At 45.4% G+C, this 144,179-nt stretch overlaps 1 long non-coding RNA gene across 3 annotated transcripts; it reads left to right on the forward strand.

Moving 5' to 3' along the window:
- Nucleotides 1–27,202: 27,202 nt before the first annotated feature.
- LOC112670446 (uncharacterized) lies at nt 27,203–92,898 on the forward strand. Of its 3 annotated transcripts, XR_004805893.2 has the most exons (5): nt 61,417–61,602; nt 75,532–75,634; nt 88,674–88,769; nt 89,177–89,248; nt 89,733–92,898. It is a non-coding gene; the product is annotated as an uncharacterized LOC112670446 (long non-coding RNA). The 3 variants fall into 3 exon arrangements; XR_007402634.1 differs by lacking the exons at nt 61,417–61,602; nt 75,532–75,634 and adding an exon at nt 27,203–27,554; XR_004805894.2 differs by lacking the exons at nt 61,417–61,602; nt 75,532–75,634 and adding an exon at nt 87,242–87,512.
- Nucleotides 92,899–144,179: the final 51,281 nt, after the last annotated feature.

Raw genomic sequence — 144,179 nt, forward strand, 5'->3', positions numbered from 1 at the left:
CGCGGAAGGCAAGGGGAGTAGTTCATATCTAGTAAGTAAGTAGATGAATGGGAGCACGACAGAGTTAGGACTCCAAGATGATTCTCGATTCTAGTTTGGGAACAGACAATTTCACGGCACTGCTCTGTTTCCATCATGGGGACAAAGGAGAGGTGACATAGGTATTCATGGTTAGGGCTTTTGTGTCTGGCTTCAAGCCCTGCCCCCCACCCTCCCCGGCTCAGCACCCAGGTTCTGAGTCCGGGGAAGCCTCCCTCCTTGTCTGTACAGCCAGCACCTTTAGGCTGGGTTCTATTTGAAGGCTGTAAGTGAGGTAATTGGGTATGACAACAGAAACACAGCTGTGATTATGAAGCGCCAGCCTGTAACGCAGAAAAATCTCCAGCCCTTAAGAGGTGCCAACATAAATGACTCAGTAGTACGTGCACACTTGTGCCGGGCCAGGCCGGGACACCCTCCTGCCACGCAGAGGTCCACTGTGCTTGGAGTAAAAGGAACATTAGGGTAATTGAGCTCGTGTGTCAATGTAAGGCCTCCACATCCAGTTGTTACCAGCTCTGCCAGCCGGAGCAATTATTTGGGGGAGTGAATGTGAGGTCACGAACTGATGGGCCAGTTGAACAAAATGGGTCAGATCTCCCATCTGGTGGAAACACCCTTAAGCTCAGGCTACATGGGCAAAGCCTCTGGAGCCGGGTGTCCACGTCCCCACAACATCTGAAATGCAGTCAGTTGGGCTGCCTGGCTTCTCTACAGCCCACGCGACTGCATGCTCTCCATTCTAGATGCAGGTGCCTTGCCCGGGGAGGCCAGAGAGAGGAGACTGTATTTTTGTTGGACTTCGTCCAGCCTGGGGTCTTTGTATTTCTCAGATTGAAAATAGCCAGTTACACCCTTTGCTTCTAGAGTATATGCATGTGAGTGTGTGTGTGTGTGTGTGTGTGTGTGTGTGTGTGTGTGTGGTTAGCTAAAACAGAGACATAGCATGTGTATAGATTTAGCTGAAACAAATTCTAGGTGTTCCCATCCATCCCTTAGGTTTTCGAACTATACTCACGATGCTACTAGTTCCTTTTAGAATTGTTCCAGTTGCCTTCACGTGACAAACACTCACTGGTGTCCACTGCTACAAGCTGCTGTGGGGGAAATATAGGTGGTCGCATGGTGTTTTGAAAGGTTATGATTTTTTTTCTTCTTCAGCAAAAGGAACTGCCAAACAGAATCCCCCCAGACAGAAGTTACCAGGGAGTTCAAGATAGGTAGATGATGATGATGATGATAGACAGATAGACAGATAGATGGATTGATATATCCATCTGACTGATGTGGGAGAGAAGGGGGTAGTGGTTCTGCTGGAGCCCATCCTGATCCAGTTCTCCTGGGGCTGTCTCACCTGAGGAAGCAGCTGAAGGAAACTTTGGTGGTGGTAGTGGTAGTGGTGGGGCGGCCTCAGACCTTCAATATAGCTTTCCTTTTTTTTTTTTTTTTCAGTTTTATTGAGAAATAATTGACACCGTAGAAGTTTAAGGTGTACAGAGTGATGGTTTGGTTTACATTTGTGAAATGCTGACCACGAGAGCTTCGGCCAATATCCACCGAAGTTCTCTTCGCAATGAGAACTCTGAGCATCTACTGTTCTGATACGTCACACAGTAGGGTTAGCTGTGGTCATCACGTCCTGCGTCATATCCATGGTACTTATGTATCTGATAGCTGGAGTTTTGTATCTTTTGACCACCTTCCTCCCACTCCCCTCCCCACTGGTATAGTTTTCTTTTTTTTTTTTTAATTTTTTTATTTATTATTTATGATAGTCACACACAGAGAGAGAGAGAGAGAGAGGCAGAGACATAGGCAGAAGGAGAAGCAGGCTCCATGCACCGGGAACCCGACGTGGGATTCGATCCCGGGTCTCCAGGATCGCGCCCTGGGCCAAAGGCAGGCGCCAAACCGCTGCGCCACCCAGGGATCCCTGGTATAGTTTTCTTGACTGGGCACAGTCCAGAGGGATTTTTGTTGTGTGGTTTCTAGGAAGGGCTGCTGATTGCGACTCCATACCCAGGCAAGTGAGAATCTTCTCCAGCCTTCGGCCCGCCGCTGCTGTTGGCACAGCTAGCGAGGACTAAAGACCATTTGATCCCTCCACAAGACTTCTCATTTCCTTCGCAATTTCTCCTCCAATGCCCTACCTACATACTAATAAGAACTCGGATATTTTTGGGTAGACGAAGGCAAAGCTGCTGGGGCTTTGGATAACATAAACTGGATCTGGAGCTACTACCAACTATGGGATGCGGTCGAGGTATGCTATTTTTACTGCAAACGATAAAGAGGGGCATCTCAGTTACATAAAAATGTATAAGTCATACTCCCTCAAGGAATTATGACCTAGAAGGCAAGAGATTTAATTAGAAAAAACTTATGATCAAGGCAATCTCTGATAAGAGCATCAGGCATTACGTGTGAGATGCAAGCCTTCAGCATGTCAATCCACTGGGATGTTGGGAATGTTTGTTACAGGAGTTAGGCCTACCCTGACCACTATACCCTGTGCGTGAGTGTGTGCGTGTGTGTGCATGTTGGGCGGAGGTGGGAGTGTCAGAGAGGTCGGAGGTGGTGATTGGGTGATTCCAGAATGCATTTCTCAGAACAGAAAGTTCTCTGGGGTGGGCATCTTGGCTGCTCTTTTGCTAGGATTCCGTAAAAGGCGAAGACACTGCTGAGACTTTAGAAAGGAGGAAGTAAGTACTGGCGTCTCTGCAGCGAAATTCCCATCTTCCATCCTGAATTCTTGCTTAGCAGGGACTTGATGAATGGATGTGAAAATATGCTAGAAAGCTGTCACTTACAGTAAATGGCTGGTGGGCTCTGCTCGGAGCCAGTGGGTGTCTGGGCTGGGAATGGGAAGAAGCGGCCAGGGAGGAGTTGGTGGTTCCTGATCCCAGCGGGCCTCGGGAAGAGAGGCTAGTTATGCAGGGAATTTCCTGCCTCTGCAAACCCCTAATGCCAATAACCACAGTCGAGCAAATTTACCTCCTGGCCACTTTTGGTAAACTTTCAAAACAATACCTCAGAAGCTCTTTCAGGTTTGTCCTTAAAATCCCAATCCAGTCCAGGGCCGGTTCATTCCTGAATCCAATTTTGGCAGATAACTGACAACGAATTTATTTTCATCAGCTATCAAAACGGGAGAAAGTCTCTTTCCTTTCTCTTTTCCTCTCTCTTTTTTACTTTTAAAGATTTTATTTATTTACTCGTGAGAGACACAAAGAGAGAGGCAGAGACACAGACAGAGGGGAGCCCGATGCAGGACTTGATCCCAGGACCCCGGGATCACGAACTGAGCTGAAGGCAGATGCTCAACCGCTGAGCCATCCAGGTGCCCCTTCTCTTTTCCTCTTAATGCAGAAATGCTGGGGAGAGAACTTGTTCCTGAAAGAAGAGGTGGGTGGAGAGGAGGGAATAAGTTAGCAAACACCTTGGTTTTTGGAAGGCATGATCAGGGCTGGTGCGCACGGGGCCTGGGATGGGGTTGTCACCCTTAAGCAAAGGGTGAGAGCAGCTTTGAGAGAGGAACAGGAAGGAGTCAAGTCACAGACAAGCACCACCCAGACCTGCCCTGCAAATGAACGAGAGGTAAGCACCCGGGACCTCCCCCTGACCAAGGCCCTGGGGAACAGTGTGGCTCCCTATCTTGGAAAAGCAAAGTGGGGGGGTGTGCACACAGGAAAGCATGTGTCTTGATTTGAAGGTATTGGGGAAACAGCAGTGTGTGAGGGCAGCTGGTGCACATGAGAAATTCCTGGGCCTAGGTGGGGGATCTGAGGGGCCGACAGTGGGGCAGGTAGTCCAGGCTGGGGGAGGTCTAGGAATCTGAATGGCTTGGGGAGAGGCCATTTTGTTGTGACACCCACACCTAGTTGTCCTTTTCTCTTTTTCTTGTGAGCCCATAGAGTGGAGATTAGGAGAGAGATGCAACTAATTAGTGGGATGAGGGAAAGGAGAGGAGGAGCTTGGAAGAAAGGAGAGATCCAGGGCTGAGCTTGGAGGGATGAGAGGAGACCAGAAGGGAATGGGTGAATTTGTGTCACCCCCCACCCCCCCACTGCTCTGCCTCTCGGATCTTCCCTGTGAGGACACTATGTGTGAGAAGGGAGGCTATCATTGGTTGAAAACCATGCATGGTGTGAGCACAACAGTAATAATTTTGACGATTTGGGCTTCAAGTCTTTGGGGTTCAATACATATCCATTGAATAAATCTTAAGACAAAGTGATTTTTTTTTAATGCACATCATCCAAATGACTGTTCCCAATTTTTCTTTGCATGTCGAGGAGTATAAAAGTCCTTTCCTGTGGTTAAATGGATGCTTGAAGTTGTGATGGAGATTGTGCACTGAAGTTAGACTCTCCAGGTAGATTACGGTTTTGTTAGACAAAATGAGAATCAGAAAGAATAATAATGAGTGGTAAGCATCCATTCAAGGGTCTGTAAACTCCATCTCATGGAAGTACTTTGGAGACAGGGTTCATGGCCCCATATAGGCCCATATTTTTCCCACATATCTCAGGGGAGAATGGTTGTTTTCCACGGAGGGCAGAGAAATTGGCTGAAGTAGATACGTTTATTTTACTGTATTTTTAAATGTATTTATTTGACAGAAAGAGAGAGAGTGAGCACAAGCAGGGGGAGGAGCAGAGGGAAAGGGAGAAGCAGACTCCTGGCTGAGGAGGGAGCCATCCAGGACCCCAAAATCATAACCTGAGCTGAAGGCAGATTCTTAACCGACTGAGCCACCCAGGCGCCCCAGATACATTTATTTATGTCTCACCGGGTCTGCTGGTCCCCCTCAGGTTGCTTCCAGTGGATAGAACAGGAGAGCACCTTTCCTCTGAGATAGCTGTCATCTGGTGAAGAAAAATGCATGCGTTTCCTATACTTCTTCTGGTCTTTGCTGGTGGATGCAGAGGTACAGAGTTGCATCCCTGTGAGGAAACAACCACTTTCTGCCCCATAGTTCAGAGAGGACATTGTTATAACCCATGTGCAAGTGGGTGCAAGCAGCTCTTAGAGAAGAAGTTGAGTTAGAGGGTCTCATGGCTGGAAGGACTTTAGATCAACTAATACCTCCTTCTTTCTCAACATACCGTGACCTGTGGAGGGTGACTTTCATTACACTTCATCTGAATAGAAAATTGAAATATGCATGTGAGACCAGTTACCACCCCCCACCCCAAAATCAAATAAACATAATAGCCCCAAACTAAAACCAGTGCAAATATCCATCAATAAAACAGTGGATAAGAAAATATGGTAAAAGGGGATCCCTGGGTGGCTCAGCGGTTTAACGCCTGCCTTTGGCGGGGCGTGATCCTAGAGTCCCAGGATCAAGTCCTACATCGGGCTCCCTTGATGGAGCCTGCTTCTCCCTCTGCCTGTGTCTCTGCGTCTCTCTCTCTCTCTTTCTCTCTCTGTGTGTGTGTCTCTCATGAATAAATAAATAAAATCTTAAAAAAAAGATTGTTTATTAAAAAAAAAGAAAATATGGTAAATTCATACAGTGGAATATTATCCAGCAATAAAAAAGAACAAATTACTGAAACATCATGGATAAACCGGAAAAGCATGTATAGAGCAAAGGAAGATGATGATACAATGTTGAAGAACAAGCAAAACTAGACTATGGCAATAGAAGTATTAAAAAAAAGAGTTACTGCCTGGAGTGAGGGAGGATATTGACTAGAGCAAAAGAGAACTTTCTGAAATGATGGAAATGTTTTATACTTTTATCCAAGTGAATGCCTTGTGGGTGTGTGTGTGTGCGCACGCGCGTGTGTGTGTGAGTGTGTGTGAGATTGAGTTGTATACTTAAGGTTTGCAAAAGGTTTACCGGATGTAAATCATACCAGAAAAACAAAACAAAACAACAACCTCAAAACCAAAACCCAAACAATGGACACACAGAGGATGGGAAATACGTGGTTAATGGACTTAGGACAGTTACTGTGACATGCTCACGAAGCGGATCTAGCGGTAAGCAGCACTAACAGAAGTCCCCTGGCCTAGCATTTTAAGTAACTTGGGCGTGTTACTTAATGTCTGAATTTTAGTATTTTTCCCTATTAAAAAAAAGGGGGGCGTTCATTTGCTCATTGCACACAGACTCCGCCACGTTAAATGGCACCAGGCTGGCAGTGGAGAGGACACTCCAATTACAGACCGTGATGCTATCCTGCCAGCACAGTGAGCCTAGTGACACAGAAATAAACGTAGCTGCCAACGCCAGCCCTGCCCTGTCTCCCGTTTCCTGCTGTTCTGTCTGCAGCCAGCACCACAGGAGCTCTGGATGGGCCTTATGTTTAGGCCCAGACTTCAGGGCCTGCTTCCCCTCTGCTCCAAAGCTCCTCTTGTCCCCCAGCCCACTGGCCCTGAAAGGGCCTTTCTTTTTGATGAAGGACTTTGAAGCCAGAGAGAGAAGAGTGAGAAAGAAGGAGACACATAGAGAGAAAGAGAGAGAGAGAGAGAGAATCTAAGGGCACTGGGCTCACACCCAGCCCCACTGCCTCAAATATGTGGCCAAAAATCTAAGTCTAACTTCCCCTCAGGGAGACCAATGACAGAGATTCTCCTTGAGGCAGTTCCAAAGACATATAAAGAGATACTAACCCTTCCCCAGCCCATCACCTGAGGCCACAGAGCTGGTCTCTTGTACCCGTTCATTGCCTCGGAGCCCTGTGGAAGGATAGAAGTAGACTGTAGCATTTGGGCTTAATCACTGGAGCAGATCCGGATAATTTTCCATCTTGCTTCATTGACTCATTCATTTCCTCCTGACACAGGGAGGAAGATGAATTAAGCGGTTCTTGTTTGCTGATGGGAAAACAGTCTCCGAAGATGGTGGTGTCCTAAGTGGAGGTTCTTGGGCAGAGGTCACACACACCCTCCATAATTTAGCCTTAGGATCAACCTAGGAGACAAGCTTATCTCCTCTACCTGGGTGGAGTAGATAGTCCTTGGCCAAGATATTCTCCTAACAGGAGCAGGGCTCCATGGAAGCACAAGTATTGGCCCAATAAAACCATAGATTCTCAGACAGGAAGGGAGTGGAGACCAGAGACTCCAACTCTATTTTATAGACAAGGAAAGTGAAGCTGAGTAGGGGAGTGACTCGCTTAGGGGCAAAAGCCAATCAATGACAGAGTCAGGGAAAGAGCCCTAGTGGCCATGTGGACTCAAGTACCTGAGCCAACGTGATAGGAATGACTCCCATCATATTCACTCAGTTACACCAGGGTTTTTCAACCTCCCCACCATCTCCATATGGGGCTGGGTAGTTTCTTGTCATGGGGGCGCTGGACAATGCATGGCAGGATGTTTAGGAATTTTCTTGGCCTCTACCCGCCAGATGCCAGTAGCACCCCTCACCCCCGTTGTTACAGCCCAGAATGCCCCCAGACGTTGCCAGATGTCCCCGGAGGGACAAACTCACCCACGGTTGAGAACCCTTGTGGCAGAGAGCCAGCTCTTACAGTTCAACACATAAAGATGTATGGTGATGCATTTATCATGTGTAGATCTGTCTCATGTACTAGTCTGAAAGTTCTCTAGGGTCGCAGACTGGGTCCCATTCACCTTGATGTTTTCTGTGGGCGGCATATCACTTGGCATATGAGAGATAGGCCAGAAATGGTTATGAATGAATGAATGAATGAATGAACTAGCTTACTGGGAGACCCTGAACTGTAAACTTTGGTTTGCTGGGTATCTAGTACTATATGAAACACCATTCCATGAGGCAGAGGAATGACCAATGCGACCTTCTTTCTATCTGGGGGAGGTGCGGGCCTCCCATTCATCTGCTTTGTCATCCATTGTCATAGCCCCACAGAGGCGTCTTTTCCTGGTGCTCCTTTTCTCATGCTCCAGGCTTAATTATGTGACTCCTTTTCATTCCTACAAAACAATAGCAATAGATACTATACCGAAGAGATTTTTCTCACTGGGATAAAACCAGCATTCTGGAATTTTAAGCCTCCAGGTTCTCATGTTTAAAGGAAAAAGCCCCCCCCCCCCCCCAATACTGCCATTAGCAGCCACGAGAGCCTCAGGAGGGTATTTGTTGTAGAGTCATACAATTTAGGCAAGGGGCAAGTCACAAGTAAAATATAAAAGGAAAAATCTACCACAAAAATCCCATCTTTTCATTTTTTTCTTAATCTCAGAAATTTTCATCAGTGTTGGCTTTAGGTAAGTGGTAACCTCTTCTGTGTCTATCTTCCAAACAATAACATGCTTGAGAGGGTAAAGTTGTTCTTTTGTTTTGTTTGGGTTTTTGTTTTGTTTTGTGGGGGGATGGGGGAGTGCTTTCAGAAGACCTTATATGCAAAGCTAGAAAATATAAGTTCCAGTGAATTTCAAGATTTATTTTGTGGTTTGCTTTGGGCAGAAAAAAATCTGGCAGAGACTGAGAGAAAAGACAAGTTGTTGGTTAGATAGGTCCCACAGGGGAGTTAATTTAACAAAAAAGATGGACTGACCTTTCCAAGGACTCTACTGGTCAATTAATTCAAATGGACAAATTGATTTCAGTGTGATTAGCAAAAGAGAACACAGTTAAAATCGAACAAAAAGACCAAAAAAGGGAACAAAGATACGGCAGCAAGACGGAAGGATGGGTGGTATTGGGCTAATATTACTTTAAAAGTGAGTTTTACCAGGCTGCTGCTGTGCATCAGAGACCACACCTTAGGACCCTCATTGTGTTAGAATTCCTGAGGCTGCTTTCAGCCTACATTTGGGGAGGTGCCTGTCTCTCCAGGATGATGACCATTGCTTTTTATTGACTGGTTGTTCTCAGGAAAGTGGGAGATACAGCAGGATCGGTGAGAGAGCCAAAAGGCTTGGGGTCCTAGCACAGATAAGGACCTCCAAACAGGACCCATGTTCAGGATGGGAGGGTGGAGAAGTGTCAGATGTGCCAGGAATAGTTGGGAGACAGTCTGTCGCTGGGACTGCCGGTGGGAGAAGGCTCTGGGTGCAGGAACTCGACCCCTGGGGAGCCTAGGACTGGAGCAAGTCTGGGCAGCACCAAAGGGAGGAAGCCTGGACCTCTCAGCCAGCCGGGGGTGGACAGACTCACGAATTTTGAGCAGGAAAGGAATTTTGGCATTTAGGCGAACCTCACAGTTTTCAGATAGGGCCGAGGGAGATTGACGTAGGCAAGCCTCCTAGACTTCACTGTCTCCTCTAGAGAAGTGGTCCCTGTATTTGCTGAGACCATTGCACATATTTATTGGTTTTTCAGGTGTTCAGCATGACCTTAGGCAAGCAAGTCAGAAGCAGCCAGACATGAAGCATTTCCCAGTGAGCTTGATTTTTGACACTGTTCAATGCTTAACACAGATCTACATCATTCTATATGCTTCTGGCGTGGACCCCCATAAATCCTCATCTGCAGCAAAGGAAGTCTGTTGCATTACCAGTGTCCAGTCTAGGACTGTGTGGTGGCCAGAGCCAGCTGGGGGAGAGGGTACAGGGGATGGGAGTGAGGAGTGAGAGATGATGTGGTTGGTCGCCATGTCTAGCACATCTGAAAAATGACTGATGTTTTTTAGTTTAAATATGTCCCAAATATTGCATGAGATACACTTAGATACTGAACATTTATTCACTGTTCATCTGAAATTCAAATCTAGCCAGGCATGCTGTGTTTCATCTGGCAATCCTTTCTGGAGACTGTTGGCAGCAAAGGAGACTGAAACCTTGCTGACGGTCGTGAGGCTGAGGGTGTGGTTTTGCCCCTGTTTCAGATGGAAGATGGCCACCCAAGTCCTCTTTTCTCATAGCTCCTCTCATTCGCCTGGGTTTCGGGAAGAGACAGGAAATCCTATTGCTTTGGAGACGTCTAGGCAGCAAGGGAAGGAGAGAGAAGCTTTCGTAGGTCACTGCGACAACAAATTTCTTTCTCCAGTTCTCTTTTGTCTTGCTCCAGAGAGAGGGACAGCACACTCTTTAAGGATTTGAGGACAGAAGGAAATGTGGCTAGATAAAGCTAGCAGGCACTGTAGCATATGTCCTGGGGAGATAATGGCTCTGAACCTGCTAAAATAAATGATCTGCTTTGTTCTTGAATAATAATCAGCTGGCAGCTTTGCGCTCTCTTCTTAGCAGCTGGATGAGGAGCTTCTGATTTCACAGGAGAAGCAGTGACCTAGGGCTGACCATAGTGGACAGATGGTGGGTGGGGTGGGTGGGAATTCACCACACCAGACAGCCCCCTATTGGCTGATACAGCCCCTTGCTGCAAAGTATTTCCCCACTGCCTGTCATAAATGCCCCAAGGTCAGCCTTTAAGTCTTCAGATAAATGACTTTCTCCTTAAAAAAATGCACATATACCTGAGAGACACAATGTATTAAGCTAATGTCCTTTAGAACGAATTAATTCTTTAGAGTCTTTCAAACTCCACATTTGGTTTGGAAGCAGGGTCTTGGGGTTGGTTATTGCATGCTAGGATAGGTAATTCTTGTAGGGACTGAGCGGCAGAGGGGTTGACCCATAGAGAATATGAAGAAAGGCCAGAAAATAAGGGCTCTGGACAGTTCAGGAGAACAGGGAACAGGTAGGGGGAAGAGGGAGAGAGAGGCTGGGTGAGGCGAAGCTATCTGCTTTAACACCATCTGTGTTCGAACGTTCCCATCTTTCCAGACCAATTGGGGTTGGGCACTGCCAAGGTCATGGCAACTGAATTCGCGTCCCACTCTTCTGCGGGAGAGGCTGGAGAGGAAGGCTTTGCTGGGTTTGCAGCAGGGAGAGAACCCACATCCAATAGCTTGAAACTCAAGGGGTCTTTTTGTTGCATGTGACAGTAGGTGCAGAGTAGTCAGGACAGGCTGACTTAGAGCTTGAGCATGCCACCTGGGATACAGACTATATCGACCGCCCCCACAGCAGAAGAGGGCAAGGGGTAAGGACTGGGAATCCTTGTTAAGTAAGTTGCAGTACCGTGGAAGAAAATCCCTAGAACATATTTGGGGTAGCCCTGGCATTCTGGGCCTTTTGGCCATTTGAAGGAAAGTTTACCATTCTGATGTTTTAGTTTCTGACACCATTCACTCTGATGGGTGGTTGAATGTTTTGTTTCCTGCCAGATACTTGACTGTGTCTAGCTTCCCCATGTGGCTTCCCCTCTATTTGAGAGGATACCAAGAATATTCAAGGATCGGGGGCAGGGGGTGCTGGCTCTCCAGGTAAGGATTTTTCCTAAGCCCTCTGACCGAAACCTTTACAGGCGAGCAGTGGTCAGAACTCTTGCTCGCCCTACACAAAGAATTCTTACCCTACAGTCAGTGCAGTTTCATTTCATTCCTGGAGACTGAAGCCTGAGAAGAGATAGAGTGTATGGCTTGAAGGTCAGAAAGCTTGCACCAGCTGGAGCAATAGACGCAATTTTCCCTCAAGAACAACTTGTTCTGGGCAGCCCGGGTGGCTCAGCGGTTTAGCGCCGCTTTCAGCCCAGGGCCTGATCCTGGAGACATGGGATCGAGTCCCACATCGGGCTCCCTGCATGGAGCCTGCTTCTCCCTCTGCCTGTGTCTCTGCCTCTCCCTCTTTCTCTCTCTCTCTTTCTCGCTCTCTCTCTCATGAATAAATAAATAAAATTAAAAAAAAATAAAAGCACAGCTCATTCTATCCTCCTCCCCCTAGAAGGCCTGTAGAGTCCCAGAGGTTTCCCTCTACTCAGGCTTAGCCAGCTGATGGAATAGTTCTAATTCAAGTAACAGCAGGATTTGGAATGTGATAAAGCCAGTTACAAAATTCCCTCATTGGGTGGATAGATCATGACATAAGTGAAGATTAGGGCCTCTAGGGCCATCATAGCCCATACCTGGACACCAGCCAGCTCTCCCAGAAGTGTGTTCTCTGGAATGCATTCCAAAGACTTTGCAGTGTGCCCCCTCCACGTGACAAAATCCATCTGATTTAGTGACGTAAGAGCTTTAGAATCAAAAGGCCAAAGGTAAATGGTGCTATACTTCAGTACGTAAGCTCCCAGGGAAATCGTTGCCTCTGAAAGACAAGAATCAAAATCCCGGATTGCCTCTGTCGCAGGGAGGCCATGGGTATGAATGTGTTATTTCCAATGCTGACCTATTATACAGCTGGGGGTAAGTAGAGTTCATGGAGCGTGAGCATGGCCGTGGACGGAGAGTAGGGATTTCAGAATCAGTGGGCCGCCCATTCAACGACTCTGCTCCTCCTGTCCCAGGTTTAGACAGTGATTTCCAGAGCAGTGCTTGAACATAGTAGCTGCTCATCAAAGTAAAAGTGACATGAAATAAATAAATAAACCAATGGCAAAGGCCTCTCACCTTGACTTCCATTCATCCCAGGATTCGGTACGCTGGCCTGCCCATGGTGAGGCATCGCAGGGCACTAACTGTGCCCCTGAGTGGAGTCTGGGCACCAATAAGGCAAAGTCCCATCAAATAAGCCCCTCTGCCTGAAAGGACATGAGAAGCCACATCCTGGCAGATAGGCTTGGGGTAGCTCCGGTCTCCCCTGGGAACTCTTCTTTGCTTCTAGAAAGTCTCTTCATTTTCTGGTTAAAACAAAAAACCCAAAAAACCCCAAAAAACCAAAAAACCAAAAAGCCCAAAAAAAACGACTAGTATAAAAAATTGTTGGCTATCTCCTAAATGATCCGATAAAGGCAGTTGTCCTGGTAATCCCTGGGGGGTTTGGGCATCCTGCGCGTTGACATGCGGGATGCAACCGGCCGCCAAAAAACAAGGGCTGATGTTTACTGAGCAGGTGCTACGTGCCAGATGCTGCAGGAAGCGCTTACGCGTATGACTGCATTTAATCTGTACAACGACCCACTGGGGTGAGTACTGACTGCTATTACACCCCGTTAGCAGATGGGGTAACAGGTTCGGGGAGATCCAGGAGCAGACCTCTACAGCTGGGATTTAGATCCAGCGCTATCTGATTCCAAAGCTCAGGCTCTTAATCATCGTGCAATTATTTTCACTCTTTGCCTTACTTTTCTCCTCAGTTTGTAGCTTCCAATCAATACAAGTGAAAAGATATCCCCTTCGCCCTCCCAACTACCCACGCCTGGAGGGGCAGCTCCCGTGAAGGTCCCGGCCGATCGGGGGCCCGCCCTCCCTGCGTTTGCACCCCTGGTGCATCTGTGCTCTTAGCATCCTTACTATGGGTTCACTTGCCATCCCCCGAGACTGGGCACCTGCGAGGGCAGCGCTGTTTCCCTGCACACAGCAGATGCTGACGCATGTTTGGGGCCCTGAGCCCTGAACCTGGACTGAAGGCAAGGCCAATACCCACCCCGAAGGTTGTTTGATTCGTTTGTTTAGGTTGTCCTGTTTGCATGTGTTTGCTTTTTAATTCCCGACCCTTCCGCCTCCCAGGCAGAGCGACTCTCTGGGATTTTTAGATCTCTTTGGAAGTTTACTTGCATCCTTCAGATCTCTGGGTCATAACTCAGCATTCCAGGGAATTCCAAGGGGGGAAAAATGACTTGCTTCTGGAAACCCTCATGTCCACTCTTCTGATAAGGGATCCCAGCTGTGACAAGGAGATTATTTACTTGAAACTAACAAGCAAAGCTAATTACCGCCATAGATTGGGACAGGAACAGAGTGTACCAGGGCAGGCTGCTGGCAAGTGTTCCCAACTCTCCAACTTGGCAGCTGGGCCAGTGAGCCCCACTAGACGTGCTGGTGCCTTTTGGTCTTTGAATCGCCTTTTCAATAGCAAACAGACTTTAGGACTGTGGTTTGGGACTCAGTTGTCTGATAGGAGCCAAGAACGAATTTCTGTGGCTTGTTCTTTTTTCTCCCTGGTTCCAATTTTTGTAGGATATATAATAAGACAATTAAAGTCTGACTTTTTTGAGGAAGTGGGATCCACCCACCACTTCCACAACTCCATTCCCCACGACTTCTGCATGGCTCCTTCCCTCTAGAACAGGAAACTTATTTCTTGTCCGTCCCCTTCTCTGCCTGCAGTCTGAGCCATGTCCCTCCTAAAGCAACTCGAGCTCACCTGCCAGGAAATCATTGCCATTGACCCCACCTGACGATGCTCATGCCTCTATTTGGCATTCTGAGCTGTGCTTGTACCAGATGCCAAATCCCATTATAATGAACCACATGGGACATTCCGATTCTTTCTGCTTTGCGGAATTTTGTTAAAATTAGACCTGAGAGAAGGTAATAGTGGGACAGGGTAAGAATTAAATATATGAATTAAATTAAATCACATAAAGTGCCTAGTCTAGTGCTTGGCACCATTTCCATACACTTCTTAGACATTTAACTTTGATATACGTCTTTAGAGCATGTGTTGGGAAGCCCAGTCCCGTTCTCTGTACCCAAAGGAAAAACACAACACACACACACACACACACACACACACACGTCAGCCAAGGTCTCTGCTCTCAAAGGGTTTGTGATTTAGTGGGGGTAATGTAAGATGGATGCGTGACGATCTAGAAGCAGTCTTCATGTGATGCATAGGCTACAGGGAGAGAGATGGCACAGAGGGCAGGCAGGGGAGCACTGGGATTTAAAATGAGGCAAGAACAGCCATGGGTGAAGCTAACTGGAAGAGGCTTAATGGGGATGGAGAGTCTGAAAGTGTAGGTACTCTTTTGCCAGCGCCTATTGGAGAAGGCCCCATGGGCATAGGGGGAGGGGATGTGGAAGCCCAGAAATGGTTACCATGGCAACCAAGGATGAGTAGACTCAGAGGGACAGGGTCTGCAGGAGCCCAGGGTATGATGGCACCTGGGGTTGGATCATTGGTGAAGCTGTCAGGGGTCCAAGCAATCATGGCTTCATGAGAGAGGAAGGTTGATGACGGGCATTTCAAAATCTGCAGAAGGAAAACCTTGGCTTTCATTGGAATTCTGGAGTGAGAAGCATTCCCCAGTTTAAGTTTGAAGCAGGCAGGGAAAGAGAGAGTCTGAGGGGACTGGGGCTGAGGTGGATTCTGGAAAGTGGCAAGTGTGGCCAAGGTGCTGGTGGAGACAAGAGGTGAAAGTGGCCCACAACAAAGGTGATAGAGCCCTAGATGTAGAAACTTCACATTATAAACCATAGGCACTGTGGCAGAAAGCTCTGGGGCAGAAAAAACTGTCGCTACTCCCTCCTCCTCCCCCCTCTTTAATTAGCAAACAATCTATGCTTGGTGCTTTGGACTCTGAAGGACAAATAAGCAATTGTGATGGATCTAAGTCCTTGAATTTTTTTAAAAAATTTACAATAGATTTTTATCTCATACAATTGGTCAAAATTAAAGAAAAAAAAAGATTGTGAAATCAATATAAAAACCGGACCCATATATCTTAAGCATTTTATTTTATTTTTATTTTTTAAAAAGGTTTTATTTATTCATGAGACACACACAGAGAGAGGCAGCGACACAGGCAGAGGGAGAAGCAGGCTCCATGCAGGGAGCCCGACGTGGGACTCGATCCTGGAACCGTGGGATCACTCCCTGAGCCAAAGGCAGATGCTCAACCACTGAGCCACCCAGGCGTCCCTTAAGCATTTTATTTTAACTTAAAATGTAAAATATACATTCATTTCCTAATATTTTAATGTTGAGTCTAGGCCTTCTCTTTGACCATGGGTATGCTGATTGGAGTTCCCTGTCGTCTTTCTTCTATGGACCACATTCATAGCAATCAGTCGCTTTGAGACTCCTTCCATTGAGAGGTGGAGTTCAATTTTCCTCTACTTCAATCTTAGCTTGTCTTAGTGATTTTCTTGACTTACAGAATGCAGCAGAAGTGACATTCTGGGATTCCCATAGCTAGACTTGGAACTCTCTGCTGGGCTCCTTGGAACATTCTTCTGAGAGCCCTGAGCTCCATGAGGCTTAAGGTTGCTGCCAGGTAAGAATTGACTTCCATGAGTTGTCCAGGCTTGAAAGGCCGCCCACAGGTGCTCCAGAGGATAGTCCCAGCTGGGCTCAGCCTTCCAGCCATCTCCATGAAGGCACAAGCATGTAAGTGAAGCCATCTTGGGTCCTCCCTCATTGATACCATGCGAAGCAGCAGAATCAAACGGCTGAGCCCTGTCTGAATTCCTAATCCATAAAATGGTGGGATATTTTAAAACGGTGGTCATTTTAAGCCACCAAGTTTTAGGATAGTTTGCTACATAATAGATAACTGGACCTTCATTGTGAAGAAGGCTGGGTTCATGTTCAAGTTGGCTTTCTGATTTGCACATTGGATTTCTAAATACTGTTAGAACCCTCCAGAAGCTGAGGCTGTGATCATACAGAAGGTGCCTGAGCCTCCTAATTTCAGCTTTACCTTGCCTGCCCTTGGAAGTGTAAGGTCTCCTGTGCTTACCTTTCCTAGATAACCTTGCTGGAAAAGTGCCAGCGAGTAGAATTAGGCATGTAAATGGTCAGCCATATCAATTCACCCACGTGAAGCTGTACAGAAGAACCTGTCCTTCAGTTGTTGGTGTCTGTCTGCCTTCCCAGGCCCTGGAGAGTCTCTGAGGTCAGAGACTTTGTTTCCTGTTTGACAGGAAACAAGGGGCCAGCAGCCCAGTCTAGGGAGAGCCTGGAGCTTTCTACCTTGATGCTAAGGCTCTTTTAGGTGACCCTATGGCCAGGTCTGGCCCCATGGTTGTGTGACTGGTGTGGTTGCCCAGAGCTACATACATAGAGGAGCTCCATGCTTGGTTTAATGCTCAGCTGTTGCCATCTTGAGATTCTTAATACTTTTGAACAAGGGGCCCTGCACTTTCATTTTATACTGGGCCCTGAAAATAACATGGTCCATGACTCATGCTACGTATGGCCAAGACCAGGAGCTGTGGCTGTTTTATCAGTATTGCCTGTAGTCTCTCCCTGGAAACCAGCGGAAGGTGGGGGTCAGTGGGAAGGATAAACGGAAACATGAATGTCATATTCTTGTTTTCCTTTCTAAAAGAGAAACTTAGGCCTCTTAAGAGCTTTGAGAGTTTACTGGAGCAAAAATCGATCTGAATCAGGCAACATCAAACCAGAAGGGCTTAGGCGCGCTCTGACCCAGAAGCCAGAAGAAAGACTCGTATGGAGACAGTGAGGAAGGAAAAAAAGAAAATTGCTTAATTAGCTGCAGTTTAAAGCCTAGTTGGCTGTTTGTGATTGGTCGTCCTTGGTGTCTTGATTTCTTAGTCTTGCATCATTACAAGCTTAGATTTTGGTTGAGTGGGCTGCATAGCAATAGAGCCTCCTCACTCGGAAGGCCTTCTCATTTAATTAATCTAACACCCTCTATACGACAGATTCCCTTCCCCAGCCACTGCAGTCCCCCCAAAATTGACAGAATGACCCACCTCTGGCAGGATGGAGTGTTTGGGAGGGATGCTTGGCTGGGGATGCAGTTAGAGGCAGTCTGTGCCCTACAGCTCGGGTCTGAAACAGTATAACCTAGAATGTGCTGACTCTCAGCCCTCCTTGCTAGAAACCAAGCTGAAGAAGCTCCTTTGTCCAGCAGCTGGGTTTTCCAACAAGGGGAGATACGGGGCAGTGGGGAGCAGGAGTGGGGTAACCACTGGGGGTCCGGACACCCACGGCTTCTAAGAGAGGGAAGAAACGCAGAACGAGACCCCGCCCAGGCTTCAGAAGACTCCAGGAAGCTGGGGCAGGGTGAAGAAGATGCACCCCCACCCCTGCAGCAAATGTGAAGCCCACTCTCTGCTAAGTACCCCTTCCTCCTCACAAACCCTCCCACACTTGAGAATCCTTTAAAAGCACCTTCTCCTTGCTCTCAGCTTGCCTTTCCACATACCTGCTCAGATCCTCAGCAGCTCTCTCTCCTTTGTCTACCAGCTATCTCTCTCTCAAAATACCCACAGGCCGGGTCGGAGGTCACCAAGCCCGTAATTCTTCACCTTTTCTCTTTCTCTTTATTGTCCTAGAACGGTAATTCTCAAAGCAAGGTCCACGAACCAGCAGCAGGGCCTTACCTGGTAAATTGTTCGAAATACTGATTCTCGGACTCTACCCCAGACCTATGGAATCAGAATCAGAAACTCCTGGGGTGAGGCTGCTAATCTGCATTGTAACAAGCCCTCCCAGGTGATTCTAATCATCTCCCAGATGTGAGAACCCCTCTCCTTGAGACACGTGGCTGAGATAAGGCTCCTTACCAGCACACCCCAAATTTCAGGGTCGACTCCTGTGTGATGGCATAGGACAGCATTTTTGCAAAGGGAAGCAATAGGAATTCTTTTATGTACAAAGAATTGCCACACACACACACACACACACACACACAGGCACACAACACACAAAACTACACATAAAGGGGGAAATGCTTTGCTTCTCATTCCTCCTCCATTTAACATCTGTTATCCGTGCTCTGAGTTATTTGAACAAGAGGATCGGCGTTAGAATAGACTTGCTTGGAGGGTGTCTGGAAGGCAGGTGCCACCTGCCACTTCTAGTGCAAGCTGAGAACAAACACAGCACCCCGAGCCCAGATCAGCCTTCCGCTGCTAGAGACAGAGGTGGAATTTCTGTTTTGCTGGGATGATACCTCCTGAAGCGCTGCCTCACCTTGGGGCCTTAATTAGAAGCAGCGGTGGCCCCTGGGCCTGCTGAGTTTCCATTTGATGTAACTGCACAAAAGAGCTGAGATGGAAAGCCAGGCCTTTTGTTATTTCACACGTTCTGAGAAGCTTTCCCATAAAAGCCCCTTTCCCCTTTCTTACTTGCTATCACACACACCAGGGTAATTTTAAAAAGGTCTATACAGGGTAAACAGTTGGTAATATCTGGCTTTCCCTTGTTTGCCACAAATTATCAGATTCAATTTCTGTTATCTCGGTCCCAGCTCGTCTCTCTCACGGGGGCCCATCCCTCCCCAGCCTTCTTCCTACCCACGCACCACTGGCCTTCCTGCTCCTACTCCCCGAATCTTGAACAGTTAAAAAAAAAAAAAAAAGAATTCAATATAGGGGAAACTACCCACCTGACATGTGGATATTCTGATTTCATGACGCACCCTCCAATCGGCCTGAGCAATCGAACTAAAGAGCTGTGGAGATTTTCTTATGTTTTTCTTTATACCAATACAGCAGCAGAGGATTTACTGCAGGTCGAGAGACACCAGCTGTAAGCCATCTGAGTGAATGATAAGAAGCTAGAAAGAAGGGAGGTGTGACTGTCTTCCCGGATCTGCCACATGTGTTGTGGGGATGAGCTCATGGGCTCAGCCCAGTGCAACTCGTGGCTCATGATAAGTCCCAACTGCCTGTCTTCCATGTGGCACTTAATTGCACAGCGGAGTACCCTTACCCTGGTTAACAGGAAATACATAAAAACTGATGTCTTCCGCTGGTTAACAGGAAATACATAAAAACTGATGTCTTCCGACATATCAAGGGGGTCTTTGAACTTGGACCTGTAGAGCTGCATTGATTGGACAGTCTCACATTGCTCTGTCTTGATTGTCTCATTCTCAATTTGTGGGCTAATCTTTTTTTTTTTTTTTTTTAAACCCACTTAACTCTGTTTAAGCACAAAAGGGAATTTGCTGGGGAATACTCAAGTATCTCAGAGCACCCAAGGCTAATAGCTATAGCTTAAGCTTCACGAAGGCCTGGAATCAGGAAGTAGATGGAAAGTCATCGGGATCTCGTTGGTTCTTTTATTCTGATTCTTCTCTCTCACTTGGGGTCACCTGAACTCTTTTGCTTCCTTCTCCATGTTTGATCTGTTCTTTATCACGTTCTTTTTCTCTGGAGACAAGCTTTAACTTCTTTGGCATGAGCATGGATAAACATGGCTGTCACAAAATGGTGAATGGTGGACTGCTCCCTAGTTCAAGGGGAAGCCCTGAGGATGCCCCAGTTCCCAATAGCTGGTAGAGAAGCTGAGCAACCTAGGTCGGGTCAGTTGTGATCAAGTCTGTGGCCAGGGACAGAGAGTTGTGTGATACCAACATTCGTGCTGTGGTTCATTTCATTAGGTAGGTAGAGATTTGTTCTGTGAAGAAAAATCAACTCAAATTTGAAAATAAGGCAAAAGGAGGACAGTAGGTCCTTCAATGTCATGTTGAAGCATTGTTTAACCAGCTAAAGTTTCTTTAATTATCTAGATGTGCCTTTGACTCACTTTCTGCTACTGATAAAAGACCCAGACTCTGAAGTCTACATGATAATTTATATTTGTCCAGTAGATATTCATTCTCTTTCTTTAATGATGATGTAACCCTTCATCCTGTGCTCCTCCTTTGAACCAGCCCCCACCAAATCCTGCTGATTTCCTCATACACACACTTACCAAACTTGACATATGTTTATTTGTATGAGAATCGTGTTAACTTTTTGAAAATTGTATTTCTGTTGTTCTTGACAAAAGGGGGAGGATTGGATTGACACCTCAGTATTATATTTTCCTTTCTGGTTCCTGTGAATCTCTTGTTCCCTGATGGCTGCCACAACGTTTTACCAATGATCTGGTCTTTTGCTTCAGTGAGAGTCTAACGTCAGTAAATGTTTTTCAGTCTTTGTTGGTCTGAAAGGTATTTATTTCATCTTTGCTCCTGAAAGAAACTATCATTGGATATCCATTCCAAGGTGACAGTCTGAGGTGACTCTTAGGCCTTTGAAAATATTATTCCCCTGTGTTCTGGCTTCATTTATTGCTGTTGGGAAGTCAGAAGTCAATGTAATAGTTATTCTATCATAGGTAATTTTTCTGTTCTCACCAGGTGCTTTTAAGATCCTCTCTTTCTCTTTAGTATTTTGTCTTTGTCAGAATGTTTTTTTTTTTAAGATTTTATTTATTTATTCATGAGAGAGACAGAGACACAGGAAGAGGGAGAAGCAGGCTCCATGCAGGGAGCCAGATATGGGACTCGATTCCAGGACCCCAGGATCACGTCCTGGGCCGAAGGCAGATGCTCTACCACTGAGCCACCCAGGTGCCCTGACTGTCAGAATCTGAATGCAGATTCTTTCTTATTTGTACTTCTTGGAATTCACTGGGCTTCCTGACTCTGAAGATCTGTACTTTTCATCAATTCTTGGAAATATTAAGTTAATATCTCCCTAAATATTATTTTCTTCCGTTATGTTATTTTATACCAGAATTCCAAGAAACAATAAATTAAATATTCTTACTCTGTCTTCCATTTCATAGAACCTCAATTTCATCATCTTTCTTTCCCTCTGTGCTATATGCTGGGTGAATTCTCTAAATCTATCTTGTAGTTTATAGTTCTTTCTTTAGCAGTGACTAATATTTTCTTCTGCTCAGTAAGCCTATGAAGCATTACAATCAGGCAAATGCAAGTAGAAAGTATTAGCCTTTCATCAGAACGGCTAGCATTGAAACCAAAGACAATTTCAAGTGTTAATGAGATTGTGGAGCAGTAGCTCCACTGCTGATGGTAATGTAATTTGGTATGACTCTCTTAGAGAATGATTGTCACATTACCAATGTTGAAGATTCTCATACCCTTGGAGCTAGCAATTCTGATAGGTGTTTAATTAACATGAGTACAGGCACATACGTGCTAAGAGACTTACAAGATTGTTCACAGCAATGTAGTGTGTAATAACTCCAAAGTGGAAACAGCTCAAGTGTTCATTAAGAGTAGAGTGTTAACTAACTCGTGATATATTCATACAATAAGAACTATAGCATTGAAGATGAACAAACTCTAGCTATAAACAAATGTGGATACATTTCACAAGTATAATGTTGAGGGAGAGGAACCAGATTCACAAGAATATACTCTAGATGAGCCCATTTATAACAAACAGAGAAACTATGAACATTGCAAAACAAAACTGTTGTATTAAGGGGTGAACACTTAAGAGGAAAAAATGACTTAAAAAGGCTAGGCTAGGGTCACTTGGGGGGCTCAGTGATTGAATGTCTGCCTTCGGCTCAGGTCGTGATCCCAGGGTCCTGGGATCGGGTCCCACATTGGGCTCCCCACAGGGAGCCTGCTTCTCCCTCTGCCTGTGTCTCTACCTCTCTCCCTCTGTCTCTCATGAATAAATAAATACAATCTTAAAAAAAGAAAAATTAAAAAATGGCTAGGATAACCAAAAATCAAGATAATGCTTAGCTTCAGGGAGGGTGGGAGAGTGTACTGGCTGAGAAGAGATGCTCAGGGGTTTTAGGGGGTACAAGTAATATTCTATTTTTCAGGTTGATTTTTGGTTAACTGTTCATTTTATAGCAAGTCATGGGGCTATGTGCTGTTTTGTGAAAAATAAAATGCTCTGATTGGAAAATAATGAAAATGTGACATCTCTAAATTTGTGAGATGCAGTTATAAGGAATTTTATAGCCTTAAACACTTATAAAATAAAAGTGGCTAAAAATCTAGGAGCTGAGTATTTAACTTAAGAAGCTAGAAAAAGAACATTAAAATAACCCAAAGACAGTGGAATAAAGAGAGCAATAAAGATTTGAGAAGAAATTGATGAAATAGTAAACACCTAGAGAATACAGTATAGAATAAAAATGATCAATACAAAGAGTTTGTTCTTTGATATTACTAACAAAGTTAACAGGCTCCTAGCAAGATTGATAGAGATAAAGAGAGAGGACGGAAATAATATTAGGAAATGAACAAGGGAACATCTAGCAGGAACAGCTTACAAATATAGTAAGAGACTATTAAGAACAAATAGATGCCAATAAAATAGAAACTTAGGTGAAATGGGCAAATTAATGGGAAAATATAACATTGATATTGACTGGAAAGTAAAAGAAAAATTGAGTACTTCCGTAATCATTGAATTGAATAAATTGAATTAGTACTGAAGAATCTTCCCATTAGGAAAATGCTAGATCTAGAAAGCTTCACAAGCAGGTTTCACAAACTTCAAGAAACAGATCCTCGAAATAGCACACAAACTCTTACAAAGAATAGAAAAAGAGACAACATTCCCCAGCTTGGTTTATGAAGCTCATAAAAAAAAAAAAAAAAAAACAAAAAAAACCCTCTTCCTTCCAAAAGCAGATGAGGGCAATATGAGAAAGGAAGATTATAGTCCGATTTCACTCAGGAACACAGAAACAAATATCCTAAACAGATTTTAGCAAACTGAATGAACAAGATATAAAAAGAGAGCCGATCACGACTAAATTGGAATGGGAGCATGTCCCAGAAATGCAAGACTGGCTCAACATTTGAAATTGACCACTATAGTTACCCTGTCATGGAACGAACGAGAAAATTCACGTGGCATTCTCTCAATAAAAGCAGAAAAATTGTTTGATAAAAACCAACATCAACTTAAAGTAGAGCCTTAGAAAACTGGCAATAGAAGAGAACTTTTTGGACCTGATAAGGGACATCTACTGATAAAAAGTAATTTACAGCAAAAGCTACATTTAATGATGAAACAGAAAAAGCCGGTCCTTTAGAAATTAGGAACAAGACAAGGATTCTTGCTTTCACCAGTTTTGAGCCAGTAAAAGAGGCCAAAAACAAAACAAAACGAAACAAAACAAAAAAAAGATTTATAAGGTTTAAGGATTAGGAAGGAAGAAACCTGTCATTCATACATAATATAATTGTTTGCAGAGTCACAGGCAATTTGTTAGAATTTATAAGAGAGTTTAACAAGATTGCCAATTATAAACTCAATATAAGCAAGTCAATTGTATTTTTATATATCAGTACCATTTGGAAAATTTAATTAGATAAAGCTGTCATTTACAATTGCAATAAAAGTATAGGGAAATTGTGTCCATTTCTTTCCAAATTTCAGCTCGGGATTCAAAACATTTCCAATAAAAATACCAACATGGTTCTCATTTAAGTTGGCAAGCTGATTCTAATATTTATATGGAAGAGTGAAAGTCCAAGAATAGCCAACATAGTCTAGAAGGAAAAAGGACAGGACAGAGGAATTTGCCCTACTAGCTATCAAGCCTCGTTATAAAGCAATAGGAACCAAGACAATGAGATGTTCGTGTAGCAAATGACAAATAGAGGACAAGCAAAATAGAGAGCCCAGAGATGGACCTCCACATATTTGGAAACTTGATAAACAACAGACGTGGCATTGCAGAAAAATAGGGAAGTGCTAGACTATTCAATAATCATCCGTACGGAAAATAAATGGAATCGAAGCCCTATATCTTTCCATGTACAAAAACCAATTCTGGATTAAGACCTCAAAGGTAAGAGGTAAAACTTGAAGCCTTTTAGAAAAAACACAGAATAGGACGCCCGGGTGGCTCAGTGGTTGAGCGTCTGCCTTTGGCCCAGAGTGTGACCCCGGGGTCCTGGGATTGAGTTCTGCTTCGGACTCCCTGCAGGGAGCCTGCTTCTCCCTCTGCCTGTGTCTCTGCCTCTCTCTCTGTCTCTCGTGAATGAATAATAAAATCTTAAAAACAACAACAACAAACACAGAACATTTTTAAGACCTTGGGGTGGAGAAGGATTTTTTAAGCATTACTCAAAAGTGTAAGCCATCAGGAAGAGACTGATAATCCTACTACCTTAATTAAGAACTATTATAAGACTGTATGAGAAGACAAGAGAATAGGGGCGTCTGGGTGGCTCAGTAGGTTAAGCATCTGCCTTTGGCTCAGGTCATGATCCCCTACTCAACAGGGTGCTTGCTCTTCCCTCTCCCCCTGCTTGTGCTCCCTCCCTCAAATAATTAAAATCTTTAAGAAAATGTTATTTTAAAAAAAAAGATGGACAATGGAAGCTCTGAGTGGGAAGACATCTTTAGCACACGGAAACAAGAAAAAGAGATTGTTATCCAGAATATATCAAAAAGTTCTAGAAATCATTAAGAAGCAGGTAAATCACACAATATGCAAGTAGGGAAGGCATGAGAGCAATACAAATAGAAAAAGATACATAGCTAAGAGCATATGAAAAAGGTTCAACTTCATTATTAATCATGGAGTGCAAATTAAACCAAGGAAGAGAGGCCATTTTATGCCACAGGACTGGCAAAAAAATCAATCATTTGGACAATACCATGGATGTGGAACAAATCACTCCTAGTGGGAGTGTAAATTAGTATTCTGGGAGCAAAAAGGCATTATCTAGAAAAGCTGAAGATGCACAATACCTCAATGGCCCAGAAAAATTCCAGTATGTAACCCCTGGAGAAATTCTCCCATAATGAGGATTGAGAGAGATGTACAAGAATTTTCATAGCAGAGCTGTTGCTAATAACAAAAAACCTGAAAATAACACAAATACCCACCCAGGGTTAAATGAATATACACATTGTACTACGTAAGTGGAAAAGAAATGAACGACTGCTCATACTTTAACCTGGGGGAAGAAATCTCAGCAGCGGTGTTGAGTGAAAGGAGCCATTCACAGATGAACACATTCCCAATGACTCCATTGACATAAGGTTTGCAAATGTGGAAAAACCAAACAAGGTTTCATTCAGGGATATGTACACTGAGTTTTTCTTTCTTTCTTTCTTTCTTTCTTTCTTTCTTTCTTTCTTTCTTTCTTTCTTTCTTTCTTTCTCTCTCTCTCTCTCTCTCTCTCTCTCTCTCTTCTTCTTCTTCTTCTTCTTCTTTTAAATTTTACTTATTTAGTAAACACACAGAGAGAGGCAGAGACACAGGCAGAGGGAGAAGTAGGCTCCTTGCAGAGAGCTCGAAGCAGGATTGGATCCCGAGACCCGGGGATCACACCCTGGGCCAAAGGCAGACACTCAACCACTGAGCCCCCCCGCGCATCCCACGTGCTGAGTTGTTTCTAAGGAGACCCTTATAACAGGCACCTTTTATAGGCTAGGCCATTGGCTGCCAACCGTTTTGGCAAGAGGACACTTCCCTGATTGTCCGAGAGATGAGGGGACTCCGAGTCAGGACCTCAGGCGTCCTCAGACCTGCCCACGTTGGTTGCTAGACTGACCCGGTTGGTTACCCCAAGTAGCCCCCTGGAGACCAGCCTGGCTGTCGGAACTGTCCCACCCCAGCAGAGGGGGCCAGTTAACTGTCTCCATTTAATTCTCACTTTACTGCTGGGCTCTGGGGAAGGGACAGGCCCAATTTTAGGCAGGGAGCTAGATGGGTTCCAGAATCTACTGCGAGGTGTGTTGACCTGAATTTAGCCTTATTCAAGTCAATCACCCTGGTTCTAGGGTTCTTTTATCTTGTGTGTAAACCCTATCAGCTGAAGTATCTTCGATTTCAAAGTTATTCATAGGGCATGAGCTAGGAAGTATACCCTGTGACATTTGGGTACAGCTGGAGGAGGCATCAGTAAACCCAGGTGGCTAAGCGGCTAAGCGTCTACCTTCAGCTCAGGTCATGATCCTGGGCTCCTGGAATCAAGTCCCGCACTAGGCTCCTGCTCCACAAGGAACCTGTTTCTCCCTCTGCCTCTCTTCCTCTCCCCCACTTCCCTGTCCCCGCTCTCTCATGAATATATAAATAAAAATCTTAAAAATAAAAAAGTACACTTGGTCTTGCCTGTCTGTAGCCATCGAAAACCCAGTTTCTGGAGTGAAATAAGTCAGTCGGAGAAGGACAAACATTATATCGTCTCATTCATTTGAGGAATATAAAAATTATTGAAAGGGAATAAAGGGAAAGGAGAGAAAATGAGTGAAAATATCAGTGCAGGTGACAAAACATGAGAGACACCTAACTCTGGGAAACAAACAAGGGGTAGAGGAAGGGGAAGTGGGCGGGGGGTGGGAGTGACTGGATGATGGGCAATGGGGGGGCACTTGGCAGGATGAGCATTGGATGTTATGCTATATGTTGGCAAATCGAACTCCAATAAAAAAATAAAAAAATTAATAATAATAAAAAAAAAGATTGTATTCATCTGGGCAGGGATCCTGGGGCCTGTGGGCTGCGGCTGCCCCTACCTCCTGTTGTGGGGCCCACGCACCCCTTCTTCGCTCCTTGCCAAGCAGCTGCCTGCTGGAATATTAAAGGGGAGGAGGGAGGTGACAAGGGAAGGCCCAGGAGGACAGGGAGGGAGGAAGGGAGGGAGAAGATGGGAGGCGACGGGAGCAGGCCTGGAAATGGAGCTCTGCGGTCGGTTGCTCAGCCAGGATTCCTTTTGAAATCCACCAATAGGTTTTCCAGCGAGGCCCCAGACAGACCCCCATTCATCTGGACAGCACATTTTTCTTTGCAGAAAATAACCATTCATCAGCCAGCAGCTCCTGGAATGTGGGCTGAGAAACACAGTCCTGGGGCCAGCCCTCCTTCCCTCCTTCGCCCACTGACACTCATGGCCCTTGGGAGGTGACATCATGGCCTAAAAATAGCTCCCCCACCCCTCCTCCCAGACCCTGTGCTTTTCAGGGACTCCCTCCCCCCTGTTGACAAGGTTTGGGACCTGGGGAGGGTGTTTCTGGAAGAATAACATTTCTGTCCTAAGCTGCTTTTTCAAACCTTTCAAGGACAGCACTTACCTCCAACAAGACGTTCAGTGAGAAAAGAGGTGATTTTTATGAAGTTTGAACGCTGGATTCAAAGCCAACCTCAGCCCGAGGCCAAGTTCCTATCCGTGGAGTGAAGGGAGACCGACCCCACAGGGTGAGGTGAGAGCCAAGAGGTAAAATCGGGCCTGTGGGGCACGAGCACAGCTGCCTGGGTCCATCCAGAGCCGTTGGACCCAGGGGTGCTCTGACTTCAGAAAGAGGGAGCCCCAGAGATGGGCCCCTCCTTAAATCTCTTTGGGCAGGGGACTTGCATAGCATACAGTATAAAAGTTGCCCTTGCGTCCACGTGCAGAGCCATGTGGGTGGCCTGGTCCAGGTCCAGGCTTGGCCCATCAGCTCAACACACTGCTCCCAGCACCTCACCAGGCTCGGAGTCCACCTCCTTAGTCATCTTCCTACCTGAGTCCCAGATCCTTCCCCACTAGGTGAGCTGCCCATCTTTCCACAAAGGCTGTAGAAGCCTTAGATTCTTCTTGAAGACCCATCCCTGCGCTTCGCACCTGATATTCAAACTGTCCTCAAGGCAGCAATTTTTTTTTTCCTTCCTTAGAAATGGACTGCTTGATTTTTCTCTCCATGTAGCTCTCATTGTCATCATAACAGCACATCGGGGCGACCCCTTGATTGGCCGGGCAGACCCCCACCCCCCAATGGTCCGGCTCTAACCACCCTGAATGTTTGTCAAATTGATGTTCTCAAAACATTGCCTTTGTCATATCCTTACTCAAGAGCTCACGATGGCTCCCTATTGCCACCTCCACCTGTTGGGTGGGGTTTTTGTTTTTTGTTTTTATTGGACGGCTCTGCTTTACCTGTTCAGCCTTTTTTTTTTTTTTTTTTTTTGTGCAGTTACTCATTGTGTGTTCTCTGTCCTCTCCACCTTTGCTCACACTATTTCTCTCTCTAGACTTGGGGTCTCATCGCTCTTCCTCTTTCTCCCTCCCTGTATCCTGACTGCCACTTTCCTACTTTGGGCTGTATGTTCCCCCACTAGCTCAGAGCCCGGCATTCTCAGGGGAGGAGGCGGGGAGGGTGGAAGGTAGGTGGTAGAGGAGGTGAGGAGCTCATCCTCACTTGTGTGGTTGGCTTGTCCTAGCCCCCCTGCCATTTGCCACTGTCTGCTTCAGCAATCCGGGTCTTGAACTTCCTTTCTTTGAGACTCTGCTCCCCACTGGGGTCTTCCCATCAGGAATCCCTTACTCTCTCCCCTCTGAGCTCCTAGAGCCCCTATGGGCTCAGTTTCTTGGACTTAGCTACTTTATGGGGACGCCTGCTGGTGCAGCTGTTGTCCCGCTGGTCATGCCCAGCTGTCCATGGAAGGCAGAATGACCCACTTAAAGATCTGCAACCGGAGATGAAATTTCGTGGACAGCTTAGGTCTCTGGGCCTTCCCCAGGGTTCCCAAATAATCCTCTTGTGTTTGTTAACTGGTGATAGAAGGAAAGACTTGACCTCTGCTGTCTCCTAACCCTTGGTAGGTGAAATTTCCTCTCTCCGAACCATTATTCATTTATCCAGTCTTTGCTGAGCACTTACAGCGTACCCGCTGATGCTCTTTAGTCTGACGGTTCAGATGAATAAGGTACACCTCTTGGCTTTAGAGAGTTCACAGTCTAGACGAAAGAAGACATATGGAGAGACTGTTGGAGTGTGATAGGATTAGGCTTTGATAAAAGATGGGCACAGGACACTGAGGAAGAAATAATGATGGGCATTCTGTGCAGCAGGAGAGTCAGAGAAGGCTTCTTGGAGGAGGCAATATCTTCTGTCTCGACGAACAAATAGGGCTTAAGCAGGCCAAGAAGGCAAGAATGCGCTGGCTGGAGCGCGGTGGACAGTGTCTCCAGGCACACAGAAACACTGCTTTCCTCATGCCCCTGCCCTCCTCTCCTCTGTCCCTGCTCCCTTGGGACATCTGGTTGAGAATACAGCAAATATTACAGTAGGAGTCTAGCCACTCAGAAGAAGAGCAAAACTCTGCTTTCCGAACATACTCTTGCTTTGCACCCAAGTCTAGGAAGGAGATGGGTTCAACGGTGGGCAACCATGCAGGGTCTCCACTTGCCCATCTCAACGCAGAGAGTGACAGCCCACATCAAGACGCTCCACTGCCTTCAACAGCCACGGTTCTCATGGAAAGAAAGAATTCATAGCTTTGCCTACGGCTGTGTTATCTAAGACATAAGAGCTAACATAAGCTCTCGTCAGGATAAAGGGTTGCTTCTGAGAGATCGGTGAACCACCACCATGTTGAAAAGCACACAGTATGGAGAGCCAGTGGGAGACATCCAGCACATCTCGGCTTTATGTTCTTTGGTAGTCTTGCTCCAAAAGGAACGTTTATCTTATAATGTCATTGCAGATTATTCAGTCGTTTTTCCATAATGAGTATTGAGAAGGCATCAACTCATTAAAATTTTACAATGTGGTGTGGGAAATAAGCTTTAGCTTCCCAAAGAAAGACTGTCTTGGGCCAGGTTGGCTGTTTTAGATCTTTTTACCGACCCAGGAATGCTTGGGGGTGGGATTGCAGAGCAGGGACTTCGGGCTGACAGTTGACTGGCCTTGTCCTGAGGACTGAGACTCATGGGGTGAGGCCTGGAATCTCAGCACCGTGGCCCCTCTGCGATAAGCAGACAGCAGCCCCACTTCTGTTTGTGACACGGTGTTTTGCACGAGTTAAGCAAGGGAAGTATCATTGAACCCCCTTGTTAGGCGCATTCTTTAAGAAATTAGCATTTTCTTTTAAAAATAAGTAATACACGCCCATAGGCTATTTTTAAAAAATACATTTCCATAGTTTTAAGATGAAAACTATAAATAGGTCCATTGGCTGTTGCCCCAATCTGTCTCTAGTCCTCCCAGTTTCTGTTCCTCCAGCAGGTGTCCAGTATGATTTAGTTCCTTCAGGTGTCCTTTAAGAGGCATCATGAAAGGTATGAACAAATGTGAATGTGAAAAACAACTAACAGTGTTCTTTATATTCTGTGCTTATTTTTCCCTTGTGACCTCTGATCTTGGAGACCTTTCTGTCTCCGTTCTTTACGAGCATTCTCGTCTCTTTTTAGAGCTGTGTGGTATTCCACTGTCTGGCTGGACCATGACTTCCCATCGGTGTACATCTAATTTGATGCCAATCTTTTGCTACCATATACAACACCTCAACTAGTAATTCTATATGATGGTCATTTCGCACGCATGAAAAAGTGACTGTTTAATTAAATCCCTGGAAGTGGAATTGTCTGGCCAAAAGGAACATGCCTTTGTGATTGTACAGACATTGCTGAATTGCTTCCAAACAGATTGTATCACTTCGCACTCCCACTAGCCATAAGGGAGAGGACCTGTTTCCTCTTCTGACTTCCGCCTTATTAAACATTGGGATTTTTGCCAATTTGTTAAGTAGAAAAATGAAATCTTGATGGCTTTAATTTGCATCTTTTATTGTGAATGAGGGAGAGCATTTATATTTCCTTTTTAGTGGGCTACCCTTTACCCATTTTTCTTTGGGTCATTGATCTTTTTACTTGTCGATGTGTAAGAACTTTTTGTATATATGGGTGTGAGTTGTATCTTTCTATTTGTCATTTGTCTTTGTTTATAATAATTCATTTGGCTGTTTTTCTTCATGCAGAAGTTTAATTTTTTTTTTTGAGAGAGAGAATCTTAAGCAGGCTCCATGTCTAGCACAGAGCTCGACATGGGACTTGATCTCATGACCCTGAGATGGTGACCTGAGCCCAAATCAAGAGCCGGACGCTTAACCAACTGAGCTACCCAGGCACCCCTATTTTTCTTGAAGAATTTTAGAATCCTCTTGTCCAGCTCCAGAAAATATTCTGCTGGCACTTACTATTGATGTAGTGTTAAATTTGTGAATTCATTTAGAGGAATGTTGACATCACAACGTGATTTGTCCAAATCTTATTTTGTTTCTTTCAGAACTATTTTCTTCCTGTAGGCCTTAAGCTATTTGGTTAAGTTTATTTTATGTTTTTCCTCTCTGGTTCCTATTGTAAATGGGGCTTCCCCCCCACATCATGTTGTCTGACCGGTTAGTGTTTCCTTATGAATTCGATAGCCTGCTACCTTACTAAATGTTCTTATTTTTTGAGGTAGTTTTTCTGTCAGTTTCCTTCGGTTGCCTGGTGTATCATCACAGAATCCTTCAATAACAACGCTTTACTTCTGCTGTTCCAAGTTTTGTGTCTCTACCTGCTTTCACTTGTTTCATTCTAGGAAAATTATTGATAAAATGGCTTTTTAGGGATAGACATGCAAAGCAAGTTCACTGTAATAGAGAGAGTGGCTATACCTTTGCATATGGAGCACAGGAATCTCTAGAGAGGGAACAGATTCAGATTTTAATCCTCTCTTCAGAAAACTCAGGTAAGAATGTAAATTGGTGCAGCCATGGTGGAAAACAGTATGGCGGTTCTGTAAAAAAGTTAAAAATAGAACTCCCACGTGACCCAGTAAATCCACCTCTGGGTCTTTATCCTAAGGAGATGCAATGACTCCTCCCAAAGAGACGTCTGTACCTCCACTGCACTATTTTTCTTTACAGCATTATTCACAATAGCCACAATATAGAAACAACCTTATAGTCCATAAAGAAAATGTGATACACACACACACACACACACACACACACACACGAATGTTATTCAGCTGTAAAAATGAAGGAAACCCTGCCATTTGGAACAACATGGATGGAATTCATACAGAAAACGACAACTACTATATGATCTCACTTACATGTGGAATCTAAAAAAACAAATTCATAGAAGCAGAAGATTTGTGGTTGCTGGAGGCAGAGAGTGCAGGATGAGGAAATGGGTGAAGGCGGTCAAAATGTATAAATTTCTATTTATAAGATAAATAAGTCTTGGGGCTATCATGCACAACATCGTGACTATGGTTAACAATATTGCATTGTATGTTTGGAGGTTGTTAAGATAGGAGATCTTAAGAGTTTTGCACCAGGATAAAGGAAAAAGTAGTAGTAAGGAAAAAAAAAATAGGAACTTTGCGAAGTGATGGATGTTAACTAAACTTATCATGGTGATCATTTTGCAATATGTACATATATCAAATCATTATGGTGTACACCTTAAGCTTTTACAATGTTATATGTCAATTTTATCTCAATAACAATGGGAAAAAAGAATATTCAATGTTTTTTCCACAAACATTGTATCCTGAGTTGCCCAACAGAGGTCAGATGGCAGGAAAGGATAAGAGGAGCTTCTCGGGGGTAAGCTCGCCATAGGGTAGGAGAGTCTGGTCCAGAACTGAGAGGGCTAATTTCGGCTGTGGTGTTTGGCAGATTCAGGACCTACTCTAGATCAATCATCTTGGAGCCATGAATGTAGCTTTGGGACAGGGAATGGCTGTGTGTGTGTGTGTTTGCGTGTGTATCTTCCCGCATGTTTTTTTAGGTTCCACGTATAAGTAAGATCATATAGTATTTGTCTTTTTCTGTATGAATTCCATCCGTGTTGTCACAAATGGCAGGGTTTCCTTCATTTTTATGGCTGAATAACATTCGTATGTGTGTGTGTGTGTGTGTGTGTATCACGTTTTCTTTATCCATCAATGGACTCTAAGGTTGTTTCTGTATTGTGGCTATTGTGAATAATGCTGTAAGGAAAAATATTGCAATGGGGGTGCAGACGTCTCTTTGGGAGGAGTCATTGCATCTCCCCACGAATGGGGAGGGTAGGTTATTGGACGTAACTTTTGAATTTCAAGTTCCTGCTCTCTTTCGTGGGATGCATGTGGCTGGACACCGTGCTGAGGGATGAGGAGCTCTGCGTGGTCTGCAGTTGCAGTGAGCATTAAGCCTTTTGTTGCCTTTATTTCTGTGGATCAGAGTCTCCACTATGTTGCCCTAGTCACTCCTGGGGTAAATGGGCATGTCCTGGGCTGCTGGGCTCCCGTGAATGGAAGTGACAACGTGTTTTAGGATCAAGGGAATCAGGATGGAGAAAACAGGGCTGTCGGGCAACTGAACAGAGCACAGAAGGCCTCTCCATCTCCAAACCTCCGACCACAGAGCCCTGCTCCAGAGCCAGAGGGCACCAACTTGCCCACCCCCAGCAGGTGGCTGCAGGAAAGCTCCTGCCAGGGGACCCTTTTCTGGCAGCCATACTATTTATTGGCTTACTCTGCACTTGCATATGCAGGGAGAATTATTATTAGGCAGTAAGGATGGTTAGAAGGACAAAGAGTAGATCAAGCAACACGGGAGATGTTTGTCAAGTCACAAGAAGACAAGGAAAAGTGGCTGATGAAATCAAAATTTGCTGCTATGATGAGACGTTGAGCACCATTGCTGGAAGTCTTGGCTTACTGTTGTTGGTTCAGGTGACACAGTTTGCTTAGGACATTAAAAGCCTGTAAATGGCAAAAATGTTGCTGCCAAACCATCACAAGCTGAATGTGGCCCAGAAGTTCAAAACCTATTCTTGAGAAATAAAGGCTTTGTTAAAGCAGAAGACCTTCCTACTACACATTTTGGGGTCTGTTGCATTGCCTCTGCTTCCTTTTTGCAACTGAGCATACAACCAGAAATACACGTGGAAGAGAGGGCAGGATATAACTGCTCTGTTCCATCTATGATCTGCTGCTTGGCATCAAAGAGTGTATTTGAGGGGGTGACTGCAGATACAGTGGCCTGGAGATCAGCTGCTAAAGAATTCCTTGAGACACTTGCAGAGATCATCCAGGAAGGGGGTTCCCTGCCTCAACAGGTGTTCAGCATAGGTGATATTGACCTATCCCATTATCAAGAATTAATTATTTTCCCATGTTTATTGAGATATAAGCAACATGTAATTTTAAGATTTTCACTTAGGATTTACTCCCCTAGTAACTTTCAAATATCTAACGTGGGACTATTAGCTATAATCACCATGCTGTTAGATCCCTAAACTTGTTAATCTTATATCTGAATGTTTGAATCCTTTGGCCAATTGCTTCCCATCCCCGGCCCTTAGTAACTGTCACTCTACTCTCTGGTTCTCCGAGTTTGGCTCTGTAGAGTCCACATATCAGTGATATACTATTTGTCTTTCTCTATCCAATTTATTTCACTTAGCATAATGCCCTCAAGATTCATTCAAGTTGTAGCAAATGGCAGGATTTCCCTGTATTTATGTATATACCACATCTTTATCCATCATTTTTTCATTGATGGACAGTTAGGTTGTTTTCATATCTTGGCTGTTGTGAGTAATGCTGCAATGAACATGGGGGTGAAGATCTCTTTAAGATCTTGTTTTCATTTCCTTTGGATGTATACCCAGAAGTGGGATAGATGGATCACATGGTTGTTCTATTTTTAATTTTTGAGGAACCTCTACACTGTTTTTCTTAGTGGCTGCACCAATTTACATTCCCACCAACAGTACCCAAGGGCTGCCTTTTCTCTACACCTTTGCCAACACTTGTTGTCTCTTGTCTTTTTGATGACAGCCACATTGGCCTATTCTAGAGGAGACCGCCCCCAAACACACATGCCATTCCCAAGTAGTGTGAAAGCTTCGCATGGTTGAATGGCAATCCTGTTGGTAAACCTAGAAATGGTTTGTTAACTTTAGCCCAATGGCTCTTTGGAATCTGATCTGCTTTAAGCAGGAAAGCTTATGTGTGGTGAGGCTAAGGTGGAGTGCCCTTTGGTCTGCATAAGCAGGCTTGGGGTTTTGTTGGATATTTTTTGAAAGAAAGTTCTAGAAATATGTCTTGGCTTCTTACTGTCTTAGGCAGCTGAGGGCTTGGAGACTGTGTTAGAACCATGGCTTTCTTTTGCCTTCCAGGCTAGTGAAGAGGAACAGAGCAGTTGTATCCTGCTCCTTCTTCCACATGTGTCTCTGGTTGTGTTCTCAGTTGTATGAATGATTCAGAGGCATGTTGTAGACCCCTAAATATGCAGTAGTGAGGTCTTCTGATTTTTTTCAAAACTTTATGTCTCAAGAGGGTGCTAAACCATGGCTGCTAAACCAACAAAATTGGCTGGAAGCTCTGCTGGTAGCAGCCCTCTCAAACAGCAGACACACGGTCCCCAGTTCTTAATTACAATCTGGTGTCCAATGCGTGAGTGTGAAAAGAACCAAAAGACTTTGTCAGGAGCTTCGACTCTGGCCAGAGGTCAAGATTTTGAGAGCTCGTGGAGCATTTACAAAACTCAATTGCTCAGGTCTCTCCCCCTAGAAATCCTGATTCAGTGGGTCTGGGTTGGGGCCCAGTGAGTGACTCAGATGTCCAGCCAGGGTTAGAAACCACCCACCTAGGCCTGTCCAAGCACAGTCACTAGGGAGCTGAGTGACCTTTGGCAAATCACTTTACCTCCTTGAATTGCAGTTTCTCATCTCTGGAATAAGAACTTGGTTGGTTTGGAGATATCCAAACTGGTTCAAATCAGCAATCCCCGGGGAGCTTTGGGATTCTTGAATCCCATTCCAGACTTAATGAATCTGAATCTTCGGGACCAGAGCCCAGGAACCTGTATTTTAAAAATTGTGGTAAAATACCTATGATGTAAATTTGACAAACTTGACTATTTTTAACAGTACATTTCAGCAGTGTTATGTATATTCCAACTGTTGAGCAGCCAATCTCCAAAACTTTTTCATCTTGCTAAACTGAAACTCTGTACCCATTAAACAACTCCCCCTTCTCTCCCTGCCCCCCATCCAGAGCAACTACCATTTTACTTTCCGTCTCTATGAATTTGACTACTCTATGTACTTCATAATAACTGGAATCATAAAGTATTTGTCTTTTTTACCACCAGCTTGTTTCACTTAACATAATGTCCTCAAGGTTCATCCATGTTATACTATACTACAGCATTTTCTTCCTTTTTAAGGTTGAATTAATTTTTTTTTTTTTGGCATATTTTACTTGCCTGTTAATCTGACCACAGTCACTTGGGTTGCTTTCACAATTTATTAATGCTGCTATATGAGGTATATAAGTATCTCTTGGGGGTCCCCCTTTCAATTCTTTTAGGTGGACACCCCGAAGTGGAATTGCTGGGTCTTATTGTACTTTTATTTTTAAATTTTTGAGGAGCTGCCATACTGCGTCCTATAGCCATTTTACATTCCCACCAATAATGCACAAGGGTTCCAATTTCTCTACCTCCTCTCCCATCCTGGTGGGTATGTGAGGAATTTGCGTGTTTAAGAAGCTCTCCAGGAGATTCTGATGAGCTAGTCACTGGGTAGGGAGCATTGGACTCAGTGGTCACTTGGGTCCCTTCTAGCTCCAAAGTGCCTGAATTTACATGATGATGAACACAAATGGCTAAACTTCTATCTTGTGTCACCAGTTGGTACGATTTGCCTACATGCTATGTCTGTTTGAGATTCTTCTCTATAGCTGATTTGGATAGGATACTTTTCCTCCCTATGTTGACTTCAAACTTCTAGCATCAGAGCCTGGCACATAATAGGTGGCTCAAAAAAAGAATCAGGGGCACCTGGGTGACTCAGTGTTTGAGCATCTTCCTTTGCCTCAGGTGGTGATCCCAGGGACCTGGGATCAAGTCCTGTATCTGGTTCCCTGCAGGGAGCCTGCTTTTCCCTCTGCCTATGTCTCTGCCTCCCTCTCGGCATCTCTCATGAATAAATAAATGAAATCTTAAAAAAGAAAACAACCAAAACACTGAATGAATCCATGAATAAACAAATTAAGTCCTTAGGTCAGAGAACTTGCCTTCTGTTTATTATGACCCTCTCGCTTTGCCAAATGGAAATGTTGGGAACATAGTTGACCCTAACAAATGTTGGGTGTGCAATAGACATACACATATCAGTTTTGCTAGAATAGAAGTTGGCACATTGTTGAGCAGGCAGGAAGACCCCAGGTGACCATGTTTTGGGTCTTTCCTTGTGTGAGTGTTTTTTTGGTCAAGGCAAAGCCCACGTAGACAGCATCAGGATGCACAAGGCCTGGGGGAATGCATTTAGATGAATCCGTATGCTTCTCTTCCTTGTGCACAGGGGCTCCCAGGGTTAGGTGGTTGTTGGCAGGCAAGACAGGGTGGCACCCTGGCGCAGGATCCATCATCCTGGGGGAGCCTCCCATCCAGCCATGGCCTGACTCGCCCTGCAGGCTTGCTTGTGCCAGCGTTGCTTGGCACTGCCTCGGGGGACCTGGAGTCCTTCCCTGCAGCATGGCCTGGAGGGCCAGGAGGGAAAATGTGGGCTTTGTCCTCTGGAAGGTGGAGCAGGATGGAACACCACGCCCCACATGCCCTGGAGACCACAGCATTCAGGATGTGTCTGTGGCTGTGTCCTTCTGGTCAAGAGAAAGCAGTCATGAGGCCCCCTCCCCATCATGGTCCTGACTTCGGGTGCTCCCTGGCAGGGGCGGGGTCTTGACTTGATTACAGCCAATGTGCTCAGCCAATTCTTGCCTCTTAGATGTTCCCATGGTTACAAATCAGCTCTTCCCCGGAGCAGACAAGCCTTAGAATTTACGAATCACATTTACATACAATGTCATATTTCATCCTATACTGTGGGCTATTTATGGACTTGGCAAGATGGTGAAGAAAAACGTATTTTCTTTAACAACATTGGCCAGAAGCCTGCTTTTGCTCCTCTAACTCCCGAATTGCTGGCTCTGCTTTGCCTTTCTCCTCCCCTCATGCAACACAGAATGTTTCTTAGAACAGTAGGCTCTTCTTCTGGCCTCTTGGCGCTGTTTTGTCTTAGAAGTTGGCTGTGATTGAACAAGCAAACATTTACGAACCGGGGTGCATCTAGGAGGTCATTAGAGAAGGTCATATAGATCCATAGCATTGATCATAGTAAATTCCGCACAGGAACTAACATCTGTAGAGTGTTTGCTGGGAGCTGGCTGTTGTAACAGAGGAGAGAACGAGGGTGAGTCACCCACAGTCACACAGCTGGATTCGGCAGAGGTGGTGTCTTTGTCACTTTGGTCCTTTCTCCACCACCCTGCTTTGCCCAATGTCTCTGCAGATCCCCTTCCTCCTCCATTCTCTATGCTCCTGGCCCTTAAAAAAAATGGAGGCAAAATTCATGTAATACAGAATTAACCATTTGAAAGCACACAGCTCAGGGACATTTGGTACTGTCACAATGCTGTGACCTCTTTCTCATTCCAGAACATTTTTATTTCCCCTAAAGGAACCGCTGAGCCCATTAAGCAATCACTCGGCATTCCCTTCACTTCCCAGTCCCTGGCAACCACTAATCTGTTTTCTGTCTCTATGGATTTGTATTCTGGACGTCTCCCGTAAGTAGAATCATGCAGTATGTGGCCTTTTGTGTCTGGCTTCTGTCACTGAGCGCATTTTTGAGGTTCATAGCTGTCGTAGTGTGAATCACCAGGTCATTCCTTTTGATGGCTGAATATTATTCCATCGTGTGGATAGACCACATTTTGTCTGTCTGTTCGTCTGTTGGCTGCCCTTGGGATGTTTTCCACCTTTTTGGCCATTATGAATAATGCTGCTGTGAACATTTGTGTACAAGTGTTTTTGTGGAGGCCCATTGGCGGTTCTTTGGGATACATACACAGAATAGCTGGGTCAGACGGTGATTATACGTTTAACTCTCTGAGGTACCTTCCAGTGCTTTTAAGTGGAGTAAATCTCTCTTTATTCTGAGACTGGAGCATGCTGGTGGTACAGAAAGGAGCCTCCCTCTTTCTCATCCAGAGCCAGTCCTCTGGCATCCCTGTCTTCAGGGGTGGCAGGAAAAGTGACCAGGTTGGGGGAAGAAAGCTGTGTGAATTTGCTGGCTGCAGAGCAGAGTTCCACAGACTGGGGAACAGACACGACAGAAATGTATTTTCTCACAGTTCTGAGGGCTGGAAGTCAAGGTGTCAGGAGGGTTGTCTTCTTCCGAGGCCTCTCTCCTTAATCTGCAGATGGCCGTCTTCTCCCTGCGTCTCCCGTGTCTTTGCTCCATGCTTGGCTGTGTCCTGGTCTCCTCCCCTCATTGGGCACCAGTCAGATGGGACCAGCCCCTGGCCATACGACCTTACTTTGCCTCTATTCTCTCTCTAATGGCGCTCTACTTCCAAATAGTCACACTCTGAGGTTCTGAGGATCCAGAGTTCAACAGAGGAATTTCGAGGAGACACAATTCAGCTCATAACCGCTTTCGTGAGGCGTGTCACAGGATTTTGAGTTAATGCCTGGTTCCAGCCCTGCCAGGTAACAGGTGCATAATGTGGGTTAGGGGCAAACTTTCTAACCCATGGTTTCTTAGCTGGAAAAGGAAGACAATTATACCAGTTCTAAAAATTGGTAAACATGAGGGATAGTGTGCATGTGTTTCTAGAACTGTTTCTGGCACAAAGCAGGCACAAATAAATAACTTGTGTTTTTGTTCCCTCACACCTCTAGGGCTTTCTATGTTTTCTTTCCCCCAGGAAATTCATTTGAAACATGGATCCTTCTCATGGGGCAGATGAAGGCATCATGAGGTGCTGGCTCTCTCAGGTCCCTCTGAATGCTCTCGCACGCACTCGCTAGCCCTAACCAAAGCGTTTTTATAGATTAGGAGAGATAGGGATTCGTAAGAGTACTTTTTGGTGTGAAATACAGGTAGGTAGTCCATAAAAACGGTCCTTTCAAGTTCTGCTTTAAGGACTGCACTTCTCCATATTTGAGGAGAAGTTAAAAGAGAATTCAGTCTGTGTCTATGTCATCCACTTTCCTGCTTCCATCACCCCCTGGACAGGCACCCGCCACCTGTCCCCTGAATACCCACTGTGGCATGCTAACCAGCAGCTCGCCCAGCCTTTAGCACCTCTGCCTTCCAAACCAAGCTACCCATAGTTTCATATTCCAGAGGTGTAGTTCTTTCTTTTTTTATTTTTTAAAGATTTTTATTTATTTGAGAGAGAGAGAGAGCATGAACAGGGGAGGAGTAGGGGGAGAAGTAGACTCCCTGCTGAGCAGGGCGCCAGATGTGGGGTTTGATCCCAGGATTCTAGGATCATGACCTGAGTTGAAGGCAGATGCTTAACCGACTGAGCCACCCAGGTGCCTCCAGACATACCATTCTTTTCACATGATTCCCTTGTGCAAACACTTCGTGAGCTTCTCCACCACTAAATGTAAACTTTCCCCCTGACACAAGGCCCTCCAGCTTGCACTTCTAGCCTGGTTTGCTATGTTCCCTCTTCCTCTGCTTGTGTTCCAACAAATCAGGGTAGACTCACCTTTCCTTGCAAGTGCTCTGTGTTTTCCAGCTTTGGTGTTTTTGCTCTCTCCTCCTCTGTATCCGTTAGGAATGCATTTAACTACAAGTCACATAAAATAGCAGTGACAAGAAGAACATTCAATCTTTCATGTAACGGGGAGTCCAGAGGTGGGCTTCCCAGAGCTGCTGCAGTGGCTCAGCCACGTCACCGAAGACCTCATTCCTGGGGATCCTTCTTTTCGGTCACCTCAACATGTTGGCTTGTTTCAGTATGGTCGCAAAGTGTCTGTTCTAGCTCCAAGCATCATGTCCATGTTCAGAGTAAGAAGAAGTGCAAGGGTGTCACTATTGATGCATTTCCCTTTTATCAAATACTAAGAACATTTTCAGAAGCTTTCATGATCTTCCTTTAACGTCTCATGTCCAGCCTTGTGTCACACGGCCACTCCTACTCTAGCTGCAAAGGAGGCTGGGAAAGTCAGTATCTAATCGGCAAGTGAGCAAGAGGGCACTGAGGTGGAAATGGCCATTGGGTGAGCCCACTGTCTGTGTCCGCCATGCCATTCCCTTTCCTGGAGGCTCCATGCTCTCATCCAGGAGGAGAGGAGCCCCTTTCCCTCCTTGCTCCTAATCCTCTTTGAATCTTGATTTCAGCACACATCTGCTCTCTTATATGGTAACTAGCAGTTATTTTTCTGTTCATCTGATCTTCCCTTTTAGACTAGAAACTTCTCAAGAGCAGAGACCATCTTTGCATTCTGGATATCCCCCAGGACTGTTCCTCAAACATACCCTGTAGACAAATGTTTGAATAGTTCATGACTAGTGACTTGAGTTTAAAAACTTGCCTTTTGGGGGCACCTGGGTGGCTCAGTCGGTCAAGTGGCTGACCTCTGATCTGAGTTCAGGTCTTGATTTCAGGGTTGTGAGTTCAAGTCCACATTGAGCTCCATACTTGGCATGGAGTATGCTTAAAAAAAAAAAAGAATAAAAACTTGCCTTTTGTGCTGCTTGGTTAAAAGTCTTTGTACTAATTTTAGAATATAGATGGTTATTATAGCGAACATTTGTGTTCTTACCATTTGACAAACATAACAATACATGTAAGATGCTCAACACCCTGTAAGGACTCAAGACACATCAGCTACTGCTATGCCCTTCAAACCTTATAGAATTTCAGGAGAGTGGGTGCCATTATTATTATGCTTTACTTTACAGATGGGGTAGCTGAGGTTTTAGGGAAGTTAGTCCTGTGTTCCCAAACACCTACTATGTTGCAGAGCTGGTGATCTGTAGGAATTCGAGGTCCATGATTATATTGTTACCTCTGCAATTTCCAGCCTAGACTACATTTCCTTCCTTACCTCCTCCAAGACCTGAAATTTACTGGGGGTTGTGTTTGTGGGCACCAGTTTCTGTTTTCATGCTCTCTCTATCCACCTGGTCAGGGATGTGGTGTATGAGCCTGCATGACACCAAAGGACACCATCTGTCCTTGTCAGGCTGAGATTGGCTAAGGATTTGTTCTGGAAGGGCTGTGGACTGTAACTCTCAGCGACTAGAAAAGTCTCCTGAGAAAGCTGTTCCTGAACAGACACTCCAAATCTATGCCCTATAAGACAGTCCTTGCCAACCTGCACCTTCAAACAAGCATTCAACATGAATGTGTGGAAAACAAGGCTCAGTCATGTCAGCCCCATTCAGAGAGATGGTCCTGGACCTCCTTCCTCATTTTTTTCTGGTCTTTAAATGATTATTATTTGATTCCTGACCCCCTTGGTTTTGTATCTGACAATAAAATTTGGCTTCTCTAACCTGGTCCAAAAAACTCCTTAGATCACAGTTTTATTTGTTCTTCATGTTCTTGGCTTGTGTAAAGCTTGAGTCCAGCTCAGCATCAGCAGCTGTGATCTCTTCCTAGCTGCATGGTGACCCCGTTTTGGCCCTCTGTGATGGTGGCGGGGGGCTCAGGCCAAGTAGAACTTCAGCCCAATAAAAATGTTCACTAGCGGGGACACCCAGCGGGCTCAGTAGGTGGAGCGCATGACTCTTGATCTCAGGGTCATGAGTTTAAGCCCCATGTTGGGTGTGGGGCTTACTTAAAAAAAAATGTTCGCTGGCTTTTAAAATACACAGTGCCCTAGAATGAAGCGGGATTCCCTCTTACTACTAGCCAGCACTGTCCATTCTTAGACGTTGTTATTGAAACTGAACTGTCTTTACACAATGCCCCCTGTCTGAACAAAAAGCCAGCCATGTGTATATTCTCAAGGTTTTGAAGTCCAAATGTTTGGCTCTACGGGAACCCTCGCATCTGTAGGCATGAAACGTACAAACACCCAAGCATTTGGACGAAGAATGAAAAAGTCAGCAAATACAGGGAACTTTGGCATCTGTAGAGATAAGTGGAAGAGCTGACCAGTCTTCTAGTTGTTTCAGGCAGGTGTAGACAAAGTCCTGGCATTTCTTACATCAGCACAGACTGCGATTAAAGACCAATCCAAGTCAAATGAAATCAAAGCGAGGGGCAGAGTCTAATAATCACCTCTCTGCCCCCTTTTTCCAGCTTCTGGACTCAGGGACATGTGTGGACTTGCATAGCCTTTGTAACCGGCTTTCTCGCTCTCGCCTGTCTCAGGAGGCAAAATAACTCCCTTATCCCGACATACCGCAGCTGCTTAGATATGGTGATTTAACCTTCTTAAGAGCAAAATCCCATTACTCTCCCTATCCACAACTACAGTAGGAAGAATATAGCCTAATAGATTGATATAAGTAGGCTAGCTAAAAATATCTCATCTATACCACATCTATTCTAAAAAAGCTGAGACCTTTATTAAGCTGAAGATTTCCGGGAGTAAGTGCATTTGGCTTAAGGTCAATTTTCGCACAAGCTCTACTGCTTTGTAATTTTCAGAGTCCTCACTGCCTTTGGGAAGCAGTGGGAAGACTTTGGTTTGTTTTTATTTGCTTATACGCTAGCTACCCTTTGTGCTGTTGTGACGATGGAATGTGGTATGTGTGCTGAGTTCTTTTCTGGGTCAAATATGTCAATTCCTCATGTACTCACCCCTCATCTCTACCCCAGTAACATTTATTCATCACGCTGCTTATGTTTTTGTGGACTGTGGGTCAGGGGGTAGAGGATGGAGGACACAGCACAACAGAATGGCATATCCATGGTCATATGCCATTATATACAAAAACTCACATGTTTTCATTCTATCAAGGTATTCCATGAGCCTTGCTTCCTTATGCCTCTTTGTTTCCTTTCCATTCTATTGTGAGATGATTTAGATCATCCTGAAAGCACATTCTTTAATGAAAACATCAACACACCCTATTTCCTTTGAAGAGCAGAATCAAAGGAAAGCAAACAAGCAAAGCAGAGAAACCCATCGTGCGGGCTGGGAAGATGTTGGTAGCCTCTGGAATGCTTGGATCCGAGCCCTTCACTGTAGTTTCTGCAAGCTAGAGGAGCTCCGGGCAAGGTCCATCCTCGGTGTCTGGCAGGACAGTGCCCTCTGCCTTCAAACCCCTTTACTTCCCATTCAGAATTCCAGAGCTTATGGTGGCTGTCTCGCTCAGCTGTGGAGACTGGCTCCTCTGTCCCACAGACATCTGCTGTGTGCCAACCATGTGCTACACCTGCAAGTGGGCAACTACTTGGAATTGCACCTCCAGGTCAATGGATCCAATGCTAGTTACACCAAAATTAAGCATTTATTAGCTTTAGGCAGAGGCATGTCTTAAAATATGTACAGTTAGACATTGGCAAAATAGTCAAGTTATTCCCATAACTTTCCCAAATTTAATTTAATTTAATTTAGTTTTAAATTTAATTTAATTCCCATAAATTCCCAAATTTCTGATCCCCAAGTATTCAAAATTTAAATAAGGGTTTTCCCTTCCTGTCAATTATACTTAGCCCTCTGGGCCTCTGCAATAGGTAGAGGTAGAAGGCAAACATGTCCAGCTGGTTTTTTTTGGGGGGAGGGAGGGAGTGGTTGGTAAAGGCTTTTCCTTTCCTTCACCCCACATTTCTCCCTGAGCTCTTCCACACTTTCAGAAGAAGCAGGGAGAAACCTGCCTTTCCTTTCCCCTGGCACTGCTCGGGCCACAGGAAGGAGGGTGGGGTGACGTACCTACTTGGTGAAATGATGGGAAGGGCCTCCGAGCATGTGCAATGCAGCATCTTCTTAGCTAGCAAAGCTCTACTGCTAAGTCTTGCTCTGCGAAGCATTCTCTGAACCCTCTCACGCTGGGAATTATGTTTTCTCCCTCCATCCTCTAAACTTACGTAAGCCAGATATCAGCTGGGGCCTCCCAATGTCGCACGGTATAGCTAAACTTGCTATTTAGGAAACCTGCTGTTTCTTCAAATTCTAGGGATGAAGAGGTTGTTGGAGTCAGGCCACCACCACAGCCTGCTGGTCCCTTAGTCTTTGTCTGTGTCCCAGGCCCACACCTTGGCAGCCCAGATATGACCGCAGATGCTTCTTCAGTGGCCAGAGTCCCATTCGCACCTGTTGAATGTTTCCTGGAGTGGGGTGCTTGAGGGAGGGGGCACCCCAGCCCTTCACACAGTGTTCTGCACCCTGCTGACTTCTCTTCTCCTGTCTTCCTGTTGGCCTCCCCCTCCCCCTCCTCTCGCTCCCCTCTCTTCCCCTCCCCCCACACCCAGCTGTACTTCCTCCCCAGCAGAGCTGCCCTGCCTTCCTTCTCCTTGGAAGCCCTTATGCCCAGGACATCATCTATGCCCCTCAGGGGTTCACTATTAGGCCCCAGCATTCACCAACTTTTCCAGACAGTCTCCCCTCAAAGAGAAATTCTGGAGGCAGTTATGCAAGGTGATAATTTTATCCCCAGCACTGCTTGCGCCGTTTGGGTGGTATGTGTACCCACAGTGGTGGGGTGTGCAGTACTTGTGAGGTGGTTGGGTGTTCTATGTTGCCCCTGCTTGCAGGGTTATGCCCCTCCCTGCTCCGATTTCTGTTCAGGTACCCCTTGGCCACAAAGCAGTTGTCCTTTGGTGCGCCCGCCCCAGGTTCCCTACCTGCAGGTCAGGGGGAATTACATATGTCTAGGATGTTCGTGGGAGAACTTGGCAGGGAATTTCCACTTGGGCAGCTCATTCTTACTGAGCTGACTGAAGGGTCTCCTTTCTTCCGTTTTAACTGCTCCTCATCCCTCCAGAGTCCAGACCATCCTCCACTCCTGTTTTCAGTGGCCACCATCTTTTCTCTCCCTTCCATCAGGTCTCTGAAAAGAAAATCTTCGTCTTTCACTTAAGTGGAAGTGGGCTTGTTTTTAATTTTTTTTAACTTTCTTTTTCTGCTTTAGTGTAACTAAGGAAGAGAAAATGGCCCTGTGGACAAGTAACAGGGAAGAGAGGAGGGAAATACATGCATGGCCACAGAAGGGTGCACAGGTTGTGCACTGCACAAACGCAGGGTTCCATTTCACATGAACAGTGATGTGATACGCAGAACGGGGTTTGCAAACTAGTGACAATGCTTTCTTTGATCTGACTTCTCTCATTCAAGGGTGGTGTGGATGCATGGTGAGAGTGATATACTTTGAGCCCAAAAAGTCCCAATTTGAACCACTCAGTTCAGGCACTATCTCACCAAACAGCTGTGGACTAATCTCTTAATATGTCAGAACCCCAGTTTCTTTATGAAAGGAAAGCCATAGCATCTTATTTATAGAGTTGCTACAAAAAAGAAATGAGATCTTCTATTAATTGCCTATTATGCATTAGGTACTCAATAAATGTCATTTTCCCAGTAGTGTTGTGCTGGTTGACGGTGTGGTTGCCAATCTCACTTGAAAGATGAAAACATTCAGGGCCTTTCAGAGAGGCTGAGTATATCTGTTGGAGGATGAAAAAGGTACAGTTATTCCTCTTAGAACTTAATTGAAGAAAATGACAGATTTGTCAAGATATGTGCCCCATTGAGGCAACTCAAAGAGTTGTAGTCTTAACGCCCACCACGACAACCTATTGAGCACACACTCTGTGTTAGGTGCCTCCATGTATTATTGTCCATCTGAACACTGCATCCAAGACCCCATCCCTGGAATTCTGTGTCCTTATAAAGCATGAAAGGCAACTTTTCTTTGCTTCCCATCCCTCTTCCTAGTGTTGCCTGGTGCTTTTGTAGATCTTTGGATTTCTTCTTCTTTTTTTTTTTTTTTTGGATCTTTGGATTTCCCAATCTGGTCTGTTTCCATCAGCTCTTCTGACCCTTTTGACTGTTTACTTACTTCTGAGCAGGGAGCGGGAGACATTCTCCACAGATGAGCCCAAGACGTGGGGCTGTGAGCCGGGTGGCGCCCTGGAGCGAGCTTGCACCTACTGCGAAGGGCCAGTGGTATGTGTCTCCCCACAGCTCAGGAGCAGTGATGTCATCATGCTGGTCCTTGAAATCAGCCCCGGTGGGAGTATCTGCAGTAAGGAAACCAGCAAATGGTGCAAAAGCAGGGCCACTCTTGCAAGAGAGCTGATTCACCAGCACGCTGCTGGCTTGCCCACGGCAGCACTGTGGCTGGCCCACACGCTCGTGCAGAAAGCCTACCGGGATGCTTCAGACTTGAATGGGGGAGCTTGTAGGAAGCCTGTACTTCACAGACATGCTTTAAATAGGGGAATTTCGGGTACACAGAGTTTCTACTTCTATGAAGCCCCAAATTGAAGAAGACGAGTAGTAGGTCCTCAAAAACTATGCTGAAGGGTACCTTCCAGGGACCAGGTACATCTTTAGCATCACCTCCTGGACCTGGCAAGAGCTTAACGTGCTCAGAGATACCTTATTTTGCTTATAATATGCTGTGTCAGTGTAGTCCAGCAATTAGACAGGAGGGCCCAGGTCTTCTAGAAACCTGGTGAGCTAAAATAAAATAATGGGTTGACCTATCCTGGACTTCAGGGCTTCCACACAAGGTGGCGCTCTCTTCTTAGGAGAAGGAGGCAATGAGCGCCATTCTAACTGCTGAACCAGCAGCCAGAGAGCCGGACTCCTCTGCAGGCTGTCGCCTATTGCATTAGGTCAACTTAAAAAAAAAAAAAAAAAAAAAAAAAAAAGTGTTTTTTTTTTTTTGTTTTGTTTTTTGTTTTTTGTTTTTAATTTTTAGGGCAGTTGGTTTGACCTGAGTGATATTCAGGGCAAAGTCACTGGCCTGCTGCCTTACTAACATGTATCTGGGATCTTATGACTCAGCGTTATTATTTTCATTCCTAGGGGAAGGGGAGTTTGAAGTTCCCAGATGAAGGAGAGGACGATATAACTGACCCCCTACTTCTAATAAGTGACCAATAGGTTCGTCCATCTCCAGACAGAAGACAGAGAAGGTATAAGAATTCTCTGTACAACCTGCTTCTGAATGCACGGTCCCTCCTGTTCCCATCACCTCCTCCTACGCTCTGCGGGTCAGCATTTCACATCTATGATTAGATTCTACTGCTGGTTGTAGGGATCTGAGGGAGCAAATGCTGCTCAGGTGAGGGAAGTGGCCCTCACAGTCCCTGTCACTGTCCCAGCCCCACATAGATGTGTGGGCACTGATCATCTACTTGAGGTGCTCCCCTCACCATCTCCGATGCTTGCCTGGGGCCTTGCTTTGGCCAACTGGCCAGCCCTGGAATTTTTATTTTTCTTGGCAGTCTGCTGCCCCCTGAGCACCCCAGTCTGAGGCTGTGCTTTTTGCTTTGGCCCATTTTGGTCACAGATGCCAGCTCTTGCTCCCTGACCTGGGCTGGAACACAGGCCACATGCCCTACTGGCTGGCTCTTGTTTCCCCCAGCTGTCACCTCCAGTATTGTTTGCAGAGCTTCCTGCTGATTATGGCTCCTCGGTCTGCCCCTCTGCTTCTCTGAGCTGAGCCCTGTTCTTGCATCCTCCCCAGAAGCCATTCCCATGCTATTGGCTCTCACTTTCCTCCAATGCCAGTTGCCCTGGCTCCTGGGCATGTCAAAGGGCTGTTCCCCAAGCCCTTTGCTTCAAATCTGCTCACCTCAGGTTGTTCCTCTGTCTCATCAGGAAGCCAGGAGCCTTCTTCAACTTTACAGGTCTGATCTCAGGATCTTTCTTGTAGGAGGAATCATCCTTGGGAAGTGGGGTCTTGGGAATTTTGTAAAGTGAATGTCTCATTTCTTTTCTGAAGTTTGAGGAGGCTGCCCACATCTTGCACAAGTTGGATTATTCCACCTCTCATGGTCAAGAGTAAAAGGCACGCCATGACCATGTTCTAACCTTTGCCGTCTTTCCAATGACATAAGCAGGTCAAGATCTGGTCTTCTTCTCCCCAGCTGGTCATGACCAGGACCTTCTGCTTCTAACTTACATCTTACTATACCAGTTTGATGGAATAGCCATAGAAGGTCACCATCTACTCCTTTTCCTCCTTATATTTCAAGAATGCCTGGCTGGAGAGGCATATGAAGTCAAGCGAGAGAGGTGAAGAGATTATATATGAATGCAGAAGGGAAGAATCCAGTTGGTAGGGAAAGCAAAAGTATTTGTGATCACCTGCAGTGAAGACCAAAATAGCCACTCATTGTCCATGCTCACACTGCCCATAGGTGCCAAGAGGTAAGAATGAGCCCTCATTCTTGGGGTGTGTTTGAAGCTCATCAGTCTTTTTTTATCTGTTTCTTTTTTTTTCTTTTAAGATTTATTTACCCATTTTGTAACTAGAGAGAGAGAGAGAGAGAGAACAAGCAAGGGGAGAGGGAGAGAGAGAATCATCAAGCAGATCCCTTGCCGAGCACAGAACGTGGCACGGGGCTCAATCCCAGATCATGACCTGAGCTAAAACCAAGAGTTGGATTGCTTAGCCAACTGAGCCACCCAGGTGCCCCAAGGCTCATCAGCCTTTCTAACACTAAAGGTTCACTTCTCCTGGTGGCCAGTTGTACCGTTTCCTTCCTAACATCACCGTGGAGATTTCCTTCCTCAATCCAGGTCTTGATCTGCTTTTGGAATTCAAATCTCTTCTGTGGTGCCTGGGTGGCTCAGTTGGTTAAGTGTCTGCCTTCAGCTCGGGTCATGATCCCGGAGTCCTCGGGTAGAGCCTTGCATGGGACTTACTGCTCTGTAGGGAATCTGCTTCTCCCTCTCTCTCTGCCCCTCCCCTTGCTTGTGTGTTCACTCTCTTTCTCAAATAAACAAATAAAATCTTAAAAGAAAAGGAATTCAAATTTCTTCTAGTCTTTTTCTGGCATGGTGATACAGTAATGTCATCAATGGTCCCCATTAATGAACTCTCTGTATCTCTGCCCTTTGTGTGTGGCTTTGCAGGATGTGTGACTTGCTGCGGCCAACGGGATGGGAGCAAATTAGACTGAAGTATAGACTTGTGAAAACTCGTTTGCTTTCTTCCTCATCTTCAACTTCTGCTACCTTATGTGAGCAAAACTGGGCTAGCTCCTGGAGACTGAGAGGCACATGGAGCTGAGTCATCCCAGCTGGGGCCATCTTAAACCAGCTGGCCCTCAGCTGATCTGCCAAACACATGAGTGAGCCTGCTCAGATTAGCAAGATGGTTCAGCCAATCCATCGACTCAAAAGCAAATAGAAATATCTATTTTTGTACTCCACTGGGGTTTTGTGGTTGTTTGTTCTACAACAACATTGTGGCACTAGATGGCTGATACTGGCATAGGATGGGAGTGCCATTGGAGTGTTCCTACCCCTGAGATTCTGGGAGTTATTGGGCTTGCCTCATATCTCTTTGTTGCTCTAGACTAGTGGGAGTAGACTGGGAAAATGCTGGGAGATTCTGGTGACATTTTTTAAATAAAAAAGAACACAGAAGATCATGGCTCTTTGAGCCAGACACGTGTAGGTCTGGTGTCCATCTAAACATAGTGGGAGACTTTGGTAGTCCTCACCCGGGTTCCATTACTGATACCTCCTGGTCACTAGGCTTTAGCCTATCTGAGTTGAAGAAGTGAGCTTCTCCTGTCTGAGAGGCACCACTTGTGGACTTCGGATCTATCATAGCGTGACCCAGCACTTGCCCATTTGGAACTAGAGTCAAACAATTTAGGCTTCATTACCTGAATTATTGCAGTAACTCCTTAACTTGTGTCCAGACCAATCCATCCTGTTCACCACTGTCAGATATATCTGTCCCAGATACCACTTTATTTCTAAATTCTCTCTTTTCTACTCACATAAATAGAGTGGTTCCCATGGCCTTTTGGACTCAGCCCAAACTGAGTCTGTTACATTAGTGGCCCTATAATCTGCCCACCTCAGTTATTTATTCCCATGTTCTTCTGTTTCCTCCTGTGCCAGTGTCCTCACACCCTCTGGCCCAGGGCAGGTTCTTTGCCTTCCTTGATGCCTTTATCTCACTCTTTCTTCTCCTTTCACCTGCCCCAACCCACACCTCCACTACATCTATGCTGAGCCTACTTGCTCTTCAAATGTCGACTCAGCCCTTCCCTTGTTCATGAAGCCTCCTTGATAACTCAGAAACTGTTGATATTTGCCCACTATTTTGAGAAGCTATAAACCTTATAACTAGAAGAGAACCTCACAGCCTTCCCTTCCCTCAATGGCCAGTCACCAAGAGGGCAAAAGCCATTGGCAAATAATTTAGATGAGTTCTCACTAGAAGGGTCAGCTCACAGCTTTTCTTGTTCTGAGGGACCAGCTACTAAGGAACGTGTGATCTTTTTCTCATTCTGTAAGCTGGCGAAGAAGAGAGAAAGAAAGTAAACACTGTTCTGTATAGTAATAGGATTTTCTGTCCTCATGGATGGAGATGGTGCCTAGGAGATTATTATCTTCCCAGTGGAAGCTACTGTCTTTGAGCATTGTTTGGGCTGTGCTGTGTGTGTGTGTGTGTGTGTGTGTGTGTGTAAATGGACCTGTTTCAACAGATCCAATGGTTAAAGAAACAGTACATAATCTTTCAGATGAGAGATCACAAAGGCAACTTAACCTAGAAGATTCTGCTGGACCCATTAGGAAAGTGGGAATTCCAAATCCATTGGGCTGCTCTTGGGAATTGAGGTGTTAGTGGCCATCAGTGGCAATCTAGGAAAGTTCTCAGGACCTGCCTCCAGACTACGTGAGGTAGACCTGAGAATAGTACTAACAGGGGTAGAGGAGGTTGTGGCGGACGTTGACGTCACTGTTGGTGCACAGGGCTCTGGTTTTCCCAGCAGATAATTGGAGATTCTGACTTGGGATGAAAGGAGATGCTTTGAGCAGAGATAGGGGGATTTCAGGTCTGAGGACTGGGTTAGGTATGAAGGCTGCACCTTATGTGGCGGGCTTAACACCTTAGATGCTTTCCCTTTGCAGTCTGACAAAGTCCTATTCATGTAATGCTCAGCTTTATCTCTTCCCCTTCAATGTCAAGTTCATATTTTTAATGAACCTGAGTTTTGAGTATGCTCCAGTGAAGCCTGGCATGGAGAAATGGGAACTGGGAGGTCGGAGTGAAGGGTAATGGGTGCATCTCAGCGTTCTCAGGGGTTTCTGAAATTTTTTTTAAGATTTTATTTTTTTTTATATGAGAGAAAAAGAGAGAGAGCACTAGCAGGGGGACGGGCAGAGGCGGAGGGAGAAGCTGACGCCCCGCTGAGCAGGAAGCCTGACTTGGGGTTCCAACCTAGGACCCCAGGATCATGAACTGAACCAAAGGCAGATGCTTAACCGGCTGAGCCACCCAGATGCCCCTTCTGATTGTTTTACAACACTTTTTTAACTTTATAATTTTAATTCAGTGAAAATGTAAAAATGTTAATCTAAGATTTCCTGGATGATCATTCGAAGCTGTCATAATATTTTCATGCTGGCATTTACAATTTTTGTACCCAATCCCATTTGTGCCAAGTGAAAGTCAAATGAAGTCACAGTGGTTGTATGAATGAAGCTTTGTAGCTTCAAATAAGGAAGTTTGAGTGGGGGAGAACTGTGTCCTCTTCCAACGTGGAGCTGGGGAAGCACGCTGGAGGCCAAAGAACTTGCACCTGTACCACTGCACTTTCACATCGGCATTAGCAGGGTTCTCCAGAGAAACAGAACCAATAGGATATGTAAAGATATATAGAAAGAAGTTTATTATGAGGGGCTGGCTCATATGATTATGGAGGCTGAGAAGTCACATGACTTGCCATCTCCAAGCTGGAGGCCCAGAGAAACTGGTTGTGTGGTTCCAGTCCAAACCCAGAAGCCTGAGAACCAGGGGAACCAATGATGTAAGTCTCACAGACTGAGATCTGATGCCTGAGAACTGAAGTGCGGATGCCCAAGGGCAGGAGAACCTGGATGTCCTAGCTCAAGGAGGGAGCAAATTCACTCTTCTTGCACATTTTTATTCTATTCAGGCCCTTGATTAATGGGATGATGCACTCCTGCATTGGTGAGAGCAATTTTTTCAAAAAAACTCATCTACTGATTCAAATGCTAATTTCTTCTGGAAACCTCATTACAGACACACCCAGAAATCATCTTTGTGTGTGTGTGTGTTTGTTGTTGTTTTTTTTTTTTTTTTTTTTTTTTTTTTTTTGTGTTTGTTTGTTTTTACCAGCTCTCTGGGTACCCCTTAGCCTAGTCAAGCTGACATGTAAAAGCCAGATATGCCATGGTTCAGCTGAGTTGCATACTTTGCAACTTGTAGCTTATTAAATGTAAGTAAAGTAGTAAATTTACAACAAAGAAGTTTTCTTCTGTGAATACAGACAATAGTAGGATTAAATTCAATGCAGATTCAAGAGTGTCATAATGATAATCTCATGTTCAACTGAATTAGACAGTTTTACAGTGTTATCAGATGATACATCACTAAAAGAGGCAGCTGAGAATTGCATGTGGCAAGTTTTGGTTAAGTGTGAGGTTTTATTATTCTGAACTAGGAGGCAAAACCTTATAATCATGAGTATCATTTTGAACAGCACTCTTCCATAAGTAAGCGCTCTCTGAATTAGTATTCTCAAAGTCAAAATACAAAGCCAGCAATTAAATAAGAACCAGTCCTGAGGCTCTCTCTTTCTATTATTAAAGAGCACTAATTCACTTTCAGCAAAAACAGTATCATTGAATTGGTGTTGCTAATTTGAAAATTATTTGGCTTTTCAGGAATTTTTTCGTGGCATGCAATTTAAAAATTTGCCTGGGTGTTTATAAATTTAAAGCATTTATACCAACTTTTATGTTTATGCATTTTTTTTAAAGATTTATTTATTTATTTGTTTATGATAGACAGAGAGAGAGAGAGAGACAGAGAGGCAGAGATGCGGGCAGAGGGAGAAGCAGGCTCCATGCCGGGAGCCTGACGTGGGACTCAATTCCGGGTCTCCAGGATCAGGCCCTGGGCCTAAGGCAAGCGCTAAACCGCTGAGCCACCCAGGGATCCCTGTTTATGCTTTTTTTTTTTTTTTTTTTAAAAAGGTTTTATTTATTCATTCATGGGAGACAGAGAGGAGAGAGGCAGAGACACAGACAGAAGGAGGAGAAGCAAGCTCCATGCAAGGGACCTGATGTGGGACTCAATCCTAGGATTCCAGGATCACGACCTGAGCTGGAGGCAGATGCTCAACCACTGAGCCACCCAGGCGTCCCTTTTATGTTTACACTTATTCAAGTAACCTTATAAAAATTTTAAGTCACCCTGGAAGGTCTCTGAAATTTTTTTCCTTTTAGGGGACTATTTGTTACTCTGGCTTGAGAAAAACTATGATTTGGAGGGAAGATACTTGTATTATGTACAAATTATTGGCACTACAAATTTGTCTTCTTTTCTCCTCTGATTAATTTTATGCCTTCTAAACTTAGCTCCCCAAGTATTTATCATGCTTTTTTGGTGTGCTCCATAGCACCTGGCACAATATCGGGCACATAATAGCTGGTCAGTAAATCCTGGCAAACGGGAATGGTCTGGGCTCTGTGAGTGCCATGAAACTGGGAATGGAGTCAAAAGAAGTCAAGTGATGTGCATCCCTATCTTGCAGAATTTTTTAGCTAGACTGTAAGTTCTGGTAGCCTAAGGGTGCCCACATACCGGGGAGGTGCTCCATCAAAGCTTAGAAAGTAAAAATGTCTTATCCTCGGTAAAAGGAAGGAAAAAATGAACAATGATCTTCAGAGACCTATGCCTGTACACCCAGGGCCTTACTGCTGCTGTACACCTATGAGGTGCCTTAACATCTGTACTTCCAAGTACATGTGTGCGCACACACGTGCACACACAGATACACGCTCTCTCTCTTTGCAAGGCAATATGACAGTCCAAAATAGAACACTGCAATGGGGTAGGCCATCTGAAGCCGTGTCCCCAGAAGGCCTTCCCTGCATCTGGAAATCTGACCTGAGCAGCTCAAAGGGGGTAACCCAATCCTGGTCACATTTTCAGTGACTTCTCAAGTATCAGCTGCCTTCCTGATGCATCCCCGGGGCTGAATTTCCCTATGGACCATTTCAGAACCAGAACCTGTCAGTATGGGATTAACTGTGACTGAAATTGTAGGCATCTGGGGCAGCTCGGCCCTCCAGGAGGTCGGCCTCACCGCCGCCAGTCAGGGGCCACGCGACTCTGAGCCGATGCACCTGCTGGGTGGAGGCCAAGAGTGGGATCTGTTTCCTAAGATGCGGAAATAGAGCAAGAGGGAGATGCCAGCTTCCCCCTGCCCACCGGAACTCCAGGGCTTAGGGTCAAGACTGGCGATAGGGCCAGGCCCTCTGTGGGTGGGCCCAGGAATCTGAATTTTAACAAGATTCTCCAGGAGAGTCTGGTGCCCACCACAGGTGGAAACCTGTGAGCTTATTAAGGCTGTTAATGCTGTTGGCCTTTCCAGCTGAGGTTCCAGTGTGATCTCCTCCGGTGGAGGGCTTCCCCCCGACCCGCCCCCCAGATTAGAATGGTCAGGAACTAAGCTGTGGCCTCCCTAACCTCCCTCCACCACCAAACCCCTACTTGTTGCTGCTGCTGCAGACCTTGGGGCCGTGGGGCTACGAGCTGCTCTGACATGTGTATACCAGTCTCCTGATTTAAAATGACCTCCTTGGGGATCCCTGAGTGGCTCAGCGGTTTAGCGCCTGCCTTTGGCCCAGGGTGTGATCTTGGAGTCCCAAGATCGAGGCCCGTATCGGGCTCCCGGCATGGAGCCTGCTTCTCCCTCCTCCTGTGTCTCTGCCTCTCTCTCTATGTCTATCATAAATAAATAAATAAATAAATCTTTAAATAAAATGACCTCCTCATGGCCAGGGCCTTGCCCTTCGTCCTGGCTGCCTCCGTCCCCTGCAGCTGGCAGCTGGCTCCCCTTCCTTTGCATGGGTCCCGCGCCAGCCAGTGGTGGAGGGAGGAAAGAGCTACAGTGGCTGCTGTCGAGTCCGTCTCTGGCCCGTGTTATGGGCCGCGAGGATCGTCTGGACCGAGGCAACCCCGATGGTGATCAGCAGGCCAAGGGCAGGTGCCCAGGATGACTCTTCTCCGGGATCGGCTCCGGGATCACCGAGGGAGGACAGGATCGGAATCCTCTCCCGCCTTTCCACTCGCCTTCCTGCCTCTGCCTTCCCTGCCGGCTTCCCCTTCTCCACGAGCCACTGCGTTCTGGAGCCGACCCGAGTCGAGACAGTGTAGCTGCGCCTTCTTATCCGTAGGCTTAAGAGGGCAGATCCCCTTCCCTGGACCTCAGGGCTGGCAGAGGAATTTGGCCTCATCACGTCCCTAATTCAGGGTGCTTGTCACCCCATAAATAACCCTTATGATCCTGAAGGGCAAGTATAGCCATTCCAGAAAAAACCAACCTGAGCACAGGAAGACTGGGCCTGGACAGCCAGACAGCGTCTCACTTTTGGCAGCGAGGAGCCTCCCTTTCTCCTTCTCTTTCCCATCACCATCAAGTCTACCAGATGTCTGGACTTCCGGGTGCTTTCGACAAATCCAGGACCCACTGTAAGCTGGCTTCTCAGTACAGTCACCCAGGGAACTTTTGAAAGGGACACTGGCCTGCTCCTCGAGACTGTCATTCAGGCAAGCTGGGACTGGGCCCTGACATCTGTATTATTTTCGGTCGTGATGAGCTTGGGAAGCACAGCCGTGGGTACAAAGGACGACGACACCACCCTGGCCTCCGGGAGCTTGCGGTCTCGTTGGGGTGGGCGCATTAGATACTGGAGCACAGTGTTCTAGCAAGTTAATTGAACTGCGAGAGCCCGTGTTGGGAAAAAGAAGCGGTAGGGCACAGGCCAGTCTTTCCACAGTGTGTCATTGTGGGGTATTTGTTTATTAAAGATTTTATTTATTTATTCATGAGACACACAGAGAGAGGCAAAGACACAGGCAGAGGGAGAAGCAGGCTCCCCATAGGAGCCCGATGCGGGACTCGATCCCGGGACCCCAGGATCACGCCCTGGGCCAAAGGCAGGTGCTCAACCCCTGAGCCATCCGGGCGTCCCTGATTGGGGCTTTAGATGTGAAATCCCCTTACTTCCCAGACCCTTCATAGGCCGCTTGTTTTGTCAAGGATCGGAGAAGGTGAGCTGCATGATAGGCTCAGAGGCTCACTGAGCTGGGAGGTGTCCTATCTAATCCCAAGCCCCTGGTTTATAGTTGAAGACACTGAGTTCCAGAGAGGTGAGGTGACCTGCCAGAGGCCACACAGCCAGCTGCCGGAATTGCTGGGTTAGCTCAACACCCCACCCACAACTTCATCTCCGGGCCCTTCCACAGAACCTGCTCTGACCACCCCCCAACCCTACTCGGCGGGTTCCACAGGACTCTAGTACTTTGGGCTCTGCCTCTCACGGCTGCCAAGTGATGGAAATCCACAGGAAGACCTAGACTTGGGCCCAAAATGACTGCTAAGTGTGTCTCTTACACTGGGGTTCTGAGCCATCCTGAGGGCATTGGGGGCAGAGCTGGCCGCACTGAACAGTATCCCTCCCCCACCCTAACCTGTAGTAATCCCGCTCTGGGAAAACCTAGTTAAAATAAACATCCACAGCAACACTGAAGCCAAGAGTCGACATTTGGCCTGGTCGTCAGTAGAACTGCTGGGGGAGAAGAGAGAAGCCAGATGGAAAAACAGCCTCAGAGATGAGGAAGTGAGTGGGAGTGGGGAGTACGGAAAAGAACAAGCACTATTGTTTGGAAGCTGAAACAATTGTCTCTCCTTTGTCTGTGGTGACGCAGGAGAGGGTGCTGGGAGATGAGGTTTCTCTTCTTTTTCTAGAAAGTCTGTTCTCTGAATCACCTCCTTCATCCTCCTGTTGGTGTCTTGGGTGATATGACCCCAAACAGTTACACCAAGGTGCTATGCTCTAGGGAGGGCTCTGCTGCCTCTAATCTTTCCCGTGGATTATAGATTTTTACATTTTTCACCTTTATAATGTAGAGCAGTATAATCAGCTTTTCATCAGGTCCAGAGACTGAAAGGGAGGGGCCTAACTTTACAAGTCAATGACACACACACACACACACACACACACACACACGAATCAAAGACCAAGAAAGCAAATGGGCATCTCCATGAACTAACTAGAAGATTTTTCTACCTCTTGGTATTTGAATACAGAAGGAAAATTGCTAGGACAAGGGCATTTGTGAATTATGTCTGCCATATTTCCTGCTGTCAGGACTTACCTTGTTTTCTCCCTTCAAACCAAAGTTCTTCCAGCCGGGGACACTGGGAGACAACTTGCAGGTTCTGAGCACCCTGTTCGCAGTCAGAAAATGCCAAGGGCTCCTAATGCAGGAGCCCTAAAGACCCAACATCTAGCCAACCTTGCGCTAGGCTGCTTTGATCTTGTGTGGTAGGGTAACTAGGCTTTTTCCTCTTCTTTTTTTCACTCCTTTTAAGTGAAGTGTAGTTGATGACGTTCTAGTACTTTCAGAGGTACAACACAGTGATTCGGCAAATCTGTATGTCATGCTCACAAGTGTAGCTACGGCAAAGCCGTTGGCTACCTCCCCTGGGCTGAGCCTTTTTTCCCCGTGACTTGTTCATCCCACACCTGGAAGGCCCACCTTCCCCTTTGCCCATTTTGCCCATCCTGTACCCCTTAGACTCACTAGGTTTCTGCCTTGTACCAGGAACTCTGCACCCACCATCCACCACTGCTCTTTCATGGAGCTGGTTTTCTGTCCTGTGGCCTCAGTCCAGAATTTCTGGCTGGCTCGCTTACCTTCTGGTCCTGCCCAGGGGCTCTGAGGTGTTCCTGTCATTTCTTCTCAGGCTCTGTGAATCCAAACCCTCTGGCTAGAACTCTTGGTTATAAAGCCCCGTTGACTGTCTAGGTTGTTCTATTACGAATCAGGAAAGTCGTGTTGCATCTGTGTTGGACTGAAGAATGGCCCCCAAAGATGTCCATGCCCTCATCCCTGGAGCCTCCGAATGAATAGTTTGGATTATGTGCAGGTGCAATTAAGATGACAGACTTCAAAACAGGGAGATTACCATGGAAGATTGGGCCCCGGTGAGCCCAGTGTAATCGTGGGAGCTCTTAAAAGCAGAACTATCTCTGGCTGAAAGGGAAGAGGTGAGAAGGAGGTGGGGGAGGAGGGGGAGGAGAGGAGGAGATAAATTCCAAGCCCGGGGAGGGTTTGCTGCACCACTGCTGTTCTGAGATGTAGCAAGGACCGGAGAAAGGCCTCCACGAGGCACGTGTGGTTCCAGCTTCCAGCCAGCAAGGAAATGGGGACCTCAGGCCCAGCACTGTGAGCAACTGATCTTATTTATCTAACAACTTGAGTGGGTTGGGAGTCGTTCTCCCCTAGAGCCTCCAGGGGGAACACAGCCCAGCCCATAGCTCGATGTTAGCCCAGTGGGACCCGTGTGGGGCTCGTAACCCACAGAAACTCTGAGATAATAAATTTGCATTCTCTTAAGCCACAAACTTTGTGATGGTTTGTTATGAAAGCAACAGAAAATGAACAGGACACCTCGCGGTGGTACTGATGCAACACAAACGCAGTTACAGGGGAGGCGAAAGATCCGCAGCAATCCTGTTGAAATCACCGGCCCCCACCGAGGTTAGGGAGGTGCTCACTCATCAGACTCCCGAGGTTCTGGAATCATCCCCCTCTCCCCCCATCTCCCAAACGTCTCAGTACTTCTTCTCGGGCCTCGTGTCTTCTCACCCAGGGGTTCCCTAGTGTCGCCACAGGTGGGCAAGGATCGTGAGGAGATGAGCAGCTTGCAGTAATACCTTCTATTTCATGATCACGTATCGTGGTTCCTTAGCTTTACAGTCGCCGTTTCATTTTCGGTCCACAGCAGCCACGTGGGAAAGTTACTATGGTCCTCGTTTTCCAGAGAAGGACGTGGATTTTAAGCTCAGGGAGGGCAAGTGACTTGCCTCAGGCTGTCCGCTCCTTGAGGGGCTGGGACCTGGGTTCGAACCCAAGGTTGTCTGTCATCGAGGCCCTGCCCTCCTTCCTTTCCAGCTTCCCCTTGTTCTGCTCCCCTCCTCGCCCCCTCCCTTGGGCCGCTCCAGGGAACTCTTGGTTTTCCCTAAGCCCGTGTGACACTGCCCACATCTGCTCTCCTGGCCGGTGGAGCCCTCGGCCCAGGTCCCTTGTCTGCCCATTCTGGTCTTGAGGTCTTGACCTTAAGAAATTTCTTCTTTTCTTCTTTTTTTTTTTTTTTTTTTAAGATTTTATTTATTTATTCATGAGAGACACAGAGAGAGAGGCAGAGACACAGGCAGAGGAAGAAACAGGCTCCATGCAGGGAGCCTGACATGGGACTCGATCCTGGGACCCCAGGGTCACACTCTGAGCAGAAGGCAGATGCTCAACCACTGAGCCCTCCAGGTGTCCTTGAGGTCTTGGTTTTAATGTCCCTTCTCAGGGGCTGCTCTGAGTGGTCCCTCCTCTGCTCCAGCATGGCATATCACTCGTCCCCAGCCCTTCCCAGGGGTCCTAATGATGTGTGCATCTGGCTGTCTGCTCTTGGGGTTGCTTGTGGCCCTCCACACTGAGGTGCTGAGGGCGCTGCTGGGCTCCGGATGGGGACTCTGAGGCCTGGCGCAGCACCTCAGCACGTGCTGTACACACGGACTGAGGGAATATTCTGTTCGGTCTTTTCATTGGGGTTGGGGGGCAGCTCAGCTTGCGAGGTGCGTGGGCCCAGGCGTGAGTGCACAGGAGACCTCGCAAGACAAAAAGAATACCCGGTGTATTTCTGGAAAGTAGGTATTGCATTCAGGTGTGTTTTCAGACCCTCTGGGTTTCCATGAATGGGCTTTGGTTATAGGTAGAAGAGTCTGGAAGCTGTTTACCTTTCAGGCCCTTAAAGGAGGCACGAAAGGAGGTTCTTCTGGGGACAGAGAAAGGAAGGGAATGCGATGTGGCATCTGGAGAGCAGCTTGGCCCCAGACACCATCCTTCCAGGCCCTGTGGCCGTGGCCTCTGAAGAGCTTACGGACAGAGTGGCTTCCAGAGAATTCCAGGGACTCTCGAGTTAAGCAGAGGGGCAGTCAGCTGGGCTCTTCACAGAGGTAAACAAGTGGCTCCAAGTTGTGGGGAAGCTGTGAGGCCTCCACCCTCATTTCCCTTGCCCAGGAGCTCTCCTGCACCACACTTAAAACCAACCAATCCGCTGACGCCCTGGAATCCCAGCCCCAAGTAACACTGGGTCATGAGCAGCTTGCAGGCCTCTCACTGGCTCCTGGGCGGCCCAAGGTCACCACATCTATGTAAGACAGGCCAAGGCTGTGCCCGCCCACCGTCTGGGGTGGTTGCTAACTGCTGATCTAACAATGGTGGCCTGAGCTTAAATTTGGGTCCCATGAAATGAAACTTCCATCTCCTCCTGCAGAGACAAAACAGGCCAATTGCCCATAGAGGATGGCTCTCCTGTTGGATGGCAGGGATTACTAGAAATTTCCATGCCCATGCTGACAAGCGATCGATCCAATCTGTGGTTTTCATTTTTGCAACCTGGTTTCATCTTTGTGCTAAAACAGCGTCACACTAGTAACAAGGCCCAGGTGAAGTGGCAGATGATGGGTGGTGATGGGTGGTTATGGGTAGTGATGGGTGGTGATGGGTGGTTATAAGTGGTGATGGGTGGTGATAGGTAGTGATGGGTGATGATGGGTGGTGATAGGTGGTGATGAGTAGTGATGGGTGGTGAGGGTGGTAATGGGTGGTGATGGGTGATGATGGGTGGTGATGGGTGATGATGGGTGGTGATGGGTGGTATTAGGTGGTCAGACTAAATGCCTTGGAGTGTTGGCGTATTTCTCACAGGGAGGGTGCCCCCTCGCTCCCCGCCCCAGCAGGGCTGGATCAGCCACTTCTGGAGGAGCTGTTGCTCCTATGAACATGCGCAGAGGGGAGTCCAGCTGTGCCATGCTCTGGGGGGCATGGGAGAAGCAGGAGGGAGAGACGGGGACCTGGTTTCCTGGGGTGCCATGAAGGGCCAGGCGTGGCTTAAGGCACTTGGCGAGGACGGACCTGGTATAGTCCGTGACAGTCCCTCGTCCCGTGGGAGCCCTGGAGCCATCCGCCTGGGAAGGGGAGCAGGAGGCCGAGTCTGGCCAGAAGATGGAGTTTCGAGACCCTCGGATCCCCAGTGACCGGGGAGACAACATGTTCATGATTCCTGGGTGGCCCAGGGAGTCCGAATCCAGGGTGGGGACTCCGTCCTGACCTGCAGGTCGCAGAGGCCCTCTGTGGCCTCGGTCATGGGCTGGAGACGCCAGGCAGGCCTCGGTGCCAGGAGCAGCGGGTCTCGAGCCAGGGCGGATCAGAACCACACAGGCTGGGCCCCCCAACCCGGGTTTTCTGGGTGGGGGGCAGGGCTGAGAACTTGCATTTCTCACAAGCTGCCAGGCGATGCTGATGCTGCTCCAGGGACCTGGCTCCGAGGACCAATGTTCTAGAGCCCCTGAGAAGGAGGGCCAGCTCCATAAGGGAACCTCTGCTTTCTGAAAGTTCGAGTTCCGCTGCTTTGCTTCTACTACATTAGTACCTGTTCTCACCTACGGAAATCTGGAGAGGATTCTTGCTTCTAGGGAAGGTCTTAAAGGGGAATTAGCCTTCAGCAGTGGCTTTGCATGGGCTGTATAGAACCAGTAGCGCCTGAGATCTGGGACAGGGGTGCCACCAAGCTCCCTCCCTGCGAACCACACTCAGCATCTCCCCCGATCACGCTGCCAGCTTTGAACTGCCTTTGAGCATCTGTGGTTCCTCTCGATTTATTCTGTGCATCTGTTAGCAAGATGTGCCCTAAGGTATCAGAAAAGCCTAAGAGAGGTGATTTTTTTTGGGGGGGGGTGTCTGGGAACGCTTAACATTTTTTCCATATAAATTAATGGTACTGGAATTGCTTCTTTGCTTTATGCCACTTTGGCTAAGGGAAGGATTCCTAGGAATGCCCTACTTTTTGATAGCGGGGGACAGCTGCTCTTGCAGAGGGCCAGGTTTTTCTAGGGAGGGGTTGCTCCTTGCCAGGGCTGGACCACAGAATCCTCCAGGCCAACCCTCCTCTGTTCGTCCTTGCTGACCAGGCTGCCGGGGCTAGCCTGGACAACAGTGGATAATCTTCTTTTTCTGATGCTTTATGATTCCATCCTCTCAGTACTTTGCACAGCTTTTTAATTTCCCTCTTATTAAAATAAAAAGGAGGAGGATCCTGCCATCCTTGAAGACAGATGCCTTTTCAGCTTCACTTTGGGTGGGAGGCTCTTAGCCACCTACAAAATGAGCATCTTAGAGAGCCCCTGTCTCTTGTGTGTCTGGCAGGGGAGCCAGTGAATAAATGGCCACTGTTCTCATAGGTCAGGCCAAGACTCCAGAGTCCAGCAGCCTGGACCTTCTGGCCACTACCGTTCCGATGCCAAATGTTTTAGAGCAGCACCCAGGGAGACGCTAATGGAGGTGGGTGAAAGACACTACGATCTTGGCAGATGTTTGGTTAGATGGGGGTAAGGCAGGCAATAGAAAATGGAATGTGTGGGGGCTTCTCTTTTCACATCTGGGAGGAAACTGTCTTCTGTAGCAACAAGCTTCTTTCCATGTCCTAGTTTTATAAACTGATCCTACTGGATGGAAGGATGAAGGTTATTGTCCAGGGCATGGGCTCAACCCTTTCATGTCCCCTTTATTTAAAAGATTTATTTATTTATTTGAGAGAGAGCGAGAGAGCGAGAGAGAGCATGTACACATATGAGTGGGGCAGAGGGGTGGGCAGGTGGGCAGAGGCAGAGAGAGAAGCAGGCTCCCCCCTGAGCTGGGAGCCCAACTCAGGGCTTGATCCCAGGACTCTGGGATCCCAGGATCATGACCTGAGCCAAAGGCAGATGCCTAATCAACTGAGCCACCCAGGCATCTCTCTGCGTCCCCTTTATACAAAGGGCACAGAGCCTCTACTTGGAGGGGAGAGGGCCCTTGGAGTGTTTGGTGCCCGGCCCAGGGCCCGCACTCCATGCCCGGTGGCTGCTCTGCTTGTGGCTCCTAGGTCCAAGCAGGCCTTTGCCGTCTGGGGGTGTCCGAGCCTTGCTGTGCCCAGGAACGGGGTCTTTGGGTTCTCTCTGAGCAGGACCAAGGCAGGTGCAAGCAGCAGCTTTTGATTCCTGGCTGGAAACCGAGCAGCCACACGGGGCTACAAAGGCTAAGAGGGGCTGTTAGTGTGAAGTCCCTGTGCAGCGTGTCGGTGGCTCGGGGGAAACCAGCCCCTTGCCCCCCCAGAACTCCGAAGCAGCAGGAATTTGGGCACCAGGCCCTCTTCCCTCCTGTCTCATCTCTGGCTTTGCACGATGCCTTTGGGGCAAGCTTACATTGCTGCGCTGCTGTTGCTTTGGTGGCAGGTGGAAGGAAGGATGACACGTGAGGCCGTGGGGGGCTGTCTCCAGCCATTTCCGCACCCTTCTCTCGGCACCCACTGAAGAGCGGCGGGGCCCTGGAGCTCTCAGAGGCTGTGGACATAGGCTGGCGGGTCCTGTGGTTCTGATCTACCATTTGGCCACTTTCTTGCTCCAGGGAGGCCCCTCCCCACCCACTGCTCTGCACTCCAGAGGCTCTTCTCCATCCATCCCGGTGGGTTTCACTTCAAAATGGGCTCTTGTCTCTCAGTCCTCCAGGCCCGGCCCTGTGGCTTCATTCAATGAGCCGAGCCGAGACCTTCGTATCAAGGCCACCCGGGCACGTAGCTGGTGCTGACAAAAGTGGGTCTCTGGCTCTTCGCGTGCTCCCACAGGCTCCTCGGACCCCAGTGGCAGTGGCCTTGGGGCTTGGCCTGTGTTCGCACCGCGTGGAAGGTAGAGGTGAGGCTCCCACCCGAAGGCAGAGGAAGAGACCGGCGCTGTCTCAGGCAAGAGGGCAAAGCAGCTTCACGCAGAAGCCCTGATGGTGCGCTCTTGCGCTTCCTCCCTGGCTTCTTCTGCTCGGGGGTTGCATGTTTTAGTGGGAGACTTGTTTTTCTGAAAACAAAGTTACCTTACCATTTTCTGTGCCGGGAATGGCAAACACCAACCCTGGCAGTGGGTCTCCAGGCATGTGGATGGGTGTACGAGAGCAGCAGAGCTTGCAGGCTTGGGGGGTCCACACCTTCCTCCCCGCCGCTCCTTGGTGCTCTGTCTGGCTTTGTCCAGGGTTGGCCAGAGGCCCAGCGGGAGTGCTTTCTTTATCTTTCTTTCCAAAAGGGTCTGCGTGGACATTCTAGAATCTCCTGGGGAGTGGGTGTGGGGGCACTATCAAACATAAGGCCTTAGATACTTTGATACTCAGCTGACTCCTTCTCCCTCTCCTGTGCTACTGAGGATCGCTCTGTGTAACGGGAGCCGGTACGTGGGGAATGAGGAAAGGGAGAGAATGAATTGCCTGCCTCTTTCACTCCCTCCCCCCCAAAACAGTTACTGAGACCCTGCTATGGATCTGGCACTTTCTGAGGCACTGGGATATTGTCATGGAGAGGAGGCAGGAAGATAGTGTTTGCTGACATCCTTGGAAAGCTTGCCGTGAAGGTGAGCCTGTAAGACTCTGGTTGAGGGGGGTGGGGAAGCTGACCACCCCCCTCTGTTAACTTTGTAAGCCATTACTGTCTCTCCGGAGACGCCACCCCAGGTAAGATGCTTGGAATGGAGAGTGTTCAAGGTGCCTCTACCAGAGTTTTTCAACTCGCTTGACCAGAGCTAGGTGCCCAGAGACTTGAGTTATGGGTTTAATCCCCAGAGATAACAAGTAACCTATCAAAGAAGGGAAAACCATTCACAGGCAGATAGCTTGCAAATTATGGCTTTGATTTTGGGAGATGAGGTTCAGGGTAGCCCAACATACTCCTGGTGGAGTGGTGGTGGTGGTGGAAACAACTCAAATGGAAGTTAAAGATGTAATTTGAAGGTCTAGAGTGAGGCATATCCAGGGGAGCTGGCTGACCCAAAGGGGTGTCACAAAACGATAATGATGTTGACCTCCCCGAAGTCTAGGGTCTGCTCCTAGCCTTACAGACTCAAGGCTTGATTAAGTCAGCACCATGAAAGCAGATCCAATGCCTGAGAAAGGTTTGTTCCAACCAAATATATAGGTTTTTGGCTGAAAACAGAATGCCACTTTGTTGGTTTATACTGAAAAACACAGAAGTCCTGCAGATAAAATACACTCTGATGGCCTATACCTGTCTCTTCCCCTAGAACAGTCTTCAGGCCAAGTGTCAATGGTAGATTGCTTAGTGAACCTGGAATCAGACAAACGGAACTAGTTAGATGGTTTGGTGCTGACTAGCCTTAAGTTGTGAGAGTGCGATCAATCACAGCCACGTGTGGGATGTAGTGAACTTGCTCTGATGAACTCGAAACGGGCAGCCTATCATTCCTGAACACACGTCAGGTGGGGATGCCAACTCCATTTCTGATGGCGTGTTCTTGTTTCATCTATGTTATGCCTTCAATCCAGTCTTAGAGGGTTGGGAGTCATTCTCTTTCAGGAGACTTTGTCTCTACTGCAGTTCTTCTTACACAGAACTTATTTAATGGGCAATCTCACATCTCCTGGAGACTTTCTGTTGTCCCCACATACTGCCAAACAAGGAAACACTAACCTGTCATCATCATCAAACACAAAGACCAGGCCATCGATCACTAATTTTTTTTAGTTGGTTAAGACTTAAGTCAGAAATTCTTCTTCCTCTTAAGGATGGTGGAATTTGGTCAGTCAAGTGAAGAAGTCAGACTTAACCTAATGTATTTGATTAGTGAACTTCATGTCGCCAGAGACCATTCTTTTTGAGTTCTGAATGAATGAAGTTATCTTTCTCCATTGTCTTTAAGCTAGAAAAATTCTGGGAAGCTATCTGAGTGTGATGGTTAATTTTATGTATCAACTTGACTGGCCTTGGGATGCCAGATTAAGCATTATTTTGGATGTGACTGTGAGGGTGTGTCCAGATGAGATAAGCATTTGAATTCATGGATTCAGTAAATACATTGGGTGATGTCTACCATATTGAGGAGGACAACCTACTGTGGGAAAGTGAAAAGCGGAGGAAGGAGAAATTCACACCTTTTTTCCTGCCTCTCCTCTACGATTCTCTCATGCCCTTGACTGGGATTTATACTATTGGATCCCCCTGGTTTTTAGGCCTTTGAACTCAGTAATTTATACCACAATCTTTCTTGGGTTTCTGGCTTGCAGATGGCAGGACTTCTTAGCTGCCATATTGTGAGCATGTGTCTGTGGTTCTGTTTCTTTGGAGAATCCTGACTGATACACTCAAGGCTGGAAAACCCTCTACAAATTGGATTGGGAATTCCAGATTATGGGGCTATGTTTTAGGGACTCAGAACACAGACTCCTTATAGACGTACAAGAAGGCTGGGCTCCCCATGTTCTGCTGGGTTCTGCTTTGAGACTTGCCCAAGACAGTCCTACTTCTTTCCTTTATGGAGCCTTCGGGAACCCTGCCAGGAATATTAATGACTCTTACCTTGGGGAAAAACAGGATTTTGTACAACCACTCTCTCTAATCCTAGGAGGCTTTATCCTATAACCCAGGGGACATACTTAGGATAGATATACTGAAAAAAAAAATCTAGTCAAAGGTATAAAAATGAGCTCCCCTAGCCAATGAGTATTTTGTTTTTATCCATTCGATACATTTATCCAACACCAACTCCTAAGTTCTTTGGAGAGATGGAAATAGCATTCCTGCCCACAAGGAATGTATAATCTATTTAAGAACATAAGGCACAGGACCAAGATAGACAAAACTTTGGTTTAGACTTAGCAGATCTGGGTCCAAGGCACAGCTTCAACACTGCTTACTAGCTGAGCAACCTTGGGTAAACCTTGTAAGTTCTGAGTGTCAGGTTCCTCACTGATTCATTCACTAAGTATTTTGAGCCACTGCTATGTGCTAGGCACTGTGTTAGAAGCTAGAGCTGTGTCTTTGAAACTGATGTGCACATACCCTGCCCTCAAAAAGTTGTAAATCTCCAAATATTTGTAAGCTAAACTTACAGTGAAAGATGTTCAGGGGGTGGTGGGAGCACCTTGGAGGGGTTTAGCTCTAGTTATCTCTAGTTGTCTTGCTCCCTCCCAACTTAGAGCCTTCTATGACGTGGTTCCTGGGTCTGGAATATTCTCCAAACCCAGTCACTCTAATTGGCTTCTATTTATCCTTCAGATTCTGTGAAGATTTTTCTGACCACAGCTCTGATAGCTCTGGTCACAGTTTGTAATTACACATAATATTCTGAGATGAGGGAATAAATGATGATAAGCCAAGCCTGTGGGACGAACGTGGTCTGGTAAAGGAGAGCTGGGGTGGGGTGATGCTCTGGGAGGAGGAAAGGCATGGTGGGAAGGGATGGCATTTTTTTTTCTGAGAAAGTAGAGGTGGGAGTGGAGACCTCTTGGCAGGGGATATTAAGAAATTAGCCCGCTTGGGGTACCTGGGTGGTGGCTTAGTCACTTAAGCGGCTGACTCTTGATCTCAGCTCAGGTCTTGATCTCAGGGCTCTGAATCTAAGCCTTGCATGGGCTCCATCCTGGGTGTGGAGACTACTTAAAAAGGAAGAAGAAGAAGGAAGGAAGGAAGGAGGAGGAGGAGGAGGAGGAGGAGGAGGAGGAGGAGGAGGAGGAGGAATTAAAAGGGACCAGATCACGAAGCCATGTAGTGGGATCAGAACTTTATCTTGAGAGCAATGAGAAGCCATTGTGGGTTTCCAGGTAGGGGATCCCATGACCTGACTGGTCTCTTTCAACTAGCACATGGCAAACAGGTTGGAGAGGGTAGAAGAAAGACCAGAGTGAAGGAGACCAGCTAAGAGACTCTCTGTGATTGGGGCCCTCCTTAGGCAGCCCCGACATGATTTTTCCCAGGGCTGCTTGGGTCTCTGAAGAGCGGATCCTGACAGGTGCCCTGTGTTCCTCTCACTTTGCAGGCAGACCTGCATTTCTGCCTGGGTGTTCTCTTGAGTTCAGTACTTATTTCAGTCAAGGCCAAGTGTTCTGGGGAGGAAACCAGTCAGCCTGTGTTCATGTATTTATGCATCTTCTATCAGGTGCTAGGCACCGAGTGAAAATCCAGAAAACAGGCAGGTCAGGAAAATGTCTACACTCTAGGACCCTATCTCTCTGGCCCTGCGTTCAATGGCTGCTTGAGAAAGGCAGAGATTTGGGATGGTTGGAGCTGGCGTGGACATTTTCAAGCCTGCTGGCATATCTTGTCTTGATTGTCATCATCTGAGCCATTTCTCCACATGCACAGATGCCTGGGCTTTTTTTTTCTCCCTCGGTGGGTGACAGGCACATCTTGGCCAGGGGAGCTCAGACTCCTCAATTTCTTTTCCTGCGGAGGCTGCAGTTCCCACGGCGGCCACGATAGGGCGCCTGGGGGAAAATGCAGGGGGCCAGCCAGGCTTCCTGGGCCTCCGAGGATCAGATGGGCCCGAGCCTCCTCTGCCAGCGCCTGGGCCTGCTTGGCTAGGGGGGCTGTGGGGATGGGGCAGGAGTGCAGGACCCAGGCGGGGTGGTTGGGCATTGGTGGGCCGGGAGCTGCAGGTGCCAGGCGGCCCCACAGTGGACGGCTGGAGTTCCTGGGCAGTGAGGCTGTGGGGTGGGAGGCACTAGGGAGGCTCCTGGAAACAGTTATTTACAAAAGGATGTCCTTTGTCCTTGGGGCCTCCCATTTCCAAGCTGCTGCTTCTTCTTCTTTTTTTTTTTTAAATTTTTTTTTATTGGAGTTCAATTTGCCAACATATAGCATAACACCCAGTGCTCATCCCACCAAGTGCCCCCCTCATTCCAAGCTGCTTCTAAATAGATTCTTTAACTAGTCCTCAAAATGCATGCACCACGGGGCATCTTCCTTCCTGCTCCCATATCCCTAGAGATTTCCTATTTATGGAAAATACAAAGGCAGGGAACTGAACAGGTGTCTTCAATTCACACATTTGGGGAAGAAAATGTTTTTAAACCAATTAACTATAATCTGTTTAATTAGACCTCAAATCCTTACAGCCATCCCCCAAACTGATCTTCATTGGACCACGCCACATAGGACTCCTAAAGGATCCAAGCCCCCCGAAGCTTGACCTCCCCCTCCTTTGCTTCCCAAGCCTCCAAACCCTGGGAACTGCAGTCCCTTCTCTTACCCCCCTCTCCCACCTCCCAACCCCCCCAATAAACCTGCCCAGAGTCTCCAGGGACCAGCGGTATCTTTTCTGGGATCACCGGCAGGAATCATGCTAGCCAGGTGCTCCCTGAACACAGAGCTCCATCCATTTCCAGTCTAGCTTGATGTGATGGAACCCTAACTCCTCCTCTCGGATGGGGAACAGTAACGATGGTGTTAGGTGATAGGCCGAGGTTTTCCCCGGTGGCTTTGACTGGCACAATGCAGGGGGCCAGATGGGCCACATTTGTCATGTGTCTCTTCATTCCTATCCTCGCCAATACCTGAGGACTGAGGTGGCTGGTGCTGTTCTTAGAACACCAAGCTGACCATGTCCAGGTCCTGGAGTTGTTATTATGGCCAGTTCTAATTAGTTTCAATTAGAAGAAAACCATCCCGTGGACACAGATTTACTTGTGACATTACACATGTTCCCTGGTCTCAAAAGGGATGAGAACAGAGAGCCTGGCTGGTGGACTTCATCCTGATTCCTAGAAAAACCTCCCTGGAGAGTATGTCCTTTGGGGATCATTTTCCATAGTCTGGATGGTGCTCCATAGCAGAGTGCGAATGTGGGCTGTGGGAACGGTGGAGAGCTAAATACTTCGACCCAGTTGTTCTGACCTCCTGCCCCCCCCAGTCCAGGGGTTGTAAACTGGAAGCCAGGATGCTGAACCCGGTCTTCACGTGTGTTTTGTTTGACCAGCACATTTAAAAAAATTTTATTTATTTATTTATTTGAGACAGAGAGAGAGAGAGCACGCGTGTGCACAAATAGGTGGAGGGGCAGAGGGAGAGGGAGAAGCAGACTCTCCGCTGAGCAGGGAGCCGGATATGGGGTTTGATCCAGGACCCTGAGATCATGACCTGAGCCGAAGGCAGCCGCTTAACTGACTGAATGCCCCCCGCCCGCCGCCACCCCCCCTCCCCCCCCCCCCCCCCCCCGCCAGGTGCCACAAAGCGGCACAGTTTTTAAACTTGAATTTGAAGGCCTTCAGGTGACACATGTCTCTGGTTAGGGCATGACTCTAATGTTACTTTCTTGGCCCTTGTCATTTGACTTTGTCAGTCCTGTGAGCTCTGCGTCCAGTAGGGGACTGTGTGCACCATAAATCTGCTCACGGCTGACCCTTGTGTGCCCTTTCCGGACACCTTTGAAGACCATGGAAATGATTTCTTCCTGTGGATGGGCCAGCCGTTACCAGAGAGCCAGAGAGCTATCTTTCCTGGCATCCAGGGCTTGCACAGTGTGAGCCCCAACTCCAGGGCACAGTGTGCTGGGAGCCCCAGGGTGGGCAAGGCAACCCTGGCCGTAGGGAGGAGATTATGGAACCCAAAGGCCGAGGCCAGGAAGGTACGGGGAGTGCCAGGGGACCTTCACGGGGGACCCAGAGCCGCTGGGACAGAGGCCTGCTTTGGCCACTGCTATCTGTTCATTTTGTTTCTTTCTAAAATTCTCTCCCCAGAGATGCCACCTTAGCTTCTATCGGGCCTCAGTTTCCTCAGCAAGGAAGGCTCTGGGGGAGGCTCAGCCAGGAAAAGCAATGCCTCTCCAAATCTCCAAGTAGCCCGTGGTTACCTTCGTAACCTCCGGACTATTTTAATCCTGTAGATGGTGATGATGCATGTGGGGAACACTCCTGTTGTGGACTGAGGCAGTTGAGTGATAATTGCAGAGAAAGAGAGCGGAAGGCTCTTCCCACATGCTGTATTTCTTGCTGTCGCTCCCTATGCTAATGTGAGCCCCAGTGCTGTGTCTGGGGAGCCAAGAGGACAGAGCAGAAAGGGAGCACAGCAGGGGCTGGAGGGAGGAGTGGGTGAGCCCCGGGGGGTCTGGGCCCCGCCCACCCAGGAAGGGAGATGGGATTGCACAGTCCCAGGGTCGCCTGACTCCCTGGGGATGCCGGCAGGGTGCTTCCCGGGGGGAAGAGGGTGGTTATGCAAATAGCTCTCTGCCCACAAGATGGGGTGCCAGTTTTGCCGGCAGCCTTCTGAAACAAAGCCACGATGGAAAGTTCCTTCTGGTGTCAGCTCAAAATGTATTCTGCTGCAATGTAAGAAGGCTGAAGATAGACCAAATGGAGCAAGTACAAAATTATTTAACCTTTTTAGGTGAATCTGTCCCTCTCTGTGTGATTGCAGTTCATTAAAAATTCATTGTTCTTGAAATATCCACACACACTTCTCTGTAATAATGTGTAGGCCTTAGGTTAGCTTCTTGTCACCGCCTGATAGAGAATTTATTTAATGTTCAAGGAAGGTAGGAGGAGCCTGTGCATGGGGCTGGGAAGCCAGAGGGCCATTTACAGTCTTGTTGGGTTGAGGGGAACACACATGCCATCGTGGCAGGATGCTTCACCTGCAATAGAACGAATGTGAGGAGGTTATGGGTGACGGGTAGACGTGGCCACAGAGCATATGAAGGAGTGGGCAGTACGGGGAGAGGGCTTCCAGAGCGGTGGCGTGGGCTGGGGATTTGGTTCACCCCCAGCAGGCTTATACAAGGTGGGGCTCATAGAGTTTTCCATCAGGATCGCCAGGACAGGCGATGAGTGGGTGGGTGGACAGGCACCGGGATTGGAATCTCCAATGGTGGGCAGAGGATTTATCATTTTTAACAATCTCCCAGGTATTCTTATGGCCCTGGAGAGTGAGAGTCCCTGAGCTGTAGGGTGCTTGGCGTGGTGCAGTGGGAGAGGCTCGGCCTGGGCTGCATGGAGTACTGGCATGCTATCAGGCACCGTGGTGGCAGGGGGTACTTGTGGAGTCTAGATAGATGCTCTGTCCAATTCAAAAGCTCCCAAGCCCTGGGGTTACAGGGTCCGTTGTGTTCCCCTGGAGGAGGAGAAGTTAGGAGAAGGCCAGGTATCGGGGCCTCAATGCTTATGGGGGAACCCAGGTGTGTGGCAAGGATTAGATGAGCTGGTGGGTGCAAGGAGGCTCAGGCCTCCCTGGGGCAGTCATGAGGTTCGAGGTTCCATCTCCTGAGGGTCTGTGGCTCAAGCATCTCTTTCCTGCCTGGCTCAGGATGGGCTCCTGACTGGTGAGGCTGAGCCTTCAGAGGGAGGCTGCTGGAATGTAGGATGGAGCTGTAGGGCCGGGAGGCCCCAGACACCAGCGGGATGAGGGTGACCTTGGAGCTGAAGACTAGAGGTTTTAAGGAAAAGCTTTGCAGTGGAGCACTTCTCAGGTTCCTGAACGAACCCACAGAACATCCAGGCAGAGTCATAAATATTGTAACTGAAGTAATATTGTTGCGGGATGGAAGGTTCCTCCTTGGGCTTGCTTGAGTGGATAAAAGAGTCTGTAAGCCTTGAGTCTCTGAGCAGCCCCAATGATCCCCAGGAGAACCTTGACGTGGTAAGAGTTGTCGACAGGAACAGGGTCACATCAGACGAAGGGGGTGGCCCAGTAGGCTGCCTCTTCTGATCCTGGTGGGGAAGGCATCTCTCAGTTCTTAGTTCGTTCCTCACCTGCAATCAGGGCTGGCTTTAACGTTTATTTTTGGTAATTTCTACACCCAACATGAAGCTCAAACTCACGACCCCAAGATCCAGAGTTGCTTGCTCTTCCCACTGAACCAGCTAGGGCTGGCTTTAAGGAAAGATACTTCATTTCAGAGCAACTTATCTGGACCCCTATTGTTTTATAGCAAAATCCAAGGCTTCTTCAAAATGTTCACTTCTTTTGCTTATACTTTGCTCTTCAACCAATCCCCCAGTGAAATCCTATGGCAAGCCTGTCCAGATAGAGGGTATTGGACTCTGAGGATTCCGGTGTAAGGGAGACCAAATCCTCTCTCGCTAAAGGGCAGGACTCGGGTACCTCCAGCCTCTTGTTCGTATTGTCTTCTCAAACAATTCCTGGTGCAGAATAAAGGGTGATTTTCCTGGGACAAAACAAACAATGGCAGAGAAAAGCTCTGTTCTTTTGTATCACTTGCAAAGCATCCCCAAGCGCTGCCCCTCGGGTTAGCTTCTTTCATTGCACCCGGCACAATTTAGCCCGGGTGGATCCCGCCCACCCCACCGCCCCAATCCCCTGAAGCAGAAGCACCCCAGGGAACCAGCAGGACTTTGTATTGGCTCCTTTTGGTGCTTAAAGTCTGATTTGTGGAAACCCATTTTCTTGTGGTGCTGTCTATGAACTTGATTGTTAATGGATTTTGGGGGAAACTTCCCCTAACTCCCACTCTTGTGTAACCTGGAGATCTTGACCTCTAGTGTCTTCTGCTTCCTGGGCATTTGCTATGGGGGAGTTTGGCAGGTCCCACTAAACTGTAAGTCCAGGTTTCTGCTTCTCCTGCTCCCATCCTGTTTCTCAAATCCAAGAGAGCCCCAGTTTCTCTGGAGTGCTGTGCAAAAATAAAAGTGTGCTGATAGGTGGTACTCCTTGGGACTGTTTCTTTGAGCCCTCAGTTCAATCAGTCTGAAACAACCTAACAACCTAAGCCACACACACATACACACACACACACACACACACACATTTTCACAAGCAGGGAAGGAAGGCTTGAGCAGGCCAGGGAAGGAAGGCTTCTGAGGCTTTGGAGAAGATGATAATACCTGGAGGGTATGACACAGTTGACCCAACTGCCGACTGGAAGGTCATTGGGGCTCAATGAAAACACTGCAGGTCAAACAGTAGCATTTGGTTCCCAGGCTCCTCTGGGAAGACCTGGAAACTGATGATGCCAGCAATTCCTCCACCTAGCCTTCTTTCCAGCAAAACACCTTCAATTACTGTGACCTTTGTGTTACTCTTTATAACAAGATGAGCACCCTTCCTCTCTTAATCTTTTATTCTTCTGCAAGTAGTATCTGCATATATTATCACTGTATAAAGTTCAGAGAACACAGAAATCTATTGTCTTAGTCCAGATTCCCTAGAAAAATGAGCTGGAGGCCAAGCTTCCTGTGCTAATGCTTGAGGGGTGGGGGCAGGAGTCCCAGGGAAAAGAGATTGAGAGAAACCAGGACAGGAAGCCAAGAAAGAGGAAGATAAACACAAGGCAGCCATCACCCAGTTGGCCAAGAAAATAAGAAAACTCTCATGTTTGGTAATGTGGGATACCATCAAGGAAAAATTGCACCCAAGGGAGCCATATCTTCTCTGGTCCGTCATTGGTTGAAGTTTATACCCAAGCTGTATCACCAGATTGCTTGGCCAGCTGCTGGGAACCCCAGAACCTCTGTGGGCTCAGCTAAGGCCCATGCTTTCCTCCTTGGCAGGAGCCAAAGTCAGACTCTTGCTTGTATGGGCAACTGAACTAATCCTTGTCCCATTCACCTCCCCTCCCCAGAAAGAACTTCTCTGAAGAGCTTGGTATGCATTATTCCAGTCCCTTTCTATGTAGTGTACACATATCTACGTGGGTTTTAAAAAAACACGACCTGGATAATTTGGTATGTATTGTTTTGCAATTTCCTTCTTTTCTCTTAATATACCTTGGAGATTTTCCCATTTGTACCTTCTTTGAAACCCCTGTGTTGCATTGATTAGTATGGATGTGCAATAATTTATGGTCCTTTAGATTTTTCCAACATTGGCTCTTTATAGTCAATATTGCCATGAACATGATTCTTTGTGTTCGTGTAAGATTTTTTCTACAATACCATGAGGTTGTACTTTTGGGTCAAAGCAAACATTTCCCCACGTATTATCCCATTTTATACTCAAAAACCATGAGAGGTAAATGGTAGTAGAGAAAGGTCTTTGGATAGAAGGGGGAAATCCATCTCCTGTATAATATGCTAGTTGAGTTATAATTTGAACAATCTTCTGTTTTCTTCAGATGAGGAAACTAAAGTTACAGAGCTGCTTTGTAACAGAGCAGGGATTTCAGTGGAGGTCACTTGATCTAATACCACATGCTCTTTCCTCTATGTTGGTGTTGCCTCAATGTCTTGCTCATTTGTTTATTAAATTGAGTTTATGAAGCTTCTGAGTGGGCCTCTGTGCCAGAGTTTGAGAGCTAGTTTTTTTTTTTTTTAAGATTTTATTTATTTATTCATGAGAATACAGAGAGGAGAGAGAGAAGCAGAGACACAGGCAGAGGGAGAAGCAGGCTCCATGCAGGGAGCCGGATGTGGGACTCAATCCTGGGTCTCCAGGATTACACCCTGGGCTGAAGGCGTCGCTAAACCGCTGAGCCACCGGGGCTGCCCGAGAGCTAGTTTTAAATGACTACTCTAAAATCAAATAATTCTCATCTTGTCAGAATCCTTGGGTAAGTATCTTATGACTTCACTGATTTAGATCCTAAAAGAATTTAAACATTGAGGCCCCTTAATTCAATGTGTTAGAGCAAGAAGCTAATGAGACCAAGAGATCTTGAACTAGATCCTCAATAAACAGTTGCAAGGACAATTACATTCTGTGGTCACAGGCTGTACAGTGAACCTTGGCTCATTCTTCCTCAAACATTTATCATTGGTCATGAAGAGGAGAGAGCAAGAGAGTGCATAACTCTGCAGAGTGGTTCTCAAGGTATGGTCCATAGTCCAGCGTTTCCTGGAAACATGTTGGAAATGGAAAATCTCTGGTCCCACTGCAGATCTACAGGGTCAGGAGCTCTCGGTGTGGGTTCAGGAAATCTGTGTTTTAACAAGTCCTTCACTGGTTCCAATGTATACTAAAGTCTTCATATCTCTGTTATGAGAAGAAAACAAAAATGAAGATTGAGCTAATGTTGGGTGAGGAGCAGCAGAACCATGTCAGGGCATAACTTTTCCTTGACTATTTGTCCCGTGGGATCTGCGAATCTGGGTCACAGTCTCTCCTACCACAGGTACTATCTCTGCCATGGGTCCAGAGCCACCAGAGGAATACAGCAGGTTAGGGTATGACTTGACAATGATTTCACCATCATGGCTTCACACCTTGGCTGCCTTAACTTCTGAGGCCTTTGCTCTTGACCCTGGAAATCCCCTATCTTCTTGAACATGGGTTAGAGCCCATGGCTGGCCATCCATTTGCTGGTATTGGCTGCAGTCCATTGGTGGTATAGAATCCTGTCTCTGTTTCCTCTCCTGCTGGGTGTGCTGGGATCTCTGACAGTTATTTCTATATACAAAGGATGACCTTTGCTTTTAAATATTACACTATGGACTATAAATCCCTACTCTGCAAACTGATACATTTAAACCAACTGTCATTGCTATGATGTAAGAAAAACTGAATGTAAAAACCGAATTTTGGCCAACATTCCCTGCTGAGGAAAGTCTTCTTTCATCCCACAATTACCTGCACCTGCCCCCAGTAAACTGCTACCATCATCAACCTCAGAAGACATGAGTAGAGATCTCACCCAGCTGACTTCTGGTGTTTACAGTGTGAGGAAGAAAAACTGGTGTCTTAGATATTTTTTTCCCCTTCGGTGTGTCTTATGGATTGAACTTGTAACTCCCGTCAGCCGGCCCAGTTCATATATTACATCCTAAACCCCAGTACAATGTGGCTGTATTTGCAGATGGGATTTTTACAGAAGCAATCAAGTTAAAGTGAGGTCATTAGGGTGGCCCTAGTGCGATGACTAGTGTCCTTATGAAGGGGAGGGATTTGGACACAGACACATACGCAGGGAGAAGGCTAAGTGAGCATTGAGCAGGGATCAGGGCAATGCTTCCATAAGTCAAGGAACCCCAAGGATTGCCAGCAAACCATCAGCAGGCAGGGGACAGATTCTCCCTCACAGCTCAGAGGACATCACCCCTGCAAACACCTTGCTCTCAGACTCCTAGCCTCCAGAGCTGAGAGACGATGAACTCTCATTGTCTCATTGTGTCCTCCAGTTTCTGGAGCTTCTATGGCAGCCTTGGCAAACTAGTGCAACACGTCTGCCATCTTCACTGCTTCTCCTTGTCCTCCTGCCTCTCCAGTGTCTGCAGGTCTCACATGGGCTCCTGTGAGCAGCTGGCCTCTGACTCGGGGCTCCCTCCTCTCCAGCCTGTTGGGCACATCCACAGGTAGAGTAAGGGTTGCCGAGTGGTTTTCATTTCTGCTAGGGCCCCATTTCTTGCTACTCAAGTATGAGTACTTGAGCATGACCTTCACCGGCTCCCCCTAAGGGTCCCTGTCCCAGGGCCCCCAGACAAGCCCTCAACTTTCTTTGGACACACGTGCTCACTACCCCACGGACATGCGTGCTCACGCCCATCTGCACAGGTCTGCCTTTCTCACCTGCTGTGCCTCCTTGCCAGATCTTTCTGTAGCACTGCCATCCTGTCACTCACTCAAGGCATTTTCCAGCTTTGCTGTGTTAGGATCACCCTGGGATTTTTCAAGTCTCCCCAATGCACAGGCTGTCTTCCATGGGAGTTAGAGAAGAGTCTCTGGCATGGGTCAGGATCATCAGAACCGTCTAGAGCTCCCAGTGATTGAACAGGGAGCTAAGTTTGGCTGTGAGCTCATCTCCCATACCTCACTAGTGCTTGTGGAAATTGAAGTATGTGCTATTCAGCGAGGTCTCTGTGAGGCCCGAGGTTCTGCATTTCTAGCAAGTTCCCAGGTGGTGCCACTGCTGCTGCTGGTGCGGGCACCACGCTTTGAATAGCAAAGTGCTGCACAACATCTGTCAGTGTGTTTAGACTCCCCTTGGCCCATAAAAAATTTAAGGTGGTTTATGGGAAATACATAGACAAAGATTAGCACTTACTTTTATCTCTCTCATCAGCCTTGCTTTCAAAGGGCTTTGGAAACATCTGAAAGAAACCGGCAAAGATGTGTCTGATGGTGACAACTGTGAGGTTGGGAAAACTAGGGTGAGGACGGTCCACCACGTGGGGCAAGGGGTGAGGACTTTCTGCTCTGCCTACCCCTGGGCAGTTGTAGACAGAGCACCCCTGCCCCCAGGATCAGCAAACTCTGGGGCCTGGGTCATGAGGGCCCTTTGGTGCTGTGACCTGAGCTGTGGGGTACTTGAGAGAAAGCTTGGGCTTTATAAAGGACCACTGCTATGGTCTCTTGTTCTCTCTTGTTTGGTCGGGGTGTGCTTTTGGCTTGGGAAAAGTCTGTAATTCTAGAGGCAGTGAAGATTCAAAGCTTGGCTGGCGCTGTCCATCACCTGACTCCTGGGGCTGTCATTAATGGGGGCTATAATGTGGATGGTACCCTCTGGAGTTGTCCAGGCCGAGCCTGTGGCCAGGACTTGTTACTTAGGTTCTTAGAGTTGTGGCTCTCTGATCTATAAAATGTAGGTAATGTTACTTGCCTTCCGGGGCTACAGAGGTGAGGAGATGAGATCAAGCACTTTACAAAGCCTGTAGCACTGAATCCGATGCATACAGAAGTGCTCATTAAATGGGCGCTACTATTATCACCGTAATCATTCCAATCTCTATTTCATTTCCAAGTTTAGGGCAGGGCCTGGATGCCTGCGAGCAGAATGGCTACCTAAGGCTAGCTCTGGGGCTCCAGAGAAAAAAGCAGAGAGGACTTGCAGGCTTCTTGCTCAGCTGGCAAGTGCAAGGGCAGACTAGGGATCGGGCATTTTGTGTAGCTGCTTGTTTGGTTTCCCTTCTACTTGGGGCTGCATGATGACTTCCATGGGCCTCTGAAACTGTTTGGCCTGGCATGGGCTTCCTTCTGCATTAAAACATATTAAAATTGATATTTTATGATCGTGTTGGTATAAAGGTGAAAGTAATCCAGATTGGATTATATTCACTTTTTTCTTCGGATTTTAAAGGAAATTGAAATATTTCCATGGGTCCCTGGCCTATTGAGTATGACTGGGGGCAGGGGACAGGAGGGCCAAGAGCCCCAACACAAGGTATTACTTTACATGCAAAAGATCTTTCTTCCTGAACTAGGCCACAGCTGCCTCTAGAGTAGGGATTTCCCGTTTCTAATTTCCTCATTGCGCTGAGTGCAGGGTTGAACAGTAGGGCCAGTTTGCTTCTTTTACTGCATTGCAACATGAATACGTTTTGTCATTGGCCATCATTAGGAGATTTCTCCCAAAGCTTTGGGAACCTGCTTCTCTCTGGCTTCCATGGTCACGGCTGTCTCTCCGTGCCTCTCTGTGGCAGAGCTTTGAGACATTGGGCATGTTGGGCTCCTAACACCAATAGAGTCCCATGTTACTGGGCACAGATGAGTGAGACGATGTTGGGGTGCTTGGCTGTGTGTTTTCAAAACTGCAGTTCGCAGTCACATCGTGTAGGCTCCTGCAGCTCCCTGTTGAGGGGGGCAAGCTACTCCCCAGTGCATTCTCTGTGAGCACTGCTGTCACTAATCTACAAGGTGAATTCCCTGCTCACCCCGTGTTAGCTGGAGATGGCCTGGCGAGGATGTGGTCTGGGTGCTGTCACTTGTTACTGCTCTTCTCCTAGACCTGCACAACTGGGGAAAACAGCATAAAACACAGGCAAGATCCAGTGGTATGTGTCGGATCCCAGGGTGACTTTGTCTACCCTGATAATAATATTTAGGGTAAGAGGAATATGATCCTTTGGGGGATGTGTCTCAGGCTGGCCTGATTGGGAAACTGGGTAGCCTGACGGCTGTGAGTCAGTCTGCCTTTAGAGAGGCCCAGTTGAGAGTACATTCACATCGTATGTCAGGCTGACACCAAGGAACTGACAGGACAGTGACAGTCGAGCTAGAGGCAGATTGCAGAGGCTGAACAGTGACATCCTTGAGCAGATAGCAGTATGTTGCTCCTTTTGCATGCGTGTTTTAATATGTAACTTCTTAATCAGCATTTTATTTATAACAAATTGCTTTTTCATTAGTTCTTGATAATCAATTGTGTTATCTCCGAGTTTCTTTTATACAATTCGAGAGCTGCCAAAATACTTAGTCACCATTACCAAGTGTACAGTGGCAGCAAAATGTAAATCTTGGGCTAGATTCTTAGCTGGAGGATGCAAATTCTAGTTGCTAATTAACCCAGACCCTCACAGAAGTCGTTAGGATGTCTCTTGTGGTGCAGAGCAGAGGGAGGGATATAAAAACTAGTATTAGGGCCTGGGAAATAAGGTAAATAGGATATAAAAACTCCACAGATGATTTCAAAGAGGTTATCTTGAGCTGTATTTGAAGCAAAGACCATTTGGGGACTTGCAATGGGGGAAAGATTATTTGGGCCTATTTTTAAAGGTGATTCAAAGTCTCATGAGATCCAGACCAAAGACATAATGACATGAGAACTGGAATGGAAATTGCCCATTAATTTTACAAATATTGTCCGAGTCCTGGCACAGGAGAGGTGGAGGGAACAGTGTTTCTGACCTAGGAAGAAGCAATCTGTAGCTCCAGAGGTGAAGAGACAGTTTGGTTTAGATGGTTGGAGTGATGAACAGCCAGTTCACAAAGGCTCTTAAAAGCTATGGGAGGGAATTATATCATAGGCTTAGGACCATGGGAAGCCTTTGAGAGTTTTAAGCAGCAAAGCGAGAAACATGTGTTGCCTGGCAGCAGGGCTGGTGGTCCAGAGACTGATGGAGGGCATTGTAGCAACCCAGCCCCAATAATTCCACTGCAGAACCAGAACTTCAGAGCCAGCAGGCTAAGCCATGTCCAACAGCGAGGATTGTTGAGAGTGTAGCCTGGGCTTGGTAGAAGTGATGACTTCAGTTGGGAAATATTGAGGGGCCTGTGGGATGTCTCAGTGGCCTCGTGCACATGGGGTAGAGGTAGGAATTTGGAAGTCATGAGTAAATAGATGGTACCTGATGAGGTGTGCACAGGGGTGCAGAGATCACCTTGCTGGAAGAGAAGGTGCCCCAAGATGGAACTCCCTGAGGAACAATATCTCAGGAATGGCTGAAGAAGAGGAGCTCTTGAAGAAAAGAGGAAAGTAGAGTCCAAGAGACAAGGGTCAACTAGGGCAACATGGGGTCACAGAAGCCGAGGGAAGTGATGACTTATGGAGCAGGTCATGGGAGTGTCAAATGTTGGAGAGAATTCATGTTGAACTTTAAAGTACCTATCAGGGTGTCTGAGTGGCTCAATCGATTAAGCATCTGACTCTTGATCTTAGGTCTTAATCTCAGGGTCATGAGTTCAGGCCCCATGCTGGGCTCCACACTGGGTTCTTTCTTTAAAAAAAAAAAATGAAAGAGCAGAAAGTGTTTGGAGGTGGGTGAGTGGTACCTCAGTCAGAGAGGCAGCCTGGCAGGGGTAGATGACAGAGGCCTTCCAGGGCTTGGTAAAGGGCTTATATTTTACCTTCTGATGCAATGGGAAACCATTAAAGGGATGTGAGCAGGGAAGTGACTTGATCTGATATATATTCTAAAATGATAGTGTGGCTGATGTACAGAGAATAGATTGCAGTGGGCAGGAGAACAGAGGGGCTGTCGCAGTCATACAGGTGAGGAGGAGAATGAGGGACAGGTGGGCAACTAGATAGAGCTGGTGGGATTTTTCAGATGGATTGGGTTTGAAGGTTGGAGAAAGTGAGGAAACAAAAGTCACTCCTAAGATTTTGGTTTGAGCAATAGGATGGGTGGAAGTACAGTTCACTGTGATACAAAGGCAGGGCAAGGTTTGTTTAGAGAAGATCTAAGGAGTTTGACATGCAAACTAAGGAGACTGTTAGGGAGCCTGGGTGGCTCAGGGGTTGAGCGGCTGCCTTCCGCCCAGGGTGTGATCCTGGAGTCCCGGCATCGAGTCCTGCATCAGGCTCCCTGCATGGAGCCTGCTTCTCCCTCTTCCTGTGTCTCTGCCTCTCTCTCTCTCTCTCTCTCTCTCTGTGTTTCTCATGAATAAATAAATAAAATCTTTTTTAAAAAAATAAGGAAACTGTTAGGTGATGGATAAGGGCTTAGCCTCCATTATGTTTATCACACAGCTGTTTTAAATAATTGCAAATACCCGAATTATCCAATCAAATAAGATTAAATCAAGTATAGAACCAGTATACGATATTACACAGAATAAATCTGTGAACATGGAAATATGATCACAATACAATAAGTGAAAAAAAAATGATGTCAAAATACACAGAGTTTAATACTATTGGATTCTAATTTCACTGTTTCTACCAAAGCATATACTCTATAACAATTTAAGAATAGAAGTGAAATTCTAGAAATAATAGAAGAAAAACGTGGGTGACTATTCTTAGAGTAGTAGAGTAGTGAGATATTGTGTAACATGATGTTAAAACCAGAAACCATGAAGAAAACATGTATATACTTGACTGTAGGAAAAGTTACACTTCTTGTAAGGGGGATACCCATGGACAAAGGCAAAGATAAGAACTGGGAATAATTGTTTGCAATCAGCACAATAGAGTTAATATCTCTATTAGCTGAAGGGATTTTTATAAATTGCTAGCAAAGACAAATAACCTAGCAGAAAGATGGACAATGACAGGAATCAGCAATTTCTGGAAGAAATGATACAGCTAATCAACAGATGAGAAGTACAGCCTCCCTGACTAGGAAAAAAAAATGCTAATGGAAATAAAGTGTTCATTTATACCTATCAGATTGGCAGAGAGAGATCGATCATACCATTTTTGAAGAGGACAAGGGAGAGTAAACTGGTGCAATCTTTTTAGAGTATTATTTGGTACCACTGAAATTTGAATGTGCTTATTTTTTGACCAAGTGAATTTACCTTTGATGACTTGGCCTACACGAATGATTAGACAACTATTTGGAGATAAATGCACAAGATGTGCAGAGCTGCACTATTGGTGATAATAAATTCTTTGAAATAAATGTTTCTCAGCAAGGACACACTTAAATAAATCATGGGCCATGACATGGGATAAAACAATATGCAACTGTTAAAAGGCATGAGGTCAGCCTGTATGTCTTGACTTGAAAAATCGTTCATGGCATTGTTAAGTAAAAGAAGCAAGTTGTAGAACAGTCTGTGTGATCTCTCATTTTGTAATAATAACTAAATAAAATGGGGCAGCTGGGTAGCTCTGTCAGTTGAGTGTCCGACTCTTGATTTCAGCTCAAGTCATGATCTCAGAGTTGAGATTCTTCAGTGTTGTCTTTTCCAGAGGGTGAGAGTTTTTAGGTGCAATTTAAAAATATATATTGTTTATTTTTAACATAGTGGTATGTGTATAAACAACAAAGTAGTATGTACATATAAATACATCCATAGTTGGTGGTAAAAAAATTATATATTGGCATATTGGCAGAAGTGGACTTAACATGATTATAAGGGTAAAAGATATTTCCTCATGTCAGAATCATCTGCCCATGCAGCACCTGGCTGCCTCAGTCAGTAAAACAAGCAACTCTTGATCCTGGTTGAGGTCATGAGTTTGAGCCCCACCTTGTGGGATGGAGTGTACTTAAAAAAATAAAAGTGCAGCTCAAGAAAAAGTCATCTGCCCAGAATTTCCACCATTGTCTTTTCCTATCTTAACATCACAATGTATAATTAGAAAATAAATGATGTCTTACTATTTGATAAGGTGTTAAATATACTTCTGTTACCTCCCACTGCTTTCTGACATGTAGATGGATGTGCCAACAAGTCGCAGAGTCCTTTCTTTCATAATGAAAGCCAATGTCTTCATAAATCTTTGGAAGACACAGAAGTTGCAGAAAGAATAAAACAGTTTTTTTTTTTTTTTAATTTAAGATAGTCACACAGAGAGAGAGAGAGAGACAGAGACACAGGCAGAGGGAGAAGCAGGCTCCATGCACTGGGAGCCTGACGTGGGATTCGATCCCGGGTCCCCAGGATCGTGCCCTGGGCCAAAGGCAGGCGCCAAACCGCTGCGCCACCCAGGGATCCCAAAACAGTTTTGATTTATGTAAGATACGCAAAGATAAAACAGCAAAAGATTGAGCGAAGAAAATGCAGCTGTGGACTATACTATCTTACAAGCTCACTATGTAAAAAGACAGTGTGGGTAAAGATTGTACCTGTGTAATTAAGCTATTTGCATCTCCCATAATCCTGTTTTTGCTTGTTCATTTGTGAGACTTCTATTAGAACCTGCTAAAGACTTAGAATAATACACATCAAGTTCGTACATGTACATATATATTTTTAAGTACATATGTCTATATACACATGCAAGCTCATTTATTTTTTTTAATAAATTAATTTTTTTTGGTGTTCAATTTACAAACATATAGAATAACACCCAGTGCTCATCCCGTCAAGTGTCCCCCTCAGTGCCCGTCACCCACTCACCCCCACCCCCCGCCCTCCTCCCCTTCCACCACCCCTGGTTCATTTCCCAGAGTTAGGAGTCTTCATGTTCTGTCTCCCTTTCTGATATTTCCTACCCATTTCTTCTCCCTTCCCTTCTATTCCCTTTCACTATTATTTATATTCCCCAAATGAATGAGAACATACACTGTTTATCCTTCTCCGATTGACTTACTTCACTCAGCATAATACCCTCCAGTTCCATCCATGTTGAAGCAAATGGTGGGTATTTGTCGTTCCTAATGGCTGAGGAATATTCCATTGTATACAGAGACCACATCTTCTTTATCCATTCATCTTTCGATGGACACCGAGGCTCCTTCCACAGTTTGGCTATTGTGGACATTGCTGCTAGAAACATTGGGGTGCAGGTGTCTCGGCGTTTCATTGCATCTGAATCTTTGGGGTAAATCCCCAACAGTGCAATTGCTGGGTCGAAGGGCAGGTCTATTTTTAACTCTTTGAGGAACCTCCACACAGTTTTCCAGAGTGGCTGCACCAGTTCACATTCCCACCAACAGTGTGAGAGGGTTCCCTTTTCTCCGCATCCTCTCCAACATTTGTTGTTTCTTGCCTTGTTAATTTGCCCCATTCTCACTGGTGTGAGGTGGTATCTCATTGTGGTTTTGATTTGTATTTCCCTGATGGCAAGTGATGCAGAGCATTTTCTCATATGCATGTTGGCCATGTCTATGTCTTCCTCTGTGAGATTTCTCTTCATGTCTTTTGCCCATTTCATGATTGGATTGTTTGTTTCTTTGGTGTTGAGTTTAAGAAGTTCTTTATAGATCTTGGAAACTAGCCCTTTATCTGATACGTCATTTGCAAATATCTTCTCCCATTCTGTAGGTTGTCTTTGAGTTTTGTTGACTGTATCCTTCGCTGTGCAAAAGCTTCTTATCTTGATGAAGTCCCAATAGTTCATTTTTGCTTTTGTTTCTTTATGCAAGCTCATTTAAATCAGCATTGCTGTAATAATGAAACACTCGAATCAACTCGCTTACATGTGTATATCTCTGTATCCACACGTCTATATGCAGAGTAGTCTAGGATCTGCATCAAACCACTAACAGCAATTGACCTGGTGTGTATGGGTTTATGGGTTTTATTTATTTAAAATTCTTTTTTTATTTTTTAAGATTTTATTTATTTGAGAGGGAGACAGAGGGAGTGAGTGAGTGCAAGCAGGGAGAGGGGCAGTGGGAGAGGGAGAAGCAGGCTCTGCATGGAGCCACCGAGACTCAATCCCACAACTCTGAGATCATGACCTGAGTCGAAGTCAGCCTCTCACCTGACGGAGCCACCCAGGCACCCTTAGATTTTATTTTTTAATGCTCATTTTAGGGGTTTAAAATTTTTCTGTAATAAGCATATTTGCTTCTATGATAAGAAAAATTTTATTTTGTGAAAATAAGAAAACAAAAAGGTGACTCTACCCAAGAGATATTTTTGAGCAGTAATAAAAAGGCAGAAGCAGGATGGCTGTGGACGGGATGCAGCAGAGGCAGGGGGAGTACTACATTCCTTGACTGACTTCCAGCGAGGTTGAGGGAAAAGATGAAGCAAAGCTAGAGGTTGATTGATGTAGAGTCAGGGGGAGGTTTGTGCTTCGCCTTCTAAGGTGTCTGTCTGTCTGTCTCTGTCAAACATCAGCACACAGGCTGAGTTTTCCTGAAAGCAGTCTTATTTTTGTCTTCCACTGTTCTCTCTCTTTTTTTTAACGTAGGCTCCATGCTCGGTGTGCGGCCCAACAGGGGGCTTGAATTCATGACCCTGAGATGGAGACCTGAGCTGAGATCAGGAGTTGGCCCCTTTACCGACTGAGCCTTGCAGGCAGTCCTTCCACTGTCCCTTTAAATCTGTTTCAGGCACTAGTCATTTCTCTGGTTCCTCTTATGTAAAAGAATGTTCTGATTCATGTTAGTTAATTTAGAACGTCTGCTCCAAGCTAGTAACCAACACTCTGAGCCTGGCTTAACGTCTTCCTCCTCCCCGCAGCTGCGCCCTTGCTGTGATGGCCGGGTGGCTGGCATGGTCCTCCTTTTCTCTCCCCCACCTGACCTTTCACTTCGTGCCCTGACTGCTAATGAGGGAGTCAGGGCTGGAGCCAGGAGGGCCAGACGTGAGATGGCTTTGCCCCCGGTGGGTCAGCAGGTGTGAGTAGTAGACACTCACTGGGCATTTCCATGGGTTCCTTGAAAGCTCACCTGGTAGGGCCTTCCAGTGGCAACCCTTTTGCTGGCCTTGTCCACGTGATTCACCCTTGAACCCCACCCGCCCACCTCGGTGCTGCTCAAAAATATCTCTTGGGTAGAAGTCTAGGGCCTTCTTTTCCAGGTAGCCTTTTCCTAAGCTGGGTTCTTAGGTTTGGTCTCCAGGAGTGGGCTTACCCCTTAGATCTGGACTTTTGCCTGCTGCCACGGGCCGGTCTGACTTTCTCCGACATGAGGTAGTTCCCAGTCCCTGCAGCCGCCCCACTCCGGGGGGCACGCACATTAATTTTCCCAAGTGGTTCTATTAAACCTTTCTCAGTAGGCTAGAAGCAAAGGCAGGCATGGCCTTCATCCTTCTCTCCCTGGGGGATGAGACCCACAGCTTTCTACTGGCTCTACTCTCAAATCCTTGCAATCCCCACCCCTCTGACTCTTCTTATCCTCCATGTGAGTGAGGGAATTTAAAAGTCAAAATACCAGTTTTTGGTTAATCCTGCTTTGAGATTTCCATGCGGTCTGAGGCAGCCTTTGGAATGTAGTCTTCATAATATCTTGGTGCTTTCCTCACAAATTCTAACTTAACACTTTGCTATATATAAATGGTGAAGAGCCAGCACTAAAACAGAGGGAGAAGCTGTAGAAAAGGAGAAAGGCTGGGGCACCCGGGTGGCTCAGCGGTTTAGCATCTGCCTTTGGCCCAGGGTGCGATCCTGGAGTCCCAAGATCGAGTCCCACATTGGGCTCCCTGCATGGAGCCTGCTTCTCCCTCTGCCTGTGTCTCTGCCTCCCTCTCTCTGTGTCTCTCATGAATAAATAGATAAAATCTTAAAAAAAAAAAGAAAGAAAAGGAGGAAGGCTGATGGAATCGGGGTCCAAAGTCTTGGTGGGGAATTGGTCTGGGGGGAACAGATAGGAGGAACAGGAGAGAGGGTTCTCCAATTAGGGGAGACCAGCAAGGAATTAACAGAGCTTCCATTCAATGATTTCTAGTTTCTCCATGAAAGAGGAGGCCAGAGGTTTATTGAAAGGTTTAGAGAAGGGGAAAAAATCGTGGTAGAATTGATCTGAATCATTTGTATGATTCCTTCAGGACTTCTGAGGGAATTTCCAGTCCAGCTCAAAGCTGCAGCACCTCCTGCCATGGCTCAGGCTGCTGACAGGGTGGGTGAGGCCCTCCTGCGTCTGGGTAAGTGGAGGTTGACACCCCCGCTGGCACTGTCAGGAAAGGAAAGATGAGAGAGAACATATACCAAAGAGAGTACAAATTCCCAGGACAAAGGAGCACCAGAAAAGCCCAAAGATAGCCAGACTCCCTGGTTCAGGGAGGAAACCTTTCATCTCTGCAAATAGACTCAAAGTTCAGGTTTGAATGTCCCGAGTCACAGAAGCCCCACTACACACTCACCAGCACCCCGCTGAATCCTACCGCGTGAAAGAGGAAGATGATATGAAAGACCAGTCCTGATGTGGTCTGCAATTACTGACGGGGTTCTGGGAACTGGTGGGAGGGAAGAATGAAGTTCTTTGGGCTTATTCAGACTCAGAACCCACAGGCTCAAAACCCTTGATGAAAGTCTCCTGATTTTGTTTCAGGGGAGTGTGTTGATGTCCCGGATCGACAATGAAGCTTTCTGATGTCTCAGACACCTTCATCTCCGCTGAGTGGTAAGGACGATTGGGACTCTGTTAGGTTGGTATCACGTATGAGCAAATGTGGAGCCATGGCTCCTTTCACTGTAGGAGATAAAATTAGAAGAGCGGAAATTAATATTTTGGTGGCAATTCAAGGCTGGGGAAGAGAGAAAAGAAACAGAAAACGAAGCTTGAGAAATTCTCCCAAAGCTCAATGGCTACTCATGATCAAGGGGAATTAATGGAAATTGATGAGCTGCCCTTTTCAGCCGGGGCTCCTGCTCTGCATGTCCTCAAAGATATCACAGGGACAAGCTACTGTGCTTACGTGACAAGCTGGTCTTACTGCTACCGGTTCTCAAAAAGGGCGCTTCAAGTGAGGATGGTCACTTGACCATCATTTGTCCCCAGGGACTTTCGAGAGGTGACGTTGGACTGGTGATTGGGCCACTGCAAAGCCATTTGGATTGTGAAAACAAAGATTAATCTCTAATGAGGAACTTTGCTGTTTCTTCAGACCTCCCTGTCCTGAACTGGTCACATTGGAGAAACGGGGGAGATGGGTCGTTGGCATCGTGGCACTGAAGGTGCGCCTGTGATCTGCACACAGTTGTCTCTAACGGGATCGGAACCTTCAGACGCAACAAAGTGACACGTGTCCTCATGATGAGGGCGACGCCTTACAGGTAGCGGAAACAAAGGAAGGACCCAGATTTCCCCAATAAAGCTCAAAGCTGTTGATTGCAATCCAGTTAAAATCTCCACTGCTAATTATTGCCTGGATTTACTCAGCCGCGAAGCTTCTGATGTCTGCTGGCTCGAGCGTGAGGTACTCCATTTTAATGTTGCAAAACCTCCTAAATAGCCACAAAGGCAACTGTTTATCTCAATCTTCACTTAAAACACCTGCTTACTGATACTTGATTATGTGTTTTGAGGCTTGTGATTGAGCATCTAACACCTGGCTGATTAGGCTGATGTTTGATCATGTCTTGAAATGCAATTTTGCCATTTAGCGTGCACGTCCATGCTGCAAAGCATTGAGTGGATTGCTTGTCCCCAAGCTCTTGTTGTTGTTTTTAAAAAATAACCATTACAGAATAATGGCTTGTTTTCGTTGAAAGGGAAATGAATTTCACAATTCTTACTCTGTGGTGCAGCCCTGTTCTTTAGGACCACGGGTTTCCCAGTGTGGAACAAGGGAGAGCCTACCTCGCACTCCTACCCTAGACTTGCTGCATCAGGACCCCTGGCGGTGAGGCCCAGGGATTGACATTTGGAGCTGAGGAACTGAGCTTTGAGAGAAGGCAACTTTGCATTGGCTCCTGGAGGACCATGGGCAACTTTTCTGGGTAGACTCTTCGGGTTCGTGTCTGCGAAGGCTGTCTGAGGGGAGAGCCCAGGGGTCTTGATTATTCTGGGGAGAGCAGGGAGCAGGAGTGAGCGCTCACATCACTGCCTGCTGGGCCCTGAACCTCTGCCAGTGGGGCTGAGCGGTTGAGGGGTATATGGCGAAGGCCTTGGAAGGGGGCCTGCTTTCCCTCTCATTTTACGGATGCGAAAGGGGAAAGGATGGACCGAAGGCCATGAAAGATTTGAAGCTTAGGGGTACCTGGGTGGCTCAGTCAACTAAGCATCTGCCTTCACCTCAGGTCATGATCCCAGGATCCTGGGCCCCATATCGGGCTCCCTGCTCAGTGAGGAGTCTGCTTCTCCCTCTCCCTCTGCTCATGCTCTCTCTCCTTTTTGCGCTCTCTCTCTCAAAATCTTAAAAAAAAAAAAAAAAAAAAAAAAAGAAAAGAAAAAAATTGAAACTAGAACCCATGTTTTAGTCCCTACTTGTCCTTGTTCTCAGGTCACCAAGGTAGGAACTCTTGGCAAGGCCAGGCCCCTCCAGGCCCCCCTCTCCAGCCTCCCAGTTGCACAGTGCCCAGGAAGCTGACCTGCTGGGACTAACTGCAGCCAACGGCTCCCTGCCCCTCCCCGCTCCCTGGCTTCTGGCTGGACTTGGCCATCAGGAAACACTGGCAGGAGATAGGGAGAAGGAGCCTGTTGGGATAGACACTGTGGTCAGCTTACCTGAGGGACCACGTGGCTGCATGAGGGGAACAGTGTGACCAACCATCCTAGTTTCCCTACGGCCGCAGGTTTCCCAGGACATGGGACTTTCAGGGCTAGGACCAGGAGGGTCCAGGCAAAACTCAATGGAGGGGCCCCTTTAGAATGTGCCAAAGGAAACCTCAAGGGAGCTCAAGACAGTGGTTAAGACCCACTGAAGTGTAGTTGCTGTTGGTGTTTTAAAAATAACCACACACGGGTTCCCTGGGTGGCGCAGTGGTTTGGCGCCTGCCTTTGGCCCAGGGCGCAATCCTGGAGACCTGGGATCGAATCCCACGTCGGGCTCCTAGTGCATGGAGCCTGCTTCTCCCTCTACCTGTGTCTCTGCCTCTCTCTCTCTCTCTCTCACTGTGTGCCTATCATAAAAAAAAAAATAACCACACACTTTATTATGTATTAGATTAGAAAAATGAGACGGTGGGGGATGGGTGAAGTAGGGGATGGGGATTAAGAGTACATTTATCATGAGCACAAAGTGATGTATAGAATTGTCAAGTCACCATATTGTACCCTTGAAACTAATGCTAATGTTAATTATTTCAGAGGTAAAATTAAAACATAATTCTCAAAAATGAGATAATCCCTGATATGAAATTAAAATGTAAGGAGTAAGTAAGGAGTAAGTCTTCCACTCTTGGCCTCTATCAGTTCTCTCTCTCTCTCTTTTAAGATTTTTATTTATTTATTTGAGAGAGTGAGGGTGAGAGAGAGAGCACAAGCAGGAGGAGCAGCAGAGGGTGAGGGAAAAGCAGATCCCCCCACTGAGCAGGGAGCCTGATGCAGGGCCACCCGGGCACCCCTCTATTGGATCTCTCCCTCAGAGGTAAACTGCCCAGTTTCTTTATGTATCCTTCCAAAGACATTTTATGCTCATTTAAGTGTTTAAATACATTATTTAAAACATCCAGTGGGGCAGCCCCGGTGGCCCAGCGGTTTAGCGCCAGCTTCAGCCCAGGGTGTGATCCTGGCGTCCTGGGATCGAGTCCCACGTCGGGCTCCCTGCATGGAGCCTGCTTCTCCTTCTGCCTGTGTCTCTGCCTCTCTCTCTCTCTCTGTCATGAATAAATAAAATTTAAAAAAAAACATCCAGTGCTCCTCCTTTTTTTGTTAGTTAACAGCATATTTCAGATTGCTCATCAGGTAATAAAAAGCTGCCGTATTCTTTTTAGTGGCTGTATAATATTCCTATACCTGGATTTGTCACCGTTTATACATTTAGCAGGCCACCTGTTAATAGACTTTGAATTGGTTTCTAACCCAGTGTCATTACTCATTCTAACAGTGTTGCAAAGCAGATCCCTGAGCATCCGGGTCAGAGATTGTGCACTTAAAACCCTGAGAGTCCCTTCTGTAGAGGCTCCAGTTTTATACTTCTGTCAACAGGCCAGAAGAGTGCCTGGGTGCCCACAGCACCGCCAGAAGCACGCTCCCCAATTCAGCGCCGGTCAAGGCTTGGTTAAGCAAATCCTTGTTTTTTGTCAGTAAAGCGGATCCTGTCCCATTTTACTTCCTAACTGGTCTCTTCCCGGCTATCCAGGCAAAGCTCCCCTCTAGCCACAGCCATTTCCTGCCTCCTCTGCTGCTTCTGCTGGGTCAGCTCGTTAGCTTTAATTGTCTTCAAAATCATCTCCAGCTGTGTCATTCTTCTGGACCTGCAGGCTTACGGGAAATGCTGTCAAAACCAAGGGTGTGTCTTCAGGGATAGAGCGAGGTCTGTGCAGCTAGTAGCCAAAGCTGGCAACTGGAGAAGAAATCAGCCTTTTTCTTTCTTTTTTTTTTTTTTTCTTTTCTTTCTTTCTTTCTTTCTTTCTTTCTTTCTTTCTTTCTTTCTTTCTTTCTTTCTTTCTTTCTTTCTTCCTTCCTTCCTTCCTTCCTTCCTTCCTTCCTTCCTTCCTTCCTTCCTTTCTTTCTTTCTTTCTTTCTTTCTTTCTTTCTTTTCTTCTTTCTTTTTTTTTTTTTTTTGTCTGAAAATAGGTCAGATCCACAAAGGCACTGAGGAGCTGGAGGCTTCATGCCAGGGCAGTCATACCAGGTTTCAGACTCCACCCTTGTAACGTCCAGAATTTCTTAAGAATGCAAAGGACATCTTTGTGGGCAGTTGGATTTCCTGATCCCAATAACCCCCTTCCCTGAGTCTCAACTCCGCATATTTTGTAGATGCGGGGAAATAGATGTGGAAATAGATCTCTCCAGGTCTCCTCCACCTAGGAGTGCTTTGGAATTGGTTTGTACCAGCATCTGAAAGCTGATTAGGTCTTTAGAAATTTAGTGAGCTGGTTGTTAAATATACCCATTATTAAGATTATATAACTTTGGGCAGCTCCGGTGGCACAGCGGTTTAGCGCCGCTTGCAGCTCAGGGCGTGATCCCGGGGTCCTGGGATCCGGGGTCCTGGGATCAAGTCCCACATCAGGCTCTCTGCATGGAGCCTGCTTCTCCCTCTGCCTGTGTCTCTGCCTCTCTCTCTCTCTCTGTGTCTCTATGAATAAATAAATAAAATCTTTAAAAAAGAATACATTTAAAAAAAAGAATTATATAAATTAAAAAATATCTTTATTACAAATAAAGGTAATAAATACTCAAAACATCACATTTTATTTATGCCTTTGTGTTTTTTATATCAATCATACCTATAGTGTAGAAATACTATGTAATGGTGAGCTACTGGTCATATCTTTTTAAAATTTTTTTTAGATTTTATTTATTTATTTGACAGGGAGAGAGAGCACAAGCAGGGAGAGTGGCAGGCAGAGGGGGAGGAGAAGCAGGCTCCCCACTGAGCAGAGACACCCCACCCACCAATATGGGGCTCAATCCCAGGACCCTGGGATCATGACCTGAGCCAAAGGCAGATGCTTAACCGACTGAGCCACCACCCAGGTGCCCTTGGCCATCTCTTTTCCACTCAGTGTCTGTGATAACACTTTGGTTGCAAAGGGAGTATTTACACCAAGGTAGTGGGCGAATGCTGTAAGTCTGTGCTTGATTTATTCTAGACTTAAAGTAAAGGAGAAAACATTAATGATGCAGCTATGACTTAAAAGTCTGTCATGACTGGAGCTAAAGGGGAGAGAGGAATTAGTTCAATGAACATAATTTGTACAAAAGTGAGTTTATCGGGGGATCTCATCCTATTTAATAACAATACATTTATTGGGAGGAGAGTTAGCAGATCAATGTGCGACTCCATTTGTCAAATCATGGTGGGATTGGGACCATAGCTTGAGTACAGATACAAGGATTTGGCAAAAATTAACTGTGGAATCTGCAGTGAGGGCTGTTGTATATTTTTTTACGATCTATAAATTGTGTATTGTAAATGTGCGTCATAACAGCAAAATCTACAGTAACCTTATACATGTTGGGTTTTTTTGTTTTTTTTTTTTTGGAGATTTGGTTATTTAGTATTTACTTGCACACACCATTTCCAGCTTCAGAATTCTGTGATTATTTGATTTATGCTGTTAACTCAAAAGAGATCATGGCATTCCCTGGGTCCACATTCTGTACAGAGGGGATAAGAGATGGTGAAGACACCATTTGCCTCCTTCCTGCAGGAGTAAAGCTAGCAGCTGGGGAGTCTGTACGTACCTGGAGTTCAGTGTGTCACTGATGACTAAGTTGAGGATTAGGCCTAGGGCTGAGGGGGTGGCTGGCTTGTAGCTGAATCTTCTTTCTGAGCAATGGCCAGAAGATGCTGGCATTTACCAAACTCGGGAACCGACAACTCTCCTGAATTAGCAAGCCAAGTCCTCATTTATTCACCCTAAGGTACCATGTGCCAGAAATACATTCTAACTTTGAAAAGTTCTGTTAATCCAGGTTCTGGCCAAAGGCACTACATAGAAGAATTCTTTTATTAAGATAAAACCCACTGAAACGTAAGATCAAAAATATGAAATTTCTTTAAACTTTTGACATGAACTAAATATTTGTGGTTTTGTTCCTCATCTGAGGGAGATTTTCATCTTGCCCTATGTGACTGGAGCAGTAGGGCACATTCCTGGCATCAGTACCCCAGGTCACTGTTTCAGGGCCCTTAAGAAGCTGTGCATTGCCAGGGGGTGTTCCTGAATATGTGTTAGGGATTAGTGGGTGTCGGCCTGTGACACTTTTGGTGCATCATGTAGAATTCATCAAGGTAAACAAGAGATACTACTTCTGCTTACATAATAGCAAAGACATTTATTGACCAGGGATTAGGTTGGCCCAAGAACCTAGATTTGGAAAGCAAGCATGAATAAGAGAGGAGGCATCAACTAGGACCACAGCCCCCATCACATTCCAAACTACAGCCCAGTGAAGCCCTGTATCCCGAACCACAGCTTTGGTGAAGCTTCCGTGAAGAAGCAATCACCTAAGATCCTGCTCTTGCCATCCCTGAATGGGCACATCCACTTATGTCACCTCTGCTGCTAGCCCAGGACCCTGGACGTGCCTGCCCCTGGCAAATCCAAGCTGCTGTCATGGCTGCTGCCACACTGCCAGAAGGACGCTCTGCCTCTTGTGCATGATGTACTAAGTCCTGACTCAAAGGCCAGCACACACAGATCTAGGCCTTTCACCTTTGCTGAGCTGCAAGGGAGTCTTGGAGAAAGACTGGCTTTTTTCAGGATCGCTAGTGGGAAGAAGGCCCTGCTTTCTACAGAGAAGCACAAAGGGGGACATGTTATAAACAAAGGGAGGCTATTAGGGGCTGGGTAACCAAAAAAGAAAAATATCCACAACACTTGGACACATGCTCTGTAGCTGTATATGCTCTCACATGTCACCTGGGATGTACCTAGGAACATGAGAACTTTCTGGTCAGCTTTGGCTCCATGGGACCACTACTCATTGTATCTCTGCTTCTCTAAGCAGATGCTCTTGGACTCCCTTGTCTACTGCAGGCTTTGGGGTGAGTGTGGAAGAGATGATGGTTCGGTCTCTTTCCAATTGCATGTTCTGTTGGCTGTCCTCAGGACAGCACCCCAGTCTCCTCCAGGGCTTTCTGGGTCATGATGCTTCTGCCCCATGGCTCAGATCTCCCCTTACTCAGCCAAGAGTTCGTCGGCAGTCCCATGAAGCAAAAAACAAGGAACTGGAGCCTTGCTCATGCTCCCTGAGGTCTCCACTGCCACAGTTCGAGTCCTCTCAAGACCCGGGCCCGGGTTGCCTTGTGTATCACAAAGGGTCAATCCTTTGTTTTGAGTTTCATCTTGAAAAGTGGCTTGTCATAGCTTTTGGTTAGATAACTATCAAAATAACATATTTGTTTGGCACTATAGAGTTTTCAAACATTTCCACAATGATCAACTCATTTTATTGTGTTTGCTTCCCCCTGAAATAGCCTGGCCCATTTTTACCACCACCATGGAGTCATGCCACTGAGGCCCAAAGGGCCTAGGTCACACAGCTGCTATGGGGCAGGGTTGGCCTTGGCTCTCGTTTCTCTCACCCTGCACTCGGTGCTCCATGGAGTGTTGTGAGGCTTCTAATCACAATGACATATGCTACCATGAAGAAGCATTCACCCAGGATCCAGTATTGTTGCTGGACAGTTATGCCTCCTGTGGAGTTTGCAGACCCTTGCCTGAGCTCTGTCCGGGCTACCAGGCCAGGCTGTGTGAGCCAGGCTCCCTCTTGGGAGGTGAGGTGCTCTCACCCAGAATGGTCTTTGCAGTTCTCATTCACTGCTCAGAAATGTTCTCGTCCTTGCTAGCCCTGGATCTCTCAGAGGCAAGGCAAAGCAGCTGATGGAGTGGTCACAGTCCCCTAAGAGGAGGCCAATGGGTGGAATTCGCAACAACCCCAGCTCTGAGGTTTGGAAGACAAACGACTTCTGTCTCAGACGAATGGGAGTGTCAAGTTATTCCAGCCTGATGAGATTACAGCTCAGAGGATCACGAGGAATCAATTCCTCCAGAAGAGGAAAAAAACAGCTGGCACAGGAGCTCTGCAGGGCCTTCTGCTAAAGGTAACACGGGGTCACAGGCTGAAAGTTTCCAGGTGCTGATGGGATTAGGGCGAGAGGGTACTGGCGTGTGAACAAGTCCAAATTATAGTCAGTGATGAGCCCAGGGAGCATCAGGAAGGTCCAGAGACGAAAACATGACTTTGATGATCTAAAGTCACCAGCTTCTGGGTCCCTGCTCTTTTTCCAGACACAACAGAGCGATGTTAGAGTCTAAATGGAAATGCGGAGGTGTTAGGATGTCAAGAGAAAGCAGTGGGAAGATACGGGGCCCAGGGAGAGGCAGGTGAGGAGAGGAAGGTGCTTTCCTGGGTCACAAAATTTAATGGGGAACCCTAGATCTCAGAAATCAAGATAAGCAATGTTTCAAGGCAGTATCTGCCAAAATCACAATTTTAAAGGAAGACTGGATTAGTAACAGCGCCGTATGGAGCCATAATGGAGCCTCAGGCAAATGGAAAAAAATCAGTAGTATTGATCCTATCTTTACTTAAAATGTTGCCATTTTGTTCAGCATGAATCTTTTGCCATTTTTTCCCCATTTTTATCGTGGTAAAGTATGTATAATGCAAAATTTATCATTTTAACCATTTTCAAGTACACAGTTGAGTGGCATTAAGTGCATTCATGCTGTTAGGTGACCATCACTACCATCCATTTTCAGGAGTCCCTTCCTTTTCCCCAACTGAAACTTTATCCCCGTGAAATATTAACTCTCCATCCACCCCTCCCCCAACCCCTGGCAACTGCCATTCTACTGTGCATTTCTATAAATTTGCTCTCAGCTTCTCTCTAAGTGGAATCTTAGAGTATTTGTCTTTTTGCAACTGGCCTGTTTCACTTAGCAGAATGTGCTCAAGGTCCATCCATGTCTTGTTGTTTTGTTTTTCAAAGAAAGAAAGAGAGAATGTGTGAGTGGGGATAGGGGGAGGGCAGAGGGAGGGAGAGAATCTTAAGCAGGTTCCACACTTAGCATGGAGCCCAACACAGGGCTTATTCTCACAACCCTGAGATCATGACTTGAGTGAAAACCAAGAGTCGACACTTAACTGACTGAGCCTCCTATGTGCCCCTACGTCCATTCATGTTGTAGTATGTGTCAGAATTTCCTTCTTTTTAAAGGCTGAATAATATTCCATTGTAGGTATATAACACATCTTGCTTATTCATTCACTCATTGATGAATATTTGGGTTGTTTCTATTTCTTGGCTAATGTGAATAAGGCTCTGATGGATATGGGAATTCAAATAACCATTTAAGTCTCTATTTCAATTCTTTTTGAGTATATTCCACCCAGAAGTGGAATTGCTGGATCATGTGGTAATTCTATATTCAATTTTTTGAGGATGCTTCCAACTGTTTTCTATAGCAGCTTCTGCATTCATTTTAATTTTTTAAGAAAATATTGCATTTGAATATTATTTACCTTAAGTACAACTTTTTAGGACTTATTGCAATCTAGTCCCAGCCCTGGAACACAACCCCTGATGCCTAGTGCATCATACGTGGCACCAAATGGAGCCACAAAGCTCTTTGCTAGAAAGACGGAAGGATCCCTGAGCTGGCCCATTATATATATTTTGCCCTTATTTGGGAAGATGACACTTTGGGCTATTCCAGTTGTGAGGCCAGGTAACACAGACCTACTGCTGCCTTGTGATATTGGTGTACATCTGTGAAGGAGCCATTGGGGTCGAGGTGTAATCTGTGACAGAGATACTGTCCTGATGGGATGCTAATTGTTCAGAGCAGGAAGTGTATCTGCTAGCACTCTTGACCCTGAATTTCATTAGCAGCCCTTACTTCTACATAGTCCTCTGGTTTTCTTACTTTTCTTACTTTCAAGTGAGTTTTTCTTCCATAAATGGAGCCAACAAGATTATGGTCACTTTCTGCAATCTTTATTTTTTGTTTTGTTTTTATAATTGGTTAAAAGAAGAGCAGCCTCCGCCCTGGAATAAAACATGACCTGCATTCTGACACAACGCCCTTGGGCAGCTTGAGCACATTCTGGAATTATAGAAACAAGCTCATCTGACAAACAAAACAGTTCTATTTGTTGTATCCTTGAGGAAAGTGTAAGTGTTCATTGATGCCCATGGTAGTCACCCTCTGGGAGCAGAAGGCGCCTTTGAAGACTGACACCTTTGAGAGGCCCTAGACACATGCTCACCATTAACTTCTTGGGATTTCTCCCCAACAGAGCAGTTCACTCTTTGGCTTTTTAGGTTAAATATGGGGTTCCCAAATAGTGATCTCCACCCCCATTTTGGAAGGCCTCATTTCTCACCTGCAGTTCTATGCTCTGTGAAGGTTGGTGAATGGCCTCCTTTGTTCTTATTCTCATCCTTAGGTGTGGGCGCTATTTACTCCTCGTCTCACACCCAGGGACTTCCTGTTCTTTTCTTACTTGGAGACTGGGTTGGAAATGGATATGGGAACATAGAATGACATTTTACCATTGACTTGAGGGTAGATGATCCACTTCATATCTTTGTGCCTCCATTTCATCAATGGTTCAACGTTAACATGTGACTTCTCACTGCCTCTGTCTCTGTTGGGAAGAGCACTTCTGATATGAGATGTTGATTAAATATAAGGATGTGTGGCTGGCTGGCTGCATGCATTAATTCTGCAAATAATTATGGGAGTCCCCCTAACTCACCTGGTTTCAGTCTAGGCACACTAAGGTATAGGAGATTGCAAAAAATGGTTGGGGTATACTTATGGGCACAAATAAAAGCATTTCATAAGGTATATGTTTAGTGTAGTGTCTGGTATAACGCAACAAATGGTAGTCCTTGTTTCTGTGTGCACTGCACCAGGTCTGGGCAAGATGAAGAAGCTGTAATTCTTTCCCTTAACTGATAGTTTAGAGGGTGCTAGAGACATGCTAACCACAGGCTGTACGTGTGAGTTAGAAGCTAGCATGCTCCTCTGTCTTAGTTATTCTTCACAAAATCCTTCCACAGGTTAGGAAACAAAGGCTTAGGATACTCCTCTGATTTCTTTCAGACATGCAAATAGTTAAAAAAAAAAAACAAAAAACAAAACAGCATCCAAAATTCAAACCCAGGGCATGCTGATGCCAAAGCCTGAGCTGTTCCATCTTAGAGAGATGTTAGTCAGTGTTTGTCAAATGAATATTTATTCATGGGATGCACATGAAAATGCCCAGAACAGGAATTACCAGAGACACAAGAGGTACTGAAAAGATTTTAAAAGAATACCTGATTTTTTTTTCTTCCTGCACTGTGTATATATAAAGGAAAAAGAGAGAAAAGAGCGACAAAAGCCTATCCTCTGTGAATCAGTAGCAGAAAGAGAGATGCAGACTCCATCAAAGACTCTAAATTTTGCAGAGCATTAAATTACCAGATGATGTTCTCAGAATTGATGGCTGAAAACTGTTTCCTTCTGTTGGGATGATTTGAGACTATTGTCCTTGCTTTTGCCCTATATCCTACAGGATAATAACCTTTTCTTTTTTGTTATCAAGTCAGGGAACAGATTTGGGTGAGTGACAGGGAAGCAGAGGTGGGCAGATGGCAGAGAGGAAGATGGAGCTGATGGTCAGTTTGCTTTTGTAGGAATATTTGATGACAGCTTTGCACCTTCAGCTGTCAGGTCTGTCTAGAATCTTATAAAATATGATAGCATATTCTAAAGTGAGTTTTTCTTTCCCCTATGGAAAATTGCATTTTAAAAAATGTAAAATTAATACATATTCATTGAGGCACAGAGAAAAGTATAGAAGTGAGTGACCAACCTTCATCAGTTCATCACCACATAATGCACACATACACATACCCACACATAGTATATTACAAAAACAGGATCCTACTGGTGATAGATACCTCTTGGGTACATTTAGAATCATTTTTATTACTCTGGGAACATCCTAATAATCAAGATTTACATTATTTGATAAGCCATAGCTGCTTGGCTTTGGTGTAGATATCAGATCCAGTCTAGACTAATCTAGACCAACTCAAAAAAATGTTCTTTGGAATTTTTTTTCTACTGAGATCCCTAAAACTATGCTGGTTTCATTCCTTTCCTCATTCTTAGATGTTTTATTCTTGAATCTTATGAAAATTTCCAGGATCTTTCCAGTGAAGCCATGCCCTCTCCTTCCCTCCCTTTCTTTCTCTTTCTCCTTCTGTCTCTCCTATTCTAGCCAGAATCAGTTCCTCTTTGTAACCTGATGAAATGTAGTAAATACAGTATTTACTGCTTTCTAACCTTGTCTACTTAATTATGTGTTTTGGGCATTTTCTCAGGTAAACAGACAGTCACAGATACATGTAAAATGGCTGCATAGTATTCCAGTGAATGGACATACCACAACTTATAAAACTAAAGGGAAATTGTTTTCAGCTGTCAATTCTGAATCTAGTATCTGGTAATTAAAAGTTACTTTTTTAAAGCTTTTATAGACAATCCTGCAGCAAACATTACCATATGTATCTGTTTGTGTTTGTTGTATTTTCTTCTACTTTAAAAAACCTTTTTCTGCTATTCTTTTTCTGGTTCCTTGAGTGAATTGTTTCTTTCTCAGTCAATCTTTTTCTTTGTTTTTAATTTTGAAGATTTTGTTTAAAGCTCTAAATTGTTAATTACAATCTAAACTGCACCTATACATTTTAATGTTCATTATTTTCATTGTAGTTCAGGTCAAAATATTTTGCAGTTTCATTGATGATTATCTCTTTAATCTGTGCATGATTTAAGGGTACATTTCAAGTTTTCAAACATATGAGCTGTTGTTCGTTAAAACCTTATCATGGGACAAATAGTGGGGGGGAGGAGCAAGACGGCGGAAGAGCAGGGTCTCCAAATCACCTGTCTCCACCAAACTACCTAGAAAACCTTCAAATTATCCTGAAAATCTATGAATTCGGCCTGAGATTTAAAGAGAGACCAGCTGGAATGCAACAGTGAGAAGAGTTCGCGCTTCTATCAAGGTAGGAAGACGGGGAAAAAGAAATAAAGAAACAAAGGCCTCCAAGGGGGAGGGGCCCCGCGAGGAGCCGGGCTGAGGCCGGGGCGAGTGTCCCCAGGACAGGAGAGCCCCGTCCCGGAGAAGCAGGAGCTGCACCGACCTTCCCGGGCGGAAAGGGGCTCGCGGGGAGGTGGAGCAGGACCCCAGGAGGGCGGGGATGCCCTCGGGCTCCCGGGGACAGTAACAGACACCTGCGCCCCGGAGAGTGCGCCGAGCTCCCTAAGGGCTGCAGCGCGCACGGCGGGACCCGGCGGGACCCGGAGCAGCTGGAGGGGCTCGGGCGGAGGCTCCGCGGAGGGGGCTGCGGCCCGGGAGCGCGAATCCACCAGCGCAGGCTCCGGAGCACAGGGCGCCGGGACACAGCCCAGGATCCCGCCTCCCCCGGGACAGGCAGAGGCCGGGAGGGCCCAGGACAGCGAGGACGCTCCTGCCCCAGCTGAGCACATCAGCGGCCCCGCCCCGGAGCCTCCAGGCCCTGCAGACGGAGTTCCTGCCGGAGCTGAATCCAGGTTTCCAGAGCTGCCCCGCCACTGGGGCTGTTCCTCCTGCGGCCTCACGGGGTAAACAACCCCCACCGAGCCCTGCACCAGGCAGGGGCACAGCAGCTCCCCCAACTGCTAACACCTGAAAATCAGCACAACAGGCCCCTCCCCCAGAACACCAGCTAGACGGACAACTTCCAGGAGAAGCCAAGGGACTTAAAGAACACAGAATCAGAAGATACTCCCCTGTGGTTCTTTTTGTTTGTTTGTTTTGTTTTGTTTTGTTTTGTTTTGTTTTGCTTTTTGATTTGTTTCCTTCCCCCACCCCCTTTTTTTTCTCCTTTCTTTTTCTTTCTCTTTTTCTTCTTTTTTTTTTTCTTTCGTTTTTTTTTTCTTTTCTTCCCTTTTTTTTTTTCTCTTTCTCTTTTCTTTCCTTCTTTCTCTCCTCTCTTTTTCTCTTTTTCCCAATACAACTTGCTTTTGGCCACTCTGCACTGAGCAAAATGACTAGAAGGAAAACCTCACCTCAAAAGAAAGAATCAGAAACAGTCCTCTCTCCCACAGAGTTACAAAATCTGGATTACAATTCAATGTCAGAAAGCCAATTCAGAAGCACTATTATACAGCTACTGGTGGCTCTAGAAAAAAGTATAAAGGACTCAAGAGACTTCATGACTGCAGAATTTAGAGCTAATCAGGCAGAAATTAAAAATCAATTGAATGAGATGCAATCCAAACTAGAAGTCCTAACGACGAGGGTTAACGAGGTGGAAGAACGAGTGAGTGACCTAGAAGACAAGTTGATAGCAAAGAGGGAAACTGAGGAAAAAAGAGACAAACAATTAAAAGACCATGAAGATAGATTAAGGGAAATAAACGACAGCCTGAGGAAGAAAAACCTACGTTTAATTGGGGTTCCCGAGGGCGCCGAAAGGGACAGAGGGCCAGAATATGTATTTGAACAAATTCTAGCTGAAAACTTTCCTAATCTGGGAAGGGAAACAGGCATCCAGATCCAGGAAATAGAGAGATCCCCCCCTAAAATCAATAAAAACCGTTCAACACCTCGACATTTAATTGTGAAGCTTGCAAATTCCAAAGATAAGGAGAAGATCCTTAAAGCAGCAAGAGACAAGAAATCCCTGACTTTTATGGGGAGGAGTATTAGGGTAACAGCAGACCTCTCCACAGAGACCTGGCAGGCCAGAAAGGGCTGGCAGGATATATTCAGGGTCCTAAATGAGAAGAACATGCAACCAAGAATACTTTATCCAGCAAGGCTCTCATTCAAAATGGAAGGAGAGATAAAGAGCTTCCAAGACAGGCAGCAACTAAAAGAATATGTGACCTCCAAACCAGCTCTGCAAGAAATTTTAAGGGGGCCTCTTAAAATTCCCCTTTAAGAAGAAGTTCAGTGGAACAGTCCACAAAAACAAAGACTGAATAGATATCATGATGACACTAAACTCATATCTGTCAATAGTAACTCTGAACGTGAACGGGCTTAATGACCCCATCAAAAGGCGCAGGGTTTCAGACTGGATAAAAAAGCAGGACCCATCTATTTGCTGTCTACAAGAGACTCATTTTAGACAGAAGGACACCTACAGCCTGAAAATAAAAGGTTGGAGAACCATTTACCATTCGAATGGTCCTCAAAAGAAAGCAGGGGTAGCCATCCTTATATCAGATAAACTAAAATTTACCCCAAAGACTGTAGTGAGAGATGAAGAGGGACACTATATCATACTTAAAGGATCTATTCAACAAGAGGACTTAACAATCCTCAATATATATGCTCCGAATGTGGGAGCTGCCAAATATATAAATCAATTATTAACCAAAGTGAAGAAATACTTAGATAATAATACACTTATACTTGGTGACTTCAATCTAGCTCTTTCTATACTCGATAGGTCTTCTAAGCAAAACATCTCCAAAGAAACGAGAGCTTTAAATGATACACTGGACCAGATGGATTTCACAGATATCTACAGAACTTTACATCCAAACTCAACTGAATACACATTCTTCTCAAGCGCACATGGAACTTTCTCCAGAATAGACCACATATTGGGTCACAAATCGGGTCTGAACCGATACCAAAAGATTGGGATTGTCCCCTGCATATTCTCGGACCATAATGCCTTGAAATTAGAACTAAATCACAACAAGAAGTTTGGAAGGACCTCAAACACATGGAGGTTAAGGACCATCCTGCTAAAAGATAAAAGGGTCAACCAGGAAATTAAGGAAGAATTAAAAAGATTCATGGAAACTAATGAGAATGAAGATACAACCGTTCAAAATCTTTGGGATGCAGCAAAAGCAGTCCTAAGGGGGAAATACATCGCAATACAAGCATCCATTCAAAAACTGGAAAGAACTCAAATACAAAAGCTAACCTTACACATAAAGGAGCTAGAGAAAAAACAGCAAATAGATCCTACACCCAAGAGAAGAAGGGAGTTAATAAAGATTCGAGCAGAACTCAACGAAATCGAGACCAGAAGAACTGTGGAACAGATCAACAGAACCAGGAGTTGGTTCTTTGAAAGAATTAATAAGATAGATAAACCATTAGCCAGCCTTATTAAAAAGAAGAGAGAGAAGACTCAAATTAATAAAATCATGAATGAGAAAGGAGAGATCACTACCAACACCAAGGAAATACAAACGATTTTAAAAACATATTATGAACAGCTATATGCCAATAAATTAGGCAATCTAGAAGAAATGGACGCATTCCTGGAAAGCCACAAACTACCAAAACTGGAACAGGAAGAAATAGAAAACCTGAACAGGCCAATAACCAGGGAGGAAATTGAAGCAGTCATCAAAAACCTCCCAAGACACAAGAGTCCAGGGCCAGATGGCTTCCCAGGAGAATTTTATCAAACGTTTAAAGAAGAAATCATACCTATTCTCCTAAAGCTGTTTGGAAAGATAGAAAGAGATGGAGTACTTCCAAATTCGTTCTATGAAGCCAGCATCACCTTAATTCCAAAGCCAGACAAAGACCCCGCCAAAAAGGAGAATTACAGACCAATATCCCTGATGAACATGGATGCAAAAATTCTCAACAAGATACTGGCCAATAGGATCCAACAGTACATTAAGAAAATTATTCACCATGACCAAGTAGGATTTATCCCTGGGACACAAGGCTGGTTCAACACCCGTAAAACAATCAATGTGATTCATCATATCAGCAAGAGAAAAACCAAGAACCATATGATCCTCTCATTGGATGCAGAGAAAGCATTTGACAAAATACAGCATCCATTCCTGATTAAAACTCTTCAGAGTGTAGGGATAGAGGGAACATTCCTCGACATCTTAAAAGCCATCTATGAAAAGCCCACAGCAAATATCATTCTCAATGGGGAAGCACTGGGAGCCTTTCCCCTAAGATCAGGAACAAGACAGGGATGTCCACTCTCACCACTGCTATTCAACATAGTACTGGAAGTCCTAGCCTCAGCAATCAGACAACAAAAAGACATTAAAGGCATTCAAATTGGCAAAGAAGAAGTCAAACTCTCTCTCTTCGCCGATGACATGATACTCTACATAGAAAACCCAAAAGTCTCCACCCCAAGATTGCTAGAACTCATACAGCAATTCGGTAGCGTGGCAGGATACAAAATCAATGCCCAGAAGTCAGTGGCATTTCTATACACTAACAATGAGACTGAAGAAAGAGAAATTAAGGAGTCAATCCCATTTACAATTGCACCCAAAAGCATAAGATACCTAGGAATAAACCTCACCAAAGATGTAAAGGATCTATACCCTCAAAACTATAGAACACTTCTGAAAGAAATTGAGGAAGACACAAAGAGATGGAAAAATATTCCATGCTCATGGATTGGCAGAATTAATATTGTGAAAATGTCAATGTTACCCAGGGCAATATACACGTTTAATGCAATCCCTATCAAAATACCATGGACTTTCTTCAGAGAGTTAGAACAAATTATTTTAAGATTTGTGTGGAATCAGAAAAGACCCCGAATAGCCAGGGGAATTTTAAAAAAGAAAACCATATCTGGGGGCATCACAATGCCAGATTTCAGGTTGTACTACAAAGCTGTGGTCATCAAGACAGTGTGGTACTGGCACAAAAACAGACACATAGATCAGTGGAACAGAATAGAGAATCCAGAAGTGGACCCTGAACTTTATGGGCAACTAATATTCGATAAAGGAGGAAAGACTATCCATTGGAAGAAAGACAGTCTCTTCAATAAATGGTGCTGGGAAAATTGGACATCCACATGCAGAAGAATGAAACTAGACCACTCTCTTTCACCATACACAAAGATAAACTCAAAATGGATGAAAGATCTAAATGTGAGACAAGATTCCATCAAAATCCTAGAGAAGAACACAGGCAACACCCTTTTTGAACTCGGCCATAGTAACTTCTTGCAAGATACATCCACAAAGGCAAAAGAAACAAAAGCAAAAATGAACTATTGGGACTTCATCAAGATAAGAAGCTTTTGCACAGCAAAGGATACAGTCAACAAAACTCAAAGACAACCTACAGAATGGGAGAAGATATTTGCAAATGACATATCAGATAAAGGGCTAGTTTCCAAGATCTATAAAGAACTTATTAAACTCAACACCAAAGAAACAAACAATCCAATCATGAAATGGGCAAAAGACATGAACAGAAATCTCACAGAGGAAGACATAGACATGGCCAACATGCATATGAGAAAATGCTCTGCATCACTTGCCATCAGGGAAATACAAATCAAAACTACAATGAGATACCACCTCACACCAGTGAGAATGGGGAAAATTAACAAGGCAGGAAACAACAAATGTTGGAGAGGATGCGGAGAAAAGGGAACCCTCTTACACTGTTGGTGGGAATGTGAACTGGTGCAGCCACTCTGGAAAACTGTGTGGAGGTTCCTCAAACAGTTAAAAATATACCTGCCCTACGACCCAGCAATTGCACTGTTGGGGATTTACCCCAAAGATACAAATGCAATGAAACGCCGGGACACCTGCACCCCGATGTTTCTAGCAGCAATGGCCACTATAGCCAAACTGTGGAAGGAGCCTCGGTGTCCAACGAAAGATGAATGGATAAAGAAGATGTGGTTTATGTATACAATGGAATATTACTCAGCTATTAGAAATGACAAATACCCACCATTTGCTTCAACGTGGATGGAACTGGAGGGTATTATGCTGAGTGAAGTAAGTCAGTCGGAGAAGGACAAACATTATATGTTCTCATTCATTTGGGGAATATAAATAATAGTGAAAGGGAAAATAAGGGAAGGGAGAAGAAATGTGTGGGAAATATCAGAAAGGGAGACAGAACGTAAAGACTGCTAACTCTGGGAAATGAACTAGGGGTGGTAGAAGGGGAGGAGGGCGGGGGGTGGGAGTGAATGGGTGACGGGCACTGGGTGTTATTCTGTCTGTTAGTAAATTGAACACCAATAAAAAAAAAAAAATGGGAAAAAAAAAAAAAAAAAAAAAAAAAACCTTATCATGGGCCTTAAAAAAAAAATCTCAACACATTTAACAATAGTGAGATCTTACAGAATGTGCTTTCTATTCCAGTATAGTTAAGTTAAAAATCAACACCATCAACAACAAAAGATTCAAAATCCTTTATATTTGGAAATTGAAACATACTCCCACAAATAACTTATGGATCAAAGAAAAAACAATAAAAATGTTAAATAATTTGGACTGCATCCTAATGAAAATATGACAGATGAAAACTTGTGGATGAAGTTTCAGCCTTGCTTACAAGGAAACTTATAGCACATATTTATATGTACATATTTTTAAAAAAGGCTGAAAACCAATAAGCTAAGTACCCATTTCAAGAAGACAGAAGCAGCAGTGGTGGCAACAAATAGAAATATTCATTAAAGATGGCAGTAGGGTCACCTTCAATGGAGATTTGTGTCAATTTTTTGTGTCTTTGTATCTTCAGATTTTATGATGATTTTTGAAGATGCTTCCATTTGGACTCTCAGGCTCTTAGTCTGAGATCAAGTCTCAGCACGGTGTTTTGGGACTCCCGCTCCATGGGAATGCTCCATGGAAGATACAGACCAGTAGCTTAATTCCTGATTAGGAGGTTCCTTCTAAGTCCACAGCCTGCTCTCAGCTGCTTTCCATGAGGCAAGAAACTCTTGTCTTCTGGTCCCCCTGTTCCCTCCCAGTGGTGTTCTCCAACAGTCAATCTGAGGCCAATTCCCTTGCTCTGGACTGCATGTTTGTACTCCCTTCCAAATGTTGTGTTGAAGCTTAACCCCCAGCATGGCTGTACTGGGAGATGAGGCCTCTAAGGAAGTAGATTAACTGAGGGTGGGGCCCTTCTAGGAAGGGACACAGGAGAACTCCTGCCCTCTCTCCTTACCACCTCTACCCCCCACTGCCCGGGTGTGCATGCACGCCTGCGCACTTGCACATAGAGCAAGGGCCATGTGAGGACAGGGAGAAAGTGAGCACCTGTAAGGAGGACACCTCTCTCCAGAAACTGAACCCACTGGGCCTTGATGTGGGACCTCCGGCCTCTAGAACTGTAAGCAAATAAGTGTCTGTTATTGAGGCCACCTTGTCTGTGGTTTTGTGTTATGGCAGCTGGAGGAGACTAACATACCTTCCTTCAGGGTGACCAGCGTTCTTCCCAGGTGCCCCTGTCTGCTTTGGGCCTCAGTAGTCAGTATCCCACCTCCAGTCCTGATCACTTTGCTTTGCAGCTGCTCCACAGGGATGTTTATTTTATTTTTGAGTCCAACAATGACTCTTAGTATTTTTAAAACATATTTTATCTACCGTGGGGTGAACTAGGGAGTACATCAAATGTGAGTACACTGTTTAAGATCTTTTGTGATTTCTAGTAAGAAAGAATCACAAGGAGACAGATGTGCTGTTTAATTTTGCCTCAGAAATTACAGATTCTGTGGCCTTACTGAATTGCCTTTTTTTTTTTTTTTTTTTTGTGAGCACAGCATTTAGAATCAAATGGTTACCACTTCAGAGTTACTAACTATTCCAAGATCCACTATGAATGAGTATTTAGCAGATCATCCTCAGGGAGCCCATCAACCCCTCCTTTGCCTTTCTTCATCCCCCGTCTATAGATCATGGCATCTCTCCAACCACAGGTCACTCTAGATCCTCGTGTTTCTCTTTCCACATCACCACTGACTCCCAGATTGACCCTCCCAAGCAAAAATGGCAGAGCTGCAGCTTTTTTTTAGGGACTTAAAAGAGATTCAGATTGGGAAACTAAGCTACAGTGACGTATTGTTTGTGAATGCGAATGTCTGTGTGCGTGTGTTTTTACTAAACATCACTTCTTTTAAAGTGAGGGATGATAGTAGTGATGGTACCCACATGGGGCAGATGCACCTGAATGCGATATGTAAAAGTGGGTCACCTCCCTCTGCTCCCCGCTGATGCCCTCTTAGCAGAGGTAACCTGTTGTAGGCTCTGTAGCCGTGTGTGATTTTGCCTCATGGGACTTAATGCAGGACCGAGGCCTCTCCTTAACTCAAGCCTCTTTCTTTCTCAGTGCTATTGGATTTTAGAGTTGTGTCCATGGTTTCCAGCATGTATCATTCAAGTTTGACAGCCAAGAATCAGGTGGAGCAAATGGTTTCAGACACACTTCCGTTGGGTTCAGGGGGCTGTGTAGTGGGGGAAATATGATGGACTTTGTGTGGCCCAGATCTAGTCATCCATCCATGCGTTGTGTGGCCTTGGGCAAGATCTGTGAGTGTCACCTCTGTGAGCTCACCTGTAGTGTGGACATTGTAATGCGTGCCACCAGGTTGGTGTGGGTGTTAATATACATGAAGCCCCCAGACTGGGTCTGGCGGTAGACATTCCTTTCTTCCCTCGCTCTCTGATCCTGCAGTGATGGGCCGCCAGCTCTCTGCAGAGTCCTACCAACCCCACGGTACTCTGTTTCTAGGTGTTAGTGTAAGATGTGAATCCAGTGGTTTGGCTACTCAGATGTTCTTTTAGTTCCATAATGCTCTGACTGTGGTATCACAGCTGTTATTTGGGCGGTTTTTCAGGCTTGTCCTGTGACCCTTACCCCTGCCACAATCACTTCCTTGGCTAAAGAACCATGCAGTCATTTATGAATATATTGATTAGGAGGAAACTGGAGTTCATTTGTAAAAAGGCTAAAAGGAAAAGTAGGGTGGACTAGAATATGCCAGAAGAGGGTGCAGAACTTGAAATTGCTGAGCACAGCAATGGGAATGATCCCTTCCCCCACGTGAGAAGGCTGACAAGAATTTCTGTTCTTAGAGAATTCACTGGAAGAAAAGAGAAAGAGCAAGCTTGCTGTTTTTGGCAATTCTAAATTCTGGAAAAACTATTAAAAAGTTGGACTTGCTCCTTGGTACAACCCTGCCTCCTCATTTTGTGTCCTCTCCTTCATTTGGCCACTGTGGCACCCTCCCCGCGCACCCCTTCCCAGCCCAGGCCTGGCTTCTGCAGTTCTCACAAATTTATCTCTTCTTCCCTCAAACTGAGTATTCTCTTGGTACCGGATTATCAGACTTCCCACAGAGGAAATAGATCTGAGAAATCAATTCATAACAGGTTTCTCTCCACAGTGTTCTTTGCAAACAAGGCATTTGCTTTTTATTTTTAATTTTTATTTTTTGGCATTTGCTTTTTAAAAGAATTGCCTCTTAATAGAATAATAGATTTAGCTGGGCTATCATCCTACACTAATTGTAAGAAAAAAACAATGGTGTGATGCGACTGCCCCAAGAAGTCGGTGTTAGTGTGAGCACAACATGAAGATATATAAATTCCAATCAGACTCCACAGGCATCAGACTTCTTTGGAGGTTTTGGCATATAATTTTGGACTCCTAGTCTTAAGAACACCTGGAAATACATTTGGATTAGTAAGGAATAAAGAACAGGTTCAGCAAGGCCTAGAGAGCTATCTCCCACTCTCATGTGGGATGTCTTCTAGGAAGGCGGTAGACTTGTTCAGTATTATATTGTCAAGGGTGAAACTGGGACCACTGGGTGAAATGTACATGGAGGTTTATTCTGTTTTGTTTATTTGTTTGTTTTTTAAAGTAAGCCCTCACATGCTCTATCGACTGAGCCAGGTAGGCACCCCTAGATGGCTGTTCTTTGAACCAGAACCGCCCAAAGATGCAGTGTTAGATGGACAGCTGTCAAGGGCATTCCAGTCCAGATGATCAAGGATATCCATGAGTGAAATCCCAGAGGGCAGCTTGTGGGTGGAATAAATTTTTGGAATAGGGACAGATTGCTTCCCAGGGATTTATATCACTTTCCCTAGGCAAGTGAAGGCTGAGCCTTGAAGATGAGAGGAGAGAAGGGACCATGGGACCAAGTCTTTTCTTTCTAGCATTCTCATAACCACCCAGCTGTGGGAAATGGACATTTCATTTATTTGCTGTTGTGGCAACTCTGCAGGCTCCTGAATGCTTATGAATATGAATCATTTTTATTTTATTTCTGTAGACTGAATCCCCACAAGATAAGGAGGCATCTTGCCAGATCTAGATATGCTGTTTAGATGATAGAATAAATTTAAAATTTTTGAGGATCAAATTAGTTTTACTCTTGACCCCAATCTCTCCCTTCCAGAGAAAGCTAATCTGAAAGATTTATGTAGGGTATTCAAGGTTGTTTGGATCTTATGCAAGCCCGACTCAATCTTACCCAGGTGAGTTTTTAGGTACGGTTGAACTTGGAGAATTAAATTTTCTATGAACTAGCAAGAAATGAGAGAAAGCAGTATTTGATATGCACTTGAGACTCTCACACAGTCCAGAAACATAAAGACCAGTGCAGTTTTATGGGCAATAACTGATAAGCTGTGTATCTACAATTGTGTTCTTTTCCTGTTTCTCAGAATCCTGTCTTTCAAGGATCAAAATGGATATTTAATAAACCATTATTTACCAGAATGCTATACAAAGCTTTTACAAATGCTTATGACTCAGACCAGCCAACAGAGCAGGCAATCACATAAAATAAAATCTATGGATGCTAAATTAACAATTTAAAATTTCTATCTGACTTGTCTTCTCTCCTTAAACCCTGTAAATAATACTGACAATATTGAAAATTAAATATATTTTATGAGTAACAGAAATTCCTTTCTAACGAAAAAATGTTATGGTGGTTTATCAATGCAAATTGCAAAAATATAAGGATAAAAAAATTGATTCATGAAACCAGTATCCGTTAAAATAAAAACTCCAAGCAAACTAGGAATAGAAATAAACTTCTTAAGCCTAACAAAAACGTAAAATCTACAAAAAAAAAACTATAATTAACATCATACTCTGGTGAAGGGCTGAATGCTTTCTCCTTAAGATAAGGAACCAGGCAAGAATGTCTGCTGTCACCATTCTTATTCAACAATGTACTGGGGATTCTAGTTGGTACAGTAGGGTAGGTAAAAGAACTAAAAGACATACAGATTAGATAAAGTAAAACTGTCTTTATACCCAGACAACATGATCTTTAATGTAGGAAACCCCAAACAGCTACAAAAACTCCTAGAATTAATATCTTGTATTTGTAGGATACAAGATCAATATTGTATTTCTATATACTAGCAGTTAGACACTGAAATGAAAAGTACCATTAGCAATTGCCTCAAAAATATGAAATATTTAGGAGAAAATTTGACAAAAGGCATGAAAGACCTGTACACTGAAAACTATAAAATATAGTTGTAAAAAATTAACTCCTAAATAAATGGAGAGAGATGTCATGTTCATGAATTAGAAGAACCGAGATGTTAAGGTATCAATTCTCCTGAAATTGATCTATAGATCAAAGCAAACCTAATTAAAATCCTAGCAGAACTTTATTTTTTTTGTAGAAATTGACAAGACAATTTAACACTTACAAGGAAATTTGAGGAACATAGAATAGTCAAAACAACATTTACAAAGAAGGACAAAATTGGAGGACTTAAACTACCTGACTTCAAAATTATGAAGTATAGTAATACAGACAGCGTGGTACTGGCAGAAAGATAGATCTATGCAACACAATAAAAAGTTCAGAAATAGGAGACGCCTGGGGGGCTCAGCGGTTGAGTGTCTGCCTCTGGCTCAGGGCGTGATCCCAGGGTCCCAGGATCAAGTTCCATATTAGGCTCCCCGCAGGGAGTCTGCTTCTCCCTCTGCCTGTGTCTCTGCCTCCCTCTCCGTGTCCTCATGAATAAATAAATGAAATCTTAAAAACAAAACAAAACAAAAGTCCAGAAATAGACATCTACCTATGTTGATTGCTCTTCAACAAAGGTGCCAGAGCAATTCAACTGGGAAAGAATAATCTTTGCAACAAACAGTACTGGAAAAACTGGGTAGCCATAGGTAAAAAATCAAAACAAACCATCAAAAAGTACCTTAACTCTTGCCTCACATAACCTACAGAAAGTACCTTGACATGCATCAGAAACCCACAGAAAAGAAGTGAAACTATGAAGTTTTCAGCAGAAAACATTTGAGAAGAACTTTAAATTTGCCCAAGATTCTGAAATAGGACACATTAAAACCGAATTAATTAGACAAACTCAAATATTTTTTAAAGGCATTGCTATGACAGTGAAAAGGCTGGTCATATACGGGGAGAGATTTGCCAAATATACAAAGAACTTGCTGCTCAGTAGACACTTACTGAATCAAAAAATTTAAAATGCAGCTCCAGCAATTGCATTTCTGGGTATTTACCCAAAGAATACAAAAACACTAATTTTAAGGGGTATATGCACCCGCATGTTTATAGCAGCATTATAGCTGAATTATGGAAGAGCCCAAGTGTTCATCAATTGATGAATGGATAAAGAAGTGATATACAAATACACAATGGAATATTCAGCAATAAAAAAGAATGAAATCTTGCCATTTGTGATGACATGTATGGAACTAGGGGGTCTAATGCTAAGTGAAATAAGTCAGAGAAGACAAATATTAAATGATTTCACTCATATTTGTAATTTGAGAAACAAAACAAATGAGCAAAGGGGGAAAAAAGAGACAAATAAGAAAATAGACTCCTAACTAACTATAGAGAACAAACCGATGGTTACAGAGGGGAGGCTGTAACCCTCTGGGAGGATGGACAAAATAGATGATGAGGATTAAGGAATGTACTTGTGATGTCTGGAGGTGTTGAATCACTGTACTGTACATGTGAAACTAATATTACACTGTATGTTAACTAGAATTAAAATCTTAAAAAATAATTTTAAGGAAGGGTGGTATAGAGAATTTTTAGTTATTTTTATTACATTATATAATGTTCAAGTACATCTCTAAGACTTTAATAGAATCAAAATTGTTGAAAAAAATTAAAAATATATACAATTAGTAAAAAAATTTTTTTAATGTGGTAATTCTTGTTGGAGCAAGACTTCTTCTCCAAGCAAATAAAGAAGCTTCTCCCAATCTCTGTGACTTCCTCTGTTGCTTAAGGTCACATTTTGTGAGTCACATATTCCAGAAACTTTGGGAATAAGGCTCAAAATCCAGGCCAACTTGTAAATGGGAAGTTTGTCTTTAACTTCTCTTTTATTTCTGTTCTTTCTACAGAACTTTATTCATTTAAGGCAAGAGTCAGCAAGTGTTTTTTGCAAAGGTCCAGGTAATAAATATTTTAGGCTTTCTGGGCAATTGAGTCCCTTTTGAAACTACTCAACCAGCCCGTTGTAGTGCCAAAGCAGCCATTGACACTATGGAAACAAATGGGCATGGCTGTGTTCCAATAAAACTTTATTTACAGGAACAAGCATTGGGCTGAATTTGGCTTCCAGGCCATCGTTTGCAGACTCCTGCTCTAGGGTTGAATCTATCAGCCAGCATTCACTGAAGTCCTGGAAGCTCCACGTTAGCCTTTAGATAATGTGACTGATAATAAAGGCCATCTGGGTTTCTCAAGAAATGGCTTGAGACATGTTTTGAGTCATACATGAAAGTACATGATCCAGAAGGTTGGAAAGCCATGCTGGGACCGGCCACACTGACACCGATGACGTATCTATGGCACCTCAACTCTCACAACTCCTGTCGTGTTGTTTAATGGAGACATGCCCGGTAAACACAGTTTCCATGACGTGGTGTAGATAGAAGCAGGATCGCATGTGGGGGCCGAGTGAGTGGGAGGGGACAACAAAGCGGGTGGCTGGTATGGCCCATGTTTTCAGGGGTCCCTAAGGTCCTCCATGTTCAGCGATATGTAAGAAGCATTCGTAGACTTGGTGGATAATTGTGCTCACTGCTAAGATTTATGACAGTAATGCAATAAGGGTGTACATCTAATTGTAAGGGAAAAAGACACGGGCAGAGTCTAGAGGAATCCATCTGTGGGCTTCCTTATGCTGGATCCCTCCCATGAGGGGTCACAAAATGCTCACTCCTTTCCCATCAGTGAAATGCAGGAACACGTATGTGATGGAATTCTTTTAGAAACTCAGGGCTCAAGGTTGGGGGCTGCTCATGTAGGCACCAGTTGCATAGTTAGTACCAATATTCCAGGCTCCCTGCGGGAAAGTAGGTGTTCAGCCTAAACCACAATGTTTGCACAAATGGTCCAGGAACTGTAAACCTCCTTTATCATTCAGGGAACCTCCCGAGTGTCTAGTCCCAGATGTCAACCGTGCAAGCAGACTTTCCTAAGGGTAGCAGCCTCAGGCGTGGTATGTTAACTCTTTTCTACACGTAACTTCTACTCTGAGACATTTGAATAAGGGAAAAGGCACGTTAGGGCAGGACATAAAGGCAAGGGTGATTTTTGTGTCTTGTATGAGTTTTGAGTCTTCATGATACTGCAGTATAGTACACACGCCCCTGTGGGATGATATGACGTGTGTGGCACTCTGCCTCTCACACATCATGAGTCGTCTGGGTTCTTATATACATCCGTTCACGCTGGTTCAAAACAGCCTCCTCCCAGGCCTCCCTGCCTCCAGCCCACTTACGACAGTATGTTATGCACAGGCTGGAAGTTCATGACCTCAGCTCCCATTTTTTTTTTTATGTTGCTGCTTGTGTTTAAAAACAAAACAAAACTAATAAACTGCCTATCGTCTATTTTATTGAGAAAGTTGAGGCCATTATATTTACTTAATCTCATGTACTTACCTTGCTCCGGTGTTCACTTCTTCTCTCTTGACTCAGAATAAATAAAGTAGCCCTCTTTCTGCTAAAAGCTGATGCTACAGCCTATGTCCTGGATCCCATCTCCAGAGGCCGGCCCATTACTCGTCTCTCTGTCCTCCTATATTAAACCTCCCCCTTCTTACCCTTAGCATGCAAACACGTCTCTTCCATCATTAAAAAATGTTCAACAGAACCTTCCAGTGACCTCTGTAGCGGCTGCTTTTCTCCTCCCATTCTCATTCAAACTCCTTGAAAGTCTTGTTTTTAATCTCCTCAGCTCTGGTTCAGTCTTCATTATACTGCAATTTGACTTCCGCCTACACAGTTCTATTGAATGGTAGGCACCTATGAACACCTAATTGCAAATCCAATGGGCACTTTCTATTCATTATCTTCCCTGACTTGTCTGCTAAATCTAGCACCATTAATCACTCCTGCTTCATTGGGAACCTCCTCAGGGCTTCCATGACTCAGAAAAATGCCCTGGTTCTCCTCATCTCTGTTTGGCTGTCCCATGCGAGCTCTCTTTCTTCACCCACCATCTGACTGTTGGTGTACCCCAAGATTTTACCGATTGTGTATTCATCTTCTTATTCTACATGTTCTCTCCGAGCAGCACTATCTGGATACCAATATCTTCTCAGATTCTATCTTTGGCGTGGGCATCTGTCCCAAGCTCCAGACCCATATATTCATCTCCATCTGGATGTTCCAACAGAACCTCAAATTCATCATATCCATAACTGAATTCATCATTTTCTACTTCTGTGGTTCTCTTTCTCATTTAGTGGCACTGCCACTCACTAGATGAGGAATATAGAAGTCTTCAAGTCATCTTTGTTTCTTCCTTCATTCATATGTTCCATCTCTCTTCAATCACCAAGTCCTATTGATTCTACTTCCTAAGTATTCCTCAGGCTATTGTCTCTTCAAATCTTTTACCAATACCTTAGTTTAGGCTTCCTCAATTCTTGCCTGGATGACCCCAAAAGCTTTCTAATAGGTGTCCCTGACACTCATCTTACCTCCCACAAACTCATTCATTCAACAAATATTTAGAGAGAATCTACCATACGCACTGTCCTGGGGACTGGTGAGTAGAATGGTCTGTCCTCTGCTGCCACTAAGCTTATACTATGGTAATGTGTGCACGCATGCATGTGTTTTAATCTGTATTAAATAAGATAATTCCAGATACCACTAAGTGCTCCAAAGATAAGATAGTAGGATGAAAGCTGACTGGTGGAGTGGATTAAATTTGGATATTCAAAGTAGGTCTTTTTGAGCAGGTGACCTTTGAGCAGAGACCTGAATGATGAGGAACATCATTTTGGGTGGAGAGAACAGCAAGTAGAAGAGCTCTGAGGAGGTGCATGTGTGGTGTGGCTGGAGGATATCAGATGAAAGGAAGAATAGTCTGGGGTAAGGTAGGACTGTTAAGCCTTAAAGGCCATGGGATGGGTTTGGGATCTAGAGTTTGATGGGAAGCCATTGGAGGATTTTCACTGGAAGGTGACACGGTCTGGTGTACCTCCAAAGCAGATTGTTCTAGTTGTTGCATGGAAAATAGGTTGCAGGAGTGCAGTTGGAAGTAGTTAGGAGGTGACTGCATTGTTCCAGATAAGAAATGGTGATGCCTGGCCTAAGGGGGGGCAGTAGCAGGGATGAAAAGCCGCAGATGGAATCGGAGAATCATTTGGAGGCATAATCCATAGAACTATCCACCGAATCAGGATGTCTTCTCCAGCCTTCATCAGGCAGGGACTCCAGAGTGATTTTCTAAATGCAGCTCAAGCCATATTGCTTCCACTGTTCAAGAACTAGTGGTTCCCTGGTTTCCAAACAGTTGTAAATGCGGTAGGGAGAGATGCAAGGCAATCCCTGCTTTGTTTCTGCTTTCTGGACAGAAGACGTCCCTAGCTGTTGGATAGATGCCTCTTGGTCCTGTGCCAGCATGTGGGCATGTGGCGTCTCTATCACGGTGCTCTGCTGTATTAAAATCACCTGTGTATGTGCCTATACAGGCCCAAGATGCAAATGCTTTGTCTTGCTGTCCATTGTATTTCCGTTGTCTAGCTCCATGCCGCTGGAAATTTGGGCCACAGACCAGCAGCAGAGGCATCACCTGGGAGCTTGTTTGGATCTGCATTTTAGCAGCAAGGTTGCCCCTGGGGACTCACATGCCCCTTACTGTTTGAGAAGCCGGCTTGTGTCATGTGTAGTTGGCTCTCACGGAATGTTGAACAGGACTGGCGGCCCTGTCCAGACTCCTCAGAGCGCAACAGTGATTTCCTTTTTCTTAAATTTAATTTTATTTATTTTATTAAAAAAATTTTTTTTCAGTGATTTCCTTTTGTCGAAATAGACTGAAGTCACAAAGGCAGCCTCACTGAGCCTCACCTAAACCCAACTGGGTGTTAGGGACTCCCTGCAAGTGCCTGTCACTGCGTGGCTGGTGACATCTGTTTAAAGTAACGCAGGACCAGTGGTTGCACTGACTTGAAGCTTAGGAGCTAGAGTATCAGACTGAATGGACTCAAATGTACTTTCTTTATAGAATACTCTGTGATTTTTTTTTTGTTGTTGTTGTTAAAGTCACCCACATAAACTCACACCCAACTTTTTCCTTTGAATAGGGAATATGCTATTTAATTAAGTGTCGAGAACAAACTTCTAAGTACCAAAGGCAGGTGACCACATGTGAACGGCTAGCACACAGTGCACGAGTGCTAATTAGCTCATTAACACTTCACAGTTATCCTTTGAGATGCTCTCAGTTATTTTTCAGCCTAAATGAACCCATAAAGTCAAAAGTTCCTAGCTGTGCCCTGTCTTTTTGATGAACTCACCCAAGCTCCATTGCTACACCTCTTCTGCCACAAACCACAAAATGAGAATAACGGCCCATTCAACTTCCAGGCTTCTTAGGCCCTGAGATGGATGAAGATTTGGGGGACTCACGGGTGGGAATTCTGACGTGCTTCCTGGACCTGACACTCTGGTCACCCAGTGTCCTAGGCATGGGTGGTCACCTCTAGAGCTTAAGGGCAGCTGTGCCAGGTCAGCCTGTAGTAGAGGAAGGGATGGGGACCTCGTCTCCTCAGCACCACTACGAGCTCGGGAAATTCACTGATGCTTCTTCAACTCTGAGGTGTCCCTTCAGTATTCACTCTCCAGACTCCAGCAACCTTAACTAGCCCTCCAAAAGGCCGAAGGTTCATGTGGTCCCCAAATTCATATGTTGAAATCCTAACTCACACTGTGGAGGGACTTAGAGGTGGGGCCTTTGGGAGGTGGGTGACTGGGCTGAGGGTGGAGCCCTCATGAATGAGATCGGTGCCTTTATAAAAATGTGCCCAGCGGGTTCTCTTGCCTCTTTTCAGCATGGGAAGATGTGATGGGAAGTCAGCAGTCTGGGAGAGAGTCTTCCCCAGAACCCAACTGGGCTGGCCCTCTCATCTCAGATTTCCAGCCTCCAGAACTGCGGGAACTACAGGGCTGTTGTTTATAAGCCACTAAGTCCACACTACTTTGTCACAGCAGCGGATGGAGACCATCGCCCAAAGGCGGGTACTTCACCGGCTCACCCTGCCCAGAATCACTCTCACTCCCTTCCTGAAACCTCAAGGGAAACAGGAAGTAGCGCTTTTCCATAAAATACGTGGGAAATGCTTGGCCCACCTGCCTCTCAGGGTGAGGAAAGTCATGGTGAAAATCACGTTTCATTGTCAAGGTGGGAAAATGGGCTCCCAGAAAAATGAGGTGAAAACAAGTATTCTTTGGCTTTATTGGAGTGTCTGGGTGGGAAGTTTCGAAGATCAGTGATGAAGACACAGGGATCTGGGTCTTGTCCTTTGTCTGGACCCCAGTAGTGTGACCTCCTTGTCGCTTGGTCACAGTATTTTCACCAGGTGACCTCTGGCATCCCTTCATCTTCCTACCTTGATAGAAGCGCAAACTCTTCTCACTGCAGCATTCCAGCTGTTCTCTCTTTAAATCTCAGGCTGAATTCGTAGGTTTTCAGGATGATTTAAAGGTTATCTAGGTAACTCCACCATCTTGTCCTGCCTCTCTGGCATCCCTTCAAATCCCAACATTTTAGGACCCTCTGTCTCTGTCTTTCCTGGTCTTTTCTGAGGAGAAGCAAAACATGAAATAGCTCAAGTTCTGACTCTTTCTGAATGTCTATAGAATCCCAGGGATTCATTAACGAGCAATGGTGTGCTGATAAATGTTTAACAACTGGCACTGACTTGTAGTATTTACCAAATCCTGTGGTATAAATAATCTCACCATGGCTGATTTTCAGCCTTCAAGTTGGTGTCAACCTGCTCACGAAATTCCTGAAAATGTAACAGTCAGCTCTTAGGAGCTGCTGTGAGCTGGCTCCACACCATCGTGAACAAGCCTCCTTGTCCATTATTCCGAGAGGAGCAGTGGCAGAGATGCTCGCTCATTTTCCTGGCTCTGTGCCTGGCTATTGGGAAAAGTCAGCGTGGACATCACACAATTGTGGAAGATTGGCACTGAAATGTGTGGTCAAACACTGGGAATAGGAATGCTTCCTGTTTATCAGGATGTCTGACAACTCTTCCAGGGCCTTCTGCCAGAAAGTCATTATTCTTTTATGCTTGTAGAAGGGCACACAATGACACTCAGAAATTGGATTGCCAATAAGAATTGTTCCACGTAGAGAGATGGAGTCTTTTCCCGAGTGCCAGATGGAAGGAAGTTTGGGAGTGAGGTGGGTTCTATGTTATGATAGGTGGAGTCTCTCTTGTTTGGTTGTATGCTCATTAACTGAAATAACCTTTTTTTAAAAAAATTATTTATTCATGAGAGAGAGGCAGAGACACAGGTGGAGGGAGAAGCAGGCTCCATGTAGGGAGCCCGATGTGGGACTCGATCCTAGGACTCCAGGATCACACCCTGGGCCAAAGGCAGGAGCCAAACCACTGAGCCACCCAGGGATTCCTGAAATCAGCTTTTAATTCTGGGCTGGCATCTCCTTCCTACAGGTATGCGTTCATCTCTTGTTGCTATTTCTGAGGGCTAGTACTCTAATTTTTCTGCCTTTGTTAAAAAAATTTCATCGCGGGATATGCCCAGAGAGGGACTCCTATTTTACTCTTAGTGAACTATAATTGAAAGCACAATGGAGGGTCATATGTTCCATTCTGCAGCAGCCAGGGAGTTGTACTGAGAACAATCTTGTCCCCTGGCCACAGGTTGTGTGCTGTTTAACTGCAAGAACTTGAAGTAGAGAGGGTGTTTTGTACATGTTCTGTCTCCTGGGAGGGGGGGGGACATTGGTGTCAGGTGGGGTCCAATCTTCAGTGTAGCTGAAGTTCCAATAGACCTGGGGTTTAGCAGACCTGTAATGTCAAGGTCGAGCTGTATCAGATGCCAAGCACTAACTGTTTCGGTGAAGACTGGGCAGGCAGTCCAGTAGAATACATTGCCTGTGACCTTTTTGTGAAACAGCATGGCGCAGCCATTAAGGTTCAAGGTCCCTGGAAACTAAGCAGGTGAATATATCAAGGTGTCAAGGAACAGGAGTTTACTCAAATGTAAGAAAGCCTTGATGTAACCTCAACCGTCCCTCTCAGATATAAGTGTTATTGGGCTCAAGGGAGATATGGCAAGACTAGATAAACTGGCTCAGTGAGTCCCATCCTGTTAATGGGACATACACACCCCTCATATAAAACAATCGTTCTACATTTTCTGGAGTTTGAATGAAGACTCCAGGAATAATCTGTGCAGAAAAGACAGCACATTAATCATGATTTGCCTGAAAGTTGGAGATGAAAATTAGGTCGTGTGGGAAGAAGTGTTTTAATGAGAAGGGGAGTCTATAAAACAGTGCCTATGTTAGGATTGTAATTATTGCAAATATTTATAACGATAACATTTGGAAAGGGATGAAAGAGAAATGAAAACTAAGTAGGCTAGTAGGATTACGAGTGAATATTTTATAATTTTCCTGATTTTTGTAATGTTGTTTGAATATATTTGAATCTTCTGTGAAAAAGTTTTCCTTTTTTTAAAAATTTTATTTATTTATTCATGAGAGAGAGAGAGAGAGAGAGAGAGAGAGGCAGAGACACAGGCAGAGGGAGAAGCAGGCTCCATGCAGGGAGCCCGATAGGGGATTTGATCCTGGGACTCCAGGATCACACCCTGGGCTGAAGGCAGGCGCTAAACCACAGAGCCACCCACAGGTCCCCGTGAAAAAGGTTTCCCATCTTCAAAGAGAACCAAAGGAGCTGCAATTTCCCTGGAGAAATTGAAATCAGATCTAAGGAAGAATTTCTTTGTGCGGTAGTTAGCCCTAGAGAGGTACTTAGAGCAGAGCGGAGAAACCACCTTCAAGAATGGATCCCTCTTTCACCACGTGGAGAGTAGTGGCGGCCCGTGGAATTGGAGGACAAACTGGATTGCTTCTGGAGGCTTCTTCCATCTAGAGGTGGTGGTCCTGAGACATAGCACTCATTGAGATGCAAATGTGATACAGTGATTATCAGAACTGTGAACAGACACGTCTGTGATGTGGGATGAGACCAATTGTGATGACCGTTTCAATGTCCTCAAGATGCATTTGCCCCATTCCTGTCGCTGACCTCGGGCCTACCAGCAGCCAGAGAAGTTAGGAAGCAGATTAATTTCTGCCCAGGGGTCAGGCTAGCAGGAGAACTTTGCAGAGGCTCCTCCAGTCCTAAGTGTTTCAAGCTAAAGGAACACCTTCTGGGTGTAGAGAAGGACATTAGGAACAGTTTTCTAGGGTGGCGAAGGGTTTTCTTGCCACCAGGAAACCATCCCCCTCCTCGGCCATTCTCTTGCTCCAATAGAAACTCTTTTTTCCAGTTATGTAAGTGGTTTTGTTGTTATTGTTGTTGTTTTGGAACTTGGATAGTACTGTGGGCATTTCTGGTTACAAAGATGTATATAAAGTCCTTCTAGAGTTAAAGGGCTCTTCTCTTTCTGTAAGGCGCATTTGTGTAGCAGGAAGTTCACACCAAGCTTAGGATATGGACAGGCTCCATCTGAAGCTGGACTTCACCCCTTGCAAGCTCTCTGAGCCTTGTTTTCTCATTTGCAAAATGAGAACATCAATATCCCTATCTCACAGGTTATGGAGATGAAGTGTACGCATAAGGTGCCTGGCATATAAGAGGCCTCATTAAACATTAGTTTCATTTAAAATTTTAGGAGTCAACAGAGATTAAATACATATCTGGTGCTTCGGCATTGCTTCCTGTACTCAGTCATGACTCATTTCACTGTTGGCCAACACACAGAAGGTGTCAAACAACAGACCTCATTAGCTCTGAAAAGCTGGACATATTTTAGTGACTGGCACTCCTCCCTGTGGGTTTAGCCACAGATATCACCAAAGATTATTTCAAGATAACTGGGGGCCTCCTCCCCCAGGGCCCCTGTGAAATCCTGTGAATGTATCTGCTCCTGACTTCAGCCAGTTTCCACTGGGGTCTGGTGTTGGCTCCGAGTGCCAGCACACACTTGGGACTAGATGGCTATTCTAGACTTTGGGGCCAGAGCTCACCGGCCCTTGCCTGCTGGTGGGTGAAGAGTGGCAGCAGCAGTACTACCTACTCAGCCCAGGACCCCAGAGCGTAAAGGCTAACATATAGGAGAGGCTACATTCCTGGGGTTGAAGCTCAGCTGGATCCTCTCCTTGTTGGGTGGGGAAGGTCAAAAGAGTCCATCAGAGCAGAATATTCAAGGGCATCCCAATGGGTTGGCTATCCTGGATTGATTATAAGACCCCAGAGACTCAGTTACATCTTTCTGGAATAGTGATTAAGAGCATAAGTTTTGACACCAAATGGACTCCAGTTGAGTACTTGGCCATTTTGTAGATATGTGACCTCGATCAAGCTACTTAACCTTCCTCTCTAAGCCTGGCTCCTCCTGTGTAAAAGGGAGTATTAAGGATAATATTTCCTTCACTAAGTGATTGGGGAGATTGAGAGAAAGTCAAGCAGGCAGCCTCGTGTATGGCACACTGTAGCAAGCTCTCTATCAAGGTTTTCTGTCCCCATCAGAACCAGAGACCAAGCTGTTTGTGTCTATGTCAATAATTGCTTGATTTATTCTCATCTTCCTCACCAAATTGTGGCCACCTTCTACTTCAATGTTTAATTTAAAATGCCCATCTTCTAGAAAGTGGGTGCTTGTCAAGCCTTGTAGAATGCATAGCTGTGGCGCCATCCGCAGGGTGGCCCAGCCCTCCCCCGCACCACATGCCTCTGCTTGCAAACACAAGCTCATGTTCATAGGGTGCAGGGAGCAGTAAAATCCACTCATTCAGCCAATGATTACAGAGTGTCTATTCTGTGCCAGGCCCCATTCTACTTCTAGGGGTACAGTGGTAGAAGCAGATAAAAATCTCCACCTTCCTGGAGGTAACCACATTCTAATGTGAAAACAGATAATAAACAAATGAAATAAGAAAGATCTGTAGCATATTTAACAGTGGTAAATGCCAGGGAGAAAGAAGAAGGCACGGAAGGGGAATATGAAGAGTTGGGGGAGGGCACTGCACATTGTAGTTGGAGGGGTGTATTAGTTTGCTCGGGCTGCCATAATAAAGTACCACAGGCCAGGTTGCTTAAATAGCAGAAATTTATTTCCTTGCAATACTGGAGGCTAGAAGTCTGAGGTCAGGGTGTTGGCAGAGGGGTGTCTTCTGAGGCCTCTCTCTTTGCTTGTAGATGGGGCGCTCATGGTCTTCCCTCTGTGCGGACTCCTCCTCCTTCTAGGCACACCAGTCCTATTGGATTAAAGCCTACCCGAATGACCTCATTTAAACTTTATTACCTCTTGAAAGACTGTATCTCCAAATGCAGTCACGTTCTGAGCTCCTGGGGGTTAGGACTTCAACATGAATTAGTTGGGGTGGTGGGGTGGGTCGCACAATCCGGCCCATAGTAGGTGGAAAGGGAAAGCTTTACTAATGTCTGACTACCTGGGGAAAGAGTGTTCCAGGCCACAGGAACAGCCAGTGCAAAGGGCCTGAGGTGGAACCATATTTGGTTGATTTCATAAACAGTAAGAAGGCCAATGTGGCTGGAACCAAGAGAAAAGGAAGAGAGGGGAAGGAGAAGAAGTCATAGAGGTAAGAGGGCGGATTGTATGGGACTTTGTATGGAAGCCACCGGGGTGATGTGGTCTGTCTTACAGAACAACTCTGACTGCTGCACCAAAATAGACTGGGGTTAGGGCAGAAGCAGAGGCCGCTGCCATAACCACGGGGACCAGGGTGAGAGCAGTGTGGGTGGTAAAAAGCGGTCACTCGTTGGATATATTTTGGAGGGAGAACTAACAAGATGGTGGAGGGAGCGTGAGAGTGGAAAAACCCTCAAAGCCAACTGCGAGGTATTTGGGCTGAGCAAATGGAACCAAAGGGTGGCCGTTTATTGAGATGAGAAGACTGGCGGGGAGACAGTTCTTTAGGGGAACACGAGGAACTCCATTTGGGACATGCTGCTCTCAAGATGCCTATAGAAATTCTAAATGGAGTAAGCATGTGAATATGCAAGTCTGGACGTCGGGTGAGAAGTTCTGGGGTGCAGATGCGAGTTTGGGAGCCATCGGCATATAGGCTTTATTTGAACCATGAGCCCAGATGACATGATAAGGGGGAGAGAAAGGTTAAATGGCAAAAGTGAGAAGTCTCTCTTTTGTCTAAGGAGGAACTCTTCTAGGCTTCTTCAACATTTGCAGAAAAACATCCAGATGAAAGGGGGCTCCAGGGGTTACATCCCACATGGGCCTACAAGCTATAATCTTTAGCTGAGGTGGTTATTATTAGTCAGATTGGGTGTGATGTTTTGGTTTCTTGTTGACTCATTTAACTACAACTGCTAGAACTTCTACGTGGTCTCTGACTACTAGACCTAGCTCCTGCTTGTCTCCTGCCTAGAGGGGGTCATGGACGGCAGACAGTGAGGCCACACAGAGTCTTGGCTGAGCCTCGCCAGTGAGTGTGCTGAGCACACCGAGCATGCGTAGTTATGAAGCTGCCCCTCTGAGTCAGGGACCAGCAAGTCTTTACATCTCTGGAGACTGGCCTCGGTGGTTGTGTTAACACAGAGGAAAACCACAAGCATTGCCCAAGGCCTGGAAAGACCCATGAGGCTGCCATTCACACATAGCCCAACCCTGGTGGCGGGTGGCCTACAGAGGCCCCTCTGTGAGATGGCAAACTGAGCCGGTTTAAGTAAACTTGGAGATGCAAGTGGGGGGTTGGTTGAAGCAAGCCCTGGTATGGGCTCACAAATGAAACCTGCCCTTTTGCAGGACCCCCACCCCCTACCCCCTTTGGTTCCTGAGCTTTGAAGAGAAGAGATAGACAGGTTTTAAAAATCAAAACAGAGTTTAGTGTTCTTGTTGATTCTTAGCTGTTGAGCCTGAAGGTGTCCCAAGGCCCTTCATGCTTTTCTAGATGGAGACACAGGCCACCTTGTCAGCTCTGAGACTCGGCCCCAAGTGGAACATGGCCTCTGTGTGTCCTTTCAGTGTGACATTTCCAAGATGAGATGCTGGTGGAATGGTCGGGGGCCTTGGGGGTGTAGGAGGTACACCCAGGTGACGTTGCAGAAGGTTGACTCATACAGACAATTTGTCCTCTCAAATCTCGTTCAATTCTTTTGATGATGTCAAAAGACCTATGAGGCAGTGTAGGTCTTCAGGACTTCTCTTAGCCTGGCCAGTTTTCCTTTCTTGAGCAGAGAGGGGCACCAGGCTGAGCCCTGGGAAGCCAACAGGAGCCAGTCAGAATTTGAAATCACTGCTTTGATTGTATTTATTTCCATGTTTACCTTCTGTTGATCACAAGTGATAGCTGGTTTTCCATAACAAATTTTATCAATTTTTAAGTTAAAAAAAAAAGACTCCATTTAAGAAAAAAAATTAATAAAAAATAGGAGAAGTCGTTGTGGTGAAGGCAAAAACCATGAAGAGAGTACATGAATTTTTGAATTTGGTTGAAAATGCTGCCACAGTAAAATCTCATCTGAGTGCCTGGACTACAAGTGCTTTTAATAATAGAGCTTTCTGGGTCAGAATTCTTTGTCCCTAAGCATTTTGAAGACATTACTCCATTGTCTCCTAGCTTCCCAAGTGCTGGGGAGAAGTCAGAAGTCATCCTGATTTTAGACCCTTTATATATGATTTTGTTTTTCTCTCTTTGGAAGCCTGTAGGGTCTTCTGTTAGTCCTCAAAGCTCCAAAGTTCCACAGTGGTGTGGGCCAACTTTCATCCCATGTGTTGGACACATGGTAGGCCACATGGTGGGCCTCTTCCTATGTGTGTTAGCCCGGGGGGAGATTTTCTTTTCTTTTCTTTTCTTTTCTTTTCTTTTCTTTTCTTTTCTTTTCTTTTCTTTTCTTTTCTTTTCTTTTCTTTCTTTTCTTTTCTTTCTTTTCTTTTCTTTTTTTCTTTCTTTTCTTTTCTTTTCTTTTCTTTCTTTCTTTTCTCTTCTCTGCTTCTCTTCTCTTCTCTTCTCTTCTCTTCTCTTCTCTTCTCTTCTCTTCTTTTTTTCTTTTCTTTTCTTCCCTTCCCTTCCCCTTCCCTTCCCTTCCCTTCCTTTCCTTTCCTTCTTTTCTTTTTTCTTTTCTTTCCTTTTTCTTTCTTTCTTTCTTTCTTTCTTTCTTTCTTTCTTTCTTTCTTTCTTTCTCTTTCTTTCATATATTTGACATACCATGTTGTGTAAGGTGTACAACATATCGATTTGATACATTTTTTAAAGATTTTATTTATTTATTCATGAGAGACACACAGAGAAAGAGGCAGAGACACAGTCAGAGGGAGAAGCAGGCTCCCTGAAAGGAGCCTGGTGCGGGACTGAGTCCCAGGACCCTGGAATCACAACACAAGCCAAAGGCAGATGCTCAACCATTGAGCCACCCAGGTGCCCCCTTAATTATTTATTAATTGCAGTTTGTACCCTTAAACATCTCTCCCACTCTCCCTCCCCTCAGTCTCTGGTAACCACCATTTTACTCTCTGCTCTGACCATTTGTTTTTGTTTTTATTAAAGGTTCCACATATAAGCGATGCCACGCACTAGGTACTGTCTTTCTCTAACTTACCTCACTTAGTGTAACATCCTCAAGGTCATCCACATTGTCACAAATGGCAGCATTTCCCTTGCTCGCAGCGCAGAGTATTCCGCTGTATATACGTGCCACCTCCTTTTTAGTGGGTCATCTGTGGATGGACACTAGGTTGTTTCCATAGCTTGGCTGTTGGGAATAGCGCGGCAGTGGACGTGGGAGCTCACGTGTCCCTTGGTCCCCTGTTTTCATCTCCTTTGGCGACAGACCCAGCAGTGGGACTGTTGGACAGTAGGGTATTGATTTTGATTTTTTTTTTTTTTTTTTTGAGGAGATCCCATGTTTTCCATAGTGGCTGAACCAGTTTTCCATCCCACCAGTAATGTTGCAAGAGTTTAATTTTTCTGGGTGTAATAATAATTTTGTTATTTTCTTTTTTCAAAAAATATTTATTTACTTGACAGAGAGAGAGAGAGAGAGAGAGAGAGAGAGAATACAAGCAGGGAGCAGTGGAGGCAGAGGGAGAAGCAGGGAGCCTGACATAGGGTTCCATCCCAGGACCCTGAGATCATGACCTGAGCTTACCCGACTGAGTGACCCAGGTCCCCCTAATTTTGTTATTTTCTATTATGTTATTATTATCTTATCATTATTTTTGCTTTACAATTTTAGTATTACAAATTTTTGATTTCCTGTTTTCTCTTTCATCTGTAGAGATTTTATTGGTTCAGGCTCTAGCTCTCCTCTTCAGATTCCTCTCTTCCTCCTCTTTGTCTTCATTTCTTTTCGGAGTGATTTCCTCAACTCTTAACACATGCATTTATTGAGCTTTTCATTTCTGCTCTCAGACATTTATTTACAAAGAAGGACTTTTTTTGTTCTCTGAAAGTTTTCTTTTTAAAGCATTTAAAGCACTCTTCTTATTTTCTAGATGCTATTTCTGCTTTTTATCTTTCTTCAGATATGCATGTTTTTTGTCTTGCCTTGTTTTCTTCTCTCTATATAGTGGTTTCCTCTAAGCTGAAAACAAATTTTTTTCCATGTTTTTGTCTTATCATAAATGCTTTTCTCAAATGCCATGGGATCCCTGGGTTGTCATTTTATGATGACATGGAATTAAAAAGTGATGAGAATAGGGGCGCCTGGATGCCTCAGTGGCTCAGGTCATGATCCCAAAGACCTGGGACCAAGTCCTGCATTCGGCTCACTGCAGGGAGCCTGCTTCTCCCTCTGCCTATGTCTCTGCCTCTCTCTGTGTGTCTCTCATGAACAGATAAATAAAATCTTTTTTTTAAAAAAAAGTGATGAAAATAAAGAATACCCAAAAGAATTGAGGAGAAGGACTCTGATACTTGTACTGTCAGTGTTCACAGCAGCATTATTCACAGTGGCCAAAAGGTGGAAACAACCTCAGTGCTGTCACCAGAGGAGTGGATAAATGAAATTGGTCTATACATACAATGGAACCTTATCCAGCTATAAAAGGAGTGAAATTCCAATGCAGGCTACCACGTGGATGAATCTTGAAAAGATTGTACTATGGTGAAATGAGACAAACACAAAAAAATGAATATTGAATGATTCCACTTACATGAAATATCTAGAGTAGGCAAATTCATGGAACAGAAAGTAGAATAGAGGTTATCAGGGGCTGGAGGGAGATGGAGTGGGAGTTATTGCTTAATGGGTAAAGAGTTTCTGTTTGGGGTGACAAAAAGTTGTGGAAATAGGTGGTGGTGGTGGTGCTTGCACAACACTGTGAGCGTATTTAATGCCATTGAACTGTGAAGTTAAAAATGGCTAAGATGGCATATTTTATGTGACATATATTTGACCACAATAGGAAAAAACGGGATTGGAAGCCCTGAGCCCACTGGTAGGGCTTATTGACTTCGAGCATCACTCTAAGGAGTTCTGGCTCCATCAGATCCTGGCAGACCCTGGATTTCAGAATCCTGAGAGCCTGCAGTGAAGCCTCTTTGAAGGTCTTGCCTGAAAATACAAACCTGGCTGCTGGTGTGAGAGGAAGTCAGAGAAGAAGGCTGGGAGGAGTAGTGTCAATACTCAGGATAAGTTCCCATTGAATCTGCCTTTTTTTTTTTTTAAGATTTTATTTATTTATTCATGAGAGACACACAGAGAAAGGCAGAGACACAGGCAGAGGGAGCAGCAGGCTCCCTCCAGGGAGTCCAGTGTGGGACTCGATCCCAGGACCCTGGGATCATGCCCTGAGCCAAAGGCAGATGCTTAACCACTGAGCCACCTAGATGCCCTGAATCTGCTCTTTTTAGGATGGTTAAAAACTTCAGCTGTGGAGCCCCTGGGTGGCTCAGTGGGTTGGGCGTATGACTCTTGATCTCAGCTCAGGTCTTGACCTCAGGGTTGTGGATTCGAGTCCTGAGTTGGGCTCTTTGCTGGGTGTGCAACCTACTTAAAACAAAACAAAGCAAAAAAAACAACAAAGTTCGGCCATGCCTGGTGTGTGCTGGCCCAGAGACCCCTGCCTGACTCTATCAGAAAATGCACAGAGGGGCTGTCACACTGGGCTGTGCAGAGGGAAGTCACCCTAAGGTCTGAGGGCCTCCTACGCTGATTTCCAGCCAATCTTCCTATTTTCAGAGCTTTCTCCATCCTTGCTTTGAGAACTTCCTGGTTCCTAAAATGTCCAAATCTTTTGGGAGTCCTGAAGGGGAAAAAGAGGCTGCTTCTCAGTTTTCCTCACTGCAGCTTAGGAATTAGATTTTGTGGATTTGTATCTTTAAAAAAAAAAAACTCTTGTTTTAATAAGATTTACTTTCTTTAACCCATGACTTATTTATGAGCACATAGTTTAAAACAAATGTCAAGTATCTTTTCTATAGCTGATTTCATAATTGCATTATGGCCAAAGATGTGGTCTCTCTATAGAGTCCCAGAAATTTTTATTTTTATTTTATTTTATTTTATTTTATTTTATTTTATTTTATTTTATTTTATTTTATTTTATTTTATGGATTTCTTTCTTTCTTTCTTTCTTTCTTTCTTTCTTTCTTTCTTTCTTTCTTTTTTTTCTCTTTCTTTCTTTCTTTCTTTCTTTCTTTCTTTCTTTCTTTCTTTCTTTCTTCTTTTTCTTTCTCTTTCTTTCTTTCTTTCTTCCTAGATAGAGCAAGGGGGAGCTGCAGAGGGGTGCAGAGGGAGGGGGGAGAGAATCTCGAACAAACTCCCCACTAAACATGGAGCCTGACATGGGGCTTGATCTCACGACACTGAGATCATGACCTGAGCTGGAATCAAGAGTCAGACACTTAACAGGCTCAGCCACCCAGGTGCCCTAGAGTCCTAGACATTTTAGAGAATTTTTTTAAGTGGAGTATAATTAATATACTCTTTAGTCATTATATTAGTAATGTGTTATATTAGTAATATACTATAGTATTCTATCAGTTTCAGGTGTACAATATAATAACTGAACAATTCTATATGTTACTCAGTGCTCATTGCATTAAATATACTCTTGATGCCCTTTGTCTTTTGTGATCTATATATTCAACTTTTGTTGTGCTGACGCATGTGTAACTGACCCTTTGAAGTAGGCAAAATGGGATTATTATTGACGTATGACAGGCAGGTAATCAGGGGCCCAGAGAATTGTGAAGATTTGCCCAAATTTCCACAGTAAGGCTGGAACAGAATTGAGGAATGGGGAAGTGGAGCACGCTGGTTTAAAGAAGCATGGACCCCAGTCCAGGTGCTTGGGTTGTGTCTAGGCTCTGGAGCCTAGACATTTCTTTTATAGCCATCTGCAAACTGGGGACTGTAATAGTTCCCACTTGCTAGGGTTGTTGTTGGGAGGTGTGCATACATGGCACACGGTAAACACTCAATGAAAGCTGACCATTATTATTATTTCTATTTTAATTTTTTATCCAGGGTTCATGGTACATCTTGTACAGAGGAGTCACTGTGTTAAAAAGTGCATCTTTAGAAACTTTTGCAGCTCCACCTCGGCCCAGCAATTCATGTTATATTCTGGCCACTGTGCATACGAGAGATTATGGCCCGAAATACCACAATCTAAGTATAGAAAAGCTTTGGGGATGTAATCCACAGAGGCCATTCAAGTTAATTCAGCAAACTCTTTATCATGAGCCTACTATGTGTTAGCACTCCATTATTATCTACGAGTTATTTTCTACCTTCTGGGTTTATTGATGCCTTAAACAAGGCAGGTACTAAGAAAGAAAAAAAAAAAGCCTTTGTAGAATAAATGAGAACAAAGATGCTTAGAACTACAAAGCTGAAGGTTGGCCGGGAGAGTGGGAGGTGGGTGAGGGCTTGGCCATCCACTTTATTGTGGATTGTCCTAAATAAAAGGAATTATCTGGGCTGCGCAGACTGTCAGGTGCTAATCCCTATAATAATCAGCCTCGAAGCTCTCAGAGCCACAGAATCAACCAGCTGGGAGGGAGAGCAGCCAGTGGTAGATGTCCACTGGGCTGTTTGTGTGGAAACAGAGTCCTCTCTTTCTCTTTTGTGGACACAAACAGCTGACAGTCTTAAAATAATGGTGCATGATCGATCTCTGAGCTGGACACCTGGAAATAGGCCAACCCACATCTCTCTTACTGCAGACTCTATGCTCCACACCTACTTCCATGAAACCGGCTTTAAAAAGTCTCTTTCGCTTTGAATCTTCCCATCTCCTGCTCTTTCTTGATTCCTCTAGGGTGGTGGGGAAACTGTGCAGTTATTCCATTCTGTGCTGTCTCTCCACCGCCCCCCCAAAAAAAGAACACATTTGAAGATCTATTTCTCTACTCCCACGGCATTGCAAGGAGTGTGATATGAAGGGACATTTAAAAAAACTTTTTATTTAGGAATAATTTTAGAGGAAAGTCATAAAAACAGCACAAAGCATTTCCATATACCCTTCACCCAGCTGCCCTAATGTTAACCTCTTACATAACCATCACACAGTCCATTGCTTCGAAATCAAAAAACATTGATACAATAATAGTAACTAAATGGAGACTTTATTCAGATTTAATAAATTTCTCCATTCATGTCTTTTTTCTTTTTTTTTTTTTTAAAGATTTTATTTATTTATTCATGAGATAGAAAGACAGAGACACGGGCAGAGGGAGAAGCAGGCTCCATGCAGGGAGCCCGATGTGGGACTCGATCCCGGGTCTCCAGGATCACACCTTGAACGGAAGGCAGAAGCCACCCAGGCATCTCAAGGGAGGTGCTTTGGGATTATATACATACTCTGCTTTTCCTCAAACTCTTGACCACTACTTTTAGCAACCATTGGTGGATTCTTTTTCCCACAGTAATTGCTACTGTGGAGTTCTAATAGTGATTTTATATTTCTTTCTTTCCTTCTATGCTTATTAATTTTTTTTGTAAGGACAAGCTATACCTTATTGCCAGTGTACTTATTTGTCCAATTATTTTTACATGTCAGAATAGACTCATGCATGTTTACTTTATTCTATGGATTACATTTAAATATTATTTTATTGCACAACTTGTTCCTGCTTTGGCCATTGGGAACTCTTGGTTGGTTTCTATGCTCCTTCAAGAAGCCCTCATTGTTTTTGAGTCCTTCCTTACTCTCTGGCATCACAGAATGCCCCAGGGTCATTTAGTGTTTTTCTTACCCAGACTTGGAATCAACTAGTTCTCCAAGGACCCCTGATTCCTTTTGCTGGAGAATGGTATTTAGAGACCAAGATCTGGGTGGTGGGTGTGCTTGTTGCTATGGGGGTGCCAATAATCAAGGGACATTTTTCCTTCCAGACATAGTTTTCTTTGGTCCTATTTGCCATAGTGCCTGGAATTTTGAGACTTCTAGAAGACTGCATGATTGAACACAAGTCATCCTGCTGCACTTCAGCTACCTTAGAGAGAGACAGTTGGGTCTGGAAGATTGTTCACTGTGCAGGTAAAATGCAAACATATCTGGATTGTAAGATGATGTGATGGTGTAACACTAGATGAAAGCAGGTTCCTTGTGAAGGAGGCTGAGGACAGCCAGGACACCACTGACAGGGAGGGACACTGAAGTGCAGGTCAGTGTTCACCTCGGGCCATTGTAGCTCACTCAAACACATCCCCAAGGCCAGATCTAGCCTGGATTTCACATTTTTACATTCCCTAAAAAGAGAGTAGGATTCCTTCACTCTATTTTGAGAATGTACAAAGTATTTTGAGTATTTTGGGTCAGAAAGTTTGCTGAGGACTGGCGAAAATATATAGGGAATGACCTCAATAACTTATTTCAAGCCACCATAGGCCTAGATATCCACTTTCTGAATGTGTTCCTTTATAAAATTATTTCCCTTATTTGCCCTACTCCTATAATTCTGATTCTTTAATTGATATGGCTCCTTTCTTCTCTTGCCAGTGCATTTGATCAACTATAAACTCTTCTGGTAATCTACACTTCCTTTCTTCTTAATGTTAGCATGGTACGTTTTCCCCCATCCATTTACTTTTAATCTCTGTGTATGTGTGTCTTTACAATTAAAGTGGATTTCATGAAGACAACATATAGTTGGATCTTGTGTTTTGATCCACTCTGATAATCTCTGCCCTTTTATCAATGCATTTAGACTGCTGACATTCAAAGTGATTACTGATATATCTGAATTAATATCTAACACATTTGTGGCTGTGTTCTGTTTGTTGCCCTTTTTCTTTGTTACTGTTTTTGTCTTCCACTCTTTTCTGCCTTACGTAGTTTTAAATGAGCATTTCATATGACCCCACTTTTTCTCCTTTCTCAGCACATCAGTTATACTTATTTATTTATTTAACTTTTTTTTTTTAAAAAAACTTTTTAGTGGTTGCCTTAGAGTTTATAATACACATTTACAATTAATCCAGGTCCACTTTTAAGTAACACTATGCCAGGTCATAGGTAGTGTGAGCACCTTATAATAACAAAATAACCCTAAATGCTTCCTCCTATACCTTGTGTCATTGCTGTTGTTCATTTTACTTATATATAAACATACATAAATATATGCAAGATATATATATAAGTATATAAAGACATAGGCTTATAAGATACACATAAGTTATATACGTAAGTACACCTAATTGAATATATTGCTGCTATTATTATGAACAAACTGTTATCTGTTGGATCAATTAAGAATAAAAAAATGAAGGTCATTACTCTGCCTTCACTTATTCCTTCTTTAATGCTCTTCTTTTCTTTATGTAGATCCAAGTTTCTGACCTGCATTATTTTCCTTCTTCCTAAAGAATTTCTTTCAACATTTCTTGCAAGGTAGATCTACTGGCAACAAATTCCCTCAATTTTTGTTTGTTTGAGAGAGCCTTTATTTCCCTTTCAATTTTGAAGGATAATTTCTCAGGGTACAGAATTCTAGCTTGGTGGGCTTTTCCTCTCAGCATTTTAAATATCTCAGTTCACTTTTTTCTTGCTTGCATGGTTTCTGAGAAGAAATCAGATGTAATTCTTATCTTTGTTCTTCTGTAAGTAAGGTATTTCTTTTCCTCTGGCTTTTTTCCAAAAATTTTCTTTATGTTTGATTTTCTGTTACTTAAAAATGATATGCTTAGGTGTACTTTTTGGGCCATTTATCACATGTGATCTCTGAGCTTTCTGGATCTGTGGTTTGGTATCTAATATTAATTGGGGAAAATAGCCATTGTTGTTTCAAATATTTCTTCCCATTCCTTTCTCTTTTTTCCTTCTGATATCCACATTATGCCTATATTGTACCTTTTGTAGTTGTCCCATAGTCCTTGGATATTCTGCCCCCCACCCCACCACTCCCCGCCCCAGTCTTTGTTCTTTTGTTTTTGGTTTTTGAGGATTATACTGACATATCCTCTAGATCAGAGATTCTTTCCTCAGCCACATCCAATCTGGTAATGAACTCATCAAAGCCATTCTTCATTTCTGTTACAGTGTTTTTTAATCTAGCTTTTTTTTGGGGGGGGGGTTCTTTCTTAGGATATTCATGTCTTGATTTACATTGCCCATTGATTTCTGCATGCTACTTTATCCATTAGAGCCCTTAGCATATATATTTTTTTAAAGCTTTATTTATTTTTGAGAGAGAGAGAGAGAGAGAGAATGCATGCATATGCGAATTGAGGAGAGAGGCAGAGGGAAAGAGAAACAGACTCCTTACTGAGCTTGAAGCCTGACTCGGGGCTTGAACCTACAACCCTGAGATCATGACCTGAGCTGGAATTAAGAGTTGGACGCTTAACCAACTGAACCACTCAGGTGCCTTTAGAGCCCTTAGCATATTAATCATAGTTATTTTAAATTCACAATCTGACAAGTCCAACATCCCTGCCTTGACTGGTTCTGATGTTTGCTCTATTTAAATGGTAGTTTTTCATTTTTTGGTGTGCCTTGTAATTTTTCTCTTGATAGCTGGACATAATGGATCAAGTGAGAGGGACTGGCTATAAATAGGTCTTTAGTAATGTGTTGGTGAGATGTGGGGAAAGGGGAGTGTTCTATAGTCTCAGGCTTTTAGTGAGCCTGTGCCTCGGCACTGTGAGCTTTACGAGCGTTTCTTAGTTTTTTCTCTTAGGTGGGAAGAGATGGCTAGAGCCAGCTGGGGGTGGGTGTTTCTCTAGTCCAGGTCAGTTAGGCTCTGAAATACCCCAGCACGTTAGCCTCTGGTTAACTCATTTCAGCTGAGGGCAGGCCTTGTTGAGAACAGTGTGCCCTGCTGTACTTAGTAATGGTTTCTTTTGCCGCCCCCCCCCCCCTTCCTGCTGGAAGCTCCAGAGAGTTTTTCCTCAGGTATGTACTGTGGGGTACCTGGTTGAGCTTGAAGGTAAATCTCACAGCATTTGGGGAGTTTCCCATGACTGGATTCCCTCTGAAGCTTTCAATTCCCAGATTTGTCCACACTGAGTCCCCACTCATTCGTGTGTTACAGTTCAGGTTTTCCTGTGCAACATGGGTTCCACAGAGGTTTCTGCTCTGGTAAATCATGACTCTCTGCGTTCACTTGTCTCCCTCTCCAGGCTGGGGGGCAGTTTGCCCTGTGTCTTCACTTCTCTAACCAACCCAAGAAGAGTTTTTTGTTTTTTATTCATGAGAGACAGAGACAGAGACATAGGCAGAGGGAAAAGTAGGCTCCACGCTGGGAACCTGATGTGGGACTCGAGCCCGGGACCACAGGATCACGCCCTGGGCCGAAGGCAGGTGCTAAACCACTGAGCCACCCAGGAATCCCCTCAACCCAACAAGAGTTGTTTGGCTTTTTAGTCTGTTCAGCTTTTCCCTTGTTGCCAGGACAGAGTGGTGACTCCCAAGCTCCTTACATGTGGAACTGGATACTAAACACCCCCTTCTTTCTTTGGCTTCTCACTACCTTCCAAGTTGGGACTCCTGCCACACCCCTGTCCCTCCTGATCCTTTAAGCATCCACTGGAGGGGTGGGGGATTTGCATTTGGGGGGAAGAAGTCCAGGCCAAGGGAATAACTGTCAGAGGGATTAACTCAAATATCTTGGGAAATGCGGGTAGAAGTGAGGTGTGGGGGTGGGAAGGGGCAATGGCAAGCAGAATGGGAACAATAGCCTTCTTCTGGGCTCTGCCCCTGCCGGAGTCCCCCTGAGGCTCCTGCAACCCTCGGGCTCTGGAGTCTTGGGGCTCTGAATGGCTTACCTGCTGAGCAGGGGGCTTCTACACTGCCAAGGCTTGGGCTCTTTGCAAAGCCCAGGGCACAGCTCTGTGACCTGCAGACTTATGACAGCATTAGTCAGTCTCTGTTGGAAGGAGTTGGCACCTTGGATTATCAAGCATCTCTATAAATAGAAGAGGACAGGAGCACCTGGCATTTGTAGTGGCAAATCATGTCTTGGAAAACTGTCCGGATTCTCGGCATTGACAAAATCCTGGGGAAAGGAGACCAGCCAAGCTATCATTTATTCATGCTTTCAAAGGGCTCTGGAAACACAGGTAACAATGGGATGTAAGAACAAGCACTGTCATGTATTAATAAACAGTAGGCCTGATACCCGGGAGGAAGGCTGCCCTCACTGATGGGTCGTGGAAACTAATAAGGCTTCCTGGGGCTCCAGGCTGGGGCCCTTTTAATGACCTATTAGTGAGGTTACCAGAGAAAAAGGATGGCATTTCATCCCTCTTCAGCCACTTTTGTCTGAAGAACTTCAAGGTATTTCATTAGCGAGTCCCTTCTACCTGGGATGGAGCCGGAATAGGTCCACCTGAGGTTTGATCTTTAAGATGGATTAAGTAAAAAATAATTATTGAAAGTCTATGAGATGTCAGCTACTGTGCTAGGCCTTGGAGACACAAAGAGTGAACCAGTGGTCCCTGGCTTGTGGCTCAGAGCCTACCCAACATTCCAGGTCAAGGGTAAAGCATGTGTCAAGATGACTAGACCAGCACTTCTAGAGTATTTGAGTACTCAGGGGAGATTCAAAAGACAGTGAGTCCTAGCCCATCTCTCAAGGGGCCATAGACTGATAGGAAAGGCAGAAACAAACACACTTGGTAGAGGGAAAGAATGTATTAGTGGAAACATGGGTAGCAAGACTCTGAAGATGGGAGAGGTTGGCGTAGATTGCAGTTCAGAGAAGTCATGAAGAAATGATGGGAGGAGGTACATTTGTAAAGGGAGGATGGGTGGGACAAGGGCAGGCCTCAGGAGCCAAAGTTTATTCTGGCCAAAAAATAGAACTTGAAATGAGGAGGGAACAGGAAGCCACTGAGGGGTTTCAGAAGGGAAGGAGGTTGTGTTTGTTTCCCAGGGCTAACAAGGTTTCACAAACTGGATCCCTCAAAGGACATTTATTGCCTCAGGGCTCTGGAGGTCAGAAATTGAGGTATCTATGGGGCCAAGCACTCTCTGAGACTCGTTGCCTCTTCTGAGCTTCAGGTGGTGGCCATCTGTCCTTGGCACTCTGTGGCTTGGCGCTGCATCGCTTCCATGTCTGCCTCGGTCCTCACATTCTCTCCGTCCAAGGACACCAGCTCTATTACATCAAGGGTCCATTTTTACTCTACTATGACCTCATCTGGACTAATTGCATCTGCGATCCTATTTCCAAAGAAAGTCACATTCTGGGGTGTGGGGGTTAGGACCTCAAGATATCTTTTTGGAGACATGATTTAACCCAGGGGGCAGTAATGGGGACGGAGGGTTCAGCTTGGCCATGGAGAATTTTAATAGAAGACATGACAGCAGGAGAGGATGAGACAGAGCATGTAATCCAGCAAGTTTGACTGGGTTTCAAATCTCTGTGATTAAAAGAAGGATGTTGTGGCATATGTTCGATTAATGGATTTAATATACATTATATTTGGAAGGCAACCAATGTTTTCTTTGTGGAGGTGGGAGGGCAGTGAAGATGGTGAGTTGATTTCGTTTTGGATGCTGAAGAAAGTTGGAGAGAATGACTCAGAGTTCAAATGAAGTTTCAGGAAAGATGTGGATTTGGGGATCATTCCCTCGGGGGGATCCTGGAGCCCTTGACCTAACTGCCTGTACCCCCGACCTGGCTTTTGTTCTCATTTTGATGTTGAGCATCTATGTTAGAAACTGTTCTGGTTACATGCAGCGCCTCTCTCCAATACCATCGAGACTCCTGTGGTAACAAATGAACACAGGGCACATTGTGTTGATGGTGTGGTGGGCTTTTTGGATTGATTCTCAAATAGGAGATAAATGTGCTTTAGGGGCCAGGATGCAGAAGGACTATATCAGTTGGTCTAAAACTCTTATCTCCACGGTTTTCTTGTTCATGCCTCCATACTCTTGGAAGCCTTACCGTTGGGATTAGAAGCAGGATGTCTTCAGACCTCCTGAAACTCAGCACAACTGCTTTCTCAGAACATTGTCTGCCTTTAACATCTTGAATCATTTCATAACCATTTCGTCTTGCACAATTGGTGTGGTATCCGTGCCCTCCACACTTTTCTTCTTGCCTGATTACCCACAGGTGTCTTTGACTCACTGGTCAATCTGGTTTAAATCTGGCTCACCTGCGCAGCTGCATTAGCTGGTGGAGGCCTGGGTGGTCATCGTTGTATATTATTAGACCAATGAAGCATCAGGGGGAAGAAGGAGAGTGAGCAATGAGAACCTTTTAATTCAATTTCCACTGGGCGGATTTATCTTGGGATACAAGAGACTTGGTTATTGGTGTCAGAAGTGTTTTTGGATCCTGGGAAACAGTTGCAGCTCAGCCAAAATGTGAGCACAAGAAACTCGGGCAAGTTCACCTAAGAGTACAAGTTTATCTGAAGGCTCAGAACTGATGTCTCTCAGTGAGTGCAGGCAAGAACCTAACACAATGTGGAAAAAGGAAGTGCTACTCCACAGTGGTCAGCCTGAGTTCAACCTCATGCAGCTCATCAACCTATATTTGGAACCTGCCTACCCACCTTCCCCTTTGACATAATTAGCCCACAGGCTTATGAAAGCATCTATTTCTTCTTAACAAAGAGAGGACAACTTCAAAGGGAGGGACGCCAAAAGTAAAGATGCAAGTTTTGGTAGAAAAGATTGTCAAGTTGATTCATGACACAACAAAACTCCAACATAATTCTTTCTTAACATATGTCAGGAAGCCCAAGGCAATCTTTAACCCAAATAAATAACTGTGGCGAGAGGGGGAAAAAAAGATAGATACTTTCCCTTTGTTCAACACTCCATAATTTAGCAAGCATATTAAATCATGTATTTAACACTTGGTCGTGAATTTCTCAGGAAGTGAAATTCAATCAAATGAAAGTTCTGGGCCAGCAGTATTAGATTTAAAGTCCTACCCTTTGTATATTTTGAAATGAGGGAGTTTAAATTTTTAAAAGATAATCCACTGGGTCATACAACCCACACGTGTCCCCCCCCCACCGCACCATCAAGCCACAGTGATCCCTTTGGAGCGAACAGTTCATTTGCTTGTGGCAACGGGGTGCCTGGTGTCCGTCCAGGTTTTAATTGGGATTTTTATTCATTATTATCATTATGAAAAGAATTGCTAATAGTGACATGAAACAAGATTTAAACTCCTAGCTACTGAAAGGAGATGGTGTATAGGATTATATAATGGTATATTAAAAAAAAAGAAGGAATAAGAAAAAGGGGAAAAGCCCATCTTCAGTGCTTTTCTGCTTAGTGTGAGGAGTAGATATTAGAAACCCATCCTCCTTGGGGTGATAAAGCCTAGGGACCATGTTCTTATTTTGTAAAGCAAGCAAATCACTGGTGGTCCTCCCCCAGGAGGGGGAAGCATCATGAGCTCCCTGCAGAGAAAGCTGGGCTTCTGTCTCCTGGGTGGTCCCACTGGGATGATCTAGAAAGCTTGAGAGCAGAACTCAGGGTGGGGGTTGCTGCTGGCTCTAGTTTAGCAGAGGCTCCTGGTGCAGAGATGGCACTGGAGCGTGGCTCTCTGGCCCGCCCTGCAGGCAATGTCACTAGCAGGTGCCAGGCGACCCCTGGAGAGGCCTGCTCAGCATCTACTCCATGCTGCTGGCATCTGCACCCCCCCCACCCAGGGCCTTAGCCCCCAGCATCTGTGTAGCACAAGACTGCAAAGTGAAATGTGGAAAAGTCCAACCACCTTGAACTTTGCTTACCTGAGGCCCAAATGCTTCATTCAAATGCACAAGCCCCAGGATAGGCACTGACCAAAGCAAGACCGGGCGCTTGTCCCCCAGGAGCAAGGAGGCCCCCCTCCAGCACCCAGCCAGCTTGTGCATTCCCTCCCAGCACACATCAGGAGCTGTCGTGATTTGAGTAGTAGACTTGGTGGTTCAGTTACTGTTGTTTTCCTCCCCTCCAGGGATGGCAGGCCTGGGTGGGCAGGAGGCCTGTCGCGGCATTCGCTGCCCTGCCTGCATGCCCACGACAGGGCCACACACCTGCAGGCTCCACGTGTGTGGGGACTGACTGGGCTCACACCCCCAGAACCATCCTCACTACCTCCCTTGGTAAAATTCATTCTGAGCTGAGCTGGCCCAGTTGCTTTGGTCGTTGGACCTTGTGCTTCCTTTGTTAGTACCGTGTGACAAGGTCTCCCCTCCTTCTGACCTGCAACTTCCCCCTCCCTTCTTGTCCCTGCACCAGATGCATTTCTTTCTTTTTTTTCTTTTTTTTCTTTTCTTTTCTTTTCTTTTTTCTTTTCTTTTCTTTCTTTTCTTTTCTTTTCTTTTCTTTTCTTTTCTTTCTTTTCTTTTTTTTCTTTTCTTTTCTTTTTTGCTTCTGGAGCTTTCAGAGGTGTTTTGTGGGGGCTCAGGGCATGGATCCCCAAGAAGGCTGCTTTGATGTGATTCCCCAGGTCCTGGTTGGGAGAGTGTCGCTTGCATGAAGCGCAGGTCTGAAGAGTGGGAGACTCCTGCCTGGGGTGCAGGTGGTGCAGGCCTCGGGCCCCCACCCCGCTGGCCGGTGCTTAGGGCCCTCCTTGCCTTGTCTGCAGCAGGAAGTCTGCGCTGGCTCACCCTGCACTGTGCAGGAGGGTCTCAGCCCCTGTGGCTTCTCTTTGTTCTGTGCTGCCCCCCTCTTTACAATTGCTCCCCCCTGCTCCCCCCTTCCCACACACACTACTAAACCACAGCTTGCCTTTTTTTTTTTTTTTTTTTTTTGCCTTAAAGCCCCAACTTGGCACATGCCAAGTATTTGGCTCATGCCAGTAAATCCCCACTAGGCTTTGACTCCTCCCAGAGGGAAAAAGAAAACCCTGCAAGGATGTGAGAAATTCCTTTTTGGTCTGGGAAGACAGAAGGGGATAGGATGCTGTAGAAACAGGAGAGTTTATTATTTAGCAGCACCTAACCTTTCCTAAACAGGAAGCCAAAGACTTTTCTTTTTTTAAAATTTATTTTATTTTAGGATTTTATTTATTTATTCATGAGAGACAGAGAGAGAGAGGCAGAGACAAAGGCAGAGGGAGAAGCAGGTTCCATGCAGGGAGCCTGACGTGGGACTCGATCCCAGGACTCCAGGATCAGGCCCTGGGCCTAAGGTGGAGCTAAACTGCTGAGCCATCCAGCCTGCCTGCCTTTCTTTTCTTTCTTTTCTTTTCTTTTCTTTTCTTTTCTTTTCTTTTCTTTTCTTTTCTTTTTCTTTTCTTTCTTTTCTTTCTTCTCTTCTCTCTCTTCTCTTCTCTTCTCTTCTCCTCTTCTCTCTTCTT

The sequence above is a fragment of the Canis lupus genome, chromosome 16 (assembly GCF_003254725.2).
Source record: "Canis lupus dingo isolate Sandy chromosome 16, ASM325472v2, whole genome shotgun sequence".
Taxonomy (NCBI): domain Eukaryota; kingdom Metazoa; phylum Chordata; class Mammalia; order Carnivora; family Canidae; genus Canis; species Canis lupus.